General features: G+C 42.0%; 5 protein-coding genes and 1 long non-coding RNA gene across 16 annotated transcripts in view; 3 read left to right on the forward strand and 3 right to left on the reverse strand.

Moving 5' to 3' along the window:
- LOC116358631 (ladderlectin-like) overlaps positions 1-1,692 on the reverse strand; it is a 3,861-nt gene extending 2,169 nt beyond the window's left edge. The window contains exons 1-3 of the mRNA XM_031810559.1: positions 1,568-1,692; positions 346-433; positions 1-4 (exon numbers count right to left, since the gene is read on the reverse strand). The exon at positions 1-4 is cut by the window's left edge and continues 112 nt beyond it. Of these exons, the coding sequence (XP_031666419.1) occupies positions 1-4; positions 346-433; positions 1,568-1,582 (107 nt within the window). The 5' untranslated portion in view covers positions 1,583-1,692. The remainder of the gene's footprint in view (positions 5-345; positions 434-1,567) is intronic.
- An 8,348-nt stretch (positions 1,693-10,040) lies between these two features.
- LOC116358632 (uncharacterized) lies at positions 10,041-22,620 on the reverse strand. Of its 2 annotated transcripts, XR_004206401.1 has the most exons (3): positions 22,486-22,620; positions 10,601-10,956; positions 10,041-10,375 (listed from the first exon to the last, which is right to left on the reverse strand). It is a non-coding gene; the product is annotated as an uncharacterized LOC116358632 (long non-coding RNA). The 2 variants fall into 2 exon arrangements; XR_004206402.1 differs by lacking the exons at positions 10,041-10,375; positions 10,601-10,956 and adding an exon at positions 22,043-22,379.
- Positions 22,621-23,005: 385 nt separating this feature from the next.
- LOC109874810 (cAMP-responsive element modulator) lies at positions 23,006-43,505 on the forward strand. Of its 3 annotated transcripts, XM_020466811.2 has the most exons (8): positions 23,006-23,154; positions 27,068-27,188; positions 27,439-27,570; positions 28,378-28,469; positions 30,508-30,650; positions 31,147-31,323; positions 40,421-40,583; positions 40,952-43,505. In XM_020466811.2, exons 2-8 carry the CDS (start codon positions 27,072-27,074, stop codon positions 41,094-41,096), a joined length of 969 nt encoding a protein of 322 aa, XP_020322400.1. In that variant the 5' UTR covers positions 23,006-23,154; positions 27,068-27,071; the 3' UTR covers positions 41,097-43,505. The 3 variants fall into 3 exon arrangements, with proteins under 3 accessions (XP_020322400.1, XP_020322401.1, XP_020322402.1); XM_020466812.2 differs by lacking the exon at positions 27,068-27,188 and having other exon boundaries at positions 23,007-23,154; XM_020466813.2 differs by lacking the exons at positions 23,006-23,154; positions 27,068-27,188; positions 27,439-27,570; ... (1 more) ...; positions 30,508-30,650; positions 31,147-31,323 and adding an exon at positions 36,468-36,649.
- Positions 43,506-52,768: 9,263 nt separating this feature from the next.
- LOC109874663 (cyclin-Y) lies at positions 52,769-97,209 on the forward strand. Of its 8 annotated transcripts, none has more exons than XM_020466670.2 (12): positions 52,769-52,849; positions 87,456-87,530; positions 88,280-88,300; positions 88,774-88,808; positions 88,924-88,947; positions 89,282-89,376; positions 89,485-89,520; positions 89,628-89,685; positions 89,823-89,942; positions 91,889-92,055; positions 95,036-95,198; positions 95,502-97,209. In XM_020466670.2, the coding sequence occupies exons 2-12, from the start codon at positions 87,464-87,466 to the stop codon at positions 95,616-95,618; spliced, it is 903 nt and encodes a 300-aa protein (XP_020322259.1). In that variant the 5' UTR covers positions 52,769-52,849; positions 87,456-87,463; the 3' UTR covers positions 95,619-97,209. The 8 variants fall into 8 exon arrangements, with proteins under 8 accessions (XP_020322259.1, XP_020322256.1, XP_020322257.1 ...); XM_020466671.2 differs by having other exon boundaries at positions 52,814-52,849; positions 88,245-88,300; XM_020466666.2 differs by having other exon boundaries at positions 52,815-53,438.
- A 683-nt stretch (positions 97,210-97,892) lies between these two features.
- Positions 97,893-100,147, forward strand: LOC109875314 (gap junction delta-4 protein-like). Its single transcript, XM_020467630.2, has 2 exons — positions 97,893-98,154; positions 98,424-100,147. Exons 1-2 carry the CDS (start codon positions 98,091-98,093, stop codon positions 99,593-99,595), a joined length of 1,236 nt encoding a protein of 411 aa, XP_020323219.1. The 5' UTR covers positions 97,893-98,090; the 3' UTR covers positions 99,596-100,147.
- Positions 100,148-106,399: 6,252 nt separating this feature from the next.
- Positions 106,400-108,791, reverse strand: LOC109874523 (frizzled-8-like). Its single transcript, XM_020466459.2, has one exon. It carries the CDS (start codon positions 108,675-108,677, stop codon positions 106,923-106,925), a length of 1,755 nt encoding a protein of 584 aa, XP_020322048.1. The 5' UTR covers positions 108,678-108,791; the 3' UTR covers positions 106,400-106,922.
- Positions 108,792-144,179: the final 35,388 nt, after the last annotated feature.

Here is a 144,179-nt window from a genome sequence, read left to right on the forward strand (position 1 = left end):
TCATCTGAAAGGAGAAGACAGGGAGGGTTCCGAAATTGCAGCCGACTTTAAAGGATAGTCCAGACTGACCCTTGCATCAAAAATAACATTTGGAGATCAGTCATGCCACACTACAACAAAACATACACAATCAATGATGTAAAGCACAAACTCATTCCACAGAGCACAGAGTGTCTACAGGTTTTCGCTCCTCCCTCGATTGATCAATTTAGGTCACTAATTAGTAAGGAACTCCCCTCACCTGGTTGTCTAGGTCTTCATTGAAAGGTAAGCCAACTGCAGATGCAAGAGACTCCGTGGAATGCGTTTGACACTCGTGATGTAAAGTGTGAGGCTGACTCTTACTTGCTATGCGCGCAGTCATTCTGTCGCCCAGTGTAAAGGCAGCGCTGAGAAGCAGTAGAAGGGTCAACATCGCCATGGTGATAGTCTCCTGAGAGACACACGAGATAAGCCATCAGTGTTTCCCCAACCTCTCCTCGAGTACCCCAGCAAGTCCACTTAACACATTCAACTAATGAAGGGCTAAGGAATACCAGGTATCATCTCTTCCACCACAGAGTAGATTAGCCTGGCACACGGGAATAAGGAGAAGTCTATGCTCTTGGGTTCTCCCCGAAACAGCACCCTAGATAACTAACCCCGATGCATGGCACACCTAGTAAGTCACCTTTTTGCAAATGAAATTGGCTGGTAAAGTACATTTTTCTAGAGCAGGAGACTCAACTTGCCTGGCATGAGCTACCTTTTATTAATACACACGTCGCAAGCGACTTCTTTCAAATAGGCTCATTCTTCTCTGCCCTACAACTCTTCAGTGTACCGGTCTGGCAATAGACACAGTAAAATGAGTAATAAACTACTAAAGGGGCCCTATAAAAAAAGCTGTGATTTTAAACCCCAAATTACAGCCATTTTCATAAATGTTCTCAGTTCAATTTCCTGGTTTGCCACTCAATTACAATTGGTAATGGAGAACAAAATGTAATGTTCTGAGTCCATGGCAGTGCTTAAATCACATCAGAATACCATTTCTTTTAGGTCTGGAAGAAAAGTAACTAGCGATGGTTCTGTATTGCCAATTGATGCTCATTTCATGGCAAGGTTTGCAAATAACAAAAGATACCATTTCTATACTTTTGACAAGTATACCTTGCAGTTAATACTTAGTTGTGAAAGAATCTGGCAACCCACTAGGCATCAACTGGCTACACAGGGAGTGAGCGACAAGGCAATATTGCTGGAAATTGGCAGATATGGTTTTAAATGTGACGTTTTAAGCCAATAGTTAACTAACCAGAGGTGGGATAACGTCAAGTCGTGTTGATTTAGTAACTTGCAGTGTCTGATACTTGAGATTTGTTTGACAGTTGAACACGTGAAAAAATATATTTTTTTAAAAATCTGAATTGTTTGGCAAACTACTATGACCTGTTGGAGACCCCTGCACTACATTTGAACAGGGTCACATGTGCCCGATGGGTCCTGGTAAAAAGTAGTGTACCACATAGGTTACCATTTGGGATGAAAGCAGATACAGTACTAGATGACTATGTTGAACTCTCACCTGTAGTCTGGTCATGTCAGCGCTCTGTTTGTGAGTTGAGTTCTACTGCTTCCTGCTCTCCTTTTTTAAGGACCCATCCAGTCAGACCCCTCCCTCTCTCATCCTTTAACCGGTCAAATAATCAACTAATCATCAAGCTTTTATCATTTGAATCAGCTGTGTTGTGTTAGGGCAAAAACCAAAACGTATAGCCACGGGAAGAAGTTTGTTGGTGCAGGGTACTTTTAATGAATGTTATTTTCAATTGGGGTGCTGGAAAAATATCTTTGCCTGTGCTACAGGCGCTCTATTGGTCCACTATTATAGCACAACTTTTGTGAAAATGTAACAAATCTATAAAAAGTGAACATATATATATATTGGACACACCTACTCATTCAAGGCTTTTTCTTTATTTTGACTATTTTCTTTGTAGAATAATAGTGAAGACATCAAAACTGTGAAATAACACATGAAGGCCTGATTCACACAGTCTCCTCTGAACAGTTGATGTTGAGATGTGTCTGTTACTTGAACTCTGTGAAGCATTTATTTGGGCTGCCATTTCTTTTCTTCTCTTTTTTTAATTGAACCTTTATTTAACCAGGTAGGCAAGTTGAGAACAAGTTCTCATTCACAATTGCGACCTGGCCAAGATATAGCCAAGCAGTTTGACACATACAGTGGGGCATAATTTGCAAATAAATTCATTAAAAATCCTACAATGTGATTTTCTGGATTTTTTTTGTCTGTCATAGTTGAAGTGTACCTATGATGAAAATTACAGGCCTCTGTCATTTTTTTAAGTGGGAGAACTTGCACAATTGGTGGCTGACTAAATACTTTTTTGCCCCACTGTACAACAACACAGAGTTACACATGGAGTTAAACAAACATACAGTCAGTAATACAGTAGAAACAAGTCTATACACGATGTGAGCAAATGAGGTGAGATAAGGGAGGTAAAGGTGAAAAAAAGGCCATGGTGGCAAAGTAAATACAATATAGCAAGTAAAACACTGGAATGGTAGATTTGCAGTGGAAGAATGTGCAAAGTAGAAATAAAAATAATGGGATGCAAAGGAGCAAAATAAATAAATAAATAAAATAAAATAAATACAGTAGGGAAAGAGGTAGTTGTTTGGGCTAAATTATAGGTGGGCTATGTACAGGTGCAGTAATCTGTGAGCTGCTCTGACAGCTGGTGCTTAAAGCTAGTCAGGGAGATAAGTGTTTCCAGTTTCAGAGATTTTTGGAGTTCGTTCCAGTCATTGGCAGCAGAGAACTGAAAGGAGAGGCGGCCAAAGAAAGAATTGGTTTTGGGGGTGACCAAAGAGATATACCTGCTGGAGCGCGTGCTACAGGTGGGTGATGCTATGGTGACCAGCGAGCTGAGATAAGGGGGGACTTTACCTAGCAGGGTCTTGCAGATGACATGGAGCCAGTGGGTTTGGCGACGAGTATGAAGCGAGGGCCAGCCAACGAGAGTGTACAGGTCGCAATGGTGGGTAGTATATGGGGCTTTGGTGACAAAACGGATGGCACTGTGATAGACTGCATCCAATTTGTTGAGTAGGGTATTGGAGGCTATTTTGTAAATGATGACCGCAGCTGTTTTCCAATCTTTGGGACGACACGAAAGAGAGGTTGAACAGGCTAGTAATAGGGGTGGCAACAATTTCGGCAGATAATTTTAGAAAGAAAGGGTCCAGATTGTCTAGCCCGGCTGATTTATAGGGGTCCAGATTTTGTAGCTCTTTCAGAGCATCAGCTGACTGGATTTGGGAGAAGGAGAAATGGGGAAGGCTTGGGCGAGTTGCTGTGGGGGGTGCAGTGCTGTTGACCGGGGTAGGGGTAGCCAGGTGGAAAGCATGGCCAGCCGTAGAAAAATGCTTATTGAAATTCTCAATTATAGTGGATTTATCAGTGGTGACAGTGTTTCCTATCTTCAGTGCAGTGGGCAGCTGGGAGGAGGTGTTCTTATTCTCCATGGACTTTACAGTGTCCCAGAACCTTTTGGAGTTAGTGTTGCAGGAAGCAAATTTCTGCTTGAAAAAGCTAGCCTTGGCTTTTCTAACTGCCTGTGTATAATGGTTTCTAGCTTCTCTGAAAAGCTGCATATCACGGGGGCTGTTCGATGCTAATACAGAACGCCATAGGATGTTTTTGTGTTGGTTAAGTGCAGTCAGGTCTGGGGAGAACCAAGGGCTATATCATTTCCTGGTTCTAAATTTCTTGAATGGGGCATGCTTATTTAAGATGGTTAGGAAGACATTGAAAAAAAATAACCAGGCATGATGAGATCCATATTCTTCCAGGATACCCCGGCCAGGTCGATTAGAAAGGCCTGCTCGCTGAAGTGTTTCAGGGAGCGTTTGACAGTGATGAGTGGAGGTCGTTTGACCGCTGACCCATTACGGATGCAGGCAATGAGGCAGTGATCGCTGAGATCTTGGTTGAAGACAGCAGAGGTGTATTTAGAGGGCAAGTTGGTTCAGATGATATCTATGAGGGTGCCCGTGTTTACGACTTTGGGGGGATACCTAGTAGGTTCATTGATAATTTGTGTGAGATTGAGGGCATCAAGCTTAGATTGTAGGATGGCTGGGGTGTTAAGCGTGTTCCAGTTTAGGTCGCCTAGCAAAACGAGCTCTGAAGATAGATGGGGGGCAATCAGTTCACATATGGTGTCCAGAGCACAGCTGGGGGCAGAGGGTGGTCTATAGCAGGCGGCAACGGTGAGAGACTTGTTTTAAGAGAGGTGGATTTTTGAAAGTAGAAGTTCAAATTGTTTGGGTACAGACCTGGACAGAACTCTGCTTTGCAGTAGATTGCAACACTGCCCCCTTTGGCAGTTCTATCTTGTCTGAAAATGTTGTAGATAGGGATAAACATTTCAGAATTGTTGGTGGTCTTCCTAAGCCAGGATTCAGACACAGATAGAACATCCGGGTTGGCAGAGTGTGCTAAAGCAGTGAATAAAACAAACTTAGGGAGGAGGCTTCTAATGTTAACATGCATGAAACCCAGGCTATAACGGTTACAGAAGTCATCAAAAAAGAGCACCTGGGGAATAGGAGTGGAGCTAGGCACTGCAGGGCCTGGATTCACCTCTACATCACCGGAGGAAAAGAGGAGGATAAGGGTATGGCTAAAAGCAATGAGAATTGGTCGTCTAGAACGTCTGGAACAGAGAGTAAAAGGAGGTTTCTGGGGCGATGAAATAGCTTCAAGGTATAATGTACAGACAAAGGTATGGATGTGAATACAGTGGAGGTAAACCTAGGTATTGAGTGATGATGAGAGAGATATTGTCTCTAGAAACATCATTGACACCAGGAGATGTCATCGCATGTGTGGGTGGTAGAACTAATTGGTTGGATAAGGTATAGTGAGCATGACTAGAGGCTCTACAGTGAAATAAGCCAATAAACGCGAACCAGAACAGCAATGGACAAGGCATATTGACATTAAGGAGAGGCATGCTTAGTCGAGTGATCAAAAAGGTTCAGTGAGTAGTTTTTTATTAATTTTTATTTTACCTTTATTTAACCAGGCAAGTCAGTTCAGAACAAATTCTTATTTTCAATGATGGCCTAGGAACAGTGGGTCAACTGCCTGTTCAGGGGCAGAACGACAGATTTGCAACCTTCCGGTTACTAGCCCAACGCTCTAACCACTAGGCTACCCTGCCGCCCCTGCAGGGTAGTGAGGTTGGTTGGGGTCACGGCGATTCAGACAGCTAGCCGGGCCATCGGTAGCAAGCTAGCATAGGATGGAGGTCTGTTTTTAGCCACCTCGTGCGTTTCCGTCGGTAGGATTAGTGGGGTTCCGTGTGGTAGAGGGGATCAATCCAATTCGCAAAAAAAATAGATACAGTTATAGAGGCCCAAGAAAAAGAAAAAAATTGTCCGACAGATCTATTCAGATAGCAGCCGATAAGACAGCTAACGATTAGCGGACCCCAGATGGGCGTTCAGGTAACGACGCGACGGAGGAGCCAGCTGGATAACTCCCTCGGGCAGATAACGTCGGTAGTCCAGTTGTGATGTCCCGGTGGGGCAGTAAAACGGGTCCGGATAGGTGATTGTAGCCTGGAACTCTTCAGCTGGCTAGCTCCGGAATAATTGATGTTTGCTCCGGGATCGAAGTAAGCCGATAGTCACATGGATAGCAGCTAGCTAGCTGCGAGATCCAGGTATAAATGTCCAGAGCTTGCGATTCAAATCCGGGAACATGGAGAGAAAAATAGGTCCGGTGTGTTCCGGTCCGAGCCGCTCCGTACAAAACTGGCGATAGATTTTCGAGCTAAAGGATAGCTGATGAACACAAACCGTGGTTAGCTTAATACTAACGATTAGCCAGTAAAGAAGCTAACTAGCTTCTGGCTAGCTTCTGATTAGCTTCTGGTTAGCTTCAGGGTAGCTTCTGGTTAGCTTCTATGGAGGATTACAGATGAGGGAAATAATACTTTCTTTTATTTTTATAAATTGGTGAGGCGGGTTGCAGGAGAGTGTTTTGAAGTTGAGTTCATGGAAAATAAAAAATATATATAAAAAGGTATGCGAAGAAAGTTGTAAATATATATACAGTGCCTTGCGAAAGTATTCGGCCCCCTTGAACTTTGCGACCTTTTGCCACATTTCAGGCTTCAAACATAAAGATATAAAACTGTATTTTTTGTGAAGAATCAACAACAAGTGGGACACAATCATGAAGTGGAACGACATTTATTGGATATTTCAAACTTTTTTAACAAATCAAAAACTGAAAAATTGGGCGTGCAAAATTATTCAGCCCCTTTACTTTCAGTCAGGCAAACTCTCCAGAAGTTCAGTGAGGATCTCTGAATGATCCAATGTTGACCTAAATGACTAATGATGATAAATACAATCCACCTGTGTGTAATCAAGTCTCCGTATAAATGCACCTGCACTGTGATAGTCTCAGAGGTCCGTCAAAAGCGTAGAGAGCATCATGAAGAACAAGGAACACACCAGGCAGGTCCGAGATACTGTTGTGAAGAAGTTTAAAGCCGGATTTGGATACAACAAGATTTCCCAAGCTTTAAACATCCCAAGGAGCACTGTGCAAGCGATAATATTGAAATGGAAGGAGTATCAGACCACTGCAAATCTACCAAGACCTGGCCGTCCCTCTAAACTTTCAGCTCATACAAGGAGAAGACTGATCAGAGATGCAGCCAAGAGGCCCATGATCACTCTGGATGAACTGCAGAGATCTACAGCTGAGGTGGGAGACTCTGTCCATAGGACAACAATCAGTCGTATATTGCACAAATCTGGCCTTTATGGAAGAGTGGCAAGAAGAAAGCCATTTCTTAAAGATATCCATAAAAAGTGTTGTTTAAAGTTTGCCACAAGCCACCTGGGAGACACACCAAACATGTGGAAGAAGGTGCTCTGGTCAGATGAAACCAAAATTGAACTTTTTGGCAACAATGCAAAACGTTATGTTTGGCGTAAAAGCAACACAGCTCATCACCCTGAACATACCATCCCCACTGTCAAACATGGTGGTGGCAGCATCATGGTTTGGGCCTGCTTTTCTTCAGCAGGGACAGGGAAGATGGTTAAAATTGATGGGAAGATGGATGGAGCCAAATACAGGACCATTCTGGAAGAAAACCTGATGGAGTCTGCAAAAGACCTGAGACTGGGACGGAGATTTGTCTTCCAACAAGACAATGATCCAAAACATAAAGCAAAATCTACAATGGAATGGTTGAAAAATAAACATATCCAGGTGTTAGAATGGCCAAGTCAAAGTCCAGACCTGAATCCAATCGAGAATCTGTGGAAAGAACTGAAAACTGCTGTTCACAAACGCTCTCCATCCGACTTACAGCTGTAATCGCAGCAAAAGGTGGCGCTACAAAGTATTAACTTAAGGGGGCTGAATAATTTTACACGCCCAATTTTTACGTTTTTGATTTGTTTAAAAAAGTTTGAAATATCCAATAAATGTCGTTCCACTTCATGATTGTGTCCCACTTGTTGTTGATTCTTCACAAAAAAAATACAGTTTTATATCTTTATGTTTGAACCTGAAATGTGGCAAAAGGTCGCAAAGTTCAAGGGGGCCGAATACTTTCGCAAGGCACTGTATATATACGGGACACGACAAGACGAGGACAAAAGACGTCTGACTGCTATGCCATCTTGGTGACAGTGTGAGGCTGGTAACTCTAATGAACTTATCCTCTACAGCAAAGGTAACTCTGGGTCTTCCTTTCCTGTGGCGGTCCACAGGAGAGCCAGTTTCATCATAGCGCTTGATGGTTTTTGCGACTGCAATTGAAGAAACTTTCAAAGTTCTTGAAATGTTCCTCATTGACTGACCTTCATGTCTTAAAGCAATGATGGACTGTCATTTCTCTTTGCTTATTTGAGCTGTTCTTGTCAAATAAATGGACTTGGTCTTTTACCAAATAGGGCTATCTTCTGTATACCACCCCTACCTTGCCACAACACTGACTGGCTCAACACATTAAGAAGGAATGAAATTCAACAAATTCAGTTTTAACAAGGCACACCTGTTAACTGAATTGCATTCCAGGTGACTACATCATGAATCTGGATATGAGAATGCCAAGAGCGTGCAAAGCTGTCATCAAGGCAAAGGGTGGCTACTTTGAAGAATCTCAAATATAAAAAGATTTTGATTTGTTTAACACTTCTTTGGTTACAACATGATTCCATATGTGTTATGTCAGAGTTTTGATGTCGTCATTATTATTCTACAATGTAGAAAATAGTAAAGAATAAAGAAAAACCTTGGAATGAGTGGGTGTGTCCAAACTTTTGACTGCTACTATATATATGTATGCTCTTTACTTGTCAGTGTTCCAAATGGGGACCTTATTTGTATCTTGACCTAAACACGCAAATACAATCAGATAGAATTAATTGCAAGCAGTGCACTGGGTTAGTCAGATTTGATTAAATATAACAGAACAGATGAACTGGCGTGACACTCACTCTCATGGGATGGGTTGCCAAAAAGAACTAACTGAAAGCCACACTCCCAGATCTGTTTATGCTGTTCTGTCAATGCTATCACTGTTTTGGTTCACAGCAAAAATACAGTTGAATTGCAGCTGATATTTTGATGCTTCTGTATCCCTGGATATCACCTGCAGGAATAGCCATTTTTGTTAAGCTCATTCCTACCCTGCTCCTGTATTCTTTTCAAACATCGACCAGTAGTATCGACAGTGCCTCTCTCTCTCTCTCTGCCAGAGTCTACCCCCTTATAAGAACCCCAACAATAATTGCTAAAAGCCTATGTAAGCCTGTTGGCTGATTGGCATGTATGAGATGATGGAATTTGCTTATGGAAAAAAGTTGAGGCTTTTTGACACTGGCTTGAGCGGGTCTTAGCAGAGCATGTGTATATGAGCATCAACACGCCTTGTTACCATATACCCTTTGAGAATGAATGAACAAATTGTTACTTCACACAAACATATGTACCAGATTAATTTGGGTAGTTTTCTTTGCACATTGGAGGACCCCTGCAAAACCAAGCGTGAGGTAATGGCAATGATGTCATATGTGCTATCCACATCCTGGTGCTGAACTGTGAAACGTGGGGGACAGTATTTGGCTGCTGAACAATTTGAATCAGCTTGCCTCGTGGAATACTCTTTGATCAAAACTGATACATTAATGAAATCGTTGCACTAATGAATTCTTTGGAAACTAGAATCTGATTAAGGGAAAGTTACACACTTTTTTCTGTGAGCGCAATCAACAACCTATTTGTGCATGCCCAACGGAATGAACATTGTGGTGCGGGGACTGCCATATTGTGTCATCATTTTGACATAAGGTGTAGAGACATTTTTGCGGTTGTAAAGCTAATTTCCACTAATTGTACACATTTTGCTATATGAGTGAGAGACTAATACATTCAATGGGGGCCTGTCATGCCAAATACTGTCCCCCACTGCGTCACAATGGGATTCGATCGACTATTAGCGTCCATTGCTATATCGACGGAGTGATTCGAATTTTGGAGATCACAGCCTAAATTGTGTTCTTTTCTTCGTCGCTCTGCAAACAAGGCTGATTTCTGCGACAATTTCTCTGTTTAAACAAGCTTTGTTTAGCTTGTAACATGGAAACGTTCATTCAAACTACTTTTTGGGGTACCTCGTCAACATTACAACATGAAATCCATGTCTTAAACGTTGCTACGTTTCAGGAAATGGCAAAGAAAACGTGTATTCTGCTTGACACATTAAAGTTACTTACCTTACAGATCACAAAGTAAGCTTATGTCCACTCCATTCAGATGTAAATCCTTTTGATTCAGTCACTGACTTGTCTGGCTGTCATCTTTTTATTTAACCTGCCCTCATCTACACTGAAATAATACCATTTCAGTAGTCCTCTATTATGATTCCCCCCCCCCTCTCTCTCATTTAATACACCCTTGTGGTTGAATACATATATAATCATCTGGTGTAGGTCCAAGGATACAACAATGAATAACCTGGAACAAATAAATGCCATCAAAGGATACCTTACAGCTTCCAATAATGAACACCTTGTGAAACCCAACCTGTCAATATATTTTCATACATTAAAGTTTATCGTTTTTGGTACAGTTGTGTCATGAATTTTTTTCCACTGATTTTCTGTACACTCACATGGCAATCATAGATAAAATACTGAATTCTGGTTTGTGGAATATAGAGGAGGTGGTTGCTGTGTGGGTGGGAGGGAGGTTCTGCCTGTCCCTTGTTCTCAACAGGCAGCCAGTCTCGGAAGGGGGACTGCAAAGTCCAGGCACTGCTGCTCTCTTGAGAACAGGAGCAGAGTTAAAGGGAACAAGGTAAGAGACAGACACAAACAAGCAAACACACAGGTTACACTGAGAACATGTCATGGATTGGTGCAGTGTTACAAATGGGAGATTTGTACTTCAACACTTTTGGAAGGTATCAGCATTAGGGAAACTTAAAGTAGCTTCAGGTTGTTTTGAATGCAAATTGTAGCTCTCCACCTGCACCTTGTCCAGTCTCACCTTGATTGAGAACAGGAATAAATACAATTATATTTCCTAGGAAGGTGGTCCTCCAAGGCGTTCTGATCTGGTTCGAACACATCAGGTGGGGTTTCAGTGATCAGAAAGTACGTTATACAAAAAATTGAAAGACTACAGTATATGCAATAACAATTGCATTGTTTACCTCAGTCAACAGCTGCGGCTCTCGTCTGTCCTCGGTGGAGGCCTGGATGCTGCTGTTGTGTGCAAAGAGACTTACCTTCAGGTTGTTCTCCCATCCTTCCTGGTACCAATCACGGGACTTGCCCAAGGTAGTCTTGAGGGTCTGGTTGGTCCATTCACCAAACCCAGAGCAGGGGGTAGGAAAGCGATATCTATTGACAATGTAACATATTGAAATATTTACCATGGAAAAACAAAGAAATTGTGAAAAAGAAAATATATACATTCCAGCGTTCATGACCTCGGTCACTCAAGGATGACCTTGGGTGTTGATGTCCACCATCGTCTTGGAGGTGGCCTCGCCAGTCTATCATACAAAACTCAAATCAATTTTTGGCTCTTCTTTCCCTTACTGACCCTAATGGGTATTGCTTCCACCCACTTGGTAAAGTGATGGCCTTCAGTTCAATACCATGATCATGGTGATGAAATTATACTAGCTAGCTGTGCATGGAGGGAGTAAACACGTCATGCTGAGCATCATGGGATTCCATATTAAATGCATTTCTAAAACCCTTTTTACATCAGAAGATTTCACAAAGTGCTTTTTATTTTTTTTTTATATTTAACTAGGCAAGTCCGTTAAGAATAAATTCTTATTTTCAATGACGGCCTAGGAACAGTGGGTTAAATGCCTGTTCAGGGGCAGAACGACAGATTTGTACCTTGTCAGCTCGGGGATTTGAACTTGCAACCTTTCGGTTACTAGTCCAACACTCTAGGCTACCCTAGTGGTTAGAGAAACCCAGCCTAGAACCCCAAACAGCAAGCAATGCAGATGTTGAAGCATGATTGTCTAGGAAAAAAACTCCCTAGAAAGGCAGGAACCTAGAGAGTACATGAGGGTGGCCAGTTCTCTTCTGGCTGTGCCGGGTGGAGATTAGAGTACATGGCCATTAAGTTCAGATCGTTCAAGCTGTTATTATTTGACCAGCATTATTTATTATATATTTTTCATTATTATTATTATATTATTTGACCAACGTTATTTGAAACGTCAGTGGGCTTTTCATAGCCGAGCATCAAGGTCGAGAGAGAGAGTCGAAAACAGCACGTCCGATGAACAGGTTCCATAGCTGCAGGCAGAACAGTTGAAACCAGTCTAATACAGTTGGCTCTAATAAGTACTCACGTCTAAACCCAGCGAGAGTTTGGAAACACAAAGCTACATTCTGAGATTCTAAAAACCAAACGACTGCCCCACAGGGAACGGATGGGGTAGGGAAATGTAACACTAATATTCACAGACAGCGCTCTGACATCCACATGAAAGTTTTCCATTTATTTTAAAGCTATATACACAGACTGTTCGTTTACGTTAATGTTTGTGGAGTAAGACAACTTTTTGGGTCCTAAGAGAATTCTATTCTTCAAGAAACAATGGATCAATAATGTCAATGAATTCAAATGCCCACTGAACAGACACCCAGACTGCATCTTCAAGAAACAAAGTGAATCAATTATGGTAATATCATTGATGTTTAATAACGATTCATGAGTTTAAATACGTATATCCGTTTTGACAACAAGCCACAATAATTACACAACAATTACACAACATGTATGTATTACAAGTCAAACATATTGTACATAAACAAATAGCTTCAAAGTAATTCACTATAACATGAAACATTTGCAGTTAGGATGCTGACACCAGAGTAGCATTTTTGGTTTCAATTGAGAGTTTGAAGGATTAAACAGGTTCTTATGGAGCACACGGAGGGATAGCTCTTTCCACATGATTCATCGTTCCAGCCGTTTTCATCGGCTCGAACAATGAATTGCGTCACGCAGCATGGTTAAAACAAACAAAAAATAGGAGTCACTTATTTGTTATATGTCGCAAACGGATGGGTCACCAGGATTCCAGATTTAAACTCCATACAAACTTCTAACATGGCCAGACCAATATGGAATAAGTACCAGCTTCATCTGGAATGCTGTTCCAATCGTCTTGAAGGAGTTCCCACATATGCTGAGTACTTTTTGGCTGCTTTTCCTTCACTCTGTGGTCCAACTCATCCAAAACCATGTCAATTGGGTTGAGGTCGGGGGATTGTGGAAGCCAGGTCATCTGATGCAGCACTCCATCACTCTCCTTTTTGATCAAATAGACCTTACACAGCATTGAAGTGCGTTGGGTCATTGTCCTGTTGAAAAACAAATGATAGTCCCATCGGATTGGATGGTGTATCGCTGCAGAATGATGTGGTAGCCATGCTCGTTAAGTGTGCCTTGGATTCTAAATAAATCAGTGTCACCCGCAAAGCACCCCCACCCCATCACCCCTCCATGCTTCACGGTGGGAACCACACATGCGGAGACCGTTCACCTACTCTGCGTGTCATTGAGCGAATGTCCATGACTTGTAGACAATGACACTGAAACAAATGATTGTTTGAATTAAGAATCTTTATTGTATCTCTTCAAAGTAAAGTCAAGAATCCTGAAACCAAAAAGCGAATGTTGGATTGAGTAGCGCATTCCATTTGCCAACAATACTTTGACATAAGGCGCCAAAGTCGAGTGTTTGTTGCACACTAGTTACTAAAACAATGTATCTACCGTGTATAAATCTGCCCATTTAAACGTACATGCTCTAGCAATGTGAATATATATATACACATTATTAGAATAACGATCAAAGTATTGGTCGAGTATAATCATATGATTTAATCTTTCTCTGTGTTTGTCTGAAGCGCCGCGCTGTCTGTTCCCGCCGTGCTGGTGTGCATTACACATGAGGTAAATTAGTCTACGAGTCATCGAGGAACATGTATTGGTTGACAGGAATAACCAAAGTGTAGGCTGGGCAGGTAACAGGTTGGCTAGAGTAGAGTTTTGGCAAAGAGTAGCTGCCCGAACAGTCTATACTGATTTATTTAAGTCTTTGTCAATGCCCCGTCTTTTGTTTTCTGTACATAGTTTATAGGCTAATTAGTTCTGCACCTGTTAATATTGTAAATAAAACCCTCTAAGAAAGGTGAGCACCAGAACATTCTGTCTGTCTCCTCACTGTCTGATCTGCCGCTTGGGTTAGTGATTCACAATGGGTATGACAAAGACATGGCGGTTGGAACCAAAAATCTCAAATTTGGACTCATCAGACCAAAGGACAGATTTTCACCGGTCTAATGTCCATTGCCATTGTTTCTTGCCCCAAGCAAGTCTCTTCTAATTGGTGTCCTTTAGTAGTGGTTTCTTTGCAGCAACTTGACATGAAGGCCTGATTCACGAAGTCTCCTCTGAACAGTTGATGTTGAGATGTCTGTTACTTGAACTCTGTGAAGCACTTATTTGGGTGGCAAACTCTAATGATCTTATCCTTTGCAGCAGATGAAATTCTCAGTCTTCCTTTCCTGTGGCAGTCCTCATGAGAGCCAGTTTCATCGTAGCGCTTGATGGCTTTTGCGACTGCACTTGAAGAAACGTTCATAGTTATGAATTGTCTGCATTGACTGACCTTCATGTCTTAAAAGTAATCATCGACTGTTATTTCTCTTGGCTTATTTGAGCTGTTCTTGCCATAATATGTACTTGGTCTTTCACCAAATAGGGTTACCTTCTGTATACCACCCCTACCTTGTCACAACACAACTGATCGCCTTTAACACATTAAGAAGGAAAGAAATTCCACCAATCAATTTTTGGACAAGGCACACCTGTTAATTGAAATTCATCCCAGATGACTACCTCATGAAGCTTGTTGAGAGAATTCCAAGAATTGTGTGCAAAGCTGTCAAGGCAAAGATGGGAACACTTTTTTGGTAACTACATGATTCCATATGTGTTATTTCATAGTTTTGATGTCTTCACTATTATTCTACAATGTAGATAATAGTAAAAGATATAAAAAAACATGGAATGAGGTGTGTTCTAACTTTTGACACAAAAACAAATATTCAGATTTTTCAGGTGATGCTGCAGCACCCTCAGCATGAATTCTTCCCATGTTTCCATTTTAAAAATGGATATAATTTGTTATTTAAAAAAAGAAAAATGGGTTGCATGTTGCGCCACATTGTTTATGAAGATTCTCTTGAGCACTGGTGCCCGATTAAACGTTGTACTTAATTCCAATTGAAACTAATGAAGATTGTCTAAAGTGGATTATAGTGGCTTGGAAACATGATGACATTTCAGAAGGAAACAAATAATTAGCAGGAAAACTTTAGTCATCATTGTGATGTCATTAGATTGACTTTAGAGGCAGTATAACTGCTGAACAAAAATATAAATGCAACATGTAAAAGCATTGCATGTTTCATGACCTGAAATAAAATATCCCAGACATTTTCCATAAACCCAAGTTTATTTCTCAAATTTTTGCACACATTTCTTTACATCTCCGTTTATGAGTGTTTCTCCTTTGCCAAGAAAATCCATCCACCTGACCGGTGTGGTATATCAAGAAGCTGATTAAACAGCATGATCATTACACAGGTGCAGCTTGTGCTGTTGACAATGAAAGGCCACTCTCTAAAATGTGCAGTTTTGTCACACAATACAATGCCACAGATGTCTCAAGTTTTGAGGGAGCGTGCAATTGGCATGCTGACTGCAGGAATGTCCACCAGAGCTGTTGCCAGAGAATTGAATGTTAATGTAAAGCCGGGTGGCCTCACTACCGCAGACCACGTGTAACCACCCCAGCCCAGGACCTCCACATCTGTCTTCATCACCTGCGGGATCGTCGGAGACCAGCCACCGGAGAGCTGATAAAACTGTGTGTTTGTACAAACACAGAATTTCAGTACAAACTGTCTGAAACCGTCTCAGGGAAGCTCATCTGCATGCTCGTCGTCCTTACCAGGGTCTTGAGTTCGGCATCGTAACCGACTTCAGTGGCCAAATGCTCACCTTCGATAGCCGCTGGCACACTGGAAGAGTGTGCTCTTCACGGAAGAATCTTGGTTTCAACTGTACCGGGCAGATGGCAGACAGCGTGTATGGCGTTTGTGTGGGCGAGTGGTTGGCGGATGTCAATGTTGTCAACAGAGTGGACCATGGTGGCGTTGGGGTTATGTTATTGGCAGGGATAAGCTACAGACAATGAACACAATTGCATTTTATCGATGGCAATTTGATTGCAAAGAGATACCGTAATGAGATCCTGAGGCCCATTTCCAAGATGGAGTAGCAGTCAGACGTCTCTTTTGTTCTTCGTCTTGTCGTGTCCCATGTATTTATCTTTTTTATATATTTTTCTAAATCTCGAATTCAAAACACTCTCCTGCAACCCGCCTTACCCAATGTGGTGCGGATCTGTTTTAACGTATTTTTGTAAACTCGAATCCGGAATCCCCCAACAGAAGCTAGCCAGCTCACTAGCTACTAGCTAGTAGTCAGCTAACCACTGCTCTGAAAACTCTCGCCAGTTTGTTCAACGCGACTCAAACCAGAGCATACCGGACCTATTTTCTCTCCATATCCCCGGATTCCTACTGCAAGCTCTGGACATTTTCCCCTGGATCATCGCAGCGAGTTTACTGCCCTCCGAGTGACTACTGGCTAACGTTGGTCCCGGAGCAAGCACCAATTAGCCTGGAGCTAGCTGCTAGCCGCGGCCCCCTAGCCGCTGCCCGCTATCTGTCTAGAGCATATTGGACTGTTAGCTGTATAGATCCATCGGCCAATTTCTCGGGCCACTATACCCATTTTTCCAATTGGACTTGGACCCCTCTGCTACTCGGAACCCTACTAATCCATCACGAAGGGTCTATCAACGTCACCGCACACGGAGGGTAAAACAGACTTTCCTCCGTCGAGACGTCCCTCTAAGGCCCTTCTGATAGCTTGATAGCCCTGGCCTGCTAGCTGTCTGAATCACTGTCTCCAGCCAGCCCAACCACTCACTGGACCCCTATTGATCACCCGGCTACGCATGCCTCTCCCTAATATCAATATGCCTTGTCCATTACTGTCCTGGCTAGTGATTATTGTCTTATTTCACTGTAGAGCCTCTAGCCCTGCTCAATATGCCTTAACCTACCATTTAGTTCCACCTCCCACATATGCGGTGACATCACCTGGTTTAAACCTCTCTAGAGACTATATGTCTCTCATCGTTACTCAATGCCTAGGTTTACCTCCAATGTACTCACATCCTACCATACCTCGGTCTGTACATTATGCCTTGAATCTATTATATTACGCCCAGAAACCTGCTCCTTTTACTCTCTGCTCTGAACGCACTAGACGACCAGTCCTGATAGCCTTCAACCGTACACTTATCCTACTCCTCCTGTTCCTCTAGTGAGGTTAATCCAGGTCCTGCAGTGCCTAGCTCCTAGCTTCGGATGTCCTAGCCGTGTGTAAATCGTGGTTTAGGAAGATCACCAAAAACCCTGAAATTTCCATCCCATAACTATAACATTATCGACAAGATAGAACTGCCAAAGATGTTTCAATCTACTGCAGAGATAGCCTGCAGAGTTCTATCTTACTAGCCAGGTCTGTACCCAAACAATTCAAGCTTCCACTTTTAAAAATCCACCTTTCCAGAAACCAGTCTCTCACCAATGCCGCTTGCTATAGACCACCCTCTGCCCCCAGCTGTGCCCTGGACACCATATGTGAATTGATTGCCCCCCATCTATCTTTGGAGCTCGTTCTGCTAGGTGACCTAAACTGTGACATGCTTAACACCCCGGCGATCCTACAATTTCAGCTTGATGCCCTCAATCTCACACAAATTATCAGTGAACCCACCAGGTACAACCTCAAATCTGTAAACACGGGCACCCTCATAGATATCATCCTAACCAACTTGCCCTCCAAATACACCTCTGCTGTTTTCAACCAAGATCTCAGTGATCATTGCCTGCATCTGTAATGGGTCTGCGGTCAAACGACCACCCCTCATCACTGTCAAACACTCCCTAAAACACTTCAGCAAGCAGGCCTTTCTAATCGACCTGGCCCGGGTATCCTGGAAGGATATTGACCTCATCCCGTCAGTAGATTATGCCTGGTTATCCTTTAAAAGTGCCTTCCTCACCATCTTAAATAAGCATGCCCCATTCAATTTTTTTTTACCAGGAACAGATATAGCACTTGGTTCTCTCCAGACCTGACTGCCCTTGACCAGCACAAAAACATCCTGTGGCGTTCTGCATTAGCATCGAACAGCCCCCGTGATATGCAACTTTTCAGGGAAGTTAGGAACAATTATACACGGGCAGTTAAGTTAGGAAAGCTAAGGCTAGCTTTTTCAAGCAGAAATTTGCATTCTGTAGCACAAACTCAAAAAGGTTCTGGGACACTGTAAAGTCCATGGAGAATAAGAGCACCTCCTCCCAGCTGCCCACTGCACTGAGGCTAGGAAACACTGTCACCACCAATGAACCCATTATGATTGAGAATTTCAAGAAGCATTTTTCTACAGCTAGCCATGCTTTCCACCTGGCTATCAACAGCCCTCCACCCCCCACAGCAACTCGCCCAATCCTCCCCACTTCTCCTTCACCCAAATCCAGATAGCTGATGTTCTGAAAGAGATGCAAAATCTGGACCCCTACAAATCATCCGGGCTAGACAATCTGGACCCTCAATTTCTAAAATTATCTTCCGAAAGCCAAGTTAACAAACAGATTACCGACCATTTCCGAATCCCACCGTACCTTCTCCGCTACGCAATCTAGTTTCAGAGCTGGTCATGGGTGTACCCCTGCCACACTCAATGTCCTAAACGATATCATAACCGCCATCGATAAGAGACATTACTGTGCAGCCGTATCATCGACCTGGCTAAGGCTTTCGGCTCTGTCAATCACAACATTCTTATTAGCAGACTCAACAGCCTTGGTTTCTCAAATGATTGCCTTGCCTGGTTCACTAACTACTTATCAGATAGAGTTCAGTGTGTCAAATCGGAGAGCCTGCATTCCGGATCTCTGGCAGTCTCTATAGGGGTGCGACAGGGTTCAATTCTAGGGTTGACTCTTTTCTCTGTATACATCAATGATGTTGCTCTTGCTGCTGGTGAGTCTTTGATCCACCTCTATTCAGATGACACCATTCTGTATACCTCTGGCCCTTCTTTGGACACTGTGTTAACTAACCTCCAGGCGAGCTTCAACGCTATACAACTCTCCTTCCGTGGCATCCAACTGCTCTTAAATGCAAGTAAAACTAAATGCATGCTCTTCAAACGATCGCTGACCGCACCTGCCCGCCCGTCCAGCATCACTACTCTGGACTAGAGGTCGACCGATGAATCGGAATGGCCGATTAATTAGGGCCGATTTCAAGTTGTTGTTTTTTTACACCTTTATTTTTACACCTTTATTTAATCTTTATTTAACTAGGCAAGTCAGTTTACAACACATTCTTATTTTCAATGACGGTCTAGGAACGGTGGGTTAACTGCCTCGTTCAGGGGCAGAAAGACAGATGTTCACCTTGTTAGCTCGGGTGATCCAAACTTGCAACCTTACAGTTAACTAGTCCAACGCAATAACGACCTGCCTCTCTCTCTCTCTCTCTCTCTCTCGTTGCACTCCACAAGGAGTGACTCATGTTCTGAGCAAGGAACTGAAACGTTAGCTTTCTTACATAGCACATATTGCACTTTTTTTTGTTTTTGCATTATTTAAACCAAATTGAACATGTTTCATTATCTACTTGAGGCTAAATTGATTTTATTGATGTATTATATTAAGTTAAAATAAGTGTTAATTCAGTATTGTTGTAATTGTCATTATTACAAATACAATTTTTTAAAATGTATTTCTAAATCGGCCGATTAATCGGTATCGGCTTTTTGGTTGAAAAATCATAATCGGTCGACCTCTCCTCTGGATGGTTCTAACTTAGAATATGTGGACAACTACAAAAACCTAGGTGTCTGATTAGACTGTAAACTCTCCTTCCAGACTCATATTAAACATCTCCAATCCAAAATTAAATCTAGAATCTGCTTCCTATTTCGCAACAAAGCATCCTTCACTCACGCTGCCAAACATACCCTCGTAAAACTGACCGTCCTACTGATCCTCGACTTTGGCGGTGTCATTTACAAAGTCGTCTCCAACACTCTACTCAACAAATTGGATGCAGTCTATCACAGTGCCATCCATTTTGTCACCGAAGCCCCATATACTACCCACTACTGCGACCTGTACGCTCTCGTTGGCTGGGCCTCACTTCATATTCGTCGCCAAACCCACTGGCTCCAGGTCATCTACAAGTCTCTGCTAGGTAAAGCCCCGCTTTATCTCAGCTCACTGGTCACCATAGCAGCACCCACCCACAGCATGTGCTCCAGCAGGTATATCTCACTGGTCACCCCCAAAGTCAATTCTTCCTTTGGCCGCCTCTTACCTCCCTCACAAGCTTTAAGCACCAGCCATCAGAGCAGCTCACAGATCACTGCACATAGCCCATCCAATTTACCTCATCCCCATTCTGTATTTATTTATCTTGCTCCTTTGCACCCCAGTATCTCAATTTGCACATTCATCTTCTGCACACTCTACCATTCCAGTGTTTAATTGCTATATTGTAATTACTTTGCCACCATGGCCTATTTATTGCCTTACCTCCCTTATCCTACCTCCTTTGCACATGCTGTATGTTTGTTTATTCCATGTGTAACTGTGTTGTATATGTCAAACTGCTTTGCTTTATCTTGGCCAGGTCGCAGTTGCAAATGAGAACTTGTTCTCAATTAGCCTATCTGGTTATATAAAGGTTAAATAAAAAAATTATAAAAATTGTCATGCCATTCATCTGCCGCCATCACCTCATGTTTCGGCATGATAATGTACGGCCCAATGTTGCAAGGATCTGTACACAATTCTTGGAAGCTGAAAATGTCTGAGTTCTTCAATGGCTTGCATACAACCAGACATGTCACCAGTGCTTGTTGTAAGGGGCTTAATACAGTTGTATTCCAGCCACTAGGGGGTACTCTGGTGAAGCCCATGGGAAATAAAGAAATATAGTTTAAGTGAATTGGGAAGAGTAAGAATGAAAAAGTAAACAAAGACTGTAAACGGCCATTACTTGTGCTGACATGATTAAAAGTGAAGTAAACCGTACTTTTCGCATTGTAGTTTATATGATAAGATCATTGGAAGGGTAACATTGTCTTGGGGAGTAGCTCACTGGATCTGAGACGCGGCACCTTAAATGTTCTACTGCTTGAGCTCTTGTAGAATATTAGCTCAAAAGTATTGTGGAGCTCCTACACCTTAGTATAAACATTAATAGCACCCTAAATGAGTAGAGCCACCTATTTCAGTCCAAGTCGAGCGCTGCATGTACCGCTCATTGAGCATGTTCGGGATGCTCTGGGTAGACGTGTACAACAGCGTGTTCCAGTTCCCGCCAATATCCAGCAACTTCGCACAGCCATTGAAGAGGAGTGGGACAACATTCCACAGGCCACAATTAAAAGCCTGATCAACTCTCTGTGAAGGAAATGTGTTGCGCTGCATGTGGAAAATGGTGGTCACACCAGATACTGACTGGTTTTCTGATTGACGCCGCTAATTTTTTTAAAAGGTATCTGTATTCTCAGTCATATGAAATCCCTAGATTTAGAGCCTAATTTCATTATATGAACTGTAACCCAGTAAAATCTTTGAAATTGTTGCATTTATATTTTTGTTTAGTGTCCATCCACCCAAATGTCTGCAAGCCCACCCACCAACACATTTCTGGCTACACCACTGAAACTGGTACCGTACCCATATGGTTTAAGTTGGCACTGGAAGAAAGGAAAGAGGCTGGAGAGGTGTTTTCAAACTAAGGTAGCATTCATTAAAGGCTAATCACTTTTTCTGGTGCTCCTATTCTGTTTGGTGGTGCGAACTTTTAAAAGTTGGGAGCACCAGTGCTACCAATGAAAACGTGAATAGTCTAGTTCAAGCTAGCCCATTGTATTGACTGTCAATACATTAGTAGCCTTGAGTGAATGAGAGCAACAGTTCAATCCAGAGCCAGTCAGGTAAATAATAGCTGTTAGTCAATGAACTGTGGACCTACTTTGGAGGTCAAATTCAGATGTATCCAAACGTTCTATTTAGTTTTCTGTAAAATATTGCCATAGAGCTCGCCCGCGTGTAGTCCTGAAACCCCGGAAATAAGTTTTGTTCTATAAGATAATAGCAGTCAGTTAACATGATCCTTATGAATCCTGTATGTGGTTTTTGGACTCCAGAGTAGCGCAGCGGTATATAAGGCACTGCATCTTTAGCGTCCCCACCCCTCTCCCTCCGCACAGTTGTGAGCTATATGTATATATATTTATTTTTACACAACAAACTTATGTCGGGAAAAGAAAAAGGTGAGACTAATCTACGCCAGTTCTGATGAAAACCTTAGGGCATATAGCCTTGGGGGATGCCTTGCTCCACCACTCCCTCCTTCCTTGCATGCCTCTTCCACCAATCCATTTGTTTTTTTTATGGACAGAAAAGAGCAGAAGTTCTGAGCTGTCCGGTCAGGTCCATTGTCTATTATCCAGGCTGTTTCACAATCGGCCGTGATTGGGAGTCCCACAATTGGCCCAGTGTCGTCCGGGCTTGGCAGTCCATTGTAAATACGAATGTGTTCTTAACTGGCTTGCCTAGTTAATTAAAGGTTACACATTAAATTCTTCAAAATTCACAAAAAGTGACGTTAGCAGATGAAGATTATCTCATAATACGAAACATAAGCCTGTGTTCACAAACCTTATTGTCGTTGTTTATCCAAATACCCTACAAAAACGCCATTAATTTCCCCCATAGGCTTTGTCCAACGAATGGCGGAGTTAGTGCCTGTAAAAAGACGCCATCACCAATTCGCTATATAAATAGTAGCTTACGTTTCCAATGCAGTGTTTTCTTCTCCTTTACAACCACTAGATGGCACATTTGGGTAATATTTAAATATTGTACGTAACAGGTTAGGCCTCCAAAATATGAACAAAATATACATGTCAAACTATTTAGTGTGTAACGTTACTGTGCATATGGGATGGATTAGATAATTACAGAATGCTTGGTCTACTCTTTAAACGTATTTTTCACTTTGTCAGTAACCTATTGATTTTGATATACGGTATCAAAAAGGTTAAATATAAGTTAATTATAACATGTTTTTACGAGTCGTGCAGTACATTGCTGTCTAGAGTCATACAATTGTAGAGAAATTATATTTGTTGTCCTCAATCTACAGTAGTGTGTAAAGCTCCTCCCATGTGTAGTTTTTTCCCCTGTGGTGTTCAGTTGGAGAGGACGAGCGCTTGGTCGACATTTTAGCACTGCATCATCAAGACTGACGTGGGGAATACGTGGGCAGAGGGTCGAGCCATCCACTCCTACCATAATTAGTGACGAGTCTGACTACGTAAAACTTTGGTAAGTTATTACACGGTAGACTAGTCGTGGGACTCGTTCTGAAGAAAAAAAGTAGAGCCAACAAAACAGAAAGATCACCGTTTACAATGACGCATGGACAAACTTCCAATTTGTCAGTTGAATCTACAGGCTAATGACAATGTTAGCTAAAGCTAGTTGCTAGCTCTGGTTACGTGGGCAATCTCCTTCCTGTGTGTTAGCCAGCTGAACTACTTTATGCATTGACACGAATGGAACAGTTTGCTCGCTTGCTAACTAACGTTAAACTGGCATAGACAGAGTGAATTGGCTTGCCAGCCAGCGTCCGTATTACTTAAAAAAAAACTAGAAGCTGTCTGCTACTAGCTAACGTTAGTTACGTGAGAAATAACGTTTGCTATCCACCTTTCATGCATTTCGGTGTTACATCGCAGTTTCTCTCGAGCGTTTGTCTTCAGCTGTATAAATTACGCTACTCCATTCGCGTTACATTTTTGGGGAAAGGTAACGTTAGTCAGCCAGCTTACGAAAAAAATACCCTGTTAATAAATGTACCCAAAGTATATCTGGTTTAGGTGCTGAATATGGCTACAGATGTTATAAGCTAGCTCGCTACAAATGAACAATTTCAGAGTGACAGCTTCGAAACTCTGGACCCTCCCCTTTTGTATTCAGACAGGCATGCGGCTGTCTTTGCTACATGGGAGTTTTTCCGGGGGGCACAGCTCTGACTGGGGAAAATCTTTTGGAACGGTTATCCAACTCGGAATTCCAACTCAGAAACCCTGGTTTCTTTATAGCGCTCCGACCTGAAGATCACCGACTTCATGTTTTAGAACTCTTTTTTTCCCCCCGGAGGTCCCAGTTGACTTGAAAGAACCATAAAAAATGGAAAACATGAACCAAGCAAACGCAACAATCACGTTTCACACAATGTTTAATTTAATATATTAATTTGAATTAAATCAAACGTTTGTGTTTCATGTAATGCATTGTCACTGAAGGGGTTTGTTCTGTAGTGACAGTAGGCCACTTGTAACTTAATCAAAAGCCCTCGAATTGATGGCATTTGTTCTCCAACATGCAAAGACACTAGGCATTCCTTGCATTTCTTTAAAGTGTGTATCCCAGTTTAATCAATATGTTTACAGCACAGGAGGACCCTAACACAATACTTTAACGAATGGCCTCCCAAGTGGCGTAGCGATCTAATGTACTGCATCTCAGTGCAAGAGGCGTCACTACAGACCCTTGTTCGATTCCAAGCTGTATCACAACTGGCCGTGATTGGGAGTCCCATAGGGCGGTGCGCAATTGACCCAGCGTGGTCTGGGTTAGGTTTTGACCGGGGTAGGCCGTCATTGTAAATAAAAATGTGTTCTTAACTGATTTGCCTAGTTAAATAAAACACATGTGCTAACAGTTCTGTTACATATTCTTATGCATTCCTTTACACTTGTGTGTATAAGGTAGTTGTTGTGAAATTGTTAGATTACTTGTTAGATATTACTGCATGGTCGGAACTAGAAGCACAAGCATTTTGCTACACTCTCATTAACATCTGCTAACCATGTGTATGTGACCAATAAAATTTGATTTGATTTTGATGGCAAGCCAATCAACCAGCACTGTTTTTGAGTAATCAGGCAGTTGTTCTGTACAAATGACAACATGAATTGCTTTAATCTAATGATATAATATTGAAATAGTCTTAGACTTGCATTTCCCAAAGGGAGTATCATTTGTTCTTATATAATAATCTATTAGGGTGGCTTTTTGTGCACTTTTCAGCAGCCATGGCATCACCCAGGTGGGTGCTACATGTTTTGGCAATGTTCCAAACCAACTCATTACAGAATTCCATTCTTAATGTCACTGTGCAAGTGAAAAGTGATTAGTGCTTTTTTGGGTTGATTCGATTACAAAAAAATCATCATGGTTTTCGGTTTTGATTTAGATTTTTTTTATGTGGATTGAATGCTGAATAAAACAAATGAATAAAAGTCCCATGATGGGAAAGGGGGATACCTAGTCAGTTGTACAACTGAATGTCTTCAACTGAAATGTGTCTTCCGTATTTAACCCGATCCCTCTGAATCAGAGAGGCGCGGGGGGCTGCCTTCATCAACATCCACTTCTTTGGCGCTCGGGGAAAAGGGGGTAACTGAGTTGCTAAGGGGCAGAACGACAGATTTTTACCTTGTCAGCTCGGGGATTCGATCCAACGACCTTTGTAGTGACTGTCCATTACTGCTGATCACTTATTAACCATTTTAATCACTTTACTTTAATAAAATGTTTCAGTTGTGTATATCACATTTGTTTTATTTCATTCTAAGTCATCATCTCTATAGAGCTGCTGCCTATAATGTTTGACAAAATCACTGTTTTAGTAGTTCTTCAAAGTAAATTAGGCATACTTTTATGACTGCTGAATACCAACTATCAATCACTTAGATCATGTATTTTTAAGGTAAAGATACCTCGCAAAGCAACTTATTTCTATCCCTCTTGATCGCACATTCTCTCTCCCTGTCTGCTCCACAGACTGGACAAGTAGGTGGGCGAACAATGGATTATGATCATTGTAGTTAATTACCACGTTTTCTGCGCTCAACTATTTAGAATATTGGCCTGTTGGAAACTGCAACTCTGTACTACATCACACAGTTCAGGCTTGATCTGATTATCTCTAAAGAAACTGCAACTCTGTACTACATCGCACAGTTCAGGCTTGATCTGATTATCTCTAAAGAAACTGCAACTCTGTACTACATCGCACAGTTCAGGCTTGATCTGATTATCTCTAAAGAAACTGCAACTCTGTACTACATCGCACAGTTCAGGCTTGATCTGATTATCTCTAAAGAAACTGCAACTCTGTACTACATCGCACAGTTCAGGCTTGATCTGATTATCTCTAAAGAAACTGCAACTCTGTACTACATCGCACAGTTCAGGCTTGATCTGATTATCTCTAAAGAAACTGCAACTCTGTACTACATCGCACAGTTCAGGCTTGATCTGATTATCTCTAAAGAAACTGCAACTCTGTACTACATCGCACAGTTCAGGCTTGATCTGATTATCTCTAAAGAAACTGCAACTCTGTACTACATCGCACAGTTCAGGCTTGATCTGATTATCTCTAAAGAAACTGCAACTCTGTACTACATCGCACAGTTCAGGCTTGATCTGATTATCTCTAAAGAAACTGCAACTCTGTACTACATCGCACAGTTCAGGCTTGATCTGATTATCTCTAAAGAAACTGCAACTCTGTACTACATCGCACAGTTCAGGCTTGATCTGATTATCTCTAAAGAAACTGCAACTCTGTACTACATCGCACAGTTCAGGCTTGATCTGATTATCTCTAAAGAAACTGCAACTCTGTACTACATCGCACAGTTCAGGCTTGATCTGATTATCTCTAAAGAAACTGCAACTCTGTACTACATCGCACAGTTCAGGCTTGATCTGATTATCTCTAAAGAAACTGCACCGAGAGCACAGATTCTTTTTTTATGGAATTAAAGTAATTGTACCTACGTTGCTCAATTAGTTGTTTAAAAACAGAAAAATAACCAACATTTCGGTTAATTGCCCAGTAATACCCTACACATTTTTGTTGTAGTTTAATTCATTTTTTTCATTGAAATATGGATTCATGGCACAGTGCAGACACAATTTAGAATGAGATTTTGATGTAATATGAGTTGGTGTGGAGTGTTTTCTTATATGCTTTATTGCTTTATAGTCAATTGCAAGTGATCACTCAGAAAAATGGGACAACCAATTTCCTTTGTAATGATACAAAACATAAAAAAATATAAATTAATCAACTACAAGCTACAGGAAGAGTGAAAATAAGGATACATGAAAAAATGGTGAACTTCCCCTTCAATTGTGCTCAATTTCCTGACATATCCAGTCCGATGACCATGGACACAGCGGTTGCGTCATCACAGCAGGATGGAAGTGTTGATTACTCTCTGTCTGATGAAGAACCAAGTCAGAGCGAATCCAACTCACCGACTGCTGTACTTACTCAGGTAGCACCTTTTGTGTAGTGTGTGTTGTGGCCATTATCACTCATCACTCTTATATTCAGAGATGCATCAGGGTCTAAAGCCTGGTCCCAGTTATGTTGGTGCTCTTGCTAACTCCATTTCTCATTGTCAAGCCAAACACAGCAACAAATGACAAGGAGTTGGCATTTAGACACACTGATGCTGGAGTATCCTTTTCTCAAATATTGTTAATGGGTAGTAAAACAATTGAACGTCTCTTGTTTTTCTCCAGGTTTCCGGAACAGGAGACTCCGCTGGCATGACAGTGGTGCAGTTACCTGTTGAGCAGACAGTTCAGGTCCAGGCTGTCATCCAGGCTCCTCAGGCCTCTGTCATCCAGTCACCACAGATGCAGACTGTACAGGTAGCTACTAGAGCTCCATCCCTTCCTTATACCCTCAGGTTGGGTCCCAACTTGCATCTCCTTCCCTATAGTTCACTACTTTTGTCATTGGGGACAAAGCCTCAAGGGTCACTCGTCTTGGCTCAATACAGTAATTCAGTAGTTCGTTTTTTTCCCCCATAGAACAATTCCAGAATGGTTTTAGGGACTTGTAGCTGTAGTTTGTTAACCTGAGTGCCAGCCTGTCCCATCATGCCAAATTCTTGTCACTCTTTGCCATGTCGTTGATAATGACAGCAATGGAGTTAGGAAGAGCACAGACATATCTGGGGCCAGGCTAGTAGTTTCTGATGTTGTGTATCTGTGATGCCAAGGATGTAACAAAGGGTATCTTCACATCTTTAGGTGTGGGTGTTCTGGCTCAGATTGCTGCATTACTCTTAATTGGCCTTGTCTGAGAAATGGAATCTGTGATTTAAGCTAATCAGTTTGACCTTCATGCACCGGATGTTGTATTGTGTCTGGCAGTCTCTTAGAAAACATGCTGTCTGCTTGCATTCGACAAATCAGCACGTCACGCTCATTTTCCCTTTTTTCTCTAAATCACACTCCCCAACAAAGAATGAGTCACAAATGGCACTCTATTCCCTATAGTGCACTACCTTTGACTAGAGCCATGTGAATAGGGCAATAGGGTGTTATTTGGGACACAACCTGAGATTTATACTGTTTTGGAAAGACTTTTATGTTTCAGTATTCAGTAAGGTATTTTAAAATGGAGGGAGGTGGCCCTACACAGTGTCTATGCATTACTTTTTTGTTCTCCAGATCACCTCTATAGCTGGGCTTGAAGGTGGGGAGTCGGCAGTCACAGACACACAGAAAAGAAGAGAGATTCTCTCAAGACGCCCATCTTATCGGTAGGCAGACATGAAAACATTGCAAATATAAAAATTGTATGTGTCCCAAAGGACACCTTATTCCCTATATAGTGTATTACTTTTGACCAGACATCTATGGGCCCTGGTTAAAAGTAGTGCACTATAAATGGATCAGGGTGTAAGTTTATATATTTGGGGCAGCACGTAGTGTAGCGGTTAGGAGTGTTGGACCAAAAGGTCACTGGTTTGAATACCCGATCCGACTAGGTAAAAAATATGTCTGTGCTCTTCAACAAGGCACTTAACCCTAATTGCTCCTGTAAGTCTGCTAAATGACAACATTTTGATATACAGTTCAATCGGAAAGTATTCAGACCGCTTGACCTTTTCCACATTTTGATATGTTACAGCCTTATTATAAAATTGATTAAAAACACAAAATATCCTCAATCTACTCACAATACCCCATAATGACAAAGTAAAAACATATTTTAACAAATTTGAAAAAATGAAAAAATATAATATTACATTTAAATAAGTATTCAGACCCTTTACTCAGTACTTTGATGAAGCACCTTTGGCAGCGATTACAGCCTAGAGTCTTCTTGGGTATGATGCTACATGCTTGGTACACCTGTATTTGGGGTTTCTACCATTCCCCTCTGCAGATCCTCTCAAGCTCTGTCAGGTTGGATGAGGAGCATCGCTGCACAGCTATTTTCAGGTCTCTCCAGAGATGTTTGATTGGGTTCAAGTCTAGGCTCTGGCTGGGCCACTCAAAGAAGCCACTCCTGCGTTGTCTTGGCTGCGTTGTCTTGGCTGTGTGCTTATGGTTGTTGTCCTGTTGGAAGGTGAACCTTCGACCCATTTTGAAGTCCTGAGCGCTCTGGAGGAGGATCTCTCTGTACTTTGCTCCGTTCATCTTTGCCTCGATCCTGACTAGTCTCCCAGTCCATGCCGATGAAAGAAATCCCCACAGTGTGATGCTGCCACCACCATTCTTCACCGTGTGGATGGTGCTAGGTTTCCTCCAGACGTGACACTCGGCATTCATGCCAAAGTGTTGAATTTTGGTTTCATCAGACCAGAGAATCTTGTTTCTCATGGTCTGAGAGACTTTAGGTGCCGTTTGGCAAACTCCAAGCAGGCTGTCATGTGCCTTTTACTGAGGAGTGGCTTCCGTCTGGCCACTCTACCAAAAAGGACTGATTGGTGGAGTGCTGCAGAGATTGTTGTCCTCCCGTCTCCACAAAGGAACTCTAGAGCGCTGTCAGAGTGACCATCAGATTCTTGGACACATCCCTGACCAAGGCCGTTCTCCCCCAATTGCTCAGTTTGGCCGGGCAGCCAGTCTTGGTGGTTCCAAACTTCTTTGATTTGAATAATGTTGGAGGCCACTGTGTTCTTGGGGACCTTCAATGCTGCAGAAATGTTTTCGTACCCTTCCCCAGCCTCAACACAATCCTGTCTCTGAGCTTGGTTTTTGCTCTGACATGCACTGTCAACTGTGGGACCTTATATAGACAGATGTGTGCCTTTCTTAATCATGTCCAAACAATTGCATTTTTTTAAAAACTAGTCAGTTAAGAACAAATTCTTATTTACAATGATGGCCTACCCCGGCCAAACCCGGACGACGCTGGGCCAATTGCGCACCGCACAATGGGACTCCCAATCACGGCCGGGTGTGATACACTTAGATGCAGTGCCTTAGACCGCTGCGCCATTCGGGAGCCACAGGTGGACTCCAAGTTGTAGAAATATCTCAAGGATGATCAATGGAAACAGGATGCACCTGAGCTCAATAGCAAAGGGTCTGAATAGTTATGTAAATAAGGTATTTCTGTTTTTATTTTGAATACTTTTGCAAACATTTCTAAAGGCGTGTTTTCACTGTCATTATGGGGTATTGTGTGTATATTGCTGAGGATTGTTTTTTTTAGAATAAGGCTGTAATGTAACAAAATGTGGAGAAAGTCTAGGGGTCTGAATACTTTCCAAAGGCACTGTATAACCATTGACATTTCAAAGCAATCCAAGCAGAGTAGTTTATTACGTGCTTTCCTCTTTCCTTCAGAAAAATCCTCAATGAACTATCAACGGATTCCTCCTCAATTCCAAGAATTGAGGAGGAGAAACCTGAAGATGAGGTTCCACCCTCCAGTGTCTCTTCAGTTCAAGTTCCAACTTCAATCTATCAGACCAGCTGTGGCCAATACAGTGAGTTTCATTAGGCTCTGGTGAAAAGTGGTGCACTATACAAGGAATAGGTTGCCATAGTTGATACGCAACTATGGTGTAAATGTTGACGTGCACTCACTATTGTGACATTAAGTTCTATATCCACTTTGTGTTATTGTGTAAGAGATCTTAAACTAAGGATTCATTGTGGAGGCTAAATTCATGCATCAATAAGCCAGTCACCCAACCTTACCATCCATAATGTACAGTACTTTTTTATATTTGAAGAAAACATCTATTCTAATAGATCGAAAGGTGCTGCTTAGAAACGGCTGATAACAGTAATGAGCTATTTGTCGCAGTGGTCAAAAATGCAGAACTGCATGTGACTTTTGTCCCTTGTTGACAAAATAAACACCCACACCCTTTTACTTCTGCACATTGATTATTCATGTTTTGGTACCTTCTTTAGATTCACACTAACATCCACATATACCTCTGAGTAACCCTTCTAAAAACGTGTGTCCCTCCTCAGTTGCCATCACCCAGGGGGGAGCCATCCAGATAGCCAGCCCAGGCAGTGAGGGCCTCCAGGGTGTACAGTCGCTGGCCATGTCCAACTCTGGTACCCAGATCCTGCAGTACGCATCCCAGGCAGGGGACTCTGGACAGCAGTTATTCTCTGTGCAAGGTGGCCAGATGGTGATACAAGGTAAGAACTGAACTGAACCCTTTACACTCATGGGAATTGGCTTATGTGGATACGTCTAAATTAAACTGTTTCTTACAGAGGAAATATGAAAAGCATATACATACCCATGGTCGCAATTGAAAGGGAACAGTTTGGAGATTATGGGAAAATGATGAGACCAAAGTTGAGGACACAACAGTTCACAAGACTGAATCCAAACACTACAATGTTGATTTTATGTGCATTTTACGTTTACTGTACTTTTCACCATATTTGTTGATAACGAAATCTGAAAATACTGTGGATACATTCAGTAACATGATAAGAATATTCCTGGAACATGTGGGGTAGGTGCAACATAAGGGTTTGAGTTAGAGGACTAACTGGTGTCTCCAAGTGGACACACATCTCTCCAAAGTACACAGTTCCTAAGTCATTTCAATGCACTTTTATGACTCAAAGAAGTCTTCAACACTAAGGTACTTTTTGGAGCTCTTTTAGCTGTGCCGTTGAGGGACTAGAGCAAGCACACTTGTAGTGTTTTTGTTTAGAACACAACCCTGCATCCCCACTATCACTGTCGTTGTTTACTCAATCCAAAAACACAATCTGGGTCAGGTAGGAATTATTTAAAATTGTTCTATTGCCAACATGGTTATCTAAATTATAAAATAAATCTTAGTGTTAGGCTTTTACAAGGCAATTCAGAGAAACGGATCGTTATTTTGGTGTGCATAGAAAGGAGTCATGAGTGCCTTCAGGTGTTCCGCAGTGAATTCTCTTTACAACAGGCAAACAGGCTCATTCTGTTCAGAACAACCCAGGGTTTGACGCCATGTCATCTTGTAACTGTACATCAAACATAGTGATCAGGGTAGCCTAGTGGGCGAAAGGATAGCCCTCTAACCACTAGGGTAGCCTAGTGGGCGACAGGATAGCCCTCTAACCACTAGGGAAGCCTAGTGGTTAGAGTGTTGGACTAGTAACCGAAAGGTTGCAAGTTCAAATCCCCGAGCTGACAAGGTACAAATCTGTTGTTCTGCCCCTGAACAGGCAGTTAACCCACTGTTCCTAGGCCGTCATTGAAAATAATAATTTGTTCTTAACTGACTTTCCTAGTTAAATAAAGGTAAAATAAAAACATTGAGTTTTATGATATGGAAATGTGAAATGCACATTTAGAATCACAGTGTTTGGCCTGCTTGTATGACATCAAAGTGGTATTTATTATAATCCTCAATGTCTCCAAAATACATAGAGCCCTTTTCATTTACAGGATTTCCCTCACTCAGACAACCCAAAATCTGCAAAAGTTGCCCAATTAGCAGGAGGGATGGGGGCAACTTCTTGTTGTGTGCGGTGCTCAAGTTCAGAACGGCTTGTCAGTCAAAACCCATACAGCACTGTGAAGCACAGAGTCTGAGCTCTGATGTCATACATAGTATGTTACTGTACAGCCACTGCGTTTCAATTTAGTTACTAATCAGTGCCCAAATTTGCCTTTTTCAACCTGAACACGGACGGGTATGAGTGTAAAGGGCTACATGAACTCCAAACTCTTTATGTCCCAAATGGCATGCTGTTCCCTAAATCAGGATGTTTTTATTTTATTGTCCAGTGTTGGTGATCACGTGCCCACTGGAGCCGCTTCTTCTTGTTTTTAGCTAATAGGAGTGGAACCCGGTGTGTGGTCGTCTGCTGCAATAGCCCACCCGTGACTCGGACCGACTAGCCCACCCGTGACTCGGACCGACTAGCCCACCCGTGACTCGGACCGACTAGCCCACCCGTGACTCGGACCGACTAGCCCACCCGTGACTCGGACCGACTAGCCCACCCGTGACTCGGACCGACTAGCCCACCCGTGACTCGGACCGACTAGCCCACCCGTGACAAGGACCGACTAGCCCACCCGTGACAAGGACCGACTAGCCCACCCGTGACAAGGACCGACTAGCCCACCCGTGACAAGGACCGACTAGCCCACCCGTGACAAGGACCGACTAGCCCATCCGTGACTCGGACCGACTAGCCCACCCGTGACTCGGACCGACTAGCCCTTCCGTGACTCGGACCGACTAGCCCTTCCGTGACTCGGACCGACTAGCCCTTCCGTGACTCGGACCGACTAGCCCTTCCGTGACTCGGACCGACTAGCCCTTCCGTGACTCGGACCGACTATCCCACCCGTGACTCGGACCGACTAGCCCACCCGTGACAAGGACCGACTAGCCCACCCGTGACAAGGACCGACTAGCCCACCCGTGACTCGGACCGACTAGCCCACCCGTGACTCGGACCGACTAGCCCACCCGTGACTCGGACCGACTAGCCCACCCGTGACTCGGACCGACTAGCCCTTCCGTGACAAGGACCGACTAGCCCTTCCGTGACAAGGACCGACTAGCCCTTCCGTGACAAGGACCGACTAGCCCTTCCGTGACAAGGACCGACTAGCCCACCCGTGACTCGGACCGACTAGCCCACCCGTGACTCGGACCGACTAGCCCACCCGTGACTCGGACCGACTAGCCCACCCGTGACTCGGACCGACTAGCCCACCCGTGACTCGGACCGACTAGCCCACCCGTGACTCGGACCGACTAGCCCACCCGTGACTCGGACCGACTAGCCCACCCGTGACTCGGACCGACTAGCCCACCCGTGACAAGGACCGACTAGCCCACCCGTGACAAGGACCGACTAGCCCACCCGTGACAAGGACCGACTAGCCCACCCGTGACAAGGACCGACTAGCCCATCCGTGACTCGGACCGACTAGCCCACCCGTGACTCGGACCGACTAGCCCTTCCGTGACTCGGACCGACTAGCCCTTCCGTGACTCGGACCGACTAGCCCTTCCGTGACTCGGACCGACTAGCCCTTCCGTGACTCGGACCGACTAGCCCTTCCGTGACTCGGACCGACTATCCCACCCGTGACTCGGACCGACTAGCCCACCCGTGACAAGGACCGACTAGCCCACCCGTGACAAGGACCGACTAGCCCACCCGTGACTCGGACCGACTAGCCCACCCGTGACTCGGACCGACTAGCCCACCCGTGACTCGGACCGACTAGCCCACCCGTGACTCGGACCGACTAGCCCTTCCGTGACAAGGACCGACTAGCCCTTCCGTGACAAGGACCGACTAGCCCTTCCGTGACAAGGACCGACTAGCCCTTCCGTGACAAGGACCGACTAGCCCACCCGTGACAAGGACCGACTAGCCCACCCGTGACAAGGACCGACTAGCCCACCCGTGACAAGGACCGACTAGCCCACCCGTGACAAGGACCGACTAGCCCACCCGTGACAAGGACCGACTAGCCCACCCGTGACAAGGACCGACTAGCCCACCCGTGGCTCGGACCGACTAGCCCACCCGTGACTCGGACCGACTAGCCCACCCGTGACAAGGACCGACTAGCCCACCCGTGGCTCGGACCGACTAGCCCACCCGTGACAAGGACCGACTAGCCCATTTGCTTTGCTGGTGTTTTCAGTCTTTTACGTCTAGCAACGAAATGTTTTTTTTATTAAAATATCAATTATAACAAAAAAATGCTCAGAACTTAGGTGGCCAAATAAAATCACCTGAAAGCCAAATTCGGTCCCAGTTTGGGAACACTGCCCTATATAATGCAATACATTTTGGACGCAGTCTGAACTTTATAACCATCTGGTCTTTCTGTCCTTAGGCTTCCTAGTCATTTCATTAGATTACATTGAAATAGTGTGATTCATTAAGTCATGGGTTTGCATTCATTTAGCAGAAGAACAGAAGAAGGCTCTCTAAGTGGCTGGAGCATGACTAGTTTTTCTCAAAGAAATGTCAAGCATGGTTGGTTGACCCTGTAATGTTACTTACAGTACCATGCAACCAGTGTCATGATTTAACAATAGAGTATACACTACCGTTCAAAAGTTTGGGGTCACTTAGAAATGTCCTTGTTTTTAAAAGAAAAGCTCAAATTTCTGTCCCTTTAAAAGGCCAGCATCCCGGAGTCGCCTCTTCACTTTTGACACTACGGGTACTATTTAATGAAGCTGCCAGTTGAGGACTTGTCAGGCGTCTGTTTCTCAAACTAGATACTCTAATGTACTTGTCCTCTTGCTCAGTTGTGCACCAGGGCCTCCCATTCCTCTTTCTATTCTGGTTAGATACATTTTGCGCTGTTCTGTGAAGGGAGTAGTACACAGCGTTGTACGAGATCTTCAGTGTCTTGGCAATTTCTCGCATGGAAAAGCCTTCATTTCTCAGAACAAGAATAGACTGACAAGTTTTGGAAGAAAGTTAATTGTTTCTGGCCATTTTGAGCCTGTAATCGAACCCACAAATGCTGATGCTCTATATACCCCGTTAGTCTAAAAATGACAGTTTTATTGCTTCTTTAATTAGCACAACAGTTTTCAGCTGTGCTAATATAATTGCAAAGGGGTTTTCTAATGATCAATTAGCCTTTTTAAAATGATAAACTTGGATTAGCTAACACAATGTGCCATTGGAACACAGGAGTGATGTTTGCTGATAATGGGCCTCCTATGTAGATATAACATAAAAAAATCAGCCGTTTCCAGCTACAATAGTCATTTACAACATTAACAATGTCTGGACTGTATTTCTGATCGATTTGATATTATATTAATGGATGAAAAATTAGATTTTCTTTCAAAAACAAGGACATTTCTAAGTGAGCCCAAACTTTTGAATGGTAGTGTATATTAATGGTTTTAGATAGTTCATCAGAGCATTGTAATGGTTTCCCTTAAATGTCAGTTTCCCTGTATTTCAATGGTACTTCTTTACAGCTGGACTTATTTTCCAGAGAAACGGATGAAAAACCTTAAATCATATAATCCTAACAAGTAGTAAAAGCCAATCCCCAGGGACTGCTTCAATCAGGGTGCTCACATTAGTACTACGACTGCTGTTATTTGGGCACACTAACCTCCTGTTTGATCTCCGTTGCCTAGTTGCGTCATAGGGTCTAAAAATATCCAGCTAGCCCTCCCTGCGTCTTTCCTTCCCTCCCCCCTGTCTCGCTGCATTGTGTTGCTCCACTTTAGCATTTGATCCAGGAGAAGAGCAGGGGGAGGGGCCTCGCGGCAGAATGTCTTATTGACTTCAGCAGGGCCAGTGATGTCATTGTGATGTCAATGTCCCTAATTGTAATTTTGTGCAAAGTTGATGGGTGACCCCTCCATGTAGAGAGCAGGCAGAGCGAAACACACACAGGCAGATAGAAAGACACAGTCTAATAAAGACAGAGAAAGTGTCTGGTTCTGTGGAGCCTGTGTTAGAGTAGAATATATGGCTGTTACTGGAGATGAGACTGAATCAGGTATGGAACTGTCGTTTTTAAGTTTTCCTTTCTAAGTGTTTCTCAGACTTAGATTTTCATAGAAAATGAAATGTTGCATGCTGGCAGTAATTGAAAATGTATAGCTGCATTGTTGTACAATTCAGATATCAATCTGAATCGTCTATATTTCGACGGCTAAATACATCATTTTATACGTTTTGTTTTTGGGAGGAATGACTTTAAAGTTGGGTTGGTTAAATGTCTTTACAGAACTTTTAAGCATTGATAAAAACGTGTATGTAGTCTACCAAAGGTTCGCTTGGAGTCTTCAGAGTATTTTTTCAAGATACTGAGTGTTTTTAAGGGAACAGAGGAAACCAATAGCAAACTGAGACGTGCACTGACTGAGGGTTAATAGCTAGCTACCACAGAGGCACATTGCCCACAGTTCTTTCTGAGACTTGAACACCTTGCAAGAGGACTGTATAATTACCATTCAACATTCCTGTAGTGAAAAGCTAGACATAATTGTTGACCGAACAAGGCGGTAAGTGTTTGGTTAGCTTGCTCAATCCGCCGGTACCGGTCTGCCTGCCCCCTGAAATGCTCAAACAGAATGCTTCTCTGGATCAGTGAGGGGTGGTGGATGTGTGTTGACGTCAATCCGGTTTCCTGGAAGCAGATCTGGGCAGGGAAATGAAAATGTGTCGAGTGAGACCCAGATTGACGTCAGCAGGGAGTCATGCTGTGATTAGGCTACAGACAGAACAGAGCCCTCTGAGAGCAGTGAGCACAGCGTAGGCGATGCCAGTTTTAGTAATCCACTCAGATGACGACAGAGAGAGAAGAGCTCAGCCTGGTGTAGCCCCTCACATCTGCAGGCTGATGCTTGCTCACTCACGCGTTAAAACACTAGTGCAGTGGTAGCATTTGGGCTATTATCAAGTCATAAATGTTACCAATTTAGTTTTTTGTGAAAGCATAGTTGTTTTGTATAAGTGTTTGTTCTTGCCATATAGGTGCCTTCAGAAAGTATTCATACCCCTTGATTTATTCCACGTTGTTATACAGCCTGAATTCAACATTTATTTAAAAAAAAATCTTACCAATCTACACACAATATCCAATGACAATGTGAAAAGATGTTTTTAGACATTTTTACAAATGTATTGAAAATGAAATACTGAAATGTCTCATATACATAAGTATTCACACGCCTGAGTCAGTACATGTTAGAATCACCTTATTCTTTAAACAATTCTTCAAGCTCTGTCAAGTTGTTTGTTGATTTTTTTGCAGATTTAAAACTGTAATTAGGCATATCAGGAACATTCAATGTAGTCTTGGTAAGCATCTCCATTGTTTTAGGTTATTGTCCTGCTGAAAGGTTAATTTGTCTCCCAGTGTCTGTTGGAAAGTAAACTGAACAAGGTTTTCTTCTAGGATTTTTCCTGTGCTTAGCTCTATTCTGTGTCTCTTTATCCTCCAAAAATCCCTAGTCTATGACAGCACCCATAACATGATGCAGCCACCTCCATGCTTGAAAATATGAAGAGTGGTACTGTGTGTGTGTTGTGTTAGATTTTCCCCAAACATAACACTTTGTATTCAGGTCAAAGTTAAATTTCTTTGCCACATTTTTTGCAGTTTTACTTTAGTGCCTTGCAAACAGGATTATTGTTTTGGAATATTTTTATTCTGTACAGGCTTCCTTTTCATTCTTCACTCTGTCATTTAGGTTAGTATTGTGGAGTAAGTAGAATGTTGTTAATCCATCCTCAGTTTTCACATATCAGCCATTAAACTGTGTAACTGTTTTAAAGTCACCATAGGCCTCATGGTGAAATCCCTGAGTGGTTTCCTTCCTCTCCTGCAACTGAATTAGAAAGGACACCTGTCTCTTTGTAGTGACTGGGTGTATTGATACACCATCCAAAGTGTAATTAATAACTTCACCATGCTCAAAGGGATATTCCATGTCTGCTTTTTGCTATTTTTACCGATCTCGGGTCTGTAGTGACACCTCAAGCACTGCGACGCATTTGTAAATATGAAAACATAATTACACTTTGACATTGAGGTATTATGTGTAGGCCAGTGACACAAAATCTACATTTAATCCATTTTAAATCGGGCTGTAACACAAAATGTGGAAAAAGTCAAGGGTTGTGAATACTTTCTGAAGGCACTGTAAGCATGATGATAGTTTGTGACAAACATCTTTAGTTTTCTCTCCTGTAGTTATGTTGCAGTTACTATTAGAGGAGATTAGAATGGTATTTATCAAAATACCAGCGATCGGATGAGAGTCTCAATTTCTAAACCAAGGAGCACATTGGAAATAAGTGTATTTTACGCTTTTATGTGTTATCCTCAGATTTAAAATATATATGTATTTTGTATGTATTTTAAAAAGTGTCTGAAATGTACAGTACCAGTCAAGACACACCTACTCATTCCAGGGTTTTTCTTTATTTTCTACATTGTAGAGTAGTGTAGTGTAGAGTAGTGTAGTGTAGAGTAGTGTAGAGTAGTGAAGACATCAAAACTATGAAATAACACATATGGAATGATGTAGTAACCAAAAAAGTGTATAACAAATCAAAATATATTTTATATTTGAGATTCTTCAAAGTAGCCACCCTTTGCCTTGATGACTTTTGACTGGTACGGTATATTGGGAAATAGATTAGAGGTATACAGTATAGAAAGTGAGTCGGGGAATGGGGGATCAAACCGCTCTCTAGGGGCAAATGTGGTTCAAGGGCGGCAGCACTACCACTAGACTACCCCCTGGCAACTCTGGGATTTCTTTGTACTTTGAAATTAATTTAAAAACAATCATCACCAAATAATGTAGGCTGCTATCAGTGAGGCTGTCTCTTCCTTCTCTTTTGATGGCAGTTATCCACCCAGTAACCAGATAATGACAATTGTCTTCACATAATAGTAATTAATCCCCCCCACCATCGCCTATAAAGCTAATATCCTCTCTATTCTTTAATGGCAATGTGCACGTTGATAATCTGATAAAGACAAGAACACTGGTTACATAAAAAACCTCTGAACAAGCAGCTTATGACAACCAATCAGTGAAATGGTTTTTAATTGAGTTAGGCCTACTGTGTTGGGCAAGGTGATTGTCTCTCAATCCTGGTTGTTGGTGTTAAATCACAGGCCATTGGTTAATCTTTTTACAGAGGGGTCAAAGGTGAGGGTTCCTGGCTCTCGTCATGGATCACGCTCTGAATGCATCCCAAATGGCACCATATTCCCTTTATAGTGCACTACTTTTGACCAGGGCCCAGAGGGAATAGAGTGCCATTTGGGATGAATTCTCACACTCTCCCAATACAGATTTGACAGAACTACTCAGAACTACTCCCTAATTTGGCAGCTGTGCTGTGATCTTAAATCTGTCTGTAGAAAAATGACCATTTTAAATTAGGTTTGTTTTGCTAAATTCATTTGTGTCTGTTGGAATCTGGGATTATCTGATCATTTTAATAGAAAGAGTGGTCAGTTGTTTTTTTTTTTTTGCCGTTAAAAGGATTCCCATCTACTTTATTTGTATTTTGTGTTCGTCTAATTTACAGTTGCTTATCCTGTAAATAGATAAGTACTCTTTGTGATTTGAAGGATTGAGTTAAAAAATACAGTATTGATTTTCACCCAGCAAGCTAAGTACAGGTCATTACAAGTGAGAATTTGTATTCCGATGTCCTGTCTGTCTCTCTGTGCAAAGTGATGAACTTGATTTAAGTAAATTACTATCAAAACTAACCCTGATGTTCTGTCTGTGTTTTCTAGCTGCCACTGGAGATATGCCAGGGTACCAGCTGCGTTCGCCCACTTCGGGCCTACCCCAGGGCCTGGTGATGGCTGCGTCCCCAGGCTCCCTGTCCATGCACAGCCCCCCGGTGCACACTGAGGAGGTCACACGCAAGAGGGAGGTCCGCCTCATGAAGAACAGGTGAGACGGACGCAGTTGGCGTCCCAAATGGCACCCTATTCCCTTTACATTTGACCAGAGGCCCTGATCAAAAGTAGTACACAAAAGAGAGTAGGGTGCCTTTTGGGACACAGAAACACATTTTACTTGAATTGCTCTGAATTTGGCTAACAACTGAGAAAGAGGAATAGATTTCAAAATCATTCATACTCATCTTTCAGTTTCCTCCCTTTCCTGTAGATTTTTAAAGCACCCTTTTGATAATTGGTTAGCAATAAAGATTGAGTGGATGTTATGTGACTCGTCTGAAGTGTATTTGTTCACTTTTGATTGGTGCTGAGTGCTGGAATTTCTCCCACTGACCATCTCTTTTCCCCTGTCTTCTCTAGGGAGGCTGCACGGGAGTGCCGCAGGAAAAAGAAAGAGTATGTCCGGTGTCTGGAGAACCGCGTGGGCGTGCTGGAAAACCAAAACAAGACCCTCATCGAGGAACTCCGAGCATTAAAGGACATTTACTGCCACAAGAACGAGTAGCTCAGTAGCTGTACTCAGCCTTGTGCCAGGAGAGAGAGATCCTACTAAAAAGGCTCATATAGTTCAGTTTACAGACTGACTGCTCTAAAAGACTGGAACAAAAACTACTTTCACTGTCTACTCCGCTTTTTCAGGCCCAGTCACTTTGATACTGCATCAGAGGTTGTCAGGCGGCCATAGGCTTGTGCTCTCCGGGCACAAGTCAAGTCTTGCTCTGGCCCAGGGCCCCTGTCTGTCCTCACTCATGCTCTTGCAAGTGAATACACAAGTGTCGCCCAGCCGCGTTTTGCTTTTGCTATTTTCAGTGAGGCAACCAATGAGAAGCCAGCCTGCAGAGGAAAAGGAAGTACATGTGCTTCCTGAAGGCACACCGCTCACCACCACTGACTCACCACAGTGGAGAAGCAAAAGCTAAAGACCTGCGTTAGAGCCTCATTATCAGCCAGCAAGTTTGTGCAAGCAGACTCACCAGCAAGCCAACCTACCTTAGCCTAAGTGCCAGTCTGTTTATGCTATCATGCCAACTCCTCGTTACTTATTGTCATGTTTGGCTTGACAATGAAACCAATCAAGTTGGCAAGAGCACCAATAGATCTAGGACCAGGCTAAACCTACCCATCTTTACTTTTCACTGCTAGCTAGAGTTGTTCTTATATTTCTATTCTCATCTTGGCTGTTGTCAACATTCCTTTGTGAAATGAGATGAACCTCTTCTTTCAGGACGAAGTGTGACGAGTAAATACACTTTCTACATCATTGAAGTTTTGGAATGCTGTATTTGGCCATTTGAATCCATTCAAAAATGTTTATGACTTAAAGGTCCAATGCAACCGTTTTGATCTCCATAGCAACTATTTCCTGGGCTACAATAAAGTACCTTACTGTGATTGTTTTCAATTAAAGTGGTCAAAAATAAACCAAAATTTGCTTCTTAGCAAAGAGCTATTTCTCAAGCAAGAATTTAGCTTGGGCTGTCTGGGAATGGTCTGAGCTGTTATTGGCAGAGAGGTTTGGAACGCTCTTTCTTACAGGTCTAACTAATTTACCACCAGGAAGACCAAAACACCATCCCACAAAAACAGGCTGAAATTTCAGATATTTTTTTCAAACAGCTCTTCCACTAAAAGGGCATTATTGTCATATAGAAAATGACAATTTCACAGCATTATTCCAACCTCATAGTTTTGAAATGATTTTAAAACACATGCAAATCTAGTTTGACCGCACTGGGCCTTTTAATGTGTTACTTGAATTAATGTGTAAGACCCAGTGTCAAGGATGTATCTAACATGCTAGCTTATTTGTCCTGGGATATAAATATTGGGTTGATATTTTACCTGAAATGCTGAATGGTCCTCTTTACCTGAAAAGTCCTCTACCAAATTTGTTTCTCCTCATCTCTCCTCCTTCCTTCAGGCTTCTTTTTTTTCTTCTTGAGACTTCATATGGAGGTTGGAAACCAACATTACACCCACATAGGTATATGCTCCTAAAATCCAATGAGGAGATTTGAGAGGCAGGACTTGCAGCACAGCGCGTTGAGCGTCACAAATAGAAACAAGTTCTATTTTAGCACCCGGCTACGCAGTTGCTCGCTAACGCGCGCAATGATTGAATGCCTTTTACTTGATGTGCTCTTTTCAAATGGCACAGTTCAATTTAAAAAATAAACATGACATGCCCCTCAGAGGAATTTAAATTAAATAATTATATATTTATAGCCATTATCTCACCAAGACCATGTTGAAATGACTACTGCTATGCTACTCTTTCAAAATGGCTACATTTTCCGTTTACTGAATGGCTCACCAATCGTTCTCAACTTTGTCTGTCTTGGAACATTACTGTGAATTAAATGTGAATTACTTTCTAATAACAGGTAGGGTGTGTCCCAAATGGCCCCCTATTCCCTTTATAGAGCACTATTTTAACCAGAGTCTTATGGGTCAAAAGTAGGTCAAAAGTAGTGCACTAAATAAGGAATAGTGTGCCATTTGGGACATGCATAGAGTTCATGACTGCTCTGTTTAAAGGGTATTGCTAATGAATGTCCATGAGACTACAGACTTGACTGATGAAGCCGCTTCATTTTATTTTCTCACACCAGTTCTGCTTGCGTGATTTTGCACCCTCCCGCTTGCTTTGAATTTTGTGGTAACCTTTCTTTCCGTTTACATGTATACGTCCTTTGTATGTTGTCATGCCAGTGGTTATACATTTCAGGTGAGATGTCAAATCAGATGAAAAAGAAAATTGATCTCAGTAAATGTTGTTGGATAGATTTGAAGAGCATGTCAAACAGTTTAGCTCTTAACCAGTTGTACAGCTCGCATTGATCCCTGCTATGTTTGTAAATTGTTTAAAAAAAAATACTATTTCTAATAAAATTTCCAAAAGTTCATACCAGAATAGGAATTTGCAGTGAAAATGTTTGTAAGATTCAATACTAGTCAGAAAACTATACACTATATGGACTGAAGTCTGTTCAACACAATGCCTTTGGGCTTACCACTGAAATCAGCCTGGTCTCGAAGACGTAACATAGTAAATGTAAATTGGAGACTCAAATTATTATCATACACTACATGACCCAAATTATTATCATACACTACATGACCCAAATTATTATCATACACTACATGACCCAAATTATTATCATACACTACATGACCCAAATTATTATCATACACTACATGACCCAAATTATTATCATACACTACATGACCCAAATTATTATCATACACTACATGACCCAAATTATTATCATACACTACATGACCCAAATTATTATCATACACTACATGACCCAAATTATTATCATACACTACATGACCCAAATTATTATCATACACTACATGACCCAAATTATTATCATACACTACATGACCCAAATTATTATCATACACTACATGACCCAAATTATTATCATACACTACATGACCCAAATTATTATCATACACTACATGACCCAAATTATTATCATACACTACATGACCCAAATTATTATCATACACTACATGACCCAAATTATTATCATACACTACATGACCCAAATTATTATCATACACTACATGACCCAAATTATTATCATACACTACATGACCCAAATTATTATCATACACTACATGACCCAAATTATTATCATACACTACATGACCCAAATTATTATCATACACTACATGACCCAAATTATTATCATACACTACATGACCCAAATTATTATCATACACTACATGACCCAAATTATTATCATACACTACATGACCCAAATTATTATCATACACTACATGACCCAAATTATTATCATACACTACATGACCCAAATTATTATCATACACTACATGACCCAAATTATTATCATACACTACATGACCCAAATTATTATCATACACTACATGACCCAAATTATTATCATACACTACATGACCCAAATTATTATCATACACTACATGACCCAAATTATTATCATACACTACATGACCCAAATTAAACTTGGCAGAAAAAGAAATCCTCTCACTGTCAACTGCATTTATTTTCAGAAAACTTCATGTGTAAATATTTGTATGAACATAAGATTCAACAACTGAGACATAAACTGAACAAGTTCCACAGACATTTTTTATTTATTTTTTATTTTACCTTTATTTAACCAGGTAGGCAAGTTGAGAACAAGTTCTCATTTACAATTGCGACCTGGCCAAGATAAAGCAAAGCAGTTCGACAGATACAACGACACAGAGTTACACATGGAGTAGAACAAACATACAGTCAATAATACAGTATAAACAAGTCTATATACAATGTGAGCAAATGAGGTGAGAAGGGAGGTAAAGGCAAAAAAGGCCATTGTGGCAAAGTAAATACAATATAGCAAGTAAAACACTGGAATGGTAGTTTTGCAGTGGAAGGATGTGCAAAGTAGAAATAAAAAATAATGGGGTGCAAAGGAGCAAAATAAATAAATAAATAAAAATTAAATACAGTTGGGAAAGAGGTTTGGGCTAAATTATAGGTGGGCTATGTACAGGTGCAGTAATCTGTGAGGGAGATAAGTGTTTCCAGTTTCAGAGGTTTTGTAGTTCGTTCCAGTCATTGGCAGCAGAGAACTGGAAGGAGAGGCGGCCAAAGAAAGAATTGGTTTTGGGGGTGACTAGAGAGATATACCTGCTGGAGCGTGTGCTACAGGTGGGAGATGCTATGGTGACCAGCGAGCTGAGATAAGGGGGGACTTTACCTAGCAGGGTCTTGTAGATGACATGGAGCCAGTGGGTTTGGCGACGAGTATGAAGCGAGGGCCAGCCAACGAGAGCGTACAGGTCGCAATGGTGGGTAGTATATGGGGCTTTGGTGACAAAACGGATTGCACTGTGATAGACTGCATCCAGACATGTGACTAACAAATTGAATAATGTGTCCTTGAACAAAGGGTGGGGTCAAAATCAAAGGTAACAGTCAGTATCTTGGCGTCGCCACCAGCTGCATTAAGTACTGCAGTGCATCTCCTCATGGACTGCACCAGATTTGCCTGTTTTTGCTGTGAGAGGTTACCCCATTCTTCCACCAAGGCAGCTGCAAGTTCTTGGACATTTCTGGGGGGGGGGGGGCTCACCCTCCATAGCCCTCACCCTCCCTAGCCCTCACCCTCCGATTCAACAGGTCCCAGATGTGCTCAATGGGATTGAAATCCGGGCTCTTCGCTGGCCATGGCAGAACACTGATGTTCCTGTCCTGCAGGAAATAACGCACAGAACTAGCAGTATGTCTGGTGGCATTGTCAGGCTGGAGGGTCATGTCAGGATGAGCCTGCAGGAAGGGTACCACATGCGGGAGAAGGTCTTCCCTGAAACGCACAGTGTTGAGATTGCCTGCAATGACAACAAGCTCAGTCCGATGATGCTGTGACCCTCCACCTCCAAATCGATCCCGCTCCAGAGTACAGGCCTCGGTGTAACGCTCATTCCTTTGACGATAAACGTGAATCTGACCATCACCCCTGATGAGACAAACCGCAACTTGTCAGTGAAGAGCACTTTTTGCCAGTCTTGTCTGGTCCAGTGACAATGGGTTTGTGCCCATAGGTAACGTTGTTGCCGGTGAGGAGTCTGCCTTACAACAAGCCCTCAGACCAGCCTCTCTCGGCCTATTCCGGACAGTCTGAGCACTGAGGGAGGGATTGTGCGTTCCTGTAACTCAGTCAGTTGTTGTTGCCATCCTGTACCTGTCCCGCAGGTGTGATGTTCGGATGTACCGATCTTGTGCAGGTGTTGTTACACGTGGTCTGCCCCTGCGAGGACAATCAGCTGTCTGTCCTGTCTCCCTGTAGCGCTGTCTTAGGCGTCTCTCGGTACGGACATCACAATTCATTGCTCTGGCCACATCTGCAGTCCTCATGCCTCCTTGCAGCATGTCTAAGGCACATTCACGCAGATGAGTAGGGACCCTGGGCATCTTTCTTTTGGTGTTTTTCAGTCAGTAGAAAGGCCTCTTTTAGTTTTCATAACTGTGACATTAATTGACTACCGTCTGTAAGCTGTTAGTGTCTTCACGACCTTCCACAGGTGCATGTTCATTGATTGTGGTTCATTGAACAAGCATGGGAAACAGTGTTTAAACCCTTTACAATGAAGATCTGTTGAAGTTATTTGGATTTTTACAAATGACCTTTGAAAGACAGGCTCCTGAAAAAGGGACGTTTCTTTTTTTGCTGAGTTTATATGTATTGCAAATTCATAACATATTGTACAAATTTCAATTTGTAAGGTAATCATACGTAATGGATGGTGGACATCCACAAACCACACGAAAAGTAACACATCATAACAAATGGAGGGAGACATATATACATGTACTATGTTATGTCTATCCTGAGTCTAGGTTGCAGAAAAAACGAGCACAATAATGAATACAAATACTAACCCACATAACTTATCTTCACCTTTTAAATACCTTAACTCTGTCATCAGAACATTGTACAACAGACTACTCAACAGAAAACTGTTACACAAAACTTAAACGTTGCCTAGAGCAAATAACCTAAAAACCTCATGTTCCAACATTACATTTTTTATTTCAACTTTATTTGGATAGAGAGTCATGCTGAGACAAATTCATTATGATAGCCCAGGCATCAGATTGTGATCTATAATCAGCAGGACTCCATATAAGAGAACGATTTACTACCCTTGACGTCCCAAGGAATATCAGTCACTTATAGAATTATTTCACTGTCTCTACCGTATATGATCTAAATGACAATATCGGTGTAGTGCTTTCATAGAGCAGCAATCCTGTTTATTAATAACTGGTTTCTGCTCTACAAACTGCCCTCAAGTTTCATTTGTTATTTTTAATCCTGGAATTTCTCATTTCTCTTATTAAAGTATTTAGCATTTCTCTGAAAGAGTGCAGTACACCATTCTCTCTCTGTTTCAGGACACTGCAAAGTGGATGGGTTGGTACTGTAAACAGAGGACTTGGAATGAAACCTTTGAAACAATGGTGTTTTCCCTTACTGTTGTGTTTTTGTAAAGCCAATCTGTGAACATCTCCTACGTGTTCGGTTCTCTCAGAGTGTATGTCCAACGCATAGATGAGGGTTTCACGTTATATGGCAAGTGATTTTACTGCTACTGTACATTTAGGAGTTTGCCTAAAATGCTTAGTACATGAAGATTGCACCCGTCAGATAGGATCTATCAAAACTTAGAAGTTGAACAACTGGAGGTGGGTGTATATTTAATTTTTTATTCGCAGCATTGCAACATCTCCTGAAGTTCATCCTGTTTGGTTGAAGTGGAAATTTCCACCTCAGGACAAGGCGCAATCGGTAATGAAGTAATACACTGGTCTAATCCTGAAGCCTCTCCCTTCGCGAATTGTTCAACACTGACATCTTGTGGACAGAGGGTATTACTACACTTGGAAAACTTACACATATATAAAGTACTTTTTACATCCGCAGATGTCACAAAGTGCTTACACAGAAACCAAGCCGAAAACAGCAAGCAATGCAGATGTAGAAGCACGGTGGCTTGGTAAAACTCACTAGAAAGGCAGGAACCTATGAAGAAACCCAGAGAGGTGCCATGGTCTCCCAGGTGGCGCAGCGGTCTCTAAGGCACTGCATCTCAGTGCTAGAGGCTTCACTACAGACCCTGGTTTGATTCCAGGCTGTATCACAACCGGTCGTGATTTGGAGTCCCATAGGACGTCCCAGCGTCGTCCGGGTTTTGGTTTAGCTGGGGTAGGACCGTCATTGTGAATAAGAGTTTGTTCTTAACTGATTTGCCTTATTAAATAAAACAGCAGGGTCAAATAATAATAATAATCACAGTGGTTGTAGAGGGTGCAATGGGTGAGCACCTCTGGAGTAAATGTCAGTTGGCTCTTCATAGCCGAGCATGCAGAGGATGAGACAGCAGGTGTGGTAGAGGAGGGGAGAGAGAGAGTCCTCATGGGTGTTGGCTTCGAGTTTAGTCTCCATACTCCTGCTACTGCTGTCATATTCTAAAGTATATCTGATGTAAAGCCAAATCTGATCGGTCAATTAACCCCAGGAATCTGTAAACCTTTTGTGAGAATTTGACATGTCTTAGACATGTCTTTGTTTGGAATGGCGTGAACATGTCTGTCCTGTCCGTACGTCTGTCTGGCATTAACAGATAAGGTCATATCATAGGCCTCCAGCCTGGCAGCAGGCCTCTTACAGTAGGCTAGTGGTTCATTTCCACTAAGGATTTACCCCAGCGTTTACCCAAAAGGCTAAGGATTTTCTGTTTCCATCTACCCGTGTCTCACTGTGCCATGGCTCCGGCAGACCTGCCCTGACTTGCCAAGGTGCTGGGTACTTTTACGCTAGCCTTTACATAACAATCGCTAACTGTGAACTTTAATACCTCACAAAGCAACAGTCTTGAATGATACAAAGGTTGTTGATTTTGCTCGCCACAAGTCTTTAGTGTTACACTCCTGATGGAAACACAATAACACTAGCGTACATTAACATGAAACACTGGTGACACCCTGGTGTGGGGGTAAGTCTAGATGGAAAAGCACCATAGGTGTGTTTTGTTGCTTACAGTATGACAGATCCCATTCGTCACAGTCTCTTGCTCTCTCCCAGAGCCCATTGCACAGTCAAAGCCATGTCTAGCCATGTCACATTGATCTTGATAACTGCGCCTGTCTGAACTCATTACACCACTGTACACACACACTCTTGCGCCGAGCTAATTTGTAACCACTAACTTGATCTGGAACCTTTCAAGCTACAACTGTGTTGCCTCTGTCATTGTGACAGCAGGAGCACACATTTTATGTGGCATCATATTTGCCATAGTAGAGCGTCATTTACATTTTTGTTATAACTGATAAAAACAAAGATTGTTTATTATACTGACAAGATGGTCAAGTGACCATTGTAACAATGAAAATACATGCTCTCAAAGATGGAATGCAGGCAGGAGGAGGTGAGATCAGGTGGGACCATTGTAGTCAATGAGAGGGCAGATATGTGTGTGAATAACAGGCCATAGTGATCGATATAGGACTCATCTTTGTATCTTATGTAATCCGTTATGTTACCAGCAAAAATCAGAATGGATGTTTACGATAAATATTTGACAGTTCTCTGTTTTCTTAATGACATTCAAATCAGCATTGAAAAAAGACGTCAATTTAAATTTGTTCCACCTGAGCGAGTCTGACCACAAGTCAGAGACCACTATGATGACAGACCAAATGTGTTTGATGGATTACGGGAAAATAGCAGATTTAGGCTTTTGTAGGCTACAGTCCAACATATATCATTCAATGGTGCGACTACTGTCGGCATTCAAAGATTATCCAACTGGAATAAACGCCTGGAGGTAGGAATGGCGGCAGTGGTGTATGGTGTAGTCTACGGCGATACGGATAGCACTTATTATTGATATCTACATAGCACATGGATGTGAATCGCACTGCTGCTCTCTCATTTCGTTTTTTGCGCCTTACGGCTTGTGGTTGTTGTGGATGGCTGTGCACAAATCTAAATGTGTTTTTGAACCCAATAATGGTTGAGAATAAGACGTTTAAGCTGCCTATCAATACATTGTTTTTGAAACCAGTGGACAGCCAGTGAAAAATGCACCCTTGCAACAGCTGCACAGTGCGGATCCAAGGCTATGGAAGTGGGGCTTTTAATGCTCTAATTCATACAAATAAAAAACCTAATAGGCCTAATGGACACATGCTCAAACTGCACACTTTTGATAGACTTAAATCAAATTAAATAAAACTACCGATTGCTCCTTTTAATCTGTAGTTTATACATTCATTTCTGGATTTATATATAATATATTGATTCTTGAAGAATATAACTTATGAATGCCTCATGAGGTTAGTTCAACTGTCGCACTCCACGAGAACCCACAATATAAGCTTGTTTTACTCCAATGTTTGTAAACATTGTAAATGTAAACAAACACTGTATAGCCTCATATCATGGTTAAAACAATATGTTGGTCAGTGCTTGCACCCTTAGCTCTGCCGATTAATCTGAGAGTGGAAACATTTCTCAAGGCCCATCCCTCAGCTTTTTTTTTTTTTTTACCAAAACAGAGGCAGGGCAACCGTTTTGTTATTGTTTCATCTGTAGATTTGCCCTTTAAACAGATGCATATTATCAAGATATCAAAGTGTCACCAACAAAAATGGAAACAATAGGCCTATAGAAAATACAGCATATGGCATTTATTTTTCAGTAGTGCTCAAAGCATGCCCTTCCTTGAGCACAGCATTTATTTTTTAACTCGAATTAATGAGCCCAATCAGTCCTCCATGACAACAAAATCATGTTCAGGTAAAACAACACCTCCACTCAGCTGATCCTCAACACTGGGGCCCCACAAGGGTGTGTGCTCAGCCCCCTCCTGTACTCCCTGTTCACCCATGACTGCGTGGCCAAGCACGCCTCCAAATCAAATCAAAAGTATTTGTCACATACACATGTTTAGCAGATGTTAATGCGAGTGTAGTGAAATGCTTGTGGCATTTTTTCAAGTTCCTCAGCGTACACACCACTGACAAACTGAAATGGTCCACCCACACAGACAGAGTGATGAAGAAGGCGCAATAGCGCCTCTTCAACCTCAGGAGGCTGAAGAAATTTGGCTTGGCAGTATCACCGCCTGGTACGACAACTGCTCTTCCCGCAACCGCAGGGCTCTCCAGATGGTGGTGCCGTCTGCCCAACGCATCACCGGGGGCAAACTACCTGCCCTCCACGACACCTACAGCCCCCGATGTCACAGGAAGGCCAAAAAGATAATCAAGGACAACAACCACCCGAGCCACTGCCTGTTCACCCCGCTATCATCTTGAAGGCGAGGTCAGTACAGGTGTATCAAAGCTGTGACTGAGAGACTGAAAAACAGCTTCTATCTCAAGGCCAACAGACTGTTAAATAGCCATCACTGGCACATAGAGGCTGTTGCCTATATACATAGACTTGAAATCACTGGACACTTTAATAAATGGAACACTATTAATTTTAATAATGTTTACATAGCTTGCATTACTCATCTCATGTATATACTGTATTCTATACTATTTTATCTTAGTCTGTGCCGCTCTGACATTTCTCATCCATATATTTATATATTCTTAATTCCATTCCTTTACTTAGATTTGTGTGTATTGGGTATGTGTTGTGAAATTGTTAGATATTACTTGTTAGATTTTACTGCACTGTCAGAGTTAGAAGCACAAGCATTTCGTTACACCCCCAATAACATCTGCTAAACGTGTATATGACCAATAACATTTGATTTGGCTAATCTATACTTCCATATTTACAAGTCCTATTCTTGAAGATTAAGGGGTATTACATTTATTGGAATGACTGGAATTCTGATAAACGTTGGTTTTTAATGTAAAGATATAATGTAATCATATTATTATAAGTAGTAGAAAGCGATGGGTTAGAAGAAGCCTTCATAACCAACCCATAAAGTAAAAGTTAACATCCATATATGGCCAGCTATGTAAACTTTAACATGGATTACTCCTGCAGTTGATGTCATTCAATTGGTAACATTCATTTTTGTCTTCTTCTAATGCCTTTTAAGGGGACAGTAATCTAAAAGTAACTGAATGTAATCAGATTATGTTACTGAGTTTGGGTAATCAAAAAGTTACATTACTGATTACAATTTTGGACATGTAACTAGCAACTGTAATGGATTACATTTAGAAAGTAAGTAACTTACCCAACCCTGCTCCCAACTCATAGGAAACCATACCCAGTTGACTACTTGGTGGAAGCCCTCAATGGCAATATCCATGCTAAAACATGGAGTCCTTTTTCTCTATCAAATCCAGCACAACTCCAATATTTTCAAAGTTGTCGAAATGTCACGTGCGTCCATTTATATCAGTGCATTCGTGAAAACCTAACCATTATGTAAAATAGATTAGATCAAATAAACCTCAAGTAGAAAATTAGCAATTCAAATGTTTTGTTTACCAAATGCTACACTCCCTCATTGACCTCGATACAACTATTCTTATTCATTGATCTCGATTCAAAAACGCTTATTTTCGTGGACAGATTTTGAGAATAGTAAAACCACTCGCTTCACTTCTTCCCCTCTGTTAAAACGACGACGTCTCGGACGTCAAGGGGCGTATTCATTACGGAAACCGTTTACCGTTTTTTACAACTAAACGGAAGCACACAGAGAAAAACTAAAGTTTCTATCGGACAGATTCAGGTAGCTAACTCCCCATTTAATTTCGTTTGCTTCCGTTTAAGAAACGTTTCGCAACAGAATTGGTGTAATGAATACGGCCCTGGCAAGCTGTTTATTATGCCGATTCTGTTGCAAATCGTTTTGCAACTGTTTGGACTAATGATTACACCCCTGGCACATCTGATAACAGTCAATAGCGTGGTTAATGCGTGAGCTTGGCAGACTGTGGAAACTAAGAGGAAGGCTGGCTGCAACGGTTTACAGTGTAATATCTGTCATTTTTCTCTGCTGAGTCTAGTCATTATCTCGTTGACTGTGCGAGGATTTATCAATGACAGTGCATTTACGTGCTGGTCGCAGTGGCGGTTTCACCCTTGGTGCTCTGATCCTCCTCCCCTCTTCAGTATCAATTTGAACCGACTAATATCATTCTTCGAAGAGAGCAATATTGGAAAGATGGGAAGCACGAGCTCTTGCTGTGTGTCTTCGAGCCCGAAGCTCCGGAGAAATGCCCATTCGAGGCTGGAGTCGCACAACCCGGAGCCGGAGTTGAGTAGGGAGGATACGGGCTGCAACCTGCAGCATATCAGCGACCGAGAGAATGTCGACGGTGAAGTATTTTAGGCAGCCCATATCTTAATAATAGCCTAATGTGTAATAATATTAGCCTAAAGTTAAATGTGCCTGTGTGCTGGTGGTGAGTGTTTTGATAAATAACACGACTTAACCATTTTGAAGTTCACACTGAATTGTATTGCATTGGTTTGCCAAGTAGCCTATAGCGGTAACATTTATTGGCAACATTGCTTAATTTGCGTTGAACTATTATAGGCCGACATTGGATGTATTTGAAGTATTCTTTGAGACTCTATCCAAATGCCATGCAGAAATCATTATTAAGCATATTCCACTTAGCTAGGGGTTTCTGTCCTCCCTCCCTGGCACTTAGTCTGTCTTATTGACTTATAATGCTTCTAATATGACTGTTTATCTGAATGTGTGCTGTTATTACTGTACATGGGGTTAGACAACATGGCAATCCAGTCTGCCTCTCAGTCCCATGTGACATGTTGAAATATGGGATTGTGTCCCAAATAGCACCCTATTCCCAATAAAGATCACTGCTTTTAACCGGAGCCTTATTGGTCCTGGTCAAAAGTAGTGCAATATATATAAGGAATAGGGTGCCATTTGGGACGCCACCATGGTGCAACAGAGCAGACCGCATCCTCTTCATAAAGAAAGACGCCTTTGTGCTTCTCTTTGTTTTCAATTTCAGCATGAAAGACACCAATGGTGACATGGTATAGCATTCTGCCACACATGCTAACATGCATTACAATTGATCCATTCAAAGTGTCTACTAAATGGGTATAGCCTATTCAAGCTGAATGTCTCATGTAGAGATGCAACTCTCTGATATTGAGTGGTCTGCTTTGCAACATGCATGTCTGAATATCCATGATTGGCAAAGTCTGTACATTTTTACATCAACCACTTTTGGTGTTTTTCCCCATTTTCTCATCAGTATTTCTTGTGGATATGTCCGTTGACTGAAAAGGGGTCTGGTACTCCTTTTGGTTGCCCGGTACTGTATATATTTAGGTGACATTATTCCACAATATTTTAAAGCCAATATTCTATGAGTTGCTGGTTCTAAAGCAGTAGAACATTTCAGGTGCTGGTACCGGTGTGTCCCAGCCTAATTCAAACACTGGGTATGTCCAAGCCACTAGAACCTACAGTGGTGGATAGAGGCTGTGACTGTCTGTACAATACAGGCTCAGTGTCTCATTCTACCGTGGCTCTCCTCTTCAAGTTACTTCTGAGTGCTGGAATGGGACAACATAATCAGGTAGTGTGGGTTCAATATGCCCAGCATGTTTTTCTCAGGCAGCCTTGCATGTCTCTGGAAACATTACCAATAACTAGAGGTCGACCGATTTATGATTTTTCAACACCGATATCGATTATTGGGGCTATTTTTTTATATATATGTATATATTTGTAATAATGACAATTACACTTATTTTAACTTAATATAATACATCAATAAAGTCAATTTAGTCTCAAATAAATAATTAAATGTTCAATTTGGTTTAAATAATGCAAAAACAAAGTGTTGGAGAAGAAGTTAAAAGTGCAATATGTGCCATGTAAAAAAACTAATGTTTTAAGTTCCTTGCTCAGAACATATGAAAGCTGGTGGTTCCTTTTAACATGAGTTTTCAATATTCCCAGGTAAGAAGTTTTAGGTTGTAGTTATTATAGGACTATTTCTCTCTATAACATTTGTATTTCATATACCTTTGACTATTGGATGTCCAATAGGTACTTTAGTATTGCCAGCCTAATCTTAGGAGTTGATAGGCTTGATGTCATAAACATCGCAATGCTTGAAGCACAGCAAAGAGCTGCTGGCAAACGCAGTAAAGTGCTGTTTGAATGAATGATTACGAGCCTGCTGCTGCCTACCACCGCTCAGTCAGACTGCTCTATCAAATCATATAATTAAGTGTATTATGATAGTGCACAGAAATAAGAGCCTTAGGTCATTAATGTGGTCAAATCCGGAAAATATAATTTCAAAAACAAAACGTTCATTCTTTAAGTGAAAAACGGAACCGTTCCGTATTTTATCTCATGGGTGGCATCCCTAAGTCAAAATATTGCTGTTATATTGCACAACCATCAATGTTATGTCATAATTATGTACAGTTCTGGCAAATTAATTACGGTCTTTGTTAGGAAGAACCAGCCAGGCCAGGCGGCCAAAACTGCTGCATATACCCTGACTCTGCTTGCACAGAACGCAAGGGAAGTGACACAATTTCCCTAGTTAAAAGAAATTAATTTTAGCAGGCAATATTAACTAAATATGCAGGTTTTAAAAAATATACTTGTGTATTGATTTTCAGAAAGGCATTGATGTTTATGGTTATGTACACATTGGTGCAACGACAGTGCTTTTTTTCACGAATGCGAAATTAACAGGCTCCGCATCGATTAAATGCAACGCAGGACAAGCTAGATAACTACACATGGTTGATGATATTACTAGTTTAACTAGTGACTATGTTAAGATTTGATAGTTTTTTAAATAAAATTTGTTTAATGCTAGCTAGCGCCTTACCTTGGCTCCTTGCTGCACTCGCATAACAGGTAGTAAGCCTGCCACGCAGTCTCCTCGTGGAGTGCAATGTAATCGGCCATAATCTGTCCAAAAATACAGATTACCGATTGTTATGAAAACTTGAAATCGGCCCTAATTAATTGGCCATTCCGATGAATTGGTTGACCTCTACCAATAACCCCTCTGCATTTGACATTTAGCTGGAAGACTGGCGCATATCTCTCCTACAAGTACAGTACCAGTCAAGGTTTGGACACACCTACTCATTCAAGGGTTTTTCTTTATTTTTTACTGTTTTCTTCATTATAGAATAATAGGGAAGTAATCAACTATGAAATAACACATGGAATCATGTAAGCATAAAAATATATTGGAGATTTTTCAAAGTAGACACCCTTTGCCTTGACAGCTTTGCACCCTCTTGGCATTCTCTCTACCAGCTTCACCTGGAATGTTTTCCCAACAGTCTTGAAGGAGTTCCCCCATTTGCGGAGCACTTGTTGACTGCTTTTCTTTCACTCTGCAGTCCAACTCATCCAAAACCATCTCTTTTGGGTTGTGGTTTGGTGATTGTAGAGGCCAGGTCATCTGACACAGCACTCCATCACTCTCCTTCTAGGTCAAATAACTCTTACACAGCCTGGAGGTATGTTGGGTCATTGTCCTGTTGAAAAACAAATGATAGTCCCACCAGATGGGTTGGTGGATTGCTGCAGAATGCTGTGGTAGCCATGCTGCTTAACTCTGCCTTGAATTCTAAATGCATTACCGACAGTGTCACCAGCGAAGCACCATTACACCACCTCCTCCATGCTTCACGGTGGAAACCACACGCGCGGAGATCATATGTTCACCTACTCTGCGTCTCACAAAGACACAGCGGTTGGAACCAAAAATCTCAAATTTGGACACATCAGACCAAAGGACAGATTTCCACCAGTCTAATGTCCATTGCTCGTGTTTCTTGGCCCAAGCAAGTCTCTTCTTATTGGTGTCCTTTTAGTAGTGATTTCTTTGTAGCAATTCTACATGAAGGCCTGATTCACTGTCTCTTCTGAACAGTTGATGTTGAGATATCTTACTTGAGCTCTGTGACGTGTTTATTTGGGCTGCAATTTCTGAGGCTGGTAACTCTAATGAGCTTATACTCTGCAGCAGGGTCTGGGTCTTCCTTTCCTGTTGCGGTCCTCAGGAGAGCCAGTTTCATCATAGCGCTTGATGGGTTTTTGCGACTGCACTTGAAGAAACTATCAAAGTTCTGGAGATTGTCCGCATTGACTGACCTTCATGTCTTAAAGTAATGATCGACTGTCATTTCTCTTTGCTTATTTAAGCTGTTCTTGCCATAATATGGACATGGTCTTTTACCAAATAGGTCTATCTTCTGTATACCACCCCTACCGTGTCACAGCACAACTGATTGGCTCAAACACATTAAGATGGAAAGAAATTACACAAATTAACTTTTTAGCAAGGCACACCTGTTAATTGAAATGCATTCCAGGTAACTACCTCATGAAGCTGGTTGAGAGAATGTCAAGAGTGTGCAAAGCTGTCATCAAGGCAAAGGGTGGCTACCTTGACGAATTTCAAATATATTTTGATTTGTTTAACAGTTTTTTGCTTGTATGATTCCATACATGTTATTTCATAGTTTGGACCTCTTCACTATTTTACAATGTAGAAAATAGTAAAAATAAAGAAAAACCCTTGAATGAGTAGGTATGTTCAAACTTTTTACTGGTACTGTATGTATAGGGAGGGAGGTTAAAGAAGAGTGAGAGTACTGGGGACTGCTCATAGTGTGATTGGAAAGGAGCGTGTAGGTGGATGAGTTGGGTGTTGTTCAAATGCCATCCGTAAGGCCCTGGTCAAAAGTAGTGCACTATGAACGGAATATGGATCCATTTGGGACAGAGGATGTGAGGACAGACCGTATGAAGATGTGCTGCTGAATGTTACACTTCTTAGCGGGCTGTCTGTCGCTGTCCTACCACAGCAGCAGGCCTGAAGAGGTAGATAGGTAATGACAAATCACTGCTGAGAGAGAAACTGATGCCTCTATGTTGACTCTCATGAGAAATATAAGTTTATCACCATTACGATACTCTTGTCAAAATAGTTCTGAATCACATAAACAAACTACAACTTTAGAACCATCTATATAAGCAGTATAAATTGTTTAGAAGGCTTCACTAAGCATTGAAAGTTGCAGTTTATTTAAAGTGGGATCTAGTTCTGTTTGAGAAGCCTCGAGTCTGACCCAGCCAGCCTGAGTTATGTTATTTCACAATCCATTTAGGGCTTTGTGGCCCTGTCCTAACGTTATTCTCCATCTTGTGTTCTTAAGCAGAGATCATCATGGCATAACATCAAGTCTCATGCTTGCCCTGTATGAACTGATGTCTTGGGGAAAGGGAGATACCTAGTCAGTTGTACAACTGAATGCATTCATCTGAAATGTCTTCCACATTTTAACCCGGCCGCTATGAATCAGAGAGGTGCGGGGGGCTGCCTTAATCAACATCCACGTCTTCAGCGCTCGGGGAACAGTGGGTTAACTGCCTTGCTCAGGGGCAGAACGACAGAGTTTTACCTTGTCAGCATGGGGATTAGATCCAGCGACTTGACGGTTGCTGACCCAACGCACCTACCCAGCCAGGCTACCTGCCGCCCCTTGGCTGATACTCAGTCGACTTCAGGTTGGACATGCCAGGCAGGCTGCTTTTGAAGAAATTTAGAGCAAGGCTTACTTTGGGCAGAGATGGCTCCTAGGTGCCTCTGCCTCTAACAGGTTTGAGACTTATTCCCTTTACAGTAGTGATACGGTGGGGGGGACCGATAGTTGCGTATCGGGATATTAGTTCTGACTTTTTCCACATGTTTTACAGCGTACATTAAAATAGTTTTTTTGTCACTGGCCTACACACAATACTCCATAATGTCAAAGTGGAATTTTGTTTATTTTTATACTAATGGTGACTTTAAATCTGTTAGAGTTTAATGACTTTGATAAGAGAACTGAGGATGGATCGAGTACACTGTAGTTACTCCACAATACTAACCTAATTTGACAGTGTGAAAATGAAGCCTGTAAAAAATATATTCCAGAACACACATCCTGTTTGCAACAAGGCACTGAAATAATACTGCAAAAAATGTGGCAAAGCAATTCACCTTCTGTCCTGAACACCGTGTGAAGTTGGGGACAAATCTTTAAGCATAGTGGTGGCTGCATCATGTTATGGGTATGCTTGTAATCTTTAAGGACTGTGGAGTTTTTCAGGATTAAAAAAGAAACTGAATGGAGCTAAGCACAGAACAAATCTTAGAGGAACACCTGCTTTCCAACTGACACAGGGAGATTAATTCACCTTTCAGCAGAACAATAACCTAAAACACAAGGTCAAATCTACACTGGAGTTGCTTACCAAGATGACAGTGAATGTTCCGGAGTGGCCTAGTTAGTTTTTAGTTAAATCTGCTTGAATCTCTATGGCAAGACTTAAATGTTTGTCTAGCAATGATCAACAACTAATTTGCCAGAGCTTGAAGAAATCTGAAAAGAATAATGGGCAAATATTGTCCATTCCAGGTGTGCAAAGCTGTTAATCACTCACAGCAGTGATTATAACATGTTTTGAATCAGGGTGTATTTCATTTTCAATAAATTCCTAAACATGTTTTGACTTTGTCATTATGTGCTATTGTGTGTAATTTGGGTATTTTATTAGGATCCCCATTTAGCTTTTGGGAAAGCATTAGCTACTCTTCATGTGGTCCACACAACATGAAACATGACATATTTAAGAACATTAATAGATGAGGACTGGACAAAAAATATAAACGCAACATGTAAAGTGTTGGTTTCATGAGCTGAAATAAAAGATCCCAGAAATGTTCCAAACACACACAGCTTATTTCTCTAAAATATTGTGCACACGTGTTTACATCCGCTATTAGTGAACATTTCTCCTTTTGTCAAGATAATCCATCCACCTGACAGGTGAGACGTATCAAGAAGCAGATTTAAACAGCATGATCATTTAATGGGTGAACCTTGTGCTGGGGACCACAAAAGGCCACTCTAAAATGTGCAGTTTTGTCACAACACAATGCCACACATGTGTCATGTTTTGAGGGAGTGTGCAATTGGCATGCTGACTGCAGGGAAGTCCACCAGAGCTGTTGCTGGAAAATTGAATCTTAATTTCTCTACCATAAGCCACCTCCAATGTCAGTTTAGAGAATTTGGCAGTACTTCCAAACGGCCTCAACTGCAGACCACGTGTAACCACGCCAGCCCAGGACCTCCATTTTGTTTTTTTACTGTTGGATCATCTGAGACCAGCCACCTGGACAGCTGATGAAACTGGGATTGCACAACCAAAGAATTTCTGCACAAACTGTCAGAAACCATCTCAGGGAAGCTTATCTGTGTGCTCATTGTCCTTACCAGGGTCTTGACGTGACTTCAGTTCGGTGTCATAATCTACTTCAGTGGGCAAATGCACACCTTCGATGGCACTGGGACGCTGGAGAAATTTGCCCTTCACGGTTGAATCCCGGTTTCAGCTGTACCGGGCAGATTGCAGACATCATGCATGACATCATGTGGGCAGGTGGTTTTCTGAACAGAGTGCCCCATGGTTGGGATATGGTATGGGCATGTATAAGCTACACACAATGAACAAAATTGCTATTTATTGGTGTCCATTTTGAATGCACAGAGATACTATGACGAGATCCTGAGGCCCATTGTCGTGACTTTCATCCACTGCAATCACTTCATGTTTCAGCATAATGCACGAGGCAAATGGTGGTCATTCCAGATACTGACTGGTCTTCTGATCTACCCCCCTACTAAAAAAAAAAAAAGTTATCTGTGACCAACCGATGCATATCTGCATACCCAGTCATGTGAAATCCATAGACTAGTGCCTAATGAATTTTATTTCAATTTACTTATTTCCTTTTAAGGACTCAGTAAAACCTTTGACGTTTGCGTTTTACATTTTTTTTTGTTCAGTGTACATCAATTTAAAAATGGCACCGATGGGTGAGACGTGTTTAATCCATTTTGAATTCAGGCTGTAACACGACTGTGGAATTAGTCAAGGGGTATGAATACTTTTTGAAGGCACTGTATATCGTATTGTTTTGACTATCACAATATTATTTGGCCGTACCTGCCCCAAAACTTCAGTATTTTTCCTTCACAGCTTGTTCTCCTTTTTAAAGCTGCAATATGTCACTTTTTGGGCGACCAACCAAATTCACATAGAATGACATATCTAACATTTCTAAGAAGCTGTAGATATGTTCTCTGTGCACTATTTCTATTCATCCCATTAAGTCGGTGCCTATTTTACTTTCGGTTTTGTACACCAGCTGAAAATGCAATGTCATTGGTTATCTATATGGTACAATGATTCACTACACAATACATTTCTTGTTTTGTCACAACCAGAAATTAGTCAAGCCTTCAGAAAACAACAGGAAATTGTGGAGCGATTTCTGCATATCGCATATTTTAATAGGAAGCCAATTTTGTTTTCAGCTTTTTACTGATAAATCTTGTTCCTCTGCAGCAGACACGGTGAGCAATATATTTGGAACATCAAATCGCAATACATGTCTCCTCATTACCTGAGTAAAGAAGAATACCAAGTGTTGAATAACAAAGAGTCTGTCCTATATTCCAGGAAACATCCTTGACTAAACTAAATGTCTTTCTGTAGTTAAAATTGAGAGGGCGGGAGAGGTCTCACACAAAGCTTACTGTGTTCCTGAATCTTACCTTAGTTCATTCTGCAGACTAGGGTGCAAGGCAGCATCCACTGATGCTCTTATTTCGGGTTTATGGATGCAGGGAGTCTATCCTCTCTGAGACTCACTGACCAAACATGCTGGGTGCTCATTACTTGGATGTAAATTAGGTTGAGTAATATCATCTTGAATGGGGAAAATAACTTCTGTAGCCTTTTGTGGGCGATCTATAGCTCAAGTCCTCCCCTTTTTGTATTTGTGACTGCAGTGGCTAGATCCCATTCATGGCACTAATTATTTGGGGCAGAAGGAACACTGCTTTGATTATATGGTCAGAAACGGTCGCTCTAAAGAAGAGGTTATGAATCTGCATGAGTTCATTGCCATATTGTTCTCCCCCATGTGAGTAGCATGTTCATTGTACATGTAGTAGTCAACTGGAAGTAAGATGCAGCATTAATTAGAAATAACGTTCTCCTCAACTGTCTGTTCTCCTGTTGGTGCACCGATTTTCTTTTTCTTTTTTTTTCTTTTTTTTCAGAAATAATTCATACCCATTTGACTTATTCCACATTTTGTTGTGTTACAGCCTGAATTAAACTAATTACACTGAAAAAAATATAAACACAACATACAATAATTTGACTGAGTTACAGTTCATATAAGGAAATCAGTCAATTGAAATGAATGAATTAGGCCCTAATCTATTGTTTTTACATGACTTGGAATACAGATACCTTAAAATTTTTTTTTTTAAAGTAGCGCCATGGATCAGAGAACCAATCCAGAAATTGCTGGATATTGGCGGGAACTGGAACACGCTTTTGTACACGATGATCCAGTGCATCCCAAAACATGTTCAATTGGTGAGTATGCAGGCCATAGAAGAACTGAGACATTTTTAGCTTCCAGGAATTGTGTACAGATCCTTGCGACATGGGGCCTCTACATTATCATTCTGAAACATGAGGTGATGGCGGCGGATTAATGGCAGGACAATGGGCCTCAGGATCTCGTCATGGTATCTCTTTGAATTCAAATTGACATTGATAAAATGCAATTGTGTTCATTGTCTGCAGCTTATGCCTGCCCATAACATAAACACTCTGCCACCATGGGGCACTCTGTTCACAACTTTGACATCAGCAAATCGCTCAACCACTCAACGCCATACGCTATCTGCCCAGTTTATTTGTTATTTATTTAACCTTTATTTAACCAGGAAGGGCTCATTGAGATTAAAATCTCTTTTTCAAGAGCATCCTGGCCAAGATGGGCAGCACCAAGTCATTACAAAAAAATGACAGACAACATGAAACTACAAGTAATCTAGTAAAAACCATTGAATTCACAAGAGTATAAAACAATAAATTAAAAACATTGACAGGTCAGGGAATCAGCCTCAAAATCCTTCATCAGTGATTTCAAAACACCAATCGGGACAAATTCTTCCAGTTTTAAAAGTATTTTGTAAGGTGTTCCAAGACGATGGCGCGGAGTACATAAAAGCCCTTTTACCAAATTTAGTTCGGACATTTGGAACAGTTAGCAGGATTAAGTCCAGCGAACGAAGAGAGTACCCAACACATTTCTGAACAATAAAAATGCACAAATAAAAAGGTAGTAAACCCAAAATGGCTTTGTAAATAAAAGCATAGCAGTGACTGAGCCTACCAGTGACTAGAGAAGGCCGGCCAACCCTGGTATACAAAGTGCAGTGGTGCGTAAGGGTTTTGCAGTTTAAAATAAATCTCAAAGTGCCATGGTAAAGAGTGTCAATTGATCTCAAACACTGAGCGGAAGCATTCATATATAACATTTCCCCATAGCCTAGTAAAGGCATAAATGTACCTGATACTATCCTCCTTCTGGCTTCAAAAGAAAACCGGCCTTATTCCTAAAATAAAATCTCAATATCAGCCTAAATTTTTTTGTAAGTCGTTGAATATGCAATTTAAAAGTGAGGCCGTCATCAATTAAAATTCCAAGATATTTGAGGTTACAACTTCAATCTCCTTGCCCTTACATGTAGTAATGGGTGAAAGGTTCAAATGTCTATTTCTTGCATTAGAAAACACCATTAGTTTAGTTTTGTCAGTATTGAGGATAAGCTTCAATTGACACAAGGTATGTTGAACAGTATAAAAAGCAGTTTGCAAGTTCTGGAAAGCTTTTGTAAGAGACGAGGCACAACAGTAAATAACAGTATCATCAGCATAAAAATGAAGTTGTGCATTTTCAACTTTTTTGTCTTAATCATTTATATAAAAAGGTGAATAAGAGAGGACCAAGTACAGAGCCTTGGGGCACACCATTCAAGACAGACAATTTAACAGACATAGGCCCTTCAAATTGAGTGCACTGAGTTCTATCAGACAGATAGTTAGCAAACCATGCGACTGCATGCTCCGAAAGACCTACCCTTGACAATCTCTGCCTTAGTATAGCATGATCAACTGTATCAAAAGCCTTAGAGATCAATAAAAAGTGAGACACAGTGCTGTTTTTTGTCAATGGCTTCAGTGATATCATTTAAAACCTTCATGGCTGCTGTAATTGTGCTATGCTTCTTCCTGAAGCCCGATTGGGACATTGATAAAATAGAGTTCGTTTTTATTTACTATTTTAGCTGTTCACTTACAAGAGTTTCAAGTATTTTTGCCAGGGGTGACAGCTTTGAGATTGGCCTATAATTATTTAAGAGTTAGCTCTCCCCCTTTTAAAAGTGGTAGGACATGCTGATTTCCAGATCTTTGGAATTTCATTACATTCCAGGGTTAGATTGAACAGAGATGTAAGTGGTTCAGCTATGAAATCAGCTGCCAGATTTAAAAAGCAGGGATCCAAAAGATCAGGACCTGCAGGCTTTCTCTGATCTAAGGATTGCAGGGCTTTATGTACCACCTGCACTGAGAATGGCAAAAAGCTCAAAGTTTGACCAGCTCTCACTGGTTCATCCACACAGGGTTGTACAGAGACAGGACACTGGTTCATCCACACAGGGTTGTACAGAGACCGAGGACACAATCAAACAGCCTACCAGATGATACAAAGTGCTCATTGAAACAATTCAGCATTTCAGTTTTGTCATATACAGCAACAGAGTCCTTCAAAACACATGACGGTAATTCATTACATTTACTGTTACCAGACAGACTTAATAGCCTTCCAAAACTTTCTAGGGTCATTCAGGTTATCAGTGGTAACAGACATAAAATATTCAGACTTGGCCTTCCTGAGAAGAAAAGAACACTTGTTTCGTAACTGCCTAAAAATAAGCCAATCAGCATCAGAACATGATTTCCTTGCTTTAGCCCAGGCTAGATTACGGTCGTGAATAATACAAGACAGCTCAGAAGAAAACGATGGATTATCCCGCCCTTTAACCCTGAACCTGCGGAATGGGGCATGTTTGTTTACTATTTGGCAAAAACCATCATGAAAGAATTTCCAGGCAGTTTCCACATCAGGGATAAGCTCAATCTTGCTCCAGTCAAAATAAAACAAATCATGAAAGAAAGCCTGCTCATTAAAACACTTCAAATTTCTCTTACGAATAAAGCCTGGGTTTGTCTTTGGAACCTTAGTATTTCTAACAGCAACAACAGCACAATGGTCACTTAAATCATTACAATGGTCACTTAAATCATTACAAAAAACACCAACCGCAGAATATTTATGTGCAACATTTTGCCAATATCAAATCAATCAGGGTAGATTTATCTGGGCATTTAAGATTTGGGAGAGTGGGTGAGTTAATCAACTGGGTAAGATTAATGGAATTACAAAACATTTGTAAATCATCAGACACCGGCTTTAACCAACACCAGTTGAGATCACCAATCAAGATCATTTTGCTGTAAAGAAGTTTAGACATGAGGTGCGTCAAAGAAGAAAATGCATCACCGAGAGCAGAGGGCGGTCTATAACAGCCAATCACAGTTATAGAGAGGCCCTTTGAAACCTCAATATTCAAAGCAAGAAATTTCAACTGTTTACAAATAGTTTCAGACTTTGCCAAACTTACACTATTAGTTTTTACATATATAGCCACACCCCCACCTTTCTTAACCCGATCAGTGCGATAAACATTGTAACCACTTATACAAATATCCTTTATCAAAAACAGACTTGCTGAGCCAGGTTTCAGAACACAATTACATCAGCATCAGTTGATTTAGCCCAAATCCTAACCCCATACATTTTTGACAACAGGCTGCGTACATTTAAATGAAAAATACCAAAACCAGATCTTGATTTAAAATCAGAGGGGGTTTGGAGACATTGCGTATCAGGGCCAGGGTTAGGTTGCACGTTACCTGATATCAACAAAATAATAAGTAGGCACCTCTGTTTAATAACCTTGCACGGCTTCTCTTTTTTAAGAGACCTACTGCAAGCAAATTCTACAAGTGAATTTCCAGACAATACAAAAGTCATTTAAAACCTTTGGTTGTGACACATTCGTACTGTTCATCAAGCCACAAATACATCAGCACTTGGACGAGTGGACCGAGTGAAAAAGAGCGAGTTCCTGCAGACGAAATGTCCAATGGAATGGAGAGCACATTGTCAATGTCCTCACCCAGGTACAATGTTCGTTTTCTCCAGAGTTCAGTAAAGTCAGTGCACAAAGCAATACCACGAAAACTGTCATTTTCTCTGACAAAAATAACAAAAAATTAGAGGCCAACGAAGGTAAGGGGAGAGAGAGACAGCGTGTATGTATGAGTCTGAATGTGAGTGTTTGCGCGTGTGAGTAGATTGGGTGTTGAGGCCGATAGAGAGAACGTTGAGATTGTTGAGCTGCCACTGACAGCCAGGCGAAGAGCAAAAAGGAGCAGCTTGGACAAGACACTCCACAGACGAAGGAGGAACTCAGGCCAGCCAGAGATAGGGTTACTTTGGTTAACTTCAAGTAATGAAGTGCCAAGTTGAGGAGGACCCGTGGTCTTTACACTTGCAAAAGTAAAATAGTTTGCACTACACAACAACGAAGTTACACAACCATAAATAAATAGGTTATTAGTAGGTTAAAATGTACTAGTCACAGACAAACGACTTGACATGCTGCCATCTTGGATTTTAAGTTGTAACCGAGGATAGTGCAGTTGAAACCAGGAGTCAGCCGTGAAGAGCACACTTCTCCAGCATGCCAGTGGCCATCGAAGGTGAGCATTTGCCCACTAAAGTCAGTTACGACGCCGAACTGCAGTCAGGTCAAGACCCTGGTGAGGATGATGAGCACACAGATGATCTTCAGTGAGATGGTTTCTGACAGTTTCATCAGCTGTCCAGGTGGCTGGTCTGAGACAATCCCGCAGGGGAAGAAGCTGGATGTGGAGGTCCTGGACTGGCGTGGTTACATGTGGTCTGCGGTTGTGAGGCTGGTTGGACGTACTGCCAAATTATCTTATACGATGTTGGAGGTGGCTTATGGTAGACATTAAATTGTCTGGCAACAACTCTGGTGGACATTCCTGCAGTCAGCATTCCAATTGCACACCCTCAACTTGAGACATCTTTGGCATTGTGTTGTAACAAAACAGCACATTTTGATGTCCTTTTTTGTCCCCAGCACAAGGTGCACCTGTGTAATTGTGATGTTTATTCAGCTTCTGTCAGGTGGATGGAATACCTTGGCAAAGGAGAAATGCTAGCTAACCGGGTAGTAAACTAATTTGTGCACAATATTTGAGAGAGATGCTTTTTGTATGTAATGGAACATTTCTGGAATCTTTCAGCTCATGAAACATGAGACCAACACTTTATATGTTGCGTTTTATATTTTTTGTTCAGTGTAAACAGCCATTTTCAAGTCATGCCATAGATTTTCAAGCAGATTTATGTCAAAAATGAATGTTTCTGAGTGGCCTAGAGACAATGTCATCTTGGTAAGCAACTCCAGTGTATATTAGGCCTTGTGTTTTAGGTGATTGTGCTGCTGAAAGGGGAATTTTTCTCCCAGTGTCTGTTGGAAAGCAGGCTGAACCAGGTTTTCCTCTAGGGTTTCTGCGCTTAAACTGAATAGAGCTATCTTTATAGAAGGAAAAACTCTCTAGTCCTTTGACCAAAGCAAGCATACCAATAACACAATGCCGTCACCACCATGCTTGGAAATATGAAGAGTGGTACTCGGTGATGTGTTGTTGGATTTGCCCCAAACATAACTCTTTGTATTCAGGTCAAAGTTAATTTCTTTGCACATGTTTTGCTAATTTACTTTAGTCCCTTGTTGCAAACAGTATGCATGTTTTGGAATATTTTTTATTCTGTACAGGCTTCCTAATTTTCACTCTGCCATTTAAGTTAGTATTGTGGAGTCAGTACACTGTTAGGTCATCTTCAGTTTTCGTCTAACACAGCCATTAAACTCTTATTTTTATTTTTTATGTCGCCGTTGGCCTCCTAGTGAATTTTCTGAGCAGTTTCCTTCGTCACTGGCAACTGAGTTAGGTAGGACACCTTGTATCATTGTAGTCTGGGTGTATTGATGAACCATCCAAAGTGTAATTAATAACTTCACCATGCTCATAGCAATATTCAATTACCCATCTACCAATAGGTGCCCTTTGTAAGGCATTGGAAAACCTCCCTGGTCTTTGTGGTTTAATCTGTTTTGAAATTCAGTGCTCGACTGAAGGACCTTACAGGTAATTAATTACATGTGGGGTACAGCAATAAGGGAGTCATTCACAAATCCTGTTAAACACTGCTATTGCACACAGTGACTCCATGCAACTTATTATGAGACTTGTTAAGCAAATGTTTACTCCTGAACTTATTTAGGCTTGCCATTACTAAGGGGTTGAATACTTATTGATTCAAGACATTTAAGCTTTTAATTTTGTGTGTGTAGGCCAGTGACTCAATTTAATCCATTTTAAGTCTGGGCTGTAACACAACAAATGTGGACAAAGTCAAGGGGTGTGAGTACTTCTCTGAAGGCACTGTACATGTACATCACTGCCCATCTCAAATACAGTTTTTAATTATCAGATATAAGATGGTGCTTACTGCTCATGCCTTGAGGCAAATGTCTTGTGATGTGTCTACCTTGTCTCAGAACACATCACAAGCTATGTGTGTGTCAGGCCTATTGAGAAGTTTAAATTTAGACTGATGTGAAGCTGTTAAGGTAGTCTGAAAACCCCCTGTTCCTTCAACTGTATGACACTCTGTTCTTTTCCACCACTTTGAGCTCCATTTCTCCACTCCTTTTCTGTCTGCATACACTGGTCTCGTCTGTAATTATGCAAATGAGAGAGTTTGAAATAAGCTCAGACGCTGTCATATTTCCTTTTAATACTCCAAGTTGTACTTAAATGCGAGTTGGACTTAAATGGGCACGTTTTATCCCCTATGGTGCTCCTTCACCTCAACTCTAATATTACCCTCCCGTCCTCACCCCTACAACCGTCGCTTCAGTTTTCAGTTCCATTCACTCCACACAATGACCCCCCCCCCCGGCCCCCTTTCCTCAGCTGCTCAAAGCATCCTGGCATAATAAACAGAATTATAAACAGCATGTACAAATAGATTCTCTGGCTGGTTAGATTGTCCCCATCATCCTTTTCATTATCCATGAGCCACACCAGTAGGATGCATAATAATAACCAATAAACACAGGTCTTTGAAGGTCACATGTCCTCCTGTGGTTTTGGGAAAATATGTGAAAGCTCAAACAAAATAGTGGTTTTGATGAGGGGGGGGAAAACCTTTTTTGTAAAACCTTTTTTATAAACCAATCATCTCTCATTGATGTACCTGGAATTAGTTAGTCCTTACTAGAGGTCGACCGATTAATCGGCATGGCCAATTTTTAATTAGGGCCGATGTTAACTTGAAAAATCAGCCTTTTTGGACGCCAACTATGGCCGATTTACATTGCATTCCACGAGGAAACTAAGTGGCAGGCTTGACCACCTGTTACGTGAGTGCAGCAAGGAGCCATGGTATGTTGCTAACTAGCATTAAACTTATCTTATAAAAACACTCAATCTTCACATAATCACTCATTAACTACACAACTAGCTTGACCTGCGTTGCATATAATCAATGCTGTGCCTGTTAATTTATCATCGAATCACAGCCTACATGGCCAAAAGGGTGATTTAACAAAAGCACAATCGTTGCACGAATGTACCTAACCATAAACATCAATGCCTTTCTTAAAATCAATACACAAGTATATTTTTTTAAACCTGCATATTTAGTTACAAGAAATGAATGTTAGCAGGCAATATTAACTAGGGAAATTGTCACTTCTCTTGCGTTCAGTGCAAGCAGAGTCAGGGTATATGCAACAGTTTGGGCCGTATATGCAACAGTTTGTGTGTTTTTATTATAATAAAGTCTATGATTTGATGGAGCAGTCTGACTGAGCGGTGGTAGGCAGCAGCAGGCTTGTAAGCATTCATTCAAACTTTACTGCGTCAAGCCTATCAACTCCCGAGATTAGGCCGGCAGTGCTAAAGTGCCAATAAGAACATCTGATGACTCCTTGCTGTCCCCAGTCCACCTGGCCATGCTGCTGCTCCAGTTTCAACTTCCACCTGACTGTGCTGCTGCTCCAGTTTCAACTGTTCTGCCTTATTATTATTCGACCATGCTGGTCATTTATGAACATTTGAACATCTTGGCCATGTTCTGTTATAATCTCCACCCGGCACAGCCAGAAGAGGACTGGCCACCCCACATAGCCTGGTTCCTCTCTAGGTTTCTTCCTAGGTATTGGCCTTTCTAGGGAGTTTTTCCTAGCCACCGTGCTTCTACACCTGCATTGCTTGCTGTTTGGGGTTTTAGGCTGGGTTTCTGTACAGCACTTTGAGATATCAGCTGATGTACGAAGGGCTATATAAATAAATTTGATTTGATTTGAACATCCAATAGTCAAAGGTATATGAAATACAAATGGTATAGAGAGAAATAGTCGACGCGTCATAATTCCTATAACTACAACCTAAAACGTCTTAACTGGGAATATTGAACCACCAGCATTCATATGTTCTGAGCAAGGAACTGAAGTTAGCTTTTTTTTTTACATGACACATACTGCACTTTTACTTTCTTCATCACTGTGTTTTTGCATTATTTAAACCAAATTGAGCATGTTTCATTATTTATTTGAGACCAAAATAGATTTTATTTATGTTTTAAGTTAAAATAAGTGTTCATTCAGTATTGTTATGTTAATACCCCGAGTTGTACTTAAATGCGAGTTGGATTTAAATGGGCATGTATTTTATCGGTATTGGCTATTTTTGGTCCTCCAATAATTGGTATCGGTGTTGAAAAATCATAATCGGTCAACCTCTAGTCCTTACCCATTGAGGAGATCTGTCTAAAAATAATAAATGACGAAATTTTGTGGAATGGAGAGCAGTTAAATTCCCACTGTTATGGTCTCTCCCTTTACTGCTAATGAATAATTTCAAGCAGATTAAGCCTTTGCAGGCATACTAGAGGTGTGTGATTGAGTAATTGACTGTGTTATTTACTCCCATCTTTGAGCATCTCATCACTTTAATAACCCCTTTTTAGAAGCATCAGTCTCATTGGTCTTAAATAATGTGCTCGGAGGAAATCATTTGCTGATTACTGATTTTCACTGCTCATTGATTTGTAGTCAAGTGTCAAGTGCTATTATACAAATCTGAGTTGACATACCTGTGTGATGTTGGGTAAGATTCTTGGAATCTTTATTCAGAGAAATGGTCTTCTCAGGGCAACTCTGAAGCAATCCGTTACATACCGTGCATTCGGGAAAGTATTCAGACTCCTTGACTTTTTCCACATTTTGTTATGTTACAGCCTTATTCTAAAATGTATTAAATAGTTGGTTTCCCTCATCAATCTACACACAATACCTCATAATGACAAAGCAACAACAAACAAAAAAACATCACATTTATATAAGTATTCAGACCCTTTACTCCAGTACTTTGTTAAAGCACCTATTGGCAGTCTTTTTGGGCATGAGGCTACAAACTTGGCACACCTGTATTTGAGTTTCTTACATTTTTCTCTGCAGATCCTCTCAGCCTCTGTCAGGTTTGACGGGGAGCGTTGCTGCACAGCTATTTTCAGGTCTCTCCAGAGATGTTCTATCGGGTTCAAGTCCGGGCTCTGGCTGGGCCACTCAAGGACATTCAGAGACTTGTCCCGAAGACACTCCTGCGTTGTCTTGGCTATGTGCTTCGGGTTGTTGTCCTGTTGGAATATGAACCTTCACCCCAGTCTGATAACCTGCTTCAGAGCGCTCAGGACTTCATCCAGGATCTCACTGTACTTTTCTCTGTTCGTCTTTCCCTCGATCCTGACTACTCTCCCAGTCCCTGTCGCTGAAAAACTTCTCTACAATATTGGTGGAGTGCTGCAGAGATAGGAGAACCTTCCAGAAGGACAACCATCTCCACAGAGGAACTCTGGAGCTCTTTCAGAGTGATCCCCGGGTTCTTGGTCACCTTCCTGACCAAGGCCCTTCTCCCCCGATTGCTCGGTTTGGCCGGTTGGCTAGCTCTAGGAAGAGTCTTGGTGGTTCCAAACTTCTATCATTTAAGACTGGAGGCCATTGTGTTCTTGGGAACCTTCAGTGCTTTTTTTCATACCCTTGCCAAGATCTGTGCCTCGCCACAATCCTGTCTTGGAGCTTTCCGGACAATTCCTTCGACCTCATGGCTTGGTTTTTGCTCTGACATGTACTGTCTACTGTGGGACCGTTTTATATAGATGTGTGTGTGCCTTTCCAAATCATGTCTAATCAATTTAATTGTATTTTTAATACATTTGCAAAAATAAGAATAACCTTTTTCCACTTTGGATTTATGGGGTATTGTGTGTAGATTCTTGATTATTTATTTATCCACTTTAGAATACGGCTGTAACGTAACAAATTGTGGTAAAAGTCAAAGGGTCTGAATACTTTCCGAACTCACTGTATCTGTTCACATACACCCATAGTATTATACTGAGGTAATGTACAAAAGCACCGCCAGATTACACATTAAGTAGTCTTGAGTCCCAGCATTTCCCTGATTTATCCTTTTCAACTTGTTGGGATTTCATTGATACTGTACCTCTTCAAGAAGAGCCCACATTGATCTGAGAGACATTGATTGGGACATTGATTATGCCTCCCTTCTGCAGGGGAATTTGCTCCAGGTCACCTGGGTTGAACTAGGTGTTTGTCCCAAATGGCACATTATTCCCTAATATAGCACACTACTTTTGGCCAGGGCCAAAGTAGTGCACTATATAGAGAATAGGGTGCTATTTGGGAGGCGGCCCCACACCATTCTCAGGTAATTTTATTTAACTTTTTCTTTATTCAGGGGAACCCATTGAGACCAGTGTCTCATTTACAATGGTACCCTGAGGACAACAATGCAACACATTTTAAAGTTCAATAAAAATAAAATAAACTACAAATTACAGAATCATCACTAAAGCTTCAAACACCACAAATACAATTATTCACATTTAATCCAAACAGTTGCAATTCTCATTTAAATGAATTCAACATTAAAGTTAACTGCCCTAAAGGCAGTTAACCATCTCTGTGAATGGGTTTGGTATCTCATATTTTAACAGTGACGTGAGGTAGATCAGAAGCTTGTGTAGTAGAAAGGGTGTACAGTAACAAAGGGTTAATGAAGTGATCTACGGGACTTTAAAAGAGGACAAGCCAACCTTTGGATACAGGATGCAGTGTTGTATTAAAACCTGCGATAAAGTGAAGGGTGCTATGGTACACTTCATCAAAAGGTTTAAGAATAGTGGCTGCCGCATTCTGAGAAATTGTGTCACCAGAGTCAAGAACTGGCAGTAAAGTTGGCTGTACAATCTGCATCCTGCTGTTTAGGAAGAGGCATGATCTATTTCTATAAAATAAGCCTACTTTAAATGTCAGCTTAACTAGCTCATCTGTATGTTGTTGTTTTTTTAAATACTGTCCAATCCAAAAGTCCAGATATTTATAGGTGGAAACCTGCTCGATGAAAGAACCATCCAATGCAGAAATGTGTAAGCCAGCTGAAATAATGTTTTGTTGAGAATTAGAAAACCGTATACATTGACTTTTTCCAGCATTAAGTACCAATTTGAAATCAACAAGGACTTTCTGCAAGGTGACAAAATAGCCTGGTCAGCTATAGGGGCAATGGCGTACATACTGTACACTGTAAGTGTCATCTTTTATTTGACTGCTACAGCTTTTTGCAGATAGAACAATATTATTTATGTAAAGAGGACAGGCCCCAAAATTGACCCCTGTGGGACACCTTTAGAAAGATCACGGTAACTTGACACCATCAGAAAGCACACATTGTGTCCAGTCGGACAGATACTGTAGTTCGGAAACCACTTGCAAGATGCCTGGTCGAGTCCCATTTCAGACAACCTTAGGGGATGGTCGACAGTATCTGAGGCCTTGGATAGGTCTGTAAATTTGGCAGCACAGTGTTTCCTGTGATTGAAGCAATTTAATATATCATTTAAGACTAGCGTAGCTGCTGAAATGATGCTATGTCCAGTTCATAAACCAGACGGGTATAATTTGAAGTTAAAGTTCTTAGCTGAGAGTTTGCCAGTGATTTGATCCTATATTTGCAAGAGGTTGATGTACAGCCAAGATTTGATCACTTTCCAGAATTTAGCTGGATTTCCACCACTCAGATGCACAATTCAAAAGTTATGTTGACTTTGCAAAATGAAACTTGTGACATTTTACATGAATCATTCCAAGGCCACAGCTGCAGGATTTCAGATCAGATGGAGTCTAACACAAACATGCCATGATCAGTAGGTAACCCTGTATATGCTATAGCCATGTGGTTTGCTTGAGATGGAATAGATACAAGATTGCTAAGAACTGTGCCATTTGTTCTATGCTTCTGAAGCCAGACCAGGGAAAAAAATGCCATATTATAACTAGGGTTGCAAAGGGTCAGAAACTTTCTGGAATTTTTCCGAAAATGTTAAATGGGAAGTTAAGCCCTGGAATTTTGGGGATTTTTTTGGGTGGGATACAAATAAGGCAATTCTAGGCTTGTGGCATATTTTGGTTAAACTATCCCCAATTCAATGGAATTGCAACCCTCTGCATGCACAGTGCATTCTTCCATCACATGTACAATGCACTCTTCAGTCACATGTACAGCTGATTCTCAAGATCTTGCACACTAATGAGATGCTATTGAGTCCACACTACTACACTGTCTGAGCCAAGGACTACATGCTTTTTGGTAAGTTTTGATTACAATACTGGGTGGGGTGAATATATTTTATGACATGCATGATTTTTTTGTTAACTAGTAAATAGTAGCCAACAGCAAAATGTGTTTTTAAATCATATCTAACTTGTTAAAAATTTCTGCTAGTTAGTTTTTGCTACCATGTGTGTTTTAGCTTGCTTGAGCCTGCTAACGGAGGAGTGTTAATTCACCTGTTTCCATACATGTTTCATTTTAAAACATTTATCTTACAGAGGAGTTGTTTAATCTAACTGCATAGCTATTTATCTGTACATGGAATTGTTTTGTTTTTTTTACTCATTTTATTTCTAATCTTTACAGGAAAATGCCACGGGCACTACTGAATGTGTGGAGACATTTCACAGTAGCTAATATAGAAGGAAAATCTGTGTACATTTGCAAATACTGTGCCAAATCATATGTGAAGAATGCAACAAAGATGCAGAATCATCTGACCAGTGCATAAAAGTCCCTCAGTGCGCACAACAACCAACCTCTGACAAAAGTCCCTCTACTTCTATTCAAGGTTAAAATGCTGAACCAGACACCTTATCGATAACAACAGCTCATGGTCCTCCTGGAATCAGAAGTGTTTTCTTGACTCAATGGAGGAACGTAGTCAGAGAAATGCTGATGAATGTCTTGCTCGAGCTGTGTATGCAACTGGGTTCACCTCTGATGCACACAGGCAATGTGTATTGGAAGAGATTTCTGAATGTTCTTTGCCCAGGATACACCCCTCCAACCAGACATGCTTTATCTACTCATTTGCTGGATGCAGAGTTCAACAGAGTTCAAGTGAAGGTCAAGCAAAGCAGACTGTATTGCAATCATCTCTGATGGGTGGTTGAATGTTCGTGGGCAAGGAATAATTAACTACATCTCCACCCCTCAACCAGTATTCTACAAGAGCACAGACACAAGGGACAACAGACACTACGGTCTCTACATTGCAGATGAGCTGAAGGCAATCATCAATGACCTTGGACCACAGAAGGTATTTGCACTGGTGACAGACAATACTGTGAACATGAAGGCTGTTTGGTCAAAAGTGGAGGAGACCTGCCCTCACATCACACCATTGGCTGCGCTGCTCATTTATTGAATCTGTTCCTCAAGGACATCATGGCACGGAAAACAATGGATACACTCTACAGGAGAGACAAGGAAATGGTTACGTATGTGAATGGTTATCAAGTTATAGCAGCAATATACCTCACCAAGCAAAGTGAGAAAAATAAGAGCACGACATTGAAGCTGCCCAGCAACACCCATTGGAGTGGTGTTGTCATCATGTTTCACAGTCTCCTGGAGGAGGAGTCGTCTCTCCAAGAAATGGCCATATCAGTCTGCCGTTATGGACAGCCCCATCAAGAAGATCCTCCTGCATTATGTATTTTGGGAGAGAGTGGTAAGCAGCCTGAAAACCTATAGCAATAGCCATTGCATGGATTGAGGGAGACGATGCCATCCTGTCTGATGTTCAGACTCTGCTTGCAGATGTAAGAGAATGAATCCATACTGCCCTGCCTACTTCACTGTTGTTCCAAGCAGAGTAAACAGCTGTTCTGAAATGCATCAAAAAGCGTGAAGACTTCTGCCTGAAGCCCATACACGCTGCAGCGTACATGTTGGACCCCAAGTATGCTGGCAAGAGCATCCTGTCTGGTGCAGAGATCAACAAGGCCTATGGTGTCATCACTACTGTGTCTCGCCACCTTGACCTGGATGAGGGCAAGGTTCTTGGCAGTCTGGCGAAGTACACTTCCAAGCAAGGGCTTTAGGATGGAGATGCAATATGGCAGTTGGGCCAACATATTTCATCAGCCACCTGATGGAAGGGACTTTGTAGATCTGAGGCTCTTTCCCCGGAGGATCATCCTCCAAATCCCACCAACATCAGCCGCCTCAGAGCGCAACTGGTCCTTGTTTGAGAACACACACACCAAAGCACGCAACAGGCTGACCAATACAACGGTTGTGAAATTGGTGGCTATCCAGGCAAATATGAGGCTTTTTGAGCCTGACAACGAGCCATCCTCAACAAGGTTGGAAAGTGACAGTGAAGATGAGGCCTCAGTTTCACGTACAAGGGGTTGACATTGAGGAGGTCCAGGGAGAAGTCATGGAAGCCTAAGAGGAAGACAACCAAAGCTTTAGTTTCTAGACAATCATTTTACAGATGTATGTTGAAAACATTTTTGGGAGATGCGATGGATCATTGGGGATCATTCAATATTCCCTTTTGTTGTTCAGTGAAATCATCCCATGTGAAGAGTCAACTCATTTAATTAAAGTTAAATTCGTAACTAAATAGTTTCGTTTCTTTCTATTGGAAGGATTTAATCATATGCAATTGCCTACTTATGATAAGGTAAAAGGGTAGTTTTTGGCATTGGACATATTTACCATATGGAGAAAAACAATTACATTTAAATGGTATTAATATGAATTCCCATATATTCCCGTTATTTCCCATGGAAAGTTTCCACCTCCAGAATATTCCCCAAAATGTGCAACCCTAATGAGAACCTTTTTGTTGTGATAATAGTATTTGCTGAATAACCCACAAACTCCACTCTGAACCTCCAAAGCTAGTTCTACTGCTTTGTTTCATTGTTCCTCCTCTCAGCAGGGATTGATTTAGACCTGCCACACCAGGTTGGTGCAATGATCAGGTAGAACAGAAAACCAGCAGGCTCCAGGACCTCGTAGGGTAAGAGTTGAATACCCCTGCTCTATAACCTGCTAGTTCATATGCCTTGCCACCGTGATATATAGACCTAAAGGCAGAGACCATTAAATTCAACCCCACTTGTTTCATCACAATACCAGAGAGCAACCTCTTGTCTGGTGAAGTCGCCAAAGCATACTGCATGTAACAAACCGTTACATGACCTACAGCATGGTCAAGCAAGTTAATGTTTCCGGCATTTTCGGACTACTAAACAACTTAATTTTGAACCACGGAGAGTAGGTAGAAAGAGAATAGGAGCTGCCTGTGCTCTTTCAACTTCAACATCATCAAATCACCTCTGCTTAGTCTAATACAGTGGACTAAATAGTGTTTGGTATATTTTAGTTGTCAATCAACATAAGCTAAATATGATGTGGCTAGGTCTGGTCTATAGTACAGATGTTTTCATTTACTTTGTCTTGATATACAAAGGCACTCAAGTGGATGAGGGCTTTGCAATTTTGGAACCAGAATATACCATATGAGAATTTAATATGGTGGCTAGGAATTAATGCCTCTTCATATGCACTGTGGCTTTGCCGGAGAACACACACTGGTGTTCCCCCTCTGACATTTTATTATTTGCGCTTGTGTGTGAATCTGACGCCTTGGGCTCCCCTGTCCGATATCAGACTGACTGAGGTTGCTTTGGCCTCAGTCCAGCCCCGTCAGCTCAACTTGTCTCACCTCTTGTTGATTTGTTGAGCTCATGGTGTTTCTGCTGTATTCTTCTGGACAGAGGATTCCTCAAATTATGCCACAGCTGAGCAGTTTGTGTCTCAAAGGCACCCTATTCCCTATGCAGTGCACTATATTGAATGGGGTGCCATTTGGGATCCTTTCTTTACCAGACAGAGCTCAGTAGTTCAGGGCTTTAACTGGACCTATCCACCACACTCTTACAGTCAGCATTTGTAGTCCAACAATGGTGTGTCTGTTGAAATGGTACTAGGGGATTGAATGATGGGGTCTACATCCCAAATGGTACCCTACCCTTATATAGTGCACTGCTTTTGACCAAAGTCCTATGGGCCCTGTTTAAAAGTAGTGCACTATATAGGGGATTGGGTGCCATTTTGGGCGCAGAGGGTGTTTGCTAAGTGACAGGATGGATGCTACAGACGGGAGTTTGGGAGTGGTAGCTGTTTTTGTTATTTCTCTCTTCTGACATTTGTGTGTCTTGCTTTGGGTTGGGAGTTTATAAAGTGTGATTCTGTTGACAGTTGACACAAAGATGCATTAATGTGCAAAGTAGTTTACATCAAGTAAGAGTCAGAAATATATAGTGAGATCCACACACAATAATGTAATGTGATTTGAAAGGAAACAGTTCACACAGACAGAGGGCAGTGGAAGCAAATGTGTTATTTCTTGAGGGATTTTCTATCATTGCCTCACACTTAAGACATGTTGCAGATCAGATGTTAAAGCTTTACATGCATTAAACGGCAGCTATTTATTTTATAATTGGCTGCTCTATCAACCTCCCATTTATCTTAATGGCAATATTATCACACTGACAACATTTGTTTTGGCAATGGCTCAAATCAAAATGTGTTGCTGTAATGACTCATTAAATCCATTCGATCCCTATTGTTAAGTCTGAAGATACGTAAAATCAAAATGGCCAATTCCATATGTCAACTGACAAGAGCTGGTGAAAAATAAGTTTGCTACTGTGACCATTCTCCTTAGACCCCTCCCTCCTGCCTGCCCAGTCACCCACAGGCCTCCAGGGTTTCCGAACAACCATAAGATGTGCTCTCTGTCTGTCGGTCTCTGTGTGTGTGTGTGTTTTTAAGAGCCCTATTGTCAATTCATGAAGCCGATCAGAAAACAGCACTACAGGCTGCTAGCCTATAGCCATCTCCTCTTGCACAGGCTGCATCCTCAAATGGTACCCTATTTCCTCCACAGTGCACTACTTTTGACTGCAGACTTTTGACCAGAGCACTATGGGCCTTAGTGCACTACTTTTGAAAATGAAGGAATAGTGTGCCAATTGGGACGCCGCCTCTGAATCTTTGCTAAAGTTTACCTGCTGAGCTAGATATTCAGTATCAGCAGTGCTGGCTTTGGCACTATTCCATTTTACTATTCCATTCTTATCAGTTGACTTCTGATAAGTGTGCTGAAGTTCAGTCTCAAATACATGTTCTTTAAAAGGGTTTCGCAACTGGTGGCTTGCGGAACGAATTTGGCCCTTGTTGATTTTATTTGGCCCCCTAAGGTTTCGGAGCAATTTTTCAAACTTTTTTTTTCTTTTTTAAATTTTCATTGTTGGACCTACAGGCAGTGCTTGACTTGGGCCAGAGCTGTCCTGAGCGCTGTACTGGCCCCTACAATTTTTGGGAAATTGCGTACCAGCTCCTCTAAAAAAACAAAGTGGTCTATCACTGTCCCGGTTCACACACAGCGTAAAAAGATTGATCAAAGCAGAATGAAGGTGGGATCTGCATTGACTAGCAATGGAGAGTGGGATTTTTCACTAGTCTGTGAATCCGTTGTGTGCAGATTGAGAGTGCGCCAGCCTGAAGTTGTCAAATGAGGGTTCTTACGGTCATGAAAATCCTGGAAAAGGCATTGAATTTTAATATTGTTTTCCTTTTTAAATATATTATCAATCACTTAAAAATGTCTTATCAACCATGATCAGAATTAGGCCTCTCTGTATGTGCATCATCTGCGTGTGTGACAGTGGTGTTGCCTGAGGGTAGGAGGACATTTCAGCAGCAGGTAGCCTATAAAATAATTATAGACTAACTATATAGCCATACTACCTCACTAGTTAACAAATTAGCTCTAAGCATCAATGGTGTTGACTCGCTGTCGCCTTTCCACCGGCACTGTTGAGAAATAAATCTGACACCATTATTGGAAAGCTGGGATTCCCCTCTATTAAAAAGCCCCTGAAAGCGCCGGTTGGCACATGTTTTCCTGTCGCTCATAAGATAGGCATTTGATTTCAGTCTTGAAGTGTTTCCTGACCCATTCCGCATTTGGTTAATAATGTTTGTCACCATTAGACACTGTAGACATGGAAGCCTATTTCACTTTCTCAAAATCCTCAGAATGAATCTAAGATAACTCAAGAAATCTGTGATTAGTTTTGACGTTTTTGCAGAGGAAGTTTTTAGTTGCGCAATTTTACATCGAACTATGGTGTTTGGTGCTGTATTTCTCAAGTAAAAAAAATGGGCAAAACCAAACCTGCATTTACCCTGTTTTAGACATGACTGACTTTGACCATAGTTCTCCTATTTATACTTTTGTACTCAATTTTGACACTAGAATAATGGGTTTTGACTAATATCGATGCCACCTAGGCCATTTTTCAAAGGCATTCGCTGCTTTTTAAAGGCATTCGCTCTTTAAACACTAGGCTAGCCATGTAATTCCGACCAACGTTAAAAATATTTGAAGAATTGACAAATTAACAAATGACTTCCATGCTGTGCCTAGACCTCCCCCTGAAACATTACCATTTTAGCCTTAAGATAAGAGATGGGGCGGCAGGGTAGCCTAGTGGTTAGAGTGTTGGACTAGTAACCGAAAGGTTGCAAGTTCTAATCCCCGAGCTGACAAGGTACAAATCTGTCGTTCTGCCCCTGAACTGGCAGTTAACCCACTGTTCCTAGGCCGTCATTGAAAATAAGAATTTGTTCTTAACTGACTTGCCTAGTAAAATAAAGGTTAAAAAAAAGATAAACATGTCTTCGTTAGCTACCTTGCTTTGAAATAGCCTACCATGTCCATTTTATCCCTGATTCATTGAATGAGGGAATAATTGTACAAAGACATAAAAGTAGGCCTATTTGGTTGTAATGTTGCAATATTTTATATCAAGGGTGGTCCACCATCCTCCAGGAGAGTTACTAGGTGTGCAGGCTTTTGTCTGAGCCCCGTTCTAGTACGCCACATTGTACCCTAAACATCAGCTGCTCAACAGGACCTTGATAAGCAAGCTTGGGTGTGTTTCCAGGTTGCATCAAAAGCCTGCACACCCAGCAGCTCTGCCGATGGAGGATTGACCACATACAGTAGCTTAACAGTGCAGTTAATCTACTTTGTATGGGGTCAAGTGCCTTGATCAAGGGCACAATGGCAGGAGATGGAATGCAACCAGAAGAAATGCTTAGGCGGCCCGCCCAGGGATTTCAATGACCGAAAAATCCCTGTAAACAAACCAGGTTTACAGTAAGCTGTAAGCTTGTGGTCACTGTACATGTGTTTTTATGAATGCTTGGAACATCAAAGAGAACACCGGGTAAATTACTCACTTAAAGCACTTTCCTTTCAAGCCCACCAGTTTATCCTAGATATTGCACAGAAAGAAAACGGATTACTGAAACCAGTTGAAACATACTGTTCCAGCCAAACCATTTCAATATGTCACAATACTTATTTTAAGGATTAACATGGGCTAATTTGTTAACACTATCAGGGCCAATTTAAAAACAAATCCAACACACAAGTGAGTTGTGGTGGATGTCCTTTTGGTGGTGGACCATTCTTGATACACACAGGAAACTGTTGAGTGTGAAAAACCCATCAGCATTGCAGTTCTTGACATAAACCGGTGTGCCTGGCACCTACTACCATACCCTGTTCATAGGCATTCAATCTTTTGTCTTGCTCATTCAGCCTCTGAATGACACACGTAGACAATCCATTTCTCAAGGCTTAACAATCCTTCTTTAACCGGTCTCCTCCCCTTCATCTACTCTGATTTGATTTGAAGTGGATTTAACAAGTGACCTCAATAAGGGATCGTAGCTTTTACCTGGATTCACCTGGTCGGTTTATGTCATGGAAAGAGCAGGTGTCCTTAATGTTTTGTACACTCACTGTATTTCACCACATGAAAGCAATTAAAGAAATGAATGATGCTTTTAGTGGTTCGCCCTGGCACTTAGTACAACAACAAAAAAATTGTCAAATATTTTTCCCCTGTGCTGCAGACAGCTGTATCGATCCACTAATATGTGTTGTAAAGGCCCAGTGCACTACTTTTGTGGAAAAAATGTATATGATGTAGGATGTTACAAAACCCTAACAAATTCAGTGGCTACTATCTCTGAACAGGGTACAATTCACAAGGAATAGATGACATCGGATGAAGAAACAATACTCTGAGCCGTAGCTCCATACTACTTGTCTGACATAGAGAACTGATGTTATATTCTCATTGTTGGTGTGGAAATGTTGGTGTGGCTTGGTGTCTGTGGATAGCTTTTGGCCATTCCTTTGGATTCCTCATGTCTTATTCATTGATATGAATTCTCGACCAAGAAGAAACGTAAGCATCTTTGAGGGATTTTTCCCACTCTTGAGTATGAAGTTGGCCTAACTTTGTGGTTTGATTGGATTCTATTATTTAAGGTAGCATCTTTATTCCAGTTGTTTGAGCACAAAGTCCCCTTTTCCTGGTTCAGCAGGTGTGTTGAGGTGTTTGTGCCTCTGGAATGGTGACTCTGTGAGGACCTGAGTCCATGTTCAATGGTATAAAATGCATATTTTTGACACATTGCACACTTTATCCTGAAGACTTCTTTCTTTCTTTACGATGCAGAGTCCAAGTGAATCGTAGCTACCAATATCTTTCAAATTACAATCCTTCAGTACCTTTTTCTCAGTCAGGACGATGTACAAAAAGATGGCGCCGACAAGCGGTCGGCAATTTTGCAGTATTTTGGTGCACCTGCAATAACCTCTACAGATCTGTGTACGTGACCAATAAACTTTTGATTTGATACCATAGCATATGTATAGCATATGAGCGTAACAATCTATTTGATGTACATGTGCACGCCAATCCGTAGCTCATATCCCTAGGCTGTCATGTAGATTTGCTCTGATTCACAAAGCATGAATCATGCTCCAATGTCTCTGAGGGAAAGAAACACAAATGGATGAGAGGACTAGGGAGAACAGCATGCAACAAACACAGTGCATTACTTTGTCCAGAGCACTATGTAGGACAGGCTGCAACCTGTGGTCCTTCACTGTTAAGGCTGCTTGTGTGACTGTCCCCTGTGTTTTCTAGGAAATCTATGAATTATCATTTTAATCACTGCCACTTTTCAGCACTAGCATGTGCGCTGCTGCCCTCTGCCTTTACACTGTGTGTACAACACATATGGCCTCCTGTCTATAGAGCCGAACCGTACTGTGCTGGCCAGTACAGCTTGGCTTGGTTTGACCCTGATATTGAATCGGGCATGTTTATGGTCTGTCCTTGTGGCTGAATGAGGCCAATGCACGGATGAGAGAAAAACGTAGGGTATAAATGCAACCTTCAGTTGCATGTGTTTTTTCTGGGCTCCTGAGTGGCGCAGTGGTCTAAGACACTGCATCTTAGTGTTAGAGGCATTACTGCAGTACCTGGTTCAAATCCAGGCTGTGTCACATCCGGCCATGATTGAGATCCCTTAGGGCGGCGCACAATTGGCCCAGCGTCGTCCGGGTTTTGCCGGGGTAGGCCGTCGTTGTAAATAAGAATTTGTTCTTAACTGACTTGCCTAGTTAAAGGTTAAATAAAGGTCAAATAAACATTTTTTTTTTCATGCAACACATTATGTTGTAACTTGAGGAACTTGCCACTTCTGAGTTCTACTTGACAGATTATATTTTAGTTTGCATTTAAAATGACATGTTATTCCCCATGAGGCAGCCTATAGGGAGGAGGTCAGACCTGGCAGTGTGGTGCCAGACAACAACCTCGCCCTCAATGTCAGCAAGACAAATGAGCTGATTGTGGACGACAGTAAACGGGAGGGCGAGCACACCCTTATTCACATCGATGGGACTTTAGTGGAGCGGGTCGAGAGCTTCAAGTTCCTCGGTGTCCACATCACTAAGGAATTAACATGTTTCACACACACACCCACAGTTGTGATTAAGGCACAACAATGTCTCAACACTCAGGAGGCTGAAAAGATTTGACATGGGCCCTCAGATTCTCAAAACATTATACAGAGAGCGTGTTGACTGTATAATTATTTTATACAGCGGCTGCCTCACCGCTTTGTACGGCAACTGCAAGGCACCCGACCGCAAAGGCGCTACAGAGGGTGGTGAGTATGGCCAATTACATCACTGGGGCCGAGCTCCCTGCCATCCAGGATCTCTGTACCAGGCGGTGTCGGAGGAAGAAACATTTTTTTTTTTTACTCCAGCCACCCAAGACGCTCTGCAAGCGGTACCAGTGCACCAACTCTGGAACCAACAGTACCCTGAACAGCTTCTACCCCCAAGCCATAAGACTGCTAAACAAGGCTGCAAAATAGTTAATCAAATGGCTATCCAGACTACCTGCGTTGACCCTTTAAATTGTTTTAATTTTTTTTAACTAACTTTCTTGCACTGACTCTGCACACAATCACAAATACTGACACACACACACACACCCTTGCACATTACACATGCATACTAATGCCACACACACACTTTCACACTCACCACATGCTGCTACTGCTCTACATAGACTGATCTGTAGCAGCTGCGTATTACAGTGCATTCGGAAGGTATTCAGACCCCTTGACTTTTTTCACATTGAAGGCTTCATCTAAAATGGATTAAGTCAAATAATAATCCTCAATCTACACAATACCCCATAATGACAATGCATAAATAGGTTTTAGACATTTTTACAAATGTATAAAAATAAATACAAATATGACATTTACATAAGTATTCAGACCCTTTACTCAGTACTTTGAAACACATTTGGGTATGACGCTACAAGCTTGGCACACCTGTATTTGGGGAGTTTCTCCTATTCTTCTCTGCAGATCCTCTCAAGCTCTGTCTGGTTGGATGGGGAGCACAGCTATTTTCAGGTCTTTCCATAGATGCTCGATCGTGTTCTATTCCGGGCTCTGGCTAGGCCACTCAAGGATATTCAGGGACTTGTCCCAAACACAGCCACTCCTGTGTTGTCTTGGCCGTGTGCTTAGGGTCGTTGTCCTGTTGGAATGTGAACCTTTGCTCCAGTCTGAGGTCCTGAATGCTCTGGAGCAGGTTTTCATCAAGGATCTCTCTGTACTTTGCTCTGTTCATCTTTCCCTTCATCCTGACTACTCTCCCAGTCCCTACCGCTGAACAACATCCCCACAACATGATGCTGCCACCACCATGCTTCACCGTAGGGATGGTATTGGTCAGGTGATGAGTGGTGCCTTGTTTTCTCCAGACGTGACGCTTGGCATTCAGGCCAAAGAGATCCATCTTGGTTCCATCAGACTGGAGAATCTTGTTTCTCATGGTCAGAGTCCTTTAGGGGCCTTTTGGCAAACTCCAAGCGGTCTGTTGTGCCTTTGTCTGGCCACTACCATAAAGGCCTAATTGGTGGTCTCTGAGCTCTACGGGCAATTCCTTTGACCTCATGGCTTCGTTTTTGCTCTGACATGCACGGTCAACTGTGGTGTCTGGACCTTATAGACAAGTGTGTGCCTTTTCCAAATCATGTCCAATCAATTTAATTGACCACAGGTGGACTCCAAGTTGTAGAAACATCTCAGATGATCAATGGAAACAGGATGCACCTGAGCTCAATTTTGTGTCTCATAGCAAAGGAAGGGTCAAAATACTTATTTATGTAAAGAAGTTATTTAAGTTTTTATCAACATTTCCAAAATGTCTAATCCTGTTTTTTGCTTTGTCATTATGGGGTATTGTGTGTAGATCGACATGTTTTTAGGTTGTAACTATTGATGCACAGAAATAACAATTTGGGCCGATTCAGATTTTTTCCTTGACAAAAAAAGCAATACCGATATTTAAAATTTTTGCTGCCTTTTTAAGCATTCTAGTACAGTTACATAGTTAACATATACACACATGGATGCAGTGGTCTAAGGCACTGCATCTCAGTGCAAGAGGTGTAACTACAGTCCCTGGTTCGAATCCAGGCTGTATTACATCCGGCAATGATTGGGAGACCCATAGGGCGACGTACAATTTGGCCCATCGTCGTCCGGGTTTGGCCGGGATAGGTGACGGCTTAAATGACTTGCCTAGTTAAATAAAGGTTACACACACACACACCACACTGACCAAAAAGTTATTTTGTTGCCATTTACGTATGTCCCCATTATCATAATCAAAACCTATTTCTTTCACTTACTTCCTGTGCTGTTTCGTTGTTCATTTGTTCAGGCATTTCATTCTCAACTAGGATATCTATGGATAGCCGTTTGGGTCTTTTGCGTGTCAAAAAAGATACACGTCAAATAAGCTCGTTGACCAATCAGGACCTGAATATGATTGCACGTCACATAATTTAACACGTTCATTAATTTTTTACCTAGTTATTACACATTGATTACACTCGCACGTATTTCATATGTCACAACGATTTATCGATATGTATGCTATGATGCTATGATGCTGGTAAAGTTGTCTCACGCACCTACAGTGCTGGTCTTTTAAAAGAATGTAATAAAAAGCTAGCTAGCTCGCTTGTTATGTTATTCACTGTGTAGTTGCTCCTCATGTCACTTTATTTTAACTCTGCATTTTTGGAAAATTACCCATAAGTAAGCATTTAATTGTTAGTCTACACCTGTTGTTTACAAATACATTTTGATTAGATGTATTTATTGCACTCCTTTTGACCAGGATCCTGAAGTGCAGTGCACTATGAAGGGAATTGGTTGCCATTTGGGACTTATACCATAGTTGATATTGCTTACAATGACATCCCAGTAACTGACAGTGATTTTATTTTCACAGAGTTGAACATGGCGTACAACCCCTCTGACCATCCTCAGGCCAGCACTATATTCCTCAGTAAATCTCAGCCGGATGGTGAGTTGGTCTCAATAAATCAATGAATCTCAGACTCTTTGGAATCACTCAACAGGTGCATTTAACATGGACTTTACCTAAGGCCTTTAGGGAAGACCAATGGTTTTTCTGATCATGTGACTTGATCAAGAAATAAACCCAGGTTTATTAGTGAACTCCTGGCCCTGTATTCATAAAGCATCTCGGTGTAGGGATCTGTTTTGCCTTTTTGATCATAATGAATCAAATTACATGGACGGGGGACCTGATCCTAGATCAGCACACCTACTCTGAGACGCTTGATACAAACTGCAGTACAGCATAACCTCTAACACAATACATTACAAAATATGCTATTACCAGATCACACACCTTCCATTGAACACAGTCAGCTTTGATCTCTGTGGTAATGTATGCCTTGCCCTGGGGTGTTTCACTACCAGCAGTTTCAGTACCAGCAGCCTCTGTGGATTCTCATACTATCACACTATTACTGTGTTTTTTTTCTCTGATAAATATGAGCATTTTTCTAGGAACAACGCCTGCTTATGACTGATTTGAAGAACTTTTGAGTCATGCTTAGTTGTGTTATACTGTAACAAGACAGTACTGGCAGCAGAGCAGGTTAAGATACACCATTGTCCAGAAGCTGCATCAAAGAAAAGGTGACATTTGATACATACCCATGTGTTAAAGTGAGCGCCAATGATGGTTGTGTGTTTTTGAGTTGGACAGGTAAATGAAGTAGATGGATTTTGGTTCTCTTTCAGTGGAGTTGCCTAGCAAGAATGGTGAGTATAAGCTTAGACTACCATCTGTCACGGAGAGCTTCTGCTTCCCCCTAGCTGCAGAGTGGAGTCTGTCTATCATGTTCTCAGTGTCTAACCAGCATTAGGGGTGAATCCTAGCTTCCACTTAAGTGAATGGTTTACTTTAATAGTTAGGTCAAAATGTAACTTGACATTAATGCGTATGTGGAAGTTAGGACTTGCCTTTATGATTTAACCAGCTCTGATAATGTGATAATAACCGCGTTGTCCTCTTTGTGCACACTTTGAAATGCTTCTTTCTGTACCAGTTTGTCGCAAATATTCCAGGTAGGATCCATAGAAGCCTTGCTGCTTCAGTGCAGCATGTCTTGCTGATCATGCTGGCAAATCTACCACGATGCTTTTTTTTCTATTGCCTTGCGTAATTTCTAGGGCAATGCTGATAACCAATGATCAAAGCCTTTCTCGCTCTTTCTCTTTTTGTCTCTGTTAAGTGCGTGAAAAAAGAAAGAGCCTCTTCATCAATCATGTGAGTATTAAATGCTTATTAAATATAGGCATCTATATTATTTCATGATGTTGGAAAGTTAGTCTTTGTAGCTGATTCATAATGTTAATGATAATTCCTTGTGTTGTTTTACAAGTTAACACACATTGACGAGTCAAAGGTAATGTACAACATTATGTCCTCCATGGATCCATTCAGTTGCAACTCGTGTGACATCCTGTTAAATTAATATAGTTAGTGCCGGCTTGCATCATTCATGGTAACGTGTTAGGAGTGAAGGAATCTCTGCATTATTGTAAAAGATTAACAGTCCTTAGCTAGCCGATACATTATTGCATTTCATGTCTTCATTTGTCATGCATGTCCATCGCGTGCTCCGTTTGACGAAGTAGCCTACTGTAGAAACCTTACTTCATGTATCAATATGCCCTCTAACAGTCAGCTTTTATATTTGTAGCCATATGTGTATTTGTAATTCTATTTCATTATCGTAGCATGGATCAAGGAGACGAAAACACAGCTCCTGTTCCACCATCTTCCTAGATGACAACACTGTCAGTCAGCCCAACCTTAAATTCACCATCAAATGGTGAGTATATGTCCCAGTTACATTTTCATGAGTTGACCTATGGGACAGTACAGAAAGTCCTTGTTATGACAAATGCCTCAACCACGACCTGTTTTTCCTTCTCTACAGTGTATCCCTTGCAATATATTACCATATAAAGAACAGGTAAGAATACCCTATCACTTTGAGCAAGCAATGCCTTGAATGGAGAGTTTCTAGCTAGTGTAACAGTTCAGTAAAACATTTTACCTTTCCTGAATGGCCTGTTTCAGGTACACAGATGGAGGAATGCAGCAAGACATTTTTGACGAGAAGCTTCACCCTCTCTCGGTAATAGCCGACGCAATCCGTGCAGGTGTTCATATTGACCCACTGTGTTTATGCGTGTATGACTCTATAAAATGTCGTTTTTATACTCTGTATTTATACTCTGTTCATAAAGCCTTCACGTTCTTCTACTCCCACAGAAATCAGAAGTGCCGTCTGACTATGACAAACACAACCCAGAGCAGAAGCAGATCTACCGCTTCGTCCGGACGCTGTTCAGCGCTGCACAGCTCACTGCAGAATGTGCCATTGTTACACTGGTAAAGGAGGGGGATGGTTGACTCCCTTGTTTGTGTCCCAAATGGCACCCTATAACCGATATAGTGCACTAATCGCAGTGCCACCAGAGATTCTGGGTTCGAGTCCAGGCTCTGTTGCAGCTGGCCGCGACCCGGAGACCCGTGGGGCGGTGCACAATTGGCCCAGCGTAGTCCAGGTTAGGGGAGGGTTTGGCCGACAGGGATATCCTTGTCCCGACTCCTGTGGCGGGCCGGGGCGCACTGCACGCTGAAACGGTCGCCAGGTGTACGGTGTTTCCTCAGACACATTGGTGCGGCTGGCGTCCGGGTTAAGTGGACATTGTGTCAAGAAGCAAACTTGGTTGGGTTGTGTTTCGGAGGACGGTTCTCGACATGCGCCTCTCCCGAGTCCATACAGGAGTTGCAGCGGTGAGACGAGACCGTAACTACCAATTGGATACCATTGGAGAGAAAAATATATAAAAGTATAAAACATGTAGAATTCCAATTATTTAGCAAAGCATATGGCACAATTTTATTGTTTTCTTTATTTTCAGATGGCCAGGGGCACACCAGCACTCACACACATTATTTACAAAAGATGCGTTTGTTTAGTGAGTCTGCCAGACCAGAGGCATTAGGGGTGACACCATGTTCTCTTGATAAGTGCATGAATTTGACTATTTTCCTGTGCTGCTAAGCATTCAAAATGTAATGAGTACTTTTGATTGTCAGGGAAAATGTATAGAGTGAAAATGTATGTACAGACACCCCCCCCCCCCCCCCCCCCCCCAAAAAGTAGTACTTTAAAATATTTTTTACTTAAGTACTTTACACCACTGCTCATCAGATACCTTCTCAGACTGGGCAGACAGAAGTCCTCTCCACCAAGTTATTTTATCCCCTTTAGCGCCATGTTTGATCATCTGGTGTCCTGTTGGTCACTGTCTCAGTATGTCTATCCCCGGTCAGACACAGGCTTGGAGTGTTCCAGTCTCAGGCTGATCACCATGAGAGGCTGCCTAACTAGCCTGTGGGTGCATCCCAAAATGCACCCTATTTAGTGCACTACTTTTGACCAGGGCCCATAGGTCAATATAGCGAATCGGTTGCCAGAAGAAGCCTCCTAACTAACCTGTGTCTGTAGGCTGCTGGCAGGCAGATTCAGAGACTGTTAAGAGCAGCAGTGGAGGAAAACGTGGCCAAAGCCAGTAAGCCACTGAGTCATCAATGTACAGTACAAGGCCTGAGGCTAATACTCTACTGCCTGTGGAATACACAGTCGGTCTGTAGCCAGAGCAGAGAAACTACTCTACTGCCTGTGGAATACACAGTCGGTCTGTAGCCAGAGCAGAGAAACTACTCTACTGCCTGTGGAATACACAGTCGGTCTGCAGCCAGACCAGAGAAACTACTCTACTGCCTGTGGAATACACAGTCGGTCTGCTGCCAGAGCAGAGAAACTACTCTACTGCCTGTGGAATACACAGTCTGTCTGCTGCCAGAGTAGAGAAACTACTCTACTGCCTGTGGAATACACAGTCGGTCTCCTGCCAGAGCAGAGAAGGGCTAATATTAGGATCAGAAAAATGCATTTTCCACACACCACGTGACATTTCGATGCACCAATGTTGTGGCCTTGTCTTCAATTTACACACGTCCTTGGCTTGTCTCCTGAGATCATCCTGAGAGCGCCCTGGGGGCTGAAGGAAGCTGTGAGAGAGGGAGTAGGGATGGGGGTGTGTTGTGTGCCTCGGGTGAGGATCAGTGGGGTTGAGGGGAGGTCACTGTATGATTCAAGCTTGAGATACGGGTCAGGTTTTGAACATGGCTCTGTGTGTGCGTTATCAGGAGATGAACATACTATTTAGGGAATAGGGTGCCATTTGGGATACAACCAATATCACAAAGGTAGTGGCCTCAATTACCTCATGACTTTAGTATTCATTTTCCCATTGTGTTTTTAGGTGTACGTTGAGAGGCTGCTGACGTATGCAGACATAGACATTGGCCCAGGGAACTGGAAGCGTATGTTGCTGGGAGCCATCCTGCTGGCATCTAAAGTCTGGGACGATCAGGCTGTGTGGAACGTAGACTACTGCCAGATCCTCAAAGACATCACCGTGGAGGACATGTGAGTTAATCAATCAATATATGGAACATGGACTACTGTCAGATCCTCAGACATTTGTGTGTGTGATTATATACTACAGTGTCTCACATGTTTGTCACATGTCTAGAGTGTATGTCCATGACTGGAATGGGAACATGATACATTTTATTTTCAGGATGTTATTTTCAACAGGGACTCTTCTCTTCTGCCGGCTAATTGTAGCTGACCTGTTTTGCTGCTTGCATTTTAAAGTACACACTTTTTCTGAGTAAATGCTCAAACTTAAAGCTTTACTGACTTATGGCTGACATTGGACCACATTTTGAAATCAAAAGCATATACACTGCCAGTCAAAAGTTTTAGAACACCTACTCATTCAAGGGTTTATCATTTATTTGTTTTACTATTTTCTACATTGTAGAATAATATTGAAGACATCAAAACTATGAAATAACACATGGAATCATGTACAGTCGTGGCCAAAAGTTTTGAGAATGACACAAATATTAATTTCCACAAAGTTTGCTGCTTCAGTGTCTTTAGATATTTTTGTCAGATGTTACTATGGAATACTGAAGAATAATTACAAGCATTTCATAAGTGTCTAAGGCTTTTATTGACAATTACATGAAGTTGATGCAAAGAGTCAATATTTGCAGTGTTGACCCTGCTTTTTCAATACCTCTGCAATCCGCCCTGGCATTCTGTCAATTAACTTCTGGGCCACATCCTGACTGATGGCAGCCCATTCTTGCATAATCAAAGCTTGGAGTTTGTCAGAATTTGTGGGGTTTTGTTTGTCCACCCGCCTCTTGAGGATTGACCACAAATTCTCAATGGGATTAATGTCTCCTTGCCATGGGTTTCCTTGCCATGGGCCCAAAATATCGATGTTTTGTTCCCCGAGCCACTTATCACTTTTGCCTTATGGCAAGGTGCTCCATCATGCTGGAAAAGGCATTGTTCGTCATCAAATAGTTCCTGGATGGTTGGGAAAAGATGCTCTCGGAGGATGTGTTGGTACCATTCTTTATTCATGGCTGTGTTCTTAGGCAAAATTGTGAGTGAACCCACTCCCTTGGCTGAGAAGCAACCCCACACATGAATTGTCTCAGGATGCTTTACTGTTGGCATGACACAGGACTGATGTTAGCTCTCACCTTGTCTTCTCCGGACAAGCTTTTTTCCGGATGCCCCAAACAATCGGAAAGGGGATTCATCAGAGAAAATGACTTTACCGCTGTCCTCAGCAGTCCAATCCCTGTACATTTTGCAGAATATCAGTCTGTCCCTGATGCTTTTCCTGTAGAGAAGTGGCTTCTTTGCTGCCCTTCTTGACACCAGGCCTTCCTCCAAAAGTCTTCGCCTCACTGTGAGTGCAGATGCACTCACACCTGCCAGCATGCTATTCCTGAGCAAGCTCTGTACTGGTGGTGCCCCAATCCCGCAGCTGAATCAACTTTAGGAGATGGTCCTGGTGCTTGCTGGACTTTCTTGGGTGCCCTGAAGGCTTCTTCACAACAATTGAACCGCTCTCCTTGAAGTTCTTGATGATCCGATAAATGGTTGATTTAGGTGCAATCTTACTGGCAGCAATATCCTTGCCTGTGAAGCCCTTTTGTGCAAAGCAATGATGACGGCACGTGCTTCCTTGCAGGTAACCATGGTTGACAGAGGAAGAACAATGATTCCAAGCACCACCCTTTTGAAGCTTCCAGTCTGTTATTCGAACTCAATCAGCATGACCGTGATCTCCAGCCTTGTCCTCGTCAACACTCACACCTGTGTTAACAAGAGAATCACTGACATGATGTCAGCTGGTCCTTTTGTGGCAGGGCTGAAATGCAGTGGAAATGATTTTTGGGGATTCAGTTCATTTGCATGGCAAAGAGGGACTTTGCAATTAATTGCAGTTCATCTGATCACTCTTAATAACATTCTGGAGTATATGCAAATTGCCATCAAACAAACTGAGGCAGCAGACTTTGTCTCATTCTCAAAACATTTGGCTAAGACTGTAGTAACCAAGGTAGTGTTAAACAAATCAAAATATAGTTGATATTCTTCAATGTAGACAGCCTTTTGCCTTGACAGCTTTGCACACTCTTCGGCTTTCTCTCAACCAGCTTCATGAGTAGTCCCCTGGAATGCATTTAAATTAACAGGTGTGGCTTCTTAAAAGTTAATGTGACATTTATTTCCTCAATGAGTTGGTACAAGGTAGGGGTGGGTGGTATACAGAAGATGGCCATATTTGGTAAAAGACAAAGTCTATATTATGGCAAGAACGGCTCAAATAACCAAAGAGAAATGACAGTCCGTTACTTTAAGATATGAAGGTCAGTCAATAAGGAACATTTTGAAAGTTTCTTCAAGTGGAGTTGCAAAAATCATCAAGCGCTATGATGAAACTGGCTCTCATGAGGACCGCCACAGGAAAGGAATAACCAGAATTACCTCTGCTGCAGAAGATAAGTTAATTCGTGTTACCAGTCTCAGAAATTGCAGCCCAAAGAAATGCTTCATAGAGTTAAAGTAAAAGTCGCATCGACTGTTCAGAGGAGGCTGTGTAAGAGCTATTTGACCAAGGAGAGCGATGGAGTGCTGCATCAGATGACCTGGCTTCCACAATCCCCTGACCACAACCAAATTGAGATAGTTTGGGATGAGTTGGACCGCAGAGTGAAGGAAAAGCAGGCAACAAGTGCTCGGCATTTGTGGGAACTCCTTCTAGACTGTTGGAAAAGCATTCCAGATGAAGCTGGTTGAGAGAATGCCAAGAGTGTGCAAAGTTGTCATACTTTTTTTGGGTTAACACATAATACAATGAGTAGTTGTTCTAAAACTTTTGACCGGTACTGTACACATGTTTTTACACCAACGTTTTGGAGACATGCCCCTAATGTGTTGGTTTTGATCTCTAGGACAGTGAGCTGTCTACGTAACAGTGCTACCAATTGTTGTGAAAATAAACATGTTTTCTCACTTTTTTTCTGAACAGGAACGAGCTGGAGCGTCAGTTTCTGGAGCTTCTTCAGTTCAACATCAACGTTCCGTCTAGTGTTTATGCCAAGTACTACTTTGACCTGCGCTCACTGTCAGCGACCAACAACCTGAGCTTCCCTCTGGAGCCCCTGAGCCAGGACAAAGCCCAGCAACTAGAGGTGAGCCACCACTCAATTTCACTGTTTATCAATGATCACATTTATTTCTAAAGCCCTTTTTACATCAGCAGCTGTCACAAAGGTAATTTATAGTAGGGCACTTTCTGACAACTGCTGTTCTGAGAAAATGACTTTAGAAATGCTTTTGATAGATGAATTGATGGCAGCTGGTCCTCTTAATAGCAATGGTTTAACACATGGACCTGACGATGTAGTCCATGCCAGAAGGTCAATAACAATTCAGTTCAAGCGATACATCTGAGTTTGTTTAGCGATTCATGTTTTTTTTTTTTGTTCCTGCAGGCGATCTCGAGGTTGTGTGACGACAAGTACAAAGATGCCAGGAGAGCTGGCAAGAAGCGCTCTGCGAGCGTGGACAACCTGGTCGGAGTGCGATGGGTCCCTGCCATCCTCTCCTAACAACCAGGAACATAGACCATACCTGAGACTGGGCCTCAGGCCAGCATGGGGACATCCAGTCTTTTACATAGCAAAATTCTAGTAACTTTCCGAACAATCCCAGATTTTCTAGAAATCCTGCTTGGAAGATTCCCGGAATCAGCAGGAAATCTAGAATCCTCCGATCTGGATTTCTGGAAAACCTGACAACCTAACTTAGACAGACTTTGTCCTCATCACAGATAGATGCCTTTGCAGTGCCGCTACTCCTGTAACACAGAAGGAAGAACTCTCTACAGGACTGGTACTTCACTGACTGTTAAGAAAAACAAAGCTTCTTTGTGATATAACATAAAGATTTGACTGTTTGGAGAGCTCATGACATCATAGCTTCCTGTTGACAGAAGTAGCCAGATCACCGCGGCAACATGAGCTTTATGCGTTGAAGCAGCAAACCAAGATAGAAGTGGTCAGAAAACAAAATGTCAATGTCATTTGACCTCTTTCCCTGGATCATGCCAAACGAAAAGGGACTGAAACGAGGAGGGACGACCTGAAATTGTCCAATAAGAAACTTGTGTTTTCGTTGCCGTTGCAAAACGCTTTGCTACAGTGTCCACTAATGAATACGACCATGGGTCTGGACTATCCAACCTGGCATGACAGGACAGATGGTTGCCTTTACAGACTGTTCTGTGGCTTTTGGTGAACAGGTTTTTATTTATTTTGTATTCATAGTTGTTTTTACTACTAAGTGCTACAGCCAACCAAACCCAGGTAAAATATTTGATCAGATAAAATAGCCTTCTAGCTGTGCAGGCGTTTCTACTTGATCTACACACACATTCCAGAATCATTTAGTTCTTAATGAACACAATTATTTTGTTTATGTTCAAACAAGTTGGCCATAATTAATACCTTTCCACTTGTGTACAGTTACTGTGCCTCCCAATACCTAGAATGTTGTATTCAAATCTGCAGCTAAAATCCTAATTGAAAGCTTTTGGAGATATGTGAGTGATTTTTAGCTACTGTGAATGTGTCATCCACAGGATTCAAAGTAGGTTATGTTGACAAGAAAGCAACCAATGAAAGGATAGAAATGGGTTGTCATACTTGATACACTGTAGAGCATGACTTGTGTTTTTTGTCTCGGAACTCTGGATGTTTTAAGCTACAATGTTTGTTTTTTTAAGAACAAAAACCTGAACCCTGAGCCAACTTATAACATGGCTCCTTCAAACTTTGTACAGATTGATTTAGTCTTTTAAGCAATTATTTTTGATTCAAATATTATTGTTAAATTCCTGATCAACTTTTATTTGTGTTTTATTATTTGTCAAGAAGAGCCCTGACAACTGAAGCACTAGAATGTAATTCTTTTGCTTATCAACTTTCTACAGTGTGTAAACAAGTGTTAAAGTGATGATGATTATTAATTATTATTGATCATTAACTTCATTGTTAAATATTTATATTGACGTGTTGATCCATGTTTATACTAAAAGAAAATTCCCTTGTTTTCTTATTTTGTGTTTTTTTTGTACATTTAAACAGGCTACAAATAAATCTCAGAGGATAACACATTAGTGTTAAAAACACTTATTTCCAATCTGGTTGTCTGACAGTTGTATTCATTTATTTTTATATGTGGAGAACTTGTTAAAGACTGTGTATGCTAATCACTAAATCACCCTATTACCAGTGTATCCGTAGCCAATGGAAATGCTAGCTAGTTAGCTGTGCGCTAGTAGAGGGACAGAAGCTATACTGTTACATATCCAGCATGGAGTAGCAGGCTTGTGTCCCAAATGGCACCCTAATCCCTATATAGTGCACTACTTTTGACCAGGGACCATAGGCTCTGGTCAACAGTAGTGCACTGTACAGGGAATGAGGGTGCCATTTGGGAAGCACAACAATTGTCATTAATCACTCAGCTATTTACGCACGAAACTTGACGTTCACGGTCAGGAGGTTCATGGATATTGAGGCTCATGGCTAAGACCATCACCATTTGGGGACAGAGCTACGTTCTCATTATTGTTCTATAATCTTTAACCTGGTAACCTTCAATCTGAGTACCATTATAGTCACTATGCTACTCTGAGTTCATGTAGACCCGACCAGTTGTCTGAGCTCAGTGTAATTTGTTGAAATATCCTAGCAATGCTTTGATGGTAACATGATTTGGGCGTGATGATAATAATAGCGCAGAGAGGTCCCTGGTGTCTTGTCACTAAGCTGTTTATAACACTTGAGAGAGATCTATAGTCTAGTGGACACACACACACACAGGGGAACAGCTAGGGAACTTACGCTGGAGCCACTTGTCTACGACTCAATGAGACCGTTGGATTTGAATTGGACTGAATTGAATCGAAGTGAATTGGTTGAATTGAATTGGATTGATCAGACTGAAATAGACCCTCGCTGAGTAACCTGGATTGGAGGAAGGTATACAGACCGTGGGATGAGCTGCTTGTTTACACCATGGAGAAGACGCGCCTAATGGAAATGCTCTTTATTACTTTCAATCACAACGTCACTTTCCTGGGTAGGTAAACATAATGTGCGTGGTATATGTATGGGATAGTTGATGTTTCTTGGGCCTTTATGCAACATATTTTTGAGTGCAGTCAGACCATTAAATTACTTATTTAGATTCACAGGTTTTCCGCACCAACAAAATGTTTAGGGGAGAGCGTGATGGTCTTCTTTTGATAGTTAATGTTACTAGCAAATAGCTTTGTTTTCAATATTGGTGTCTAATGTTAAAATAGTGTGTGTGTAAGTGAATATTTAATTGATTGGCTCTTTATGCAGGGAAGACGTGGTTGATCTTAATGGTGGTCCTGAGACTACTCATCCTCCTGTTCTCTGGCTATCCCCTCTTCCGGGACGAGCAGGAGCACTTTGTGTGCAACACCATCCAGCCGGGCTGCACCAACATCTGCTTCGACGGCTTTGCTCCCCTCTCCCTCTTCCGCTTCTGGCTGTTCCAACTGATCATGCTCTGTCTCCCTCACATGATGTTCATTTCGTATATCGTCCACAAAGTATCGTCAGCGCTTCGTATCGGAGGGAACTATTTCCCCGGCAGCAGAAGTCCGGCAGGGGCTCTGTGTACCCATCAACATTCCCTACCAAAAGGGACGCCTAACTTTCTAAGGGCCTACCTCCTGGACCTGCTACTGCGTATCTTACTGGAGGTAGCGTTCAGTACCGGACAGTACTACCTCTATGGCTTCTCTGTCCCCAGGCGCTTCCAGTGCTATGAGTCCCCCTGTACGTCCATGGTGGAGTGCTACATATCCAGCCCCACAGAGAAGACCATCATGCTCAACTTCATGCTGGGGGCTGCCTCCCTGTCTCTGCTACTGAGTCTGGCGGACTTGATGTGCTCCGTGCAGCGCATGGTGACACAGGGGAGAAGAGAGGAGGAGCTGAAGGAAGGAGGACTGTTCATGAATGAAGGAGTTGGGGAAGATATTGAAGTCCTGTATGCCCAGAACGCTCTTAAAACTGTCCTAAAGAGAGGACAAAGTCACATTGACAAACCGACCTCGAGGTGTATCCCAAACAGTGACCTTTCACACGGACGAGTGAGAATAAACAATGAGACCCAGGTAAGGGTGGCTGCCCCACCCCTGCAGGGGAGAAGGCCACCGCGGAGAGCTGCAAGGATGGAGCCTCCGCCACCATTGAACGGTCGCTTTGTTCATCCAAACCACATCTCCCATTCATCTCCAGTCCCCCTCTCCCGGGGGTTAGAGAGAAACCCAGTGGTAGTCTCACGCCAGTCTACCCCCTCGCCAATGAACAGTGGCCGGAGGCACGGCTGCTACAACGTGGTAGACTCAACACTCCTGGAGCAGCATTATGATAGTGCAGAGTCCCGTGACAGACTCCAGGAGGAAGTCATCCTGCAGGAAGTGGGGGTAAGGGGCACCTCAAGCTCCTCCAGTGGTTCTTCTTCCTTGTCAGATGCGCAATAAAGTTTATTTGAATTGTTTAAATGTATGTAATTCTGTGCAAGGGCGAAACACAACAATGTGACTGTCTTTTTTTTTTGTTAAACATTGATGATTTATTCATTACTTACACTTGAATGAATTTTCCTCCTGAATGTTATAATGGGCTATACATTACATTTTGCTGACTTTATACTTAGTGACCACCTTCTGTCTATAGAGCTGTTTGTGTTGGCTTACAGAATTAGAATGAGTGACTCAAACAATGCCAGTTGACCTTCAAGGACAATGGTGGCAGCACACAGCTGTTGTTCAGCTCAAATGTTTTTTCATTGGCTTCACCAACAACAGTCAGACAAGACTGACATGCTCCGGCCCCACTGAACGTCACTTGGAGAACTGATTACCTTAAATTAAATGTCAAGCACAATGCGCTTCTCTGCAATGCGCTTTGGATTGAATCCTGTCCAAAGTCTTCATCCAGTGTAGCAGTAGTGTAGGATTTCAAACGATCTTGATTTTTTTTATTCTACTTTATTTTATTTTTTATATTTTTTATAAATCATTTCAACTACCATAGGGATTTATGTGTTCTGTTTTTTAAGTGAATGTACAGACTATATTAAAAATTTTAGTACACATGGGACTGCCATAATTATTACCTTCTTTGAAATCAGGGCTGTAACCAGGGTGAGTTTTAGTGAGGTTTGGAATTAAATGTTGTTGTTTTTTAAATGCTATTTGGAGAATAGCAAAAACAAGTAAAAATGATCCCGGCCATTATCACTTGGGCTGATGTAGATTAATTCACGTCAGGTGATCTACAGACACCTAGCCTATTAGCTATACAATTGTAATATTATACCCCTGAAAGGGAGGAAATATGAGGAAATTATTCACACTGACACGTCGCATCAGCGACAAAACAAACACGTATTAAATTTGTAGAACTGTATTGTTTGCATTGTAATGTAGGCCTATTGGGAGGATCGGCCATGTGGAGATGTTCATATTGAAACATATATTGTTTTTTTTAAGGTACTAACTTTGATAAGATTAGTCCATATTTTCTCAGGAGACCAGACATGGGGCCCTGACCCCAAGTTTGGGAACTATTGTACGAACCACTATGTCTCTACTTCTCCCACCATGCATTGCAGCCTGCGTCAGTCTCACCATTGAGCGCCACGTCACTGTCTGTCTCATTGGCTAACTCTCTGTAAAGCAAAGTTATTATGAGCTGTTTTTTGCTCCTGCTGAGGTACTCTGTTTAGCGTTAACCAGCTAGAAGGATGAAGTAAGAAGCTAAGTAATAGACCTACCAAAGCCCTTCAACATCAATGCAATATAAGTCTCTGCCAGCAGCTAGCCACTTGACTGACTGACATGCACTACATGCCCAAAAGTATGTGGACACCTGCTCATCGAAAATGTCATTCAAAATCATGGGCATTAATATGGAGTTGGTTCCCCCCTTTGCTGATATAACAGCCTCTTCTCTTCTGGGAAAGCTTTCCACTAGATGTTGGAACATTGCTGCGTGGACTTGCTTCCATTCAGCCACGAGCATAAGTGAGGTTGGGCACTGATGTTGGGCGATTAGGCCTGGCTCGCAGTCGGCGTTCCAATTCATCCCAAAGGTCCTCAATGTAGTTGAGGTCAGGGCTCTGTGCACGCCAGTCAAGTTCTTCCACACCGATCTCGACAAACCATTTCTGTATGGACCTCGCTTTGTGCACTGGGGCATTATCATGCTGAAACAGGAAAGGGCCTTCCCCAAACTGCTGCCACAAAGTTGGAAGCACAGACTCTTCTAGAATGTCATTGTATGCTGTAGCATTAAGATTTCCCTTTACTGGAACTAAGGGGCCTAGCCCGAACCATGAAACAACAGCCCCAGACCGTTATTCCTGGCTGAGCCGTTGTTGCGCCTAGAAGTTCCCACTTCACAGTAACAGCTTTTACAGTTGATGAGGGCAGCTCTAGCAGGGAAAACTTTGAATCTGACAAACTGACTTGTTGGAAAGGTGGCGGTGCCACCTTGAAAGTCACTGAGCTTTTTAGTAAGGCCATGGCTGTGTGCTCTATTTTATGCACTGGTGTGGCTGAAATAGCCAAATTCACTCATTTGAAGGGGTGTCCATATGCTTTTGTATATAGTGTATCTATATTTTTTAAATAGCTTTTTGTCCGGCATCTCCCAAATACACTGTCAACAGTAGTTACCTATTGATCTGACTGAGCTGGGGTAGTTTGTTTCATATCTCAGGGCCTCGAGAGTGCGGCGTTACCACATAACGAACAAAGGCAGGCGCCATTATGAATCAGTCAGATCAAGAATATAAGCATTCTGAGTTATCAACGCTGGGAGCAATTTTTAGATGTTGAACCGTAAATTATTTTATTGTTTTTATTTATTTTATTTAACCTTTATTTAACCAGGTAGGCTAGTTGAGAGCAAGTTCTCATTTACAACTGCAACCTGGCCAAGATAAAGCAAAGCAGTGCGACACAAACAACACAGAGTTACACATGGAATAAACTAACAGAGTCAATAATACAATAGAAAAAGTCTATATACGATGTGTGCAAATGAGGTAGGATAAGGGAGGTAAGGCAATAAATAGGCCATAGTGGTGAAATAATTACAAATATAGCAATTAAACACTGGAGTGATAGATGTGCAGAAGATGAGTTTGCAAGTAGAGATACTGGGGTGCAAAGGAGCAAAATAAATAACAGTATGGGGATGAGGTAGTTGGATGGGCTATTTACAGATGAGCTATATTCAGGTGCAGTGATCTGTGAGCTGCTCTGACAGCTGGTGCTTATAAAGCTAGTGAGGGAGATATGGGTCTCCAGCTTCAGTGATTTTTACAGTTCGTTCCAGTCATTGGCAGCAGAGAACTGGATGGAAAGGCGGCCGAAGTAGGAATTGGCTTTGGGGGTGACCAGTGAAATATACCTGCTGCAGCGCGTGCTACGGGTGGGTGCTGCTATAGTGACCATGGAGCTGAGATAAGGCAGGGCTTTACCTAGCAAAGACTTATAGATGACCTGGTTGCAGTGGTGGGTATAGTATATGGGGCTATGGTGACAAAACGGATGGCACTGTGATAGAATGCATCCAATTTGTACAATATGTGTACAATATATATACATTTATTTATTTTTTGACAAAAAAATTACGACTGGAACTTGGTGTCCTCACACGTAATAGTTACAGCCATGTTGGAAATCCATTTAAACAACTGAGGGTCTAATAATGTCGGAATAAGTAAGTGTAAGCCATACTGACCTCCTCTGGTAGATGTATGAAAGTGCAGATGAAAAGAAGAACCACCTTGCCAGAGATGAGCAAGGCGAAGTCTATGGACATTTCTATATGTGTACATGTACATACTTTTCCTTAGTTGAATAGTAAATTATAACATTATTCTTACAATACGTTAAATCATTCAATTGTCTATGAATTTGTTTTGCAAACATAATGTTCAGTGTCCAGGGGAAAGGGAGAACAGTGAAAATAACAAATCAGCTCCTTCCAGTCATTGGCTCCTATTCCCCTGATTGATCCACTGTTCATTTGCATCCCAAATGGAACCCTATTCCATATAGTCCACTATGGGCCTTGGTCAAAAGTGCACTATACATGGAACAGGGTGCCATTTTGGAAGAATTCCTAATGTAAAAATGCTGCAACCCATCAATGGCCCTATATGCTGTACCTAGAGCACTCCGATCTCATGGGTAAATGCAACTGGTGATTGACATTAACATAATAGAACATCAAAAGTCTATAAAAAAATATTGCCAAACTTACTTTTCACCTTTTAGACAGATCAGTAGGATTATATGCTTGTTGTCCTTGGTGACAGAAAAAATCCATTCCTCATTCCTTTGATGTTGTCAGACTAAATGTACATGAACTAAATACAATGAACCATTCCCAGCAAGCCTACTGGGTAGTAGTCATTAGTGCACAACATATCAATACATGGCAAACCATTTTCCAAAAGAAAATGAAAACAAGCGATTCGTAAAGGACAAAGTCAGGTGGTCCCTCGATGTTTCAGTACGTTTTCTTCAGTTTAGTGCCTAGTGAATATGACTGTTGTGTAAGGGAAATAAGTGGAGACTGTATTGAGGAATTGTACATTGAGCTAGTAACACTTTATCAGAGCAGAGGCAGCATGAATGATGCACGACTCTGTTTGAAAATATAGTGGGGAAGGAGTTAGAGAGCCTGCTTTTCTGCTGGTTGATTACAAAACAACACAGGGTGACCAGCTGGCTAATGAATAGGTGAGAACTGAATAAAACACTTGCTTTAATGTTTTTGTTACAGCATCTTTATGGAATTGTATCGATATGGGCAAATGTACTGTATATACAATGCTCTGTATACGTTTGGATTTTCCGCCACTGCGTGTTTAACTGTGGGCGTCATCTTACTTCTGTATTCAATTTAAAACAGATGTATCTCAATCAATGACAGAAAACCAATTGAATCAGTAGACAAAGACACCATTCAATGTGCTTTAGCAGTTCAGGGGGATGGGGGGTTAAATGGGATACCATGTTTTCGTCCTAAATGGCACCTTATTCCCTCCGTATTGCTGTACTTTTGACCAAGGCCATTGGGCTCTGGTCAAAAGTAGTGAACTATAGGGTGCCATTTGGGTCGCCTTCTATGGACGGCCTCCTGTTTATCTTGGCAGGAGGTGGATCCGGTGTGACCTCCATGACCTCATTTCCTCTGTTGATTTTTACTGGGGGCTGCAGTATAATAGCGTGCCATTTGGGACGATGGCACCCTACCAACCTCTAACTTTGTCTCTGAGCTGAATCCTAGTTGTGGCCACATGTTTGTCAACCATACATTATATTGTTCTGAATAGGCTATAGGCCTACCAACTGTTTAACATTTTATTGGAATATCAATTCACTTATAATTGGCATTGGGAAAAAACATGTTATTTATTAACATTAACATTTATTGAGTGCTCATTACAGGCTTGTTGAAAGCTTGCAACACAGAGGAAGGTCCCCCCAAAAGCTTGTAACACAGGAAGGGCCCCCCAAAAAATTCAAAGACTCCAGTCACCCAAGTCATTGACTGTTCTCTCTGCTACCACACCGCAAGCGGGACCGGAGAGCCAATTCTAGGTCCAAAAGGCTCCTTAACAGCTTTAACCCCCAAGCCATAAGACTGCTGAACAATTAATCAAATAGCTACCCGGACTCGACTAACCTGTACCCCCGCACATTGACTCAGTACCGGTACCCCCCTGTAGATAGCCTTGTTATAGTTTATTTTTTTAATTTTTTTATTTACTTTATTTTATTTTGTAAATATTTTCATAACTCTATTTTTTGAACTGCATTGTTGGTTAGGGGTTGTAAGTAAGCATAATACACCTGTTGTATTTGGCACACGAGACAAATACAATTTTATTTAAATTATTTTTCCACAAGGTGGCGGTATGATATTATTGAACTGCAGTAGTCTACCTGAAGCGTTGCTCCTGCTCTCATGAAGCTGCCTTGGCTTAATGAAGTTGCAGATACAACTTGAACTAAAGTCAGGATGCAGTTTATCAAGTAGAATGAGAGGCATGACCACTGGGTCCCAAAAACATCATGCTGTAAAATCCCTGTTTGGTTGGACAGTTTAAAAAAAATAGATAAGTACATTTTTCGTGATGAACACTACATCTCCTGAATGTCCAAATTAACAAAAACAGTGGTATGTATTTGCAAAAATATTTTTTATTATTATGTATATGGATATTGGATCAACACAAACATGCCCCTCTGCGTAAAAGTAAACACGGGCTTCATTGTATAAGGTTTGAAATTCTTTACACTCAGGTCTCGCTCTTAAACGAGTGTTTTCGCCACAAGCAGGGGTCCTATTTGCAGTTTTCACATGCAACAGTGTCTCTATGCTTGTTAAGAAGATAAGCAAGCTGTTTAAGCGCTTTCAGAGTAAACCGACCACACACTGGGACGTAATTACCTTCTAACGGGGAAGGCAGAGGGTCGGCCTAGTGGGCCTAGCTTGTTTGTTTGTACCTGCGTCCCAAATAGCACCCTATTCCCCATATAGTGCACTACTTTGACCAGGGCCCATATGGCTCTGGTCAAAAGTAGTGCACTTTAGGGATAGGTTGCCCTTTGGGACCCAGATCTACTGTCCCACTCCATCACTGTCTGACATCTTAATTATCAGGCCTAGGGCATCTTGACAGTAAGATGGGGCACCCAACCAATTATGCACACCAGTGGGTATTCTGAACTCTGCTCCACACAAACTTCAATAAGAATAGTAGTAGAATCTTTATAATTTCATATTCATATGAGGTCAGTGCCACGTCCATGCAGTCTGATAGCCTGCCTACACTTTATTCAAGCGAGACCTAGGCAGTATTTGACGTTTCATTGGGTCATCAGTATTAATTGGGGGCAGAAGACGCAAGACTTGTAACATAATTGTCGCACAGAGGGGTTCCGTCGAGAGAGGATTACTCAAACAGACCACCTGTAAAGGCTTTCATTGCCATTTCAATGTTATTCCGAATCCTTCCCGCGGTCGCATCTACAATACGTAAACGTGTACTGTTTTCACCAATGCTACCCAAAAGGAACCCAATATCCATACACAAGTAGGGATACGTTTCTATGAATTATAATTGTTTGACCATTTATGAATAGCCTTTCTAACTTACCCAAAAATCTATTCTCATGGCAGGAAGACAACAAAAGCAAATTTGCTAAATGTAGCCTACAGCTTTGGCACAGAATGACTACCAAGACGCACAGGTAAACATTTTATAAAAATGGTTTATTCTCAAAATAAAGATATTCTATCAAAGTTAATTATACACATTTACAATCTCGTATAGGCCTACATTTTATATACAAATGTACAATGTTTTTACATGAATAATTATATAAATACATTAAACACCAACAAAACCCGTATGAGACAGCATACTTCAAACCATCTTTGCTAAGCAAATTTTACAAGTTAAAATGAGACAAAGCCAAGTCTCTCTTTCGAATTAATAAATGGTGTGTTTAAGACAATATGGTTATTTGTAATAAGGAATAGAACAGTAGATATAACCTTGAATTTCCGCCTATCGAAAAATATCACTGTATTGTGTATGTCATTGAACTGGTCCTCAACAGTAAGCATAGAATCACATCTAATTATATTTATATGGTTCTAAACTGGCTGCGGGTCTCATTGAGTAAGAAGAGAAATCATTACGTGCTCGTTAATGTGTTAATTTGAACACGCTGATGGACAATCCCAACATAATTAGATGTCTATTCTTCCTTTTCAAACCCGAGACAATGGCATCTGTTTGGGACAAGAGACAGAGCTCGCAGTGCCAGACCTCCACGTCAGTCCCGTGCTAACGTCACTGTACATTGACCCGCTCGTGGTCTTGCTGGCCCAACAGCAGCGGGTGCAAAATTTCCTCCAGGATTCTAAAGTTTTCCCCGACCAGACCCACGCGCCGGACGTGATGCCAACCAAAAGGCACATGAAATATTTGAGCATGAACACAGCGTAGTCTGGCTTTTGCATTTCATGCTCCGACAAGCAGGAACAGTTATTGGTTATTTCCCAAGTCTGTCTGTTGTGCTGCTCGTAGAAGTAACAGGCTACTATAATCGTGGCTGGGACAGTGTAAAGCACTGTAAAAATACCTATTCTGATCATCAGTCTCTCCAACTTGTCTGTTTTCGTCCCTCCTTGCTTTATAACACTCCGGATCCGGAACAGTGACACAAATCCAGCCAGGAGAAACATAGTCCCAATGAACAGATAGATAACCAACGGCGCCAAAACAAAGCCCCTGAGGTTATCCAAGTTCTGATTGCCAACGTAGCATATTCCAGCCACCGGGTCCCCGTCCACTGAACTCAACGCCAACACAGCTATTGATTTCATGCTGGGTATCAGCCAGGCAGCTAAATGAAAATATTGGGAGTAACTGGCTATGGCCTCATTCCCCCACTTCATCCCCGCAGCCAGGAACCAGGTAAGAGACAGAATGACCCACCAAATAGAACTTGCCATGCCGAAGAAGTAGATGAGTAGAAATACAATGGTACAAAGCGCAGGGCCGGTGGTCTCGTAGTGGATGTGTTCGGTATCATGCTCCATGTTACAAGCCACTTGTTCATGTCCAGCAATTAGTCTGACAATGTAACCGACGGAGACAAACATGTAACAAGCAGAGAGGAAAATAATGGGTCTCTCCGGATATTTGAACCGCTCCATGTCGATTAAGAAAGTTGCCACTGTTGCAAAAGTGGAGATAAAACATAACACGGACCATAGTCCTATCCAAAATGCAGTAAATGTCCTTTCGTCTTGGGAGAAGTAAGGATTGTGGCAAGGCATGGCACAGTTCAGAGTCTGTCCCGTTTTAACTCTGTTATATAGAGGATGACTGTCACTGTTGACTTGAACCATGGGCGCGCGGCAGTGACACCGGGGTTCGCAAGGAGAACTCTGAGGTTTGTGTTTACTAGGAACATTCGAACGCCCGTGTCCATTCTTCTTTCGTGGGTTTATTGGTTTAACGGGGCGGTTTGTGGGCTTTGCAACAACTGGAGAAACAGTCGTTGTCTCGCTTCTGTTATAGTCCATGCACAATGTATCTTGGTTACCCTGCACTGGTAATACATCGCATCTCATTCTGTCTGGCCATGGGAATCCGTACTGCCTCATCAGAGGCGCGCAGCCTGCCTTGGCTCTCTCGCAGACACTCCGACACGGCGGCAGGGGCTTCTTGTAGTCCTCCAGGCAAATAGGAGTGTACATGCTACAGAGAAAGAACTTCAGGTCCGGAGAACACTTGATTTCCACCAGGGGCCAAAACTGGTGCACCTCTAGCCCTGCCTCGTCCTGTGTGTCGTGATTGAACTGGTTGGGCATGTAGGTGTAGTTGTAGCCGATTCCTTTGCATAGAGGCACGGATATCTCCTGGCATTGTAGCTCCTTCGTGGCGGCGCAGCTCGACCTGTGTAGAACGAGTGCAAAAAGCATGCACCACCCCAGCAGCTGGCACTCCATCCTCATTCTCTGTTGAATTCGTCTGCTTCAAAGTGCCAGCGAACTTGCGCTTGCAAGTAGGCTGTTGAGTCCGATTATTCCAGAGATGTGGGTAAACTCATCCTTGGCGCAGACGGTGTTTTGGGGGATAAGCAAGCCTTCGGGTGTCTTCTGGCTGGTATAATGTTAGGGAATCCACACATCACATCGTTTATTCTATGTTTACGTTAATTTGTAAAAAACTACCACTCTTCTCCGTCTGCTGCGGACTGTTGACTGACAGAATATAATTTACGCACCGATATCTCCATTTGGCACCACCGTTAATCGCTCGCTCTGCATGTTAACAGTTGTTGGCGAACGCATTTAATGAAATATATCTGGAGGGAGGCGCAGCGAAGTCACTCCCCCTATCGGAGCGTCTAATCACAGAGCGACAGGGGCGGGGAACTAGGGAAGTCAATCAAGGGTTTTTCAAAGGTGTTTGTTTACGTTTTCCCCTTTATAGAATATTTTTAATTGCTTGGTCTTGGTTTATTCTTCCTCCCCCGTACAAAGCGATGCATAGCGAGTTATTAAACGAGGGGGAGGAGTTTATTGAGTGAATTGAATTGGACTTTTACATTAAATTGTGGCTAAATTAACTAACACGCTTCCCGAGAACATTGTTGCCATTTGATTCGTTGCATTGCACTCCTTGGGTAACGTTAGGCCTTATTAGACTACAGTGTATGCATTTTCACGTTCAACATTATATTTACATTTCAGTCAATCATGGATACAATTATTTGAGAAAGACCGGTTTATCTGTGATTTTAAAGGAACACGTTCATTGTAAACCTTTAACACTGTAGTAGGCATAGACCCAAGATAAATATTCAAACATTAGGGGAGGGTGGAGACCCTGGGGGTTAATGTGAGATAGTTAGGAGACCCCAGGGGGTTGTCCTAAACTAAAGAAAAATGTGTTTGTCTTAATTGAGGTGCCATTGTTTGATTTAGGGATTGTATAAGCCCCATGCTGAGGAGGTGATTAGCGAAATGTCTGCCAATGGCTAACAAACATGCTGAGGATGTGTGTCAATAGTCTAAGGCCCTATTCCCACTACGAGATATGAAGGAGATTCTGCTGAGTGGGGTGGCAAAAGATAATTCTACTTTTAAATTCACACTACACCCTTGCCTTACCTTTCGTTGAGGTTGGCAATGCGACATTCTTGGTCCGCAGCCCAAATTCAAATAAAATGTTCAAATGTATTTATATAGCTGATATATCAAAGTGCAGTACAGAAACCCAGCCTAAAACCCCAAACAGCAAGCAATGCAGGTGTAGAAGCATGGTGGCTAGGAAAAACTCCCTAGAAAGACCAAAACCTAGGAAGGAACCAGGCTATGAGCGGTGGCCAGTCCTTTTCTGGCTGTGCCGGGTGGAGATATTATTATTTTTTTTTATTTTTTTAACCTTTATTTAACTAGGCAAGTCAGTTAAGAACAAATTCTTATTTTCAATGACAGCCTAGGAACAGTGGGTTAACTGCAGAACGAGGGGCAGAACGACAGATTTGCACCTTGTCAGCTCTGGGATTTGAACTTGCAACCTTTCGGTTACTAGTCCAATGCTCTAACCACTAGGCTACCCTGCCACCCCAGAACATGGCCAAGATGTTCAAATGTTCATAAATGACCAGCATGGTCAAATAATAGTAATCACAGTGAACATGTCAGGGTTCCATAGCCGCAGGCAGAACAGTTGAAACTGGAGCAGCAGCACGGCCAGGTGGACTGGGGACAACAAGGAGTCATCATGCCAGGTAGTCCTGAGGCATGGTCCTAGGACTCAGGTCCTACGAGAGAGAGAGAGGGTGAAAGAGAGAGAGAGAGAATTGACCGTAAATATCACAGTAGCCACAAGCCAGTAAGCACAAACTATTCAACAATGACAGAAACTTTTCTTCTAAAACATTATTACACTATTGAATAATGCAACCAAACCAAATAACACTCTTGAGTAATGCAACAATTCACAAGCATGTACAGTATGTGCAGACAATTAAAGGGTTTATTTTCTCATCTGTAGGCTACACTCATTACATTTTAGCTTCAAGACAGAAGCACAGAGTTGCTGTAGCAGCATGTCATCAGGTAATGAATGATTAACCCTCTCCATAGAATAGAATATAAAATACAGTAGGCCTAAATTACATTACAACAAACCAGGCTTCATTTTGATCAATATCATGCAAATCATTACGTGGTAAAAGCACATTGTGACTGAAAACGTGGGTATAAGGGAATTCACCAATAAGTGTGGTTTTACAGTGCCATCAGAAAGCATTAATAACCTTTGACATATTCCACATTTTCTTGTGTTATAGCCTGAATTCAAAACAGATTAAATATATATTTTCTCACCAATATACACACAATATCCCATAATGACAAAGTGAAAACATGTTTTTAGACATTTTTGCACATTTGTTGAAAATAAAATGCAGAAATATCTCATTTACATAAGTATTCACACCCCTTTGCTAAGACACTCCAAATCGAGTTCAGGTGCACCGAATTTCCTTTGATCATCCTTGAGATTTCACTACAACTTGATTGGAGCCCACCTGTGGCCTATTCAATTGTTTGGACATGATTTATAAAGAAACACACCTGTCTATATAACAGTTGACAGTGCATGTCAGAGCAGAAACTATTCCCTGAAGTCCAAGGAACTGTCCATAGATCTCTGAGATTAAATTGTGATATATCGAGGGAAGGGTATAACACAATTGCTAGAGTGATGAAAGTTTCAAAGAACACAGTGGTCTCCATCATTGGGAAATTAAACAAATATGGAACTACCCAGACTCTGTCTAGAGCTGGCCATTCGACCAAACTGAGCAACCGGGCAAGAAGGACCTTGATCAGGCAGGAGACCAAGAACCCAATGACCACTCTGACAGAACTACAGAGTTCCTTGGCTGAGATGGGAGAACCTGCCAGAAGGACAACAGTCTCTACAGCACTTCACCAATCTGGACTTAATGGGATAGTGGCCAAAGGGAAGCCACACCTGAGAAAAAGGCACATGACAGCATGCCTTCTGTTTGCAAAAAGCCACATGAAAGACTATGAGAGCATAAGGCAAAATATTCTGTGGTCTGATGAGACACAAATTTTACTCTTTGGCCTGAATGCAAAGCTCTATGTCTGGAGAAAACCCGGCATTGCTCATTACCTATTTAACACCATCCCTACCGTGAAGCATGGTGGTGGCAGCATCATGCTATGGGGATGCTTTTCAGCGGCAGAGACTGGGAGACTGGTAAGAGATAACAATGAATGAAGCCAAATACAGGCAAATCCTTACTGAGAACCATCTTCAGAGTGCAAATGACCTTAGACTGGGGGTGAAGATTTACAATCCAAAAGGACAATGACCCGAAGCATACAGCCAAAGCAATGCTGGAATGGCTTCAGAACAAGAATGTGAAAGCCCTTGAGTGGCCCAGCCAAAGTCCAGACTTGAATCCCATTGAAAGTCTGTGGAAAGACTTGAAGATTGCTGTTCACCACCACTCCCCATCAAATTTAACAGAGCTTGAGAAAATCTGCAAGGAAGAATGGGAGAAAATCCCCAAATCTAAATGAGCAAAGCTTATACAGACATACCCAAGACGACTCAAAGCTGTAATCGTCGCCAAAGATGCTTCTACAAAGTATTAACTCAGTGGTGTGAATACTTATGTAAATGAGATATTTATGTATTTCATTTGAAATAAATTAGCAAACATTTCTAAAAACATGTTTTAATTTGGTCTTTATGAGGTATTGTGTGTAGATGGGGCAGACAATTTGTTTTGTTTAATCCACTTTGAATTCAGGCTGTAACAAAACAACACAATGTGGAATAAGTCAAGAGGTATGAGTAATTTCTGAAGGCACTGTATATAGAAGCCCATAGCCACCACCCCAAAAATTCAATAAAATGCTTCATGGTTTGTTAAGCTGCAGAATTAGTCAGTGCTTCAGTCTGATCAACTGTAGCCTAATGATAACAACCACAGCTGCAGGTAGTCTTGAGAAGCCATTGCGCTCTGTCCCATCTGGGCCTGGTCAGGTTTTTATATCCTAAACTATGTATTTATAGCCTAAAATAGGCCCATTTATTTGTGTCCTGAGGAAATGGGAATGTGAGTAAATTTGATTTATATTTACACCTCAGGTGGTAAGGCTACCTAGGCCTTTTAAATCCAAAATGATTGACACACAATAGTATTGACACACTACTTGAGTATATTTTTAATGACAGATGCAAAGGCCTACACCAGGGGTATTCAACTCTTACCCTACGAGGTCCAGAGCCTGCTGGTTTTCTGTTCTACCTGATCATTAATTGCACACACCTGGTGTCCCAGATCTAAATCAGTCCCTGCTTAGAGGGTAACAATGAAAAAAATGCAGTGGAACTGGCTTCGAGGTCCAGCGTTGAGTTTGAAGGGCCTACACAATGCAACCCAGCAAACAGCGAGCTCAGCCCGGTTCGTTTTTGTCCAATCGCAGTTGTTGTCTCTTTTGTCTGTGTAAAGGGTTTTAATGTTTTCATCCTCCCTAGGGCCATAATTATGACCTGATTAGAACAATTATCTGGTCCCATCACAGCCCATATAAAACCACTTTTTACAGCTGATTTATTACTATCTCATATGCTACAACTAGGGTCCTGAGTTAGTTAGGTTAGCCTACTACGAGATAAGGGAAAATTCTGGTCCGACTGCGACAGTTTCAGGCTGTTACTGCAATTTCAGGAAAAAAATCAATAAACCAAGTCTCAAATAGTTCCACAGCCTTTTTTTTATAGGTAAGATACCAAAATAATAATTTCTAGTTGAATGAACATATGAGAAAATGTTTAAGTTGACTGAATTTTGCCTATGTTTTCTCATGTTGGAGCTAAGTTTGAGCCAACTAAAAATTGCAAGTTCAGGTAATACTTAGACTGAAAAGTTGAGTAAACAAAAAAAAGGCTTGGAACCAGTTATTTAATATCAATTAATTGAAACAACTAGATCTGTGGATGTTTTTTTTTCAGTGTGACATGCACATAATTACAAATATTGAGGTATACTGCTTATGTGGTCTGTCATTTTTTTTGCATTTTGTTTCGAGCAAATCTGGCAGAGCCGTGCTTCCAAAGCCAGCCTGTGTCTACTGCATTGACATTTTAAATAGATTTCCGTGAGTGCTTCCCCTCCCCTCTAGTCTCCCTGCCCCCATCAGAGGGGTTTGTGCCCAAGTGGCACTCTATTCCCTACATAGTGCACTAATTTTAACCAGAGCCTTACGTGCCTTATTCAAAAGTAGTGCACTATACAGGAAAGAGGGTGCCATTTAGAATGCACACAAGCTTTGAACTGCAGGTGAAAGTTGCAGAAAAGAACAGGTGTCCAGTCTCAGGGTCATAGGCCAATATAATGGAGACCAGCAGATGAGGAGCCGCATCAGTTACCCTGATTGTGTGTGCATCTCAAATGGCACCCTATTCCCTATAACAGTGCACTGCGGGCCCTGGAAATAGGGTGTGTCTATCAGAATCTATAGGGACCCGTATTGATTAACAGACAAATAGAGCAGCAGTCCAGCAACCAACTGTTGAAACGCCCCCTGTGTGTAACTGTGATAGCAGGTGTTGGATTACGTATGGGCCCCCTGCTTTCCAAATTTAAAAGGGTGGAAATGGAATTACTGCATCTGTTTAAAACTACATTTCTAGGCCTACATTCTCTGGCCAGAGTGGGACCTACCCCCCGCCCCCCCCTTCTCTCTCGTTATGCTCCCAGGTCTCTCACAGTTCATGATGCCAGGGGGAGAGCGGGAGAGAGAGAGGGAGAGACACAGAAAGAAAGAACTAGAGAGAGAGAAAGTGAGAGAGGGGAAGGAGAAAGAGGGAGGGAGAGAGAGACTCATTTGAGACACACATGTAGATTTGTAAAGACTCATTACTGAGGACCAATTCTCATGTCTTTTCTCTACGCTCCCACCACATGAAACATGGCAGCCATGTAATTCCCTTGTGGCAAAGTTGACCCCAATTGAATCAGTCAAATGATAGGTATTAACGGCAGAATTGAGTGGTTCTGTTTCGTCTAAGTGATGGTCGATTTTGAGTTTCTTTCTGAGCTTATTGAGTTTATCATTAAGGTCAACAACACAGTTATTTGAAACATATTGTGAACCATTTCAACAACTTAAAAGAATGATACTTGTTTACGATTGTTATGTTACGAAAGATTTATAAATACAAATCAATTGTATATGACCTTACAGTGAAATGCTTACTTATAAGCCCTTAACCAACAATGCAGTTTAAAGAAAATACCTTCTTTTTTTTTTCAAAAAGTAAGAGATAAGAAAAACAAATACTTAAAGAGCAGCAGTAAATAACAATAGTGGGGCTATACACAGGGGTACCAGTTCAGAGTCAATGTGTCAATGTGCGGGGGAACAGGTGTCGAGGTAATTGAGGTAATTATGTACATGCAGGTAGGGTTATTAAAGTGGCTATGCATAGATAATGACAGAGAGTAGCATCAGTGTGGGGAGGTTCAAATAGTCTGGGTAGCCATTTGATTAGCTGTTCAAGAGTCTTATGGCTTGGGGGTAGAATCTGTTTAGAGGCCTCTTGGACCTAGACTTGGTGCTCCAGTACTGCTTGCCGTGCGGTAGCAGAGAGAACAGTCTATGACTAGGGTGGCTGGAGTCTTTGACAATTTTTAGGGCCTTCCTCTGACACTGCCTAGTATAGAGGTCATGGATGGCAGGAAGCTTGGCCCCGGTGATGTACTGAACTGTATGCACCACCCTCTGTAGTGCCTTGCGGTCGGAGGCCGAGCAGTTGCCATACCAGGCAGTGATGCAACCCATCAGGATGCTCTCGATGGTGCAGCTGTTAAACCTTTTGAGGATCTGATGACCCCTGCCAAATCGTTTCAGTTTCCAGAGGTGGAATAGGTTTTGTCAATCCCTCTTCACAACTGTCTCTGTGTGCTTGGACCATGTTAGTTTGTTGGTGATGTGGACGCCAAGGAACTTGAAGTTCTCAACCTGCTCCTCTACAGCCCCGTCAATGAGAATGGTGGCGTGCCTGGTCCTCCATTTCCTGTAGTCCACAATCATGTCCTTTGTCTTGATCACGTTGAGGGAGAGGTTGTTGTCCTTGCACCACACAGTCAGGTCTCAGCCTATAGGGAGGCTGAGGTCAATCTCCTCGTTGTCGGTGATCAGGCCTACCACTGTTGTGTCATCGGCAAACTTAATGAAGGTGTTGGAGTTGTGCCTTGCCATGCAGTCATGAGTTGTACAGGAGGGGACTGAGCATGCACCCCTGAGGGGCCCCCGTGTTGAGGATCATATTTGGAGGATGTGTTGTTACCTACCCTTACCACCTGTGGGCAGGCCGTCAGGAAGTCTAGGATCCAGTTGCAGAGGGAGTTGTTTACTCTCAGGGTCCTTAACTTAGTGAGGGCACTAATGGTGTTGAACGCTGAGCTGTAGTCAATGAATGGCATTCTCACATAGGTGTTCCTTTTGTCCAGGTGGGAAAGCGCAGTGTGGAGTGCAATAGAGATTGCATTATCTGTGGATCTGTTGGTGCGGTATGCAAATTGGAGTGGGTCTAGGGTTTCTGGGATGATGGTGTTAATGTGAGCCATGACCAGCCTTTCAAATTGTTTCATGGCTACAGATGTGAGTGCTACGGGTCAGTAGTCATTTAGGCAGGTAACCTTAGTGTTCTTGGGCACAGGGACTATGGTGGTCTGCTTGAAACATGTTGGTATTACAGACTCAGACAGGGAGAGGTTGAAAATGTCAGTGAAGACACTTGCCAGTTGGTCAGCGCATGCTCGGAGTACACGTCCTGGTAATCCGTTTGGCCCAGCGGCCATGTGAATATTGACCTGTTTAAAGGTCTTTCTCACGTCGGCTGAGGAGAGCGTGATCACACAGTCATCCGGGACAGCTGATTCATGTTTCAGTGTTACTTGCCTCGAAGCGAGCGTAGAAGTTATTTACCTCATCTGGTAGGCTTGTGTCACTGGGCAGCTCTCGCCTGTGCTTTCCTTTGTAGTCTGTAATAGCTTTCAAGTGTAGTATGATTCGATCTTAGTCCTGTATTGACGTTTTGCCTGTTTGATGGTTCGTCGGAGGATTAGCGGGATTTCTTATAAGCTTCCAGGTTAGAGTCCCGTTCCTTGAAAGCGGGCAGCTCTACCCTTTAGCTTAGTGCGAATGTTACCTGTAATCCATGGCTTCTGGTTGGGGTATGTACGTACAGTCACTGTGTGGACGACGTCCTCGATGCACTTATTGATGAAGCCAGTGATTGATGTGGTGTACTCCTCAATGCCATTGGAAGAATCCCGAAACATATTCCAGTCTGTGCTAGCAAAACAGTCCTGTAGTTTAGTATCTGCTTCATCTGACCACCTTTTTATATACCGAGTCACTGATGCTTCCTGCTTAAATGGTTGCTTGTAAGTAGGAATCAGGAGGATAGAGCTATGGTCAGATTTGCCAAATAGAGGGCGAGGGAGAGCTTTATACGCGTCTCTGTGTGTGGAGTAAAGGTGGTCTAGAATTTCATTCTGGTTGCACATTTAACATGCTGATAGAAATTCGGTAAAACTGATTTAAGTTTCCCTGCATTAAAGTCACCGGCCACTAGGAGCATCGCCTCTGGATGAGTGTTTCCCTGTTTGCTTATGGTGGAATTGAGTGCGGTTTGAGTGCCAACCTCGCTCTGTGGTGATATGTAGACAGGTACGAAAAATACAGATGAAACCTCTCTTACCCTACCCTACCTCAGGCAAGCAAAACTTTGAGGCTTCCTTAGATATCATGCACCAGCTGTTGTTTACATAAATGCATAGGCCCCCGCCCCGTGTCTTACCAGAGGCTGCTGTTCTGTCTTGCCGATAGAGTGTATAACCCGTCAGCTGTAGGATATACGTGCTTTCAGTTCGTCCCATTTATTTTCCAGTGATTGAACGTTAGCTAGCAGAATGGAAGGCAAGGGAAGATTAGCCACTCGTCGCCTGATCCTCGCAAGGCATCCTGATCTTTTGCCTCGAAATCTCAGTTTCCTTCTCCAGTGAATCACGGGATTGGGGCATGGTCGGGTGTCTGCAGTATATCTCTCGCATCCGACTCATTGAAGATGAACTCCTTGTCCAGTTTGAGGTGAATAATCCCATTTCTGATGTCCAGAAGCTCTTTTCGGTCATAAGAGATGGTTGCAGCAACATGATGTACAAAACAAGTTACAAACAAAGCGAGAAAAAAACTATCAAAATAGCATGGTTGGTTGAGAGCCAATAAGATGGCAGCCTTACCCTCCGGCGCCCTCATTAACAACTTATGATTGATTTCTTTAGCAGTCAGTCTGGCCTTTTCTCTGGATATTTCAACTGAGCATACAGACCTATTTGTCTAACTAAATCAGGTTTCAGAATGTCTGAAAAGTAAATGAACATGTAATTTTAGTCCCAAGGTAAAAAGGAATCATTTATTTGATTTGAAACCGTATATACTGTATGTTTATTAGGAGATGGGGCTGAGGGTAATTAGGTCTCATTTATGACTCCAGGAAAGAGATTGGGCCCCCTCTCTCTCCAAATGATGTTTACTTTAGAGTTTGTAGACAGTCTTTAGGATGCCACCTTTAGTCTCTGAAGGAATATGGTCCTGTTGCTGAGTTCTAAGCATCCTATGAATATCCAATATACAAATATAGCCTAGCTATATCTGTCAGTACTGCCCACCACGCTTCAGGGTGAATTCTCCCTAGGTACCGATCTAGGATCAGCTTTCCTTCCCCCAAAACCTAACCATTAGTGGGGAAAATGGAAAACTGACCCAAGATCAGCGTCTAGGGTTAACTTCACCTTACACCCCCAGCACCAACACTCTCCAAGTGTGATTCACTCCCCAGTCTGTAGTTGTAGCAGACTCCCCTGTCTGTTTTGTTTAGCCAGAGATTTGCTGCTAAACAGTTTCAGGTGTGTCTGCCCCCAACCCCTCCCCACATTCCCCACACCTCTCACACACACAAACATCTTGGTGATAAGTACAACAATGAAGAAAATAATGATAAACACAATGTAACAGATACAGTACCAGTCAAAAGCTTGGAGGGTTTTTCTTTATTTTTACTGTTTTCTACATTGTAGAATAATAGTGAAAACATAAACTATGACATAACACATATGGAATCAGGTAGTAACCTAAAAAGTGTGAAACAAATCAAGATATATTTGACATATTTCAAAGTATTTTATATTCTTCAAAGTAGCCATCCTTTGCCTTGATTACAGCTTTGCACACTCTTGGAATTCTCTCAACTAGCTTCACGATGTAGTCACCTGGAATTCATTTCAATTAACAGGCGTGCCAATCATTTGAGTCAATCAGTTGTATTGTGACAAGGTAGGGGTGGTATACAGAAGATAGCCCTATTTGGTAAAAGACCAAGTCCATATTATGGCAAGAACCGCTCAAATAAGCAAAGAGAAACAACAGTCCATAACTACTTTAAGACATAAAGGTCAGTCAATCCGGAAAGTTTCAAGAACTTTGAACGTTTCTTCAAGTGCAGTTGCAAAAATCATCAAGCGCTATGATGAAACTGGCTCTCATATGGACCGCCACAGGAAAGGAAGACCCAGAATTACCTCTGCTGCAGAGGATAAGTTCATTAGAGTTACCAGTCTCAGAAATTGCAGCCCAAAGAAATGCTTCACCGAGTTCAAGTAACAGACACATCTCAACATCAACTGTTCAGAGGAGACTGCGTGAATCAGGCCTTCATGGTCGAATTGCTGCAAAGAAAACATTACTAAAGGACATCAATAAGAAGAAGAAACTTGCTTGGGTCAAGAGCCCCGAGCAATGGACATTAGACCGGTGTAAATCTGTCCTTTGGTCTGATGAGTACAAATTAGAGATTTTTGGTTCCAACCGGGGGTGTCGTTGTGAGACATGAAGTAGGTGAACGGATGATCTCCTTATGTTTGTTTCCCACTGTGAAGCATGGAGGAGGAGGTGTGGTGGTGTGGGGGTGCTTTGATAGTGACACTGTTGGTGATTTTATTTAGAATTCAAGGCACCAGCATGGCTACCACAGAATTCTTCAGCGATACTCCATCCCATCTGGTTTGTGCTTAGTGGGACTATCATTTATTTTTTTCAACAGGACAATGACCCAACACACCTCCAGGCTATGTTGGGTATGTGGCAGGGTCTACAGTCAATCACGGATTACAAAAAGAAAACCAGCCCCATCGCGGACACCAACGTCTTGCTCTCAGACAAACTAAACTACTTCTTTGCTCGCTTTGAGGACAATACAGTGCCACCGCTACCAAAACCTCTTCTTCACCGCAGCCAACGTGAGTAAAACATTTAAACATGTTAATCCTCTCAAGGCTGCCGGCCCAGACGGCATCCCTAGCCGCGTCCTCAGAGCATGCGCAGACCAGCTGGCTGGTGTGTTTACGGACATATTCAATCAATCCCATGTTCCCACATGCTTCAAGAGTGGCACCATTGTTCCTGTTCTCAAGAAAGCTAAGGTAACTCAAGAGGTTGTGTTTTTTTAGAACAGAGTTGAAGCTGTTAAAATCATCTTCATACATTCATGATTCTGCAAAATACATATTTTATACGTTTCTATATTCATAGTTAATTTAGTACCATGTGAGCCCCACATCTATGGTGCTATGTTTTCCCCTCTAACTTGCAACTTGTTCTCATCACGTCATCAGTCCCTGAAGGATGGGGCTATTTTAAAGGGAACAACTGGAAAGATTCATGGCATTTTTAGAATTGTGTTCTTTCTTCTGCTGCTATTACATCCTCAGTAAGGGAAACATGTCTGTATCGGCTTCACACAAACACGGATTAATTAGAACCGTAATGACAAGCTGGAAACTAGCTAGCGCACTTACTAACCTCTCATCTGAGGGAACGCCGGGGCGAGGCTAATCAGTGGATGAGTCCCAAATGGCACCCTATTTCACTATATAGTGCACTGCTTTTGGCCAGACCCTGGTCAAAGGTAGTGTACTATATAGGGAATAGGGTGACATTTGGGAGGCAGTCAGACTGCTCACAGAGATCATTTCTCTGAGTAATTAGGCAAAGCCCCTGTGGAAAAGGAGGAAATGTTGTAATGTACCGTGAAGATGTTTTTCCCCTTTACCTGCATGGCAGAAATACCACACTTCAACCACCTTGGAATGGAATTAAAAATGTTCGGAAAGTAATAAAGTTATGTCACACAATGTCTATACATGTTTGCATTTCAGTAGTCCCCAAAGCTCCTCTTTTCAGTTCGCTGCAGCCCGTGACTAGAACGAGCTGCAACAAACACTTAAACTGGACAGTTTTATCTCAATGTCTTCATTCAAAGACTCGATCATGGACACTCTTACTGACAGTTGTGGCTTTTTTGTGTGATGTATTGTTGTCTCTACCTTCTTGACCTTTGTGCTGTTGCCTGGGCCCAATAATGTTTGTACCATGTTTTGTGCTGCTACCATGTTTTTTTGCTACCATGCTGAGTTGTCATGTGTTGCTGCCTTGCTATGTTGTTGTCTTAGGTCTCTCTTGTTGTGATGTGTGTTTTGCCCTATATTTATATTGTATTCAATTATTTTATTTAATTCCAGGCCCCCGTTCCCGCAGGAGGCCTTTTGGTAGGCTGTCATTGTAAATAAGAATTTGTTCTTAACTGACTTGCCTAGTTACATAAAGGTTAAATAAAAAAATTAAATAAAAGCCTCGGAAAGTCCAGACTTCTCACGTTCTGTTTGAAATTGTCCAATAGTCCAATAGTTAGGTCAACGAGACGAGATTTGGAACGATGGCCAAGCGAGACTAGCAGTTCCGTAATAGAGGGCTTCAGTCCTCCGCTATATCTTGTCCTGATTTAACAGTAGTGACCTCGGAGATAATGTTCCCCATCAGATTTATTTCAAGTATTAAAGCGGATGTCTGACATATCTAGTTACTAGTAAATACTGCAATTGAAAAAGACTTAGACCTTTATACTCCAGAAGCCATTTTGTTTTATGTTTGAAGAGCAGATCAGTAGTGTCCCAAGATTGTGTTTATTTAAAAAAAAAATAACTAGAAGAGTCAGTAAAGAACAAATTCTTATTTTCAAAGACAGCCTAGGAACAGTGGGTTAACCGCCTTATTCAGGGGCAGAACAACAGATTTGTACCTTTTCAGCTCGGGGATTCAATCTTGCAACCTTCTGATTACTAGTCCAACGCTCTAACCACTAGGCTACCTGCCGACCCAGGTTGCTGGTCCGTCTTTTTAGTATTTCATTAATTTGAAATGTTTATCTATCTACCTACACGTGAATAAAACAAATACTAAAAATTAATCTTGAATCTCCTTTGAGTGCGGATCAGCTACACAATTCTGGAATTCTATTGCATTTTGGTCCACGCACCTGTTCTGAGCGCAGTCGTCACACAAACTTTCTGAGATCTGTAGCATTCCATCACTTTAGTACTCAAAGAGCCTTGTCCTCATCCACTTAGGGGAGTGTGGAGTTGGCATTGTGCCCTCTGTGTACACGCCAGACTTTGGTTTACCACTAGTGAACCTGTTGACCCTTCTACCTCTGGTCTGCATCCCAAATGAAACCCTATTCCTTATACATGCTACATGGCCAAAAGTATGTGAACACCTGCTTGTCAAACATTTCATTGCAAAATCATGGGCATTAATATGGAGTTGGTCCCCCCTTTGCTGCTATAACAGCCTCCAATCTTCTGGGAAGGCTTTCCACTAGATGTTGGAACATTGTTGCAGGGACTTGCTTCCAGCCATGAGGTTATTGAGGTCGGGTACTGATATTGGGTGATTAGGCCTGGCTCGCAGTCGGCGTTCAATATTAATCCCAAAGGTGTTCAATGGGGTTGAGGTCAGGGCTCTGTGCAGGCCAGTCAAGTTCTTCCACACCGATCTCAACTAACCATTTCTGTATGGACCTCGCTTTGTGCACTGGGGCATTGTCATGCTGGAACAGGAAAGGGCCTTCCCCAAACTGTTGCCACAAAGTTGGAAGCACAGAATCATCTAGAATGTCACTGTATATTGTAGCTTTAAGATTTCCCTTCACTCGAAGCAAGAAAAACAGCTTCAGCACTCAGCGGGCCCGTTCTGTGAGCTTGTGTGGCCTACCACTTTGCGGCTGAGCCATTGTTGCTCCTAGACGTTTCCACTTCACAATAACAGCACTTACAGTTGACCGGAGCAGCTCTAGCAGGGCAGAAATTTGACAAACTGACCTGTTGGAAAGGTGGCATCCTATGATGGTGCCATATTGAAAGTCACTGAGCTCTTCAGTCTATGGAGATGTCAGCAACAGGTGTGGCTGAAATAGCCGAAGCCACTAATTTGACGGGGTGCCCACATACTTCTGGCCATGTAGTGTAGTGTACTACTTTTGACCAGAGCCTAAAGTAGTGCAATATATTGGGAATAGGGTGTCATTTGGGATGCAACCCCTGGTTTCCATGCAGCAGGGTTGGAAAAATAATGCAGATGGTTATCAGATCACATGTAACACGCACTAATGGTACAGCGCACCGACCTGATACCTAGAAAACCTACTGTTTCTACTTGTGGAATCGCACAAGTAGCCGAGAATTTTGACTTTGAGCCAATCAGAGAGCACGAGCCTCCATGTGGGGGAGCCGACAGACATGAGAACAAAAAGGGAAAAAAGGGCACTTTCCCAGTGTAATCCACCCCCTTTTCATCAGAATTTTTCTAACTTAAACAATAAAGCTGCAAAAGACATCTAGCTAGCTGCTTCACCGACTCTTGGAAGCTAACAGGCAGCTACTTCATTAAAAAAGATTCTGATTGAATTATAACATTATTTTAATTATATTTAATTATAATGTTGCTAGCTACGCTATTCATTGTCATTTATTTATAATGCTACTAGTTTAAGTTAGTGATCTAGTTGTGGCCTTCTGGTTAGTATCAACAAGGGCTTACTTCAAATTCTATCTAGCTAGAAACAACATTTGCGCAACTTGCTAGTTAGCTTACATTAGCTGCAGCAGGCACAGGTCAAACAAGCTACTGCCACCTTGCGGCCTGGAGGATTTAAATGAAGCAAATCGCAGGTAAAACGGTTCTGTGTGAACAATACAAAGTTCATTGCCAACACTCTAAGAAGAGGTGCTAAGTACCGGCAGTCAGATTTCTCTGTGTGTCTGACCCTTTAGAATAAGAAGCATGTAAATCAATGGGCAATATTATTTTCTTGTACTTTTAAATAGTCATGTTTCCTCATTTCACCCATCTTGGAACACACACGCTCACACACATGCTCTCACACACACACAATCACACATGTTCACACACAAACAATCACCATTGCGTTGACCGACCAGCTTAACCTTCAGCAATGCCCTGCTATGTTTGCCCATGTCAGTGTCTCCAACAGCAGCCTAACAGCAGCCCTACTTCAGCATGTACATGGTGCAGGGACCTATGGGGTGCACCCGCTTGACACATTTCACACGGCCGTGACAAGCCATCCAGGCCAGACGGCACCGGACAACCCCGGCTGTGGGCTAAGCCCCTTGGTCCACAGGATAAATAATTCTGACACACTGGTTAAGTCCCAAATGGCACCCTATTCCCTCTATAGTGCATTACTGTGACAGAGCCTTATGGGGCTCTGATCAAAAGTAGTGCACAATATGGGAATAGGGCGTTATTTAGGACGCAACTACTGACTGCTTCACTGATAGCTTCACATTAAACTGAGAGCTCCAGAACCACCTCCCCAGACGAGAATGAGTTATGGAGGAGATAGACAGGTCTGGGGGAGAGAGAGAAAGAGAGGGAGAGGGGGTTATCACTGCCTATCATGAAATAGTCTTGAGTATAAACTGGAAAATGTATTGTTATGCACACCTGCTTAGCCAGCCTGAGATAGCATGGCTGAAGCTATAGCTGAGAGAGAGAGAGCTCTCATTAGCTCAGTCATTAAGGCTATCTCATCCCCAGTGGTGTAAGTACTTAAGTAAAAATACTTTAAAGTACTACTTTAGTGTTTTTTGGGGGGTATCTGTACTTTACTTTACTATTTATATTTTTTGACAACTTCTACTTTTATTTCACTACATTCATAAAGAAAAATAACATACTTTTTTACTCCAAACATTTGCCCTGACACCCAAAAGTACTTGTTACGTTTTGACAGGAAAATGGTCCAATTCACACACTAATCAAGAGAAAATCCTTGTTCATCCCTACTGCCTCTGATCTGGCTTTGTTTGTAAACTAATGTCAGAGTGTTGTAGTGTGCCCCTGGCTATCTGTACATAAAAAATAAAAATAAATATTGTGCTGTCTGATTTGCATAATATCAGGAATTTGAAATTACTAATACTTTAACTTTTTTTTAAACATTTGAGCTATTCCATTTACTTTTGATATTTAAAACCAAATAATTTAGACTTTTACACAAGTAGTACTTTACTTGAGTAATTTTACATGAAGGTTTCTTTACCTTTACTCAAAGTATGACTTTTGATGACTTTTTCCACCACTGCTCACCCCAGAAAGTGCTTTACTATCACGCTGTTAATGTTAAAGTGTCAATAAGGGGTGCAGTTGCCAGACCCTGCATGAATGAGATAGAGAGGGAGATGGCTTTAGACTTCTTTAGACAATACAGGCATTGAGATAAGGTATGAGTAGGCTGCTCCCAACGCAAGGTTCCAAAGGTCAGAGTCCGTGTTCACTCTCATTTTAGAGACAATTCTATATACAGTTCAAGCAACAATTATAAAGCAAAGATACACAGTCCAGTCTGAGTCCAGACTGCTACCTACTAATCTGAGAAGCCCTGTCTGTATGCTGTGTTTATTTACCATGGATATTTGGTTTCTGTTACTCTTTAGTGGGTGCTATATTTAGCCTTGACATAAGGAAGCAAAGTGGTGTTTACTGTTCAGGGATATATGTTTGACAGGCACTCTTAAAGTGATATAGAGGCTTGTTGCCCTTTGTGAATGAGAGAGAATCCATCTGGATTGTTGATGTTGATGTTATGGCTGGTTCCACGTATGTTCAGCAGCCTATGCGATGTCCATGAAACTACTGTATATCAACGAATAGTTTGAAAATGAAATGAAACAATACGGGAAGAAAATGCCATACAACATCACATTAGCCGCAAGTAAGAAAGCAGTAACAAGACACTGGCTATCACCTCAAATACCAACCATCCTGGACTGGACCAACACAACCAACAACATCCAAGAATATCAGCTACAATCTGCTTGAAACTGGAACCCTTTGTAAAGACCTGGACCAAATGGACATCATATATATGGATAAATAAAACAACAGAACCCATCTAAACAACAAACCACAGACCAGATAAGACCTGATCCCAGAACATAGAACAATGAAGGACATAATGAACGTACACAGGATAATGCACTACGGTAAAGATGGAAGAAATCCATTTATCTTATATATAAATCATATGTTCCGACAAATGTACAATGTATATTCAACTGTAATGGGTATTAAATGCACAGACCTCTGACTCTTTGGGTTGTTTTTATAAAAGTAATTGGACTAAAAGCAGATGAGTTTCCTTTAGAGTCCGTGGCTGGGTCTGAGATGGCACCCTATTCCCTAATACAGTGCACTACTTTTGACCAGAGCCCTACAGTAGGTGGAATGGTATCAAATACATAATACACAAGGTTTTCATGTGTTTGTTGCCATTCCATTTGCTCCGTTCCAGACGTTATTATGAGCCGTCCTCCCCTCAGCAGCCTCCACTGGATGTAGGGTACCATTTGCGATGCCCACAGGGAGGGGAGAGCAGAAGTAGAGGTGCTTATGAACGACACACATTGTTGTCAGCCCCAGGGAGAAAACTGAGCAGTTTGGCAACACCGACGGAATTTCCTTCTGTGATGTTATCTCCTGCAAGTGATTTAGCTCCAGCAGAGAGAGAGAGAGAGAGAGGGAGAGAGAGAGGAGAAAAGAGAGAGTAGAAAAAGAGAGAGAGAGATATGTAGGTAGTTATACCTTTTCAGGCCTCTGACAGAAACACCTAATGACTTGGACTGCCTGTGGTTGAAACCTACTGTACAGGACGGTAACTATACAATTACTACCTGCATGTGGTCTTTTATGAGATATCATCTTAGTTATTTTTAGTGTCACTCACACTTTTTGTAACACCCAAATATTCAACCATTCCCAAAATGTCTTTGTCCTTGTGTGCATTTTAATTGGAGGGCTTATTAACACCACCATGTTGTCTTGAAGTGGACGTAATCTTTGTTGATGACATTGATAGGACCTTTGAGCCAGGCAGTAGTAAGAACTCAACTTTGCACTCATTGTCTCCCCCATGCTGACCCATGTCCATACTTTTGGGTCTGTGTCTGGAAGGTACACCCATAAATGTAGTGCACATGGCTGTCTGTGACCACACTCCTGAGTGTGCAGCTGAGAAAGTGTGATACATCCTTCCATCCTTTACAACATATGCATCTCCTTCAGTCCGACACATGCTAATATATTAGCTGGCATACTGTACAAACACATGCAAACACATGGTCTTTTAGGGAGGTTTTGTACAATGCACTTTGTTATAGAGATTGACCTGTTGAGCTCTTGCATCAAGGATATAAAGATATGAAATACATGCTAGTAAAACCACGAAGACATTCTTTAATAAAAATTCCAGACACTGCAATAAATCTTTATCTGTCTAATGGAGTGCATCATATGATAAATCACCCCAATATCTCATGAACTACTGGGGTTGCATCCCAATTGGCACTCTATTCCCTATTTAGTGCACAACTTTTGACCAGGACTCATAGGACTCTGTATGTAGGGAATATGGTGCTATTTGGGATGTAGGCTTGATTTGCAAGAAGCAACAACAGAACGGTAAGTGTTTACACATTTTTAAATGGGACATCATTGTCAGCCAGGGTAAGTGACAGATGACGTTATTCATAGACTTGAATGTCAGATGTTTTTATCTTAATGAATGATTATAGCATCATGAAATATATATATATATATATATATATATATATATATATATATACAGTGGGGCAAAAAAGTATTTAGTCAGCCACCAATTGTGCAAGTTCTCCCACTTAAAAAGAAGAGAGCGGCCTGTAATTTTCATCATAGGTACACTTCAACTATGACAGACTAAATTAGAAAAAAGATCCAGAAAATCACATTGTAGGATTTTGAATGAATTTATTTGCAAATTATGGTGGAAAATAAGTATTTGGTCAATAACAAAAGTTTATCTCAATACTTTGTTATATACCATTTGTTGACAATGACAGAGGTCAAACGTTTTCTGTAAGTCTTCACAAGATTTTCACACACTTTTGCTGGTATTTTGGCCCATTCCTCCATGCAGATCTCCTCTAGAGCAGTGATGTTTTGGGGCTGTTGCTGGGCAACACGGACTTTCAACTCCCTCCAAAGATTTTCTATGCGGTTGAGATCTGGAGACTGGCTAGGCCACTCCAGGACCTTGAAATGTTTCTTACGAAGCCACTCCTTCGTTGCCCGGGCGGTGTGTTTGGGATCATTGTCATGCTGAATATATATATATATATATATATATATATATATATATATATATATATATTATACAGTTCATTCAGAAAGTTTTTACAAAAAAAACAAGGAGAAGTAGACAGTATGGACATTATGTGAATAGAATAGGTGTGTACATTGTTTGTTTTATAGGATGAAGTATATAGATATAAAGTGGGTAAACACTATGTAAATATTATTATGACCAGTGTACAAGGACTCTATGTACATAGGGCAGCAGTAGCTAAGGGTAGAGAACCTGGTGGTAGCCGGCTAGTGACAGTGTCTAAGGTTCAGGGTAAGGTACCGGGCGGAGACCGGCCAATGACGACTGTTAAACAGTCTAATGACCTGGAGATGGAAACTGTTTTTCAGTCTCTTGGTACCAACTTTAATGCACATGTAGCAGGGTAAGCAGGTTGTGGCTCGGGTGTCTGAGGTCCTTGATGATCTTCTTGGCCTTCCCTTTCCCTTGCTGTAGATGTCCTGGAGGGCAGGCAGTGTGTACTTGGTGATGCGTGAGCCCGATCACCCACTCTCGGGAGAGCCCTGCGGTTGTGGGAGATGCAGTTGCCCTAATAGGTGGTGATGCAGCCCGACAGAATGCTCTTGATGGTGCATAGTGAGGGTCTTTGAGGCCAAGCCGAATTTCTTCAGTCTCCTGTAGTCTCTGATCAGCTCTTTCCTTTGGTTGACGTTGAGGGAGAGGTTATTTTCCTGGCACCATACCGCCAGGGCTCTCTCCTCCTCCCTGTAGGCTGTCTCGTCATTTTTGGTAATCAGGCCTACCACTATTGTGTCGTCAGCAAACTTGATGATTGAGTTGGAAACGTGCGTAGCCACACAGTCATGGGTGAACAGGGAGTACAGGAGGGGGCTGAGCACCAACCCCAGTGGGGCCCCAAGGGTTGAGGATCAGCATAGCAGAGATGTTGTTGCCTACCTTCACGACCTGGGGTCAGTCCGTCAAGGAAGTCCAGGACCCAGTTGCACATGGAGGGGTTCAGACCCAGGGCCCTGAGCTTAGTGATGAGCTTGGAGAGCACTATGGCGTTGAAGGCTGAGCTGTAGTCGATCAACAGCATTCTCACATAGGTATTCCTCTTGACCAGGTTGGATAGGGCAGTGTGCAGTGCAATGGTGATTGTGTAATCTGTGGATCTGTTGGGGCTGTATGCAAATGGTAGTGTCTCTAGGGTGTTGGGTAAGGTGATATGATCCTTAACTAGCCTCACAAAGCACTTCATGATGACAGAAGTGAGGGTTACGGGCGATTGTCATTTAGTTCAGTTACCTTCACTTTCTTGGGTACAGGAACAATGTTGGACATCTTGAAGCAAGTGGGGACAGCAGACTGGGATAGGGAGAGATTGAATATGTCCGTAAACACTCCAGCTGGTCTGCACTTGCTCTGAGGGCACGGCTTGGGATGCTGTCTGGGCCTTGCGAAGGTTAACATGCTTGAATGTTTTACGTCGGCCATGGAGATTGCGAGCACACAGTCCTCGTGAGCGGTGGGGGGTCACGTTGGTGGCTTGTTTTGTAATACTCGAAGCAGGCAAGGAAGGTGTTTAGCTTGTCCGGAAGTGAGGCATTGGTGTCAGTGACGTGTCTGGCTTTCCCTTTATAATTGTCTGAAGTCCCTACCACATGCCTCTTTGAGTAATTCAACTGTGACTCCCCTTTGTCTCTGTAGTGTTGTTTTGCCTCTTTGATTGCGTTACGGAGGTCATAGCTGGTCTGTTTGTAAAAGTCCATGTTCCCAGTCACCTTGCCATGGTTAAATGCGTTTTTTGGTTTGGATCATCACAGTAGGAACAACATCCTCTATGCACTTCCCGATGAGCCATCGCGGTGTCGGGGGAGAATGCACACCTGCTTAGCCAGGCTGAGATAGCAGGCTGGCTAAGCCTTGGGGGAGAATATACATGGCAGTGACAATAACCAAGGAAAATTATATCGGGAAGGGATGTGGTGGGCATTTGATGGTGAGGTATTCCAGATCAGGAGAACAAAAGGACTTGAGTTCATGTATGTTTCCACAATCACACAATGAGTTGTTAATCATGAGCCCCTTCCACCTTTGTTTTTCCTGGAGAGTTCTTTCTTCCTGTCCATGCGATGAATGAAGAACCCCGCTGGCTGTATGGACAGGGACAATATATATGAAGAGAGCTATGATTCTGTAAAACAGAGGTACAGTCCCTTATGTCTCTCTTAAAGGATATCCTCGCCCTGGGCTCGTCTACTTTAATGTCCAGGGATTGAACGTTAGCTAGTAATATACTTGGGAGCTGTGGCTGGTTTGCTCGCTGCCTGACTAGACGGCATCAATGTTTTGGTGTAGCACCCGGGATGAATGGGTCTGCCTTGGGAAGACCAAACAATGGGTCCAGATCAGGGAAGTTGAATTTCTGTGAACGCCGATCTAATGCCTAAAAGTTATTTTTGTCTGTATCAGATAATACCACTAGGATTGTTTTGAGCAAATAATGTACGAAATGACAAAAAAAGCTAAATACTGCAAAGTTGTCAAGGAGCTAGAAACAGGGTGACCATGTCTGTCGGTGCCATCTTGGTCAGCCCACAAAACACAAGAAAATGGCCAAAGATAGTAGAATCAGCTCACCTGCTTTTACACTAGGATTTGACAATTAGATGTTCAATGTACATTTTTCCTAAACAAATAGTTTCACCATAATAAAATGAAAGTTCAGTTCATGTCACACGGTTGATCTTAAAATGAGGGACAGATGTACATGATTCACTAATCACATGAAATAAAGAATAATCTTCAGAAATGACTTTGTCAAGCAACAATATGACTAGGCCTTGACAATGGTGGTGAAAACGACATTTTAGGGTTAAGCCGGTTAAACTCTTCCTATAGGTCACAGAGGGACATGTCAAAATGCTGAATCATTTAATTTGATGTATTAAGTTTATTTGGCAATAGCTAATAGCTACTTTCTGTAGTCCCTGGGCATAGTTGTAGTAGTAGAGCTAGCAGTAAGAACTCTACTGTCACGTTCTGACCTTAGTTCCTTTATGATGTCTTTGTGTTAGTTTGGTCAGGGCGTGAGTTGGGGTGGGTAGTCTATGTTCTTTTTTTCTATGTAGCATTTATGTGTTTGGCCTGGTATGGTTCTCAATCAGAGGCAGGTGTCGTTCGTTGTCTCTGATTGAGAATCATACTTAGGTAGCCTGTTTTCCCCATTTTAGTTGTGGGTGATTGTTTTCTGTGTCTGTGTTTTCACCAGACAGAACTGTTTCGTTTTTCGTTTCTGTCTTTCACTTTTGTTAATATGTATTTTCGTGTTCAGTGACTTTTCATAAAAAATGACGAACACTTACCACGCTGCACATTGGTCCGATCTGTCATACTCCTCGTCAGAGGAAGACGGATTTCGTTACATCTACTCCGTTCTCCGTTCTTATCGACCATGTTTTTCAGCCACATAGTGGACCCTCTGGGTCTATCTGTAAGGCACACCCATAAAAGTCCTCCACATGACTGTCTGTGGTCACACTCCTGAGTGTCACACGCATGCTACTGCTGAGATCATTTGTGATTTACTACATAGGCATCTCCAACAGTCTGACACATGCAAATATATTTGCTTGCATACTGCATAATGTATGCAGTGTGTACACACATACAAGCAGATACACATTCACACCATCGTCTTTGAGGGAGGTTTTGTACAATGCGCTTTGTTATAGAGATTGACCTGTCGAGCTCTTCAAGCTTTGCAACACTTCATCAAGAATATAAAGATATGAAATACATGCTAATAAAACCATTAAGAATACTTTAATAAAAATTCCAGACACTGCAATAAATCTTTATCTGTCCAATGGAGTGGCTGGATTTTGATGCAAGTGCGTCATAATATAAATCGACCCTATTTATCACCAACTGGGCCTGCGTCCCAAATGGCAACCTATTCTCTATTTAGTGCACTACTTTTGACCAGGACTTAGAGGCTCTGGTCAAAAGTAGTGCACTACAGTATATAGGGAATATGGTGCCATTTGGGATGCAATCCCTGGTTTGCAGCAAGCAACAACAGAACTGTAAATGTTTACACATTTTTAAATGGGACATCATTGTCAGCCAGGGAAAGTGACAGATGACGATATCCATAGACTTGAACGCCAGATTATGTTTTTATGTTAGTTAATGATTACAGCATCATGCAGCATAGAACGGTAATCATTTCACACAGAAAATACATGATGTTCTATGGCCATATTTACTGCACTGCTGTTGTATCATACTGTAGTTGCCAATAACACAGGAGAGACCATGTGACGAATAACACTTTGTCCTCCATGTAAATGCAACGAGACACACAACTATAGTAAAGCAATAGTACTACTCAAACAACATAACTAGGAGGAACCGGTGTGAATAGATTGCTGTGTTGACGGTCCTACACTAGGAAAGAGAGACACAGAGAGCCATTTGCTGCTGCTGCAGGCAGGCAGGCAGGCAGGCAGGCAGGCAGGCAGGCAGGCAGGCAGGCAGGCAGGCAGGCAGGCAGGCAGTAATAAGATGACAGGTATGCAGAGTGGAAATTCAGCAACTCTTGGAGAACAGTGGATAAAACTGCTTCTTTATCGTTTAAATCTTTTAACAATAAAGAAGCTGTTAAATTTAACTTCCACTGCCCTCTAAGAGTTGCTGAATTTCCTCTTCACTTCAGTTTGCTCCTCAATTCATGCACCTTGGTTGGAGAGAGAGGTAGTACAAGGCAGTGTTCCCTTCCCTTTGGACAGGCATGTGGAGAACTGGACAGACTAACAGCACTGACTGGCCATCCTGGCTGGCTTAATGGAGTGAGGCCCAGGCCTGGTCTACTTAGCATTATGATACACGATAGGGTCCAAATCCAAAGTGGAATGGCTGCAGGCTGCAACCTGTGCTAAATAGGGTCACGGGGGAAACAAAGGGGGTTCAGTCAGGAGTTGAGAGGCAGCACACACTAAAAGAACATAGGGCCAGACACTACATCTCAAATGGCAACCTATTCCATATATAAAGAATAGGGTGCAATTTGGGATGCAACCTAGTGTGTGTGTGTGTGTGTGTGTGTGTGTGTGTGTGTGTGTGTGTGTGTGTGTGTGTGTGTGTGTGTGTGTGTGTGTGTGTGTGTGTGTGTGTGTGTGTGTGTGTGTGTGTGTGTGTGCGTGTGCGTGTGTGTGTGAGAAAGAGAGTGTGAGAGCAGTGTGTTTTTGAGAGAGCTGCAGACAGACTGAAATTTCACTGAGATCGTTGTCTCGTTCACTGTTGCGATCTGCCAAAGGCAAGAGAAGTGACTGAGAGGGTTTGAGATAAAATAACAGCCAGAAGACTGAAATTACTTTCCTGAATGTCTTGGGATTAACATAGAGAATAATAAATTACTATACTCTACTCAAGCGCCAATCTATAAAACAAAAATGCTGGAAATCTTCAGCTCTTCGTCTCAGGCTTTGGAGTTATCATTAGAAGTTTCTAGTCATTCTAAAATAATTGTAATCTAATAGCTAGCTATATCCTGTGGTAATTAATGATGAGGTAAAGGACAGTAGAGAATCTGGATTGATTTGATATTGATACCCATCATAGACTAGAATATTTTGTCATCATTACCCCTAAAGAACTTAAGGCCTACTATATATTATTTTGGTTTGCTGTTCACATAGATGAAGAACGCATGTGAGACTGGATAGGTTTGCAAGCAGAGACATTTTGCCTATGAATTGATAGACAGAAAGTCTAACAATGGCAGGTGTCATTCTCAGGAGAAGTCTGTCTGCCTCCAGACAGAGGAAGAGCTATGTATATTTCACATGAGAACTGTTCAAAATCACCAGTCCTGAATGAAAGAGAATAATGCCATTACTATTCCAGCCAGGGGAACAATTCTGTGAGTTGTCCTAGTCAGAGCTACTGTGTAAAGATGTGAGGGTATGTCCCAAATGGCACTCTATTCCCTAGGGCACTACTTTTGATCATATCTCTATTGGCCTGGTCAAAAGTAGTGCACTAATTAGGGAATAAGGGTGCCATTGGGATGTACTCTGAGAGACTTTCCCTTCATTATTGCTCATAGCTCCAACACCTCCTCAGAACCGACATAGCTTGCTTCCCACACTGTGCTCATGCCTGGAGAACACAGGAACGTTTCCCTCTTGAGTCCGACTACGGGCCGGTCTCAAAGGTCCCTTTAACATGCTGTATACTTCAACCTTTCTTTCCCTCTCAGAATACACATCACTCAACGTCTCCCCTCATCTCTCGCCTCTTCTATCCCATCCTCTCTTCTCTCTCCTCCTCTCCCCCTCCCATCTCCTCCCTTCTCTCTCCTCCTCTCCCCCTCCCATCTCCTCCCTTCTCTCTCCTCCTCTCCCCTCTCCCCTCTTCCATCCCATCCCATCCTCTCTTCTCTCTCCTCCTCTCCCCCTCCCATCTCCTCTCTTCTCTCTCCTCCTCTCCCCTCTCCCCTCCTCCATCCCATCCCATCCTCTCTTCTCTCTCCTCCTCTCCCCCTCCCATCTCCTCTCTTCTCTCTCCTCCTCTCCCCTCTCCCCTCCTCCATCCCACCCCCTCCTCTCTCTCCTCCTCTCCCCCCCTCCTCCTCTTTCCTCCTATGTCCACTCCTCTCCCCTTCTCTCTCCTTCTCTCCCCTCCTCTCTTCCCTCCTATCCTCCTCCCCTCCGCTCTCTCCCTCCACTCTCTGCTATTCATGGGGGGTGGGTACTCAGGGATTGGCTGAGGCCCGGGACTCGTAGGGTGCGTAATTATGTCTCATTCATTCTTACAGTAGTGGAAGGAGAGCCACACAAGACCACAGCAATTAGAAAGGCTGAGCCCTGAATGGGCCAACTTAATCAGGCCACAGTGGCTGGGGCTTCCTGCCCATTAGGCCAAAAGGGAAGTGTTGCCATTGTCCAAAAACACAAGGAATGTGTATAGAGACACGGTTGGGGTGGGTGGTGGGTGCCTCCATTTAAGGGCCATTGGATGGAGAGATGTGGATTTAAAGAGCTTTTCACTGCCTTAGTCAAACTTCCTGCCATTTCCGTCCACCACCATGTCTCTTGAATGTGGCTTTAACAAAGCCACAGACCCCCTCCTTAGTAGCTGGTTAATACAATGCGTTACACAGTAGGTTCTTTCAGTCCGTCAGTTACTGCTCATTTGTTGTTCTTTTGGCCGATTGTCTTTGGTGTACTCTTGGGGACTTCGTTCAACATTTGTTGTTGTAGAAACATATTCAGTCATTGTAACATCCTATGTCTATTTTATCTCAACAGCTAAATTACTGTTTTGATCAACATGCCTTCTAGTGATGTAGCCTTCACATAACCTTCACACCCCATGTATATAATGAACAGAAATACAAACAGGGATATTCCGTACATCAAACCTAAAAGGGAAATACCCTGCAACATGAAACTTTAAAAATCCTCTTTAATCACATAATATGAGCAGAAAGTGTAGTTTTATCTCCATTGCATTCCCATGAGAAACTGTGTCCACCCCTCCTTATCTTTGTATGGGGAAAGGGCTGCTATGGATTATGAAGTGGATTATGCAAATGCCTTTTAAATATATGCATGTAACAAAGGTTTAAGTTCGTGTAGTGCCTGTGGCCGGAACTTATGAATACTCAAATATGATGGTGAATATATAAACATTTTGTGGGGAAAATATATGCTTGTTCTACAGTAGCATGTTAATCCACACAATTAACCACATTTGTAAATAAATAAAATCGAATTGACTGTATTGAGATATCTGTCTAGGTTATATAGTATGTCTATCGACAGGGTAATCATCTAGTCTCATTTTAGTTAGGCTTTTACCCTCCACTATTTCATTTAAAGAGCTAGTTGTTTATTCTGCCATTGTTGAAGCATCAACATTCAGTGTGGGTTGATATTAGCTATTTAGAGCTTTTTTAAAAACATTTATTTAGAGAATTGGAGAAATATTGCTATGATGCACCAGAGCAACTAAAGGGAAGATAAGTGAACTGAGACCAGTTTTTCTATCCCCCTCTCTAACCAACTCTTTCATGTGTGTTTTCCCACATTGCTATTTTGGAGAAGATTTTGATCTGCAGTCATCAGCAAGGAAAGGTTGTTTACATCCATCTCCTTTCATTTCATTTCCATGTCACAGATGTTTCTACCCAGCTCTCCTCAGTGGTTTATACTGAGAGCAGAGCCAAGACCCTCTCTCATGAAGCAGAGGCCTTGACGGTAGTCTTGTGACGTTGATGAAGGGATCGCTTATCCGAGAGCCATTGACTATTTATTTGGTCCACTGTCATAGGGCAGACATAAAGTTGAGAGGTTAGGCTAACGTGGAATTGAGTTATGTGCATGGATACTGTATACTGATGATGATTTCAGCAAAAGTGTCTCTCATTACCGTATGTTGTTTCACCTCTTAAACATGAATGGATTTGAACAGAATTGCATGATGTAGCCTATTAGAGATTACATGACAGCTCTTGCTTTACCTCTCTAGTGTCATTCAACTGAAAAGAAGACTAGTTGAATCTGTATTGCTACACTGACTTTGGCGTAAAGGTTGGCTGTGTATTGCAGGGTTAGTAATGAGTCTGCTCCGAAATGACATCCTATTCTTTCCATACAGTCAGGCCTAAAATGATTGAAATTATATTATTTTTATTCTAATACAATTGCTCAGAGAAAGAATCTTTGTTTAACAAGTAATACAACATATTATTAGAATAACGGCACTGAGCCTTTTTCTAAAATGTTTTATGAGATTGGAGAACACATGTGGAGGGTTCCTGACCATTCCTCCGTTCATAATATTTCCAGATCCTTATAGACTGCCCTCTCAATTTAAACCACAGGTGTTTAACTGTAGTGCTCTACTTTTGGCCAGAGCCCTGGGGGGGAAAGAAACGGAAACCTATTCCATATACAGTGTGCTACTTTTGACCGGAGCCCAGAGGACCCTAGTCAAAAGCACTACCTAGGGAATAGGGTGCCCTTTGGAACACAGGCCAGGTCTTTGCTGCTGGAGACAGAACTGTTAGTCTTTGGGTGGCATTGGAGGAGAATTCAGCAGCTAATTGTTTTTGTCAGCACTCTAAACACACTTAATAACATTTCCTCCCACTAATTGTGGGTGATAATTAGAGTTTGGGAGCTAATTTGCACAAATCATTAACAGATGCGAGCTGACAAATAGCCTGATTTAATTCCTTACAATCCCTCTCCATTGTCTTGTTAATTGGCCCTAGTGTAATCAGACACTCAGACACATTTTCTCTATCAAACTTCTCAGTCACACTGAATACTGTTCTTCCAAAACCCTCAACGAACAGACACACTTTAGGAAGGTCCCAAAAAAGAATTTTAACAGCTGTATTCAAGTACATTATAGGCCTGGTAAAGAAAAAACAAACACTTGTTGACATGTTTATTTATTAGCGCCATTATAGATCATCGTGCCTAATGATATTATTGAAAATGTGTATGTAAGTGACTGAACAGAGCAAAACATATTTCTTTAAATGTGTGTTACGTATTGCCTAACTAACTAACTGACTAACTAACTAACTAACTGTAGTCTCTGCAAATGTCACGTTGACTTCACACTGTATTTGATCAGACACTTGCTTTGTGTGTGTATCACTTAATTTTGGAAATGTTTTCCCCTTAGGGCCACCATAGATCACCACTTATCAACTTAGTTTCAATCTGTCTTTACATTTCTTCACTTCATCTGTGACTTTACGTGACACAGAAATATCTCCAGATCACACCTTTCCTCTTAACATGGCAGTCAGAAGCACTGTCACGTTACGTTAAGATGACGCCTCTGTTTGACTCACGTGCTGTGGGCTGTCTGTTTGCATTTCAGCATTCAATAATAATGCAAATGAGGACGGATTCCACGTCATGATCAAGAGATGAATCATGCTGCCAACAGCTATTTGTTGGAGCTTCCCACCCTGTCAGACAAAGGACTTAGCATGGAGCAGCATGTTTAGCAGACATTGTCTCTGTCAGAAGCCAGACCAGATCTCCCGTTCCCTCCCTCCCCCCTCCCCTCCCACCACCCACTCACTCTAAAGCAGCTGCAACTCCAACCAACACAGAAGTGAATGTAGTACTCTTATTTATTACTGTAAACCGTAACAAAATGTTTTGCAATGGAATACAAAAACATGTGTTTCTTAATTAGACACATTCAGGTAGACCCGCCCTGTTTCAGTCTGTCTTCTTCTGTTTGGTGCCTATTAAACACAACTCTGGTAAATGTGACGTGTCTTTCAACAGCTGGAAGAATAGCAGAAATGTTCCATTTATGTGTAGTCAAAATATGTCCTGATATGCTGTTGAATCAAAATATGTATAGCAGCCCCTGCTAACTAACAAACATAAACAACAACTAGTACCAACCAACCAAGTAGTGGTTGAAACATATTTTGGTGACCAAAATGGATAGAACATGTGTACTTTATAATATCATCCCTATTACAGTATGAATCAGTATTCAGTTCAGGAGTAGAGTGCTAGTGAGGTGTGGTGAGTGGTATGGCCTGCCAGTTCCCTCCAGGGCATGTAGTCTGACTATCTGGCCTGTGCACGTCCAATCAGATGTCAGGCTGTGTCTCTGTGTATCTGTCGGTCTGTCTGTCTTTCTTGGTGCAGGCAGGCCCAGGCATGAGGCACCACACAGGCCGGACTGGATATCGCCTTCAGCGATAAAGCAAGGCAGCCAGGCAGGAGTCAATATGGCCCCAGGCTAAAGCCCCAGGGGAGAGAGGGAAGGGGAGTGGACCTGTTTCCCTCAGAAAAGGGCTCTAGGGTTGCATCCCAAATGGCACCCTATCCCTTTGATAGTGCACTACTTTTGTCCAGGGCCCATAGGTCTCCGGTCAAAAGTAGTGCACAATCTATGGAATAGGGTGTCATTTTGGATGCACTTTAGTACTCTGTGACTGGTTTCTCTGGCTCAATCTCCCGCACAAGAAGAGAGGTGAGGGGAATGGGCAGTTTGACAGTTGCTTGATATCCGGAGTCAGCGGAAAAGGTGCTGGTTGGTTATTTGGCAGGCTTATCTGATAGACCAGGGTGAAATCAGTTTTGACACCATGTCATATCACTTTGAATAAATGTTTGGTATCAGGGGAAAATGCAGGTAATGATGTTTATCAGTCCTCCAAGATTTGGTCCACATAGTCCTGTGTCCTCCTCTCACTAGCTCTTTCTCCCGCGACATAAACACAAGTACTAGTCATTGTAATGTGTGTAACCTCACTAAAATGGACCAGGATGGCCATAGAATTGACCAGGATGGCCATAAATGGACCAGGATGGCCATACATGGACCAGGATGGCCATAAATGGACCAGGGTGGCCATACAATGGACATAAAATGGACCAGGGTGGCCATAAATGGACCAGGATGCCCATAAAATGGGCAATTACAATGACAATGAGAGAGGTTTTGCAGGTTACATGGTTGTTCTTCAGAGAACAGATACTTGCTCTTTAGGTTGGAATGTTAATTGGAGTGACTCACATCCCAGGTCTCTGTTCTGGGTGATTATGTAGGCCTGCCAAATAGCACCCTATTCCTTACATGGTGCACTACATTTGACCAGGGCCCAGGGTCCAAATTAGTGCACTATATAGGGAATAGGATGCAATTTGGGATGCACACTATGATCATGCTGCAGGGAGTCACCCAGACTAGACCATCTAAAGACCTCAATTATAGAGTCAAACAAATCATTACAGAATTAAAGGAGTGAAATGTGAAGTGTGTCTCAAATTTCAAGTTTTATCCCAAATGTTTTATTTGATCCCAAATGTACACATGGTATACACCATTCAACGAAATGCAAATATGGATTAAATACATACTAGACTTCTGTCGTTCTTTGTCTCTGTGACTGTTGCATTGAATGCCACGTGGTCTGTGTCTTTTGTTACATGTCCCATTAATTTAAAGGCATCACCTTCTCTTGAGTTGACAGCCAGAGTGACTAGAATGTAGCTCTCCGTTTTATACATTGACAGTTATCATGGTATACAGTGAGAGACAAACGAAAAGCCAACACAGTAGGAATAATCTCTTAAAACATATAGTCAAACCATAGCATCTGGGTCTTCAGCCCATGAGATACTGGACAGTTACTGTTCTGTGAAAATGACAGATGAGTATGATGTTTCACTTCTCACAGTTCAGAATCTATAGGAAAAATATACAGGGCAACACAAAAACATACAGAGCATTGAAACATATAGACACCCCTGGGTGGCCTCGGAACATAGAGAAGCAGAGAGAACATTCCATTCAGTCAAGTTTATATTCTGGAAGATTCTGGAACGTAACACAATTACAGTGAAATTATATCAGGCTCCCACTGAAGAGAGTGTATACGCAAGAAGGATGTAGCTAACTATATCAGGCTCCCACTGAAGAGAGTGTATACGCAACAAGGACGTAGCTAATTATATCAGGCTCCCACTGAAGAGAGTGTATACGCAACAAGGACGTAGCTACTTTGATTTAAAAAAAATTGTTTTTCTCCCCCTGTGAGTGAATGTGTTTTCCATCATTAAAAGGCTCAGGTTTGACACATTTTTCCAGAAATGTCCTCGTCTCAGCTCTTTGAATATATGGCTGGCTGGTTGCTCTTTTCAAATGGGAACTTGAGCTCAGCTGCAAAATTATTTATTTATGAATTTTCCGGTGATAAACTATTACGTGAGGAGTTGAGTTGAGCTACTGACTGGATGTAGAATACAGTTGTAAAACAGATGGGATAGATGTAGGTACTGTAATGGACAACTACACACACACACACACACACACACACACACACACACACACACACACACACACACACACACACACACACACACACACACACACACACACACACACACACACACACACACCACAACACAACACAACACAACACAACACAACACAACACAACACAACACAACACAACACAACACAACACAACACAACCACACAGATTCTTGAAGAATGCCCATAGCATACATATCCACACGTGAAGAAACATGCTTCCTGTATTCCATTAAAAGCAGGTACATTCTGAATATGACTCATTTTTTATCCATATAAAAAAACAGCTGCTGACGCCTTGAGAAATGTGTTCGATGGAAAGATGAACGGAGCAAAGTACAGAGAGAACCTTGATGGAAACCTGCTCCAGAGCCCTCAGGACACCAGTCTGGGGCAAAGGTTCACCTTCCAACAAGACAACAACCATAAGCACACAACCAAGACAATGCAGGAATGGCTTTGGGACAAGTCTCTGAATGTCCTTGAGTGACCCAGCCAGAGCCTGGACTTGAACCCAATCTCTGGAGAGACCTGAAAATAGCTGTGCAGCAACGCTCCCCATCCAACTTGACAGAGGTTGAGAGGATATGCAGGGAAGAATGGGAGAAACTCCCCAAATACAGGTGTGCCAAGTTTGTAGCGTCATACACAAGAAGACTCGAGGCTGTAATCGCTGTCAAAGGTGCTTCAACAAAGTACTGAGTAAACAGTCTGAATACTTATGTAAATGTGACATTTTCATTTTTTATTTGTAATACATTTGCAAAAAAATTATTGTTTAAACTGTTTTTGCTTTCTCATTATGGAGTATTGTGTATTGATGAGAATGTAAAATATATATATATTTTAGAATAAGGCTGTAATGTAATAAAATGTGGAAAAATTAAAGGGGTCTGAATACTTCCCGAATGCACTGTACATTTACAGTAGATAGGGATGAAGTGACTTAGAAAGTGAACATGAACATATTCTCAGCTAGCAACAGCTTCTATTCATTTTAATATCCTAATCTGCAGCTTTCATGCTTAATTAATGTGAGGCATTGACTAGGCATACAAAAGTCAATAATTCAGTCGTGACAGATACCGTTTGCATTTTAAGTGATTTCTATGGCAACAATCCATCCACATGCCTGTGTTTATATTCAGCACCCAAGATGAATTTGCACGGATAATTAGCTGTGTCATTATGAATCTGTAAAACCTAACTTAAGAAAAGGACATTGTGTAAAGAAAATCGGGTCTGTATTAGATTTGATGTTTATTACACATCTGTCACTCTGTATTAGGATGGCTTCCACAAACATGATGTGATCCCTTTTCACCCAAAGCTCTTTGTATGAAAGCAGCTGAGCATTGCTCTCACTCACACAGGTCACACTACTTATACAATACTGCAGCTACATCTAATTATGAGCAAGAGGAATTTTAGCCCGAGGCTTTTCGAGAAAGTATAATTTCTTTTAAACATATTTTGGTAAGTAACAAAAATAGGACTTGACATGGCAGATGTGAAGGGTCCTAGTTTGAGAGACCTTTCCTTTTTTATATAATGGAGGAAGGCCACACAGTACGCCATGCGGCATACTATCAGTAGCCGGTAGATATACACAATTCCAAAGGTAAACAACACTGTATAAAACACCATTTGGCTTCCATCTGAAGAGTGCATCTGCTTGGCGCTGATACTTTATTCAGATAGCTCTAGTTTTCTCTGTCTGATTGAGCCTAAGTGACCGAGTAGGAAATATACTTATTTTACAGTGATTTAAGAAAGGAAATGACTCATAAAGACTGTCGCTCTGAGTAAGAGCCTCTGCTAAATTACTCAAATGTAAATGTCAAAACAGAAAGTCTTCCCATCTAGCCTGCCAATCTGATGAATGGAATATAAACCATGTATTTGGTTAAAAAAAAGAGATTCACAATGCCTTAATGCAAATTGATTCTAAACTCCCTTTCCATGCCTCAGTTCACCACACCACCCCATCCCTCTGGCAAATATTGTCTTATCCATTAGTGCAAACTGACAGAAAATGTGACATTTCTCACTGTGTGGCTGGGCAGAGAAGTCAGGGGAAGAATTTCATTCAAGTTGGTCTTTGGGGGCTCAGTACACTTGGGGTTTTGTTTTTCTCCATTCAGATGCTGCAGACCGTGGCTTCAAAGACTGCTTTCACAGAGCGTCACTGTAAAAGCATCTGAATAGAGAGAAGGGATGAGAGTTAACTGAGAACTGCTGGAGATAAGGTTCAGGTGAAGTCTTCTATGATCTCGGCTCTGTTCCTCAAGTCCATCTCCCCCTCAATCTTTTCTTTTTTTCAGTTGCCATGCTACCAAGTTGGTGTGTCCTATTTGAGTGAATCACAAAAAGAGTTTCATTTGAATGGATGAGGTTAGTCCTGTATAGTATTCTAATCTTTGTCACGGTTATTTTCTTCAGTCACCCTCTCAATTGATAATGAATGTAGTGTAGTGTGAAGGCATTTGTCAGGGTATCAGTCCATAATAGGATTGCAACTTTCTGTTTTTTTCCCCCAAATTCTCAGGTATTTCAGAAATCCCGCTTACAGGATTCCCATCTTTTCTGCTAAATTCCCTCCTGATTCCAGAAATCTTCCAACTTAGATTTCTGGAAAACCTGGGAATTTTGGGAAGGTTACCGGAATTGTACAACTCTAGTCCATAAGAAAGCTACATATAAAACTGTTGGTCTGGTGCTTAGTTTGTAGGCCCTGATCACATTCCAAGCTGTGTCCCAGTGTGTCCAACTAAACAGTGTTGCTGAAGTTCACACTGTTTTCCCTGGCCGCATGCGGCTCTCCATCCATCGCTGGCCTAATGACGTTGGCAGAGTATCCAAGGTAAAAACCAGAACACCAAAAATGAAAGCTAACCAGGTAATCTTCACATCATTTTATGTGGATTTCTTAAAACCCAAACGAGAGTCACACTACTAACACACTGCCA

Source organism: Oncorhynchus kisutch, linkage group LG30, assembly GCF_002021735.2.
Source record: "Oncorhynchus kisutch isolate 150728-3 linkage group LG30, Okis_V2, whole genome shotgun sequence".
Classification (NCBI taxonomy): Eukaryota; Metazoa; Chordata; class Actinopteri; order Salmoniformes; family Salmonidae; genus Oncorhynchus; species Oncorhynchus kisutch.

Coding starts and splice junctions, on each gene's coding strand:
- LOC109874810 (XM_020466811.2), top strand. CDS start 27,072: ATGACCATGGACACAGCGGTTGCGTCATCACAGCAGGATGGAAGTGTT. Junction 27,189..27,438: donor CGACTGCTGTACTTACTCAG/GTAGCACCTTTT, acceptor GTTTTTCTCCAG/GTTTCCGGAACAGGAGACTC. Junction 27,571..28,377: donor CACAGATGCAGACTGTACAG/GTAGCTACTAGA, acceptor TTTGTTCTCCAG/ATCACCTCTATAGCTGGGCT.
- LOC109874523 (XM_020466459.2), bottom strand. CDS start 108,677: ATGAGGATGGAGTGCCAGCTGCTGGGGTGGTGCATGCTTTTTGCACTC.
- LOC109874663 (XM_020466666.2), top strand. CDS start 53,285: ATGGGAAGCACGAGCTCTTGCTGTGTGTCTTCGAGCCCGAAGCTCCGG. Junction 87,531..88,279: donor CAGTAAATCTCAGCCGGATG/GTGAGTTGGTCT, acceptor GTTCTCTTTCAG/TGGAGTTGCCTAGCAAGAAT. Junction 89,521..89,627: donor TATTACCATATAAAGAACAG/GTAAGAATACCC, acceptor GGCCTGTTTCAG/GTACACAGATGGAGGAATGC.
- LOC109875314 (XM_020467630.2), top strand. CDS start 98,091: ATGGAGAAGACGCGCCTAATGGAAATGCTCTTTATTACTTTCAATCAC. Junction 98,155..98,423: donor TCACAACGTCACTTTCCTGG/GTAGGTAAACAT, acceptor CTCTTTATGCAG/GGAAGACGTGGTTGATCTTA.